Raw genomic sequence first — 142452 nt, forward strand, 5'->3', positions numbered from 1 at the left:
TGATACACATCTAAAGCAATGATTCAGATGACTATTATTTAAATAAATAATAAATTAAACAACATAACAGTATGAATATAGTAGGTGCAGTAACATAATGTTTTGTTAACTTTTAAATTCTCAAGAGCAATATGAGGATAATAGAGAATGTACAATAACACAATGTTCTGTAAATATTTAAACTCTCAATAACAACAATGAGAATGTCCGAACTGAAGAACTAGAGGATGCAAAGAATTGCACAGTTAAATTCTGCTTTACCAGGAACCATGATCCATAACACATCAAATGTAACACAGAGTAATTCTCCTGTTTTTTGATGGGTTGCAAAAGGTTGGATAAACTTGTGTCAAGAGACTTAGAGACTTAGCTGTAGCAGAGTGTGCAGATGGGGCCTGAAGAGCCTCTTCATCATTTGTGTCAACATCAGTAGAATCGCTTTCCACACCAGGTGAGGAACCTGAAGTCATAAAAGCAATACCTATCACATTCATGGATACATTGATGTTACATATTTCTATTCATCTTTTTATGTGTGGTATTGAGATCTAAATAATATTGTATTATCCTTAACTGTGGGGTTCGCCCTGTATTTGCAAATTAACATCTGAGCAAAAGTGGATTATCCTTTTTAAATCAAATCAAATATGAGCGCAAACGGAGTCCGTGTAGAATGCTCCGTCGAGTTAGTTCCGATCTTCAAGTCACCGCATGTCGCCATAAGAAATTAATAAATCTATTATCTGTTCAGCACAGGGGCCATAACAGGGGCCAGGAGCAATTTTACAGGGACACTGGCCCCTGTGTAAAACCGCCAATGGCCAGTGGAGCTCTAAATCAACAAATCGTCTGAGCGGTCATCATTCATTGGCAGGCGTTTGGGAAGGCGGAAGAAAAGAAAGCTTATTGTGTTGTTGGTCTTGATGAACTACCAATCAGGTCTGGGGTGGTCACAGGGGTGGCTAATGACATTTCAGGGGTGCCACCGCAGGCCACCTCCCAAAATCACCATTACCTTGTGTATCTGTTCCTTTCAAAGATGCCAGCCTGGGGGTAACTAATTTTGTCCTTGAAATAAGCACTGTCATAGGGTAAGATTTTGATCAGACTCATTCAAACTCAGACATCCCACCAATGTATATTCCCTTGCTACGCTTATACCACTATACCAGCTCAATCAATTACACCGTACAAAGCAAACCAGGAGATTCTGTGGGCATCTGTTTGAAACCCAGTGGAATTAATAACTAAATAAACAATGACTTGCAACTTCGACTTGGTTTCCATCGCTTGTTTTAAAGAGATGGTCAATAGATTTGGTTCGTTCGCGAAAGTCACAGCCCTATTGGAAGCAGAGCTCTTGTATTCCAGGTTCTTATTTTGTACATTTGCTGCACCAAGCGTGGCACCATAGTGGCAGCAAAGACCAAATATGACGCCACCTCAAAAAACAGGAACCTGAAATCATAAGATTTGGATGAGCTGTAGTAAAAGCTAAAAACCATCAAGCAATACTGGCCTCCTCTCAGTAATTCTGATCACTAACTAGAGTTACAAGCAATCACAGATGATCCAACATTGCTTGACAGCTGACTGTAGGTTTTCTCATGTCCCTGCAAAAATATAATTAAAAATCAACCTTTGCTTTTATTTGCACATGTCTGGTTTGAATACATAACCAAGGCGGAGGTTTTCTAATGAAGAGGACTTTAAATGAAGAACCGGGAGAAACCTCACACTATAAACTTACATGTAAGACATACAGAAGCACAGTAAAAGGACATGTGGTAAGCAACAGAGAGCCTCCTTGACAACATGCAGAGGACGAGGAGGCCACCTTGAGACCCCGCGATGAAAGAGTTGATCTAATGTCCATGTGTCTTCTGTAATAATTTATGACCCCCTGCAGCTGTGCAAATACCGGCGTCAAGCAACATTCCTCACTGCAAATGACGGTCTGACTTTCAGTAGTATAATGATAGAACGGGCTGGATAATTCATCTACAGGCCCCTAAAATATGCAATCACTCTGCAGTTGCTGTGGACCTATCTATCACAACACTAAACATTTCCCGACGCTTTTATCTCCGCAGCAGTAGAAAGTTAGGAACTCTTGCGTTCTGTTGTTGTTCTTGTTGTTCCCAATGATCAAGACGGAGGGAGGAAACTATTAGGCGAAAGATCTCCCCACAGTGATGAGCCAGTTCCTCAGTTTCAACCCTGAATCCAACAACAACGGAGTCAGGAAGTGAGTGAACGACTTCTGAACTGCAATCAATCCATCACGAAACAAGGAAAAAACTAAATTGAATGTCCAGTTCTCTTAAAGTCTCATTATTCCATCAACACAAACTCTTGGCTCCTGCCATTAGAAGAAGACGAAGCTACCATGACCATCTGTCCTAATTCTAGCGAGGGCGTTCACATGCCAAATGTCTTATTTTTGGAACAGAATTCCGAGGCTTCAGGAGGACATGATTTAGAAAAAAGAAAAGATAAAACACTTAATGATTGTAAGTGGAGACCATACTCAACCTATTTGCCAAAAGAGCTGTCTTTTCTTCTCTGCTGTAGGAAATTATGTCTTACGAAGGACAGAAGAAAATTATTACATCTGCTGTTTTTTTTCTTTCTTTTTTCATCTTCAGCTATCTACAGTTTTTTCTAGGTCGGTGCTCCACAAATGTTTTCTGTCATGCACCCCTTTCAGGTAACCTCCACTGTCCTATTGGATGAGTACATGACTATATTCATATAGTCCTTTAATTATCAGTGAGTACTCTTGTAGACATTTACATTACGTTGTGAAGTTACAATGCCCCAGCCTTAATAAGATCTTGAAATATTGTTCTCTTTCCACTGCAAACCCCAATATTCACTTCAAAAACAAATAAAAAGCAATTTATACATGCTCTCTTTAATGTGCACCACAACATCCTCTTATAACATGTAGTGCATGTGAAGGCTATTTTGATCTCTGGACCAGTGATTTGCTTTTCAATGGTTGCCATAGATACGTGAAGTGGTGACTTTTACAGTATATTAGCACTAAGCATTTGCTTCCCTGTAGCTTCGTGTTCCCTTGGATCCAGCTAAATATAATGCATTTTTCTAGCTGAGAACGAGTGGGTACAGAAGTTTAAATCTTCATGAATAATAGTCGCTCCTACAGACAAATCATTCCCCAAAGCAATAAGTAAGTAATTTCCCAACACAAGTAAAAATCTCTGCATTAAAAAATTGATTGCCCAATACGTATTGTTAACTCTGAAAGCAATGTGGGAAAGTTCAAACTGTCAGTTGGCTCCCAACGCTTTAACTTGTGGGCTATTTTTTCACCTAAATTTCCAGCTGAAAAAACCTCCCTAAATTCAGTCAGTGACAGCAATAGGATTGTAAATCCAAGATGAATAACACTGACATAAACGGATAGGAGACACTTGGGATGAATTTGAAATGAAAAGAAGCCTCTCTCTCCCCATCAACACACAAGAGACGTTTGGAAAATAAAAGCTTAGACATTTTTAGTTGTTTTTAATAAAAAAATATATAAATTAGAGAGTGAACATGAGAATTATTATGATTGCTGTGTATGACACATACTGCATAAGTACTATGTACTGTATACTACATGCCTCGATAGCAGTGTGTATTATGTTGTGATGGTCATTCGACCCCCTGGGTTAAAGGCTGGCATGGAAGGACATTCACCAACATTATCCCACATAATGAAATAATTCACAAATGTGGTTCAACTAAACATCTCGATTCTACTCTGATTTTATATCTCTGTTCTATGTATTCATGATGGAAGTCCTGACATGTAAAAAGTAGCTCAAGTGAAACTTCAGAAAGGAAAATCTGTCCCCTAATGATCCGTTCCTCTTTAGTGAATGTGAGTTGTCACTATTTCCTAATCTCTTCCATTTCCCACACTGTCAAAATCAGTTCTTCAACTGCTACGTCACTACTTTCATCTAATGAACTGTTTACCCGCCTTATTCCAGCCAGTCATTCCCTCGTCCCTGCGTTTTAAAGTCATTCTGTTAGTTCATTTGTTCATTGTGCATCCCACCTCCTCCCTAATTCCACTTCCACTACCTTGCATTTTCGGGTTTTCTCTGTTAAATGTCCGTTCTACGGAGCTGGGAGTTTGTTTTGTGTGATTGTCATGTTGCGTGGTATCAGTATGCATCACATGGTGTTGAGGACGAACCACTGTAACCATCTCACGTGTCTGGTGATGCTGGCAAATGATGCGCAAAAAGTGCTGTAATATTTATCATTGATATATGATACCTGATGCGCTCCCCAGATGTGGTTTTGGTTTAGAATCTTATTCTTTGCTTTCGACCTGCACCACTGTTACTTCTTCCTTAACTATCCCTACATCCTCTCATACCTCTACCTTCTTTCATTGTTAGCATGTTCAAAAACGTCTTCCAGACACGGCTAATTGGGACTGCTGGTTGATCACTGTCACTCAGCAGACCGTATGGCAATAGCAGACATCAGTAATATTTCCCACCATAGGTATTATTGGTGGATTTTGATAGCTGTATGAATGTCTCTGCATGTGATGGCTCAAACAATTACATTTCAGCTCAGCAAGCCATGCCCAAGCGGTTATTTTCTGTTACATACATGCCAAAATGTGCAGTTTCCTTATGAATTAGAAATTCCGATGTTTTTATCACTTGCGCACAGCAAACACATCGCTTGGAGATGTGTTTGCAAAAATTGCAATAATGGTAATCTGATACTGGATGGGTGGAAAGAGCTAATACGCTCGAGGCCGATGTAACTTATACCTGAAATAAACAACACCACGAGGCAAGTAACCTCTTTACATCCGTGTGTTTGTCTCAGCAGCGCTGTACACCAAAAGCAGCTCATCAGCAAACACATCAGAGTATATTTACTCCTGCTAACCCACTCAGCAGCATCTCCGTACAGCAGATGAAGCCTGCTCCTTTGTTATCCATTACCGTATTATTTGCCCGTAATATCTCTGCCAGCATTATGGCTGTAATTATGACTGTCATTCAAGCCGGGCTTTTAACATAATTGAGTCATAAGAAATTAGCATAAAGGCTAATTTGTTTGATTATGCGTGAATTTGGGGAATTATGGGGCTAAATGATGACGGCTCTGTGACAGGTTAAAAATGAGCTGTGGGGAAATTGTTTAAGGAGCTCTGAGGAGAAGTGCAGCGATGCACCCGCGGTTCATAATGTGTCCGTCATGCCTGAAGATCACCGCCGTCCTGCTAAAACCTGGTAAATCCAGTCTTTGACTTTCATGGTTTAATATCAGCAGAAGGACTGCACGCATCTGCTGGTCATATGAAAGGTCACCTGCTGACATTTTGTAGACAAACACTACACGATGGTTAATATCAAGGGATTTATCCTTAACAAGGAAATAAATAAATATTACTCCTGTACTGGTTGATAATACGGTTAAGAGCAGATGTTAAGGCTGCTTTAAACATAACGTAACCATGTTTTTCTCCGAACAGTTTACATCCTTATTAAGTTGTTTTTCCAATTACGTTTAGCAGAAACACAGTCTGGCTGGATTATGTCTGGGGAATGCTTATTTAATAAAAGAAGCCCAGTATTTATTAACTGCATCAGAGTGAGCAGGAGGTACTTGGTGGGTGTATAAAGCTCTCCAGACTCACACACTAAGTTTCCATCCTTCTGTCTGTGGCTATGTTTAGTCTACAGAAGAATTTTGGTTATAGTTACAGTTCTTTTCATTTAGCGTAAACACATTTCTCAGGTCACTTCCCAGATCAGGCGGTGTCAAATTGAATTGGTTGGTTCTGAATTTTATTTTGTGAGTTGGGTTGAAAATTCGGGCGGGTTTTAGATCGTTTTTACTTTTAAATGCTGATCTGAACGAACCCAGATTTACTCCTCCCTGGGCCTGTACTGCAAAAATATGCAAAGAGGAAGATGTAGTATTGTCATTAGTCTGTCTTAACATGACAGGCGGTTTTCGGTTTTGGTGCTGTTGCTTTTTATACTTTGTTTTTTTATGATAGGCTACAATAGAGTGGCCAGTGTTTGTGGTTATAGTAGTAAAACAAAAGTGATATAATTAAAAAATATTTTGGGTGGTTTTGATGGTTTCTGAACAGCTCTTGGGTTAGAAAGCATCAGTTCTTTTCTTGGAACACTGTCTGTCCCAGATATTAACCAAGTGCTTTGAATGCTGCGTGGCACTGTCTTAAATATACCCATAAAGAGATGGACAGATTGCATAACTACACTACCAGTCAAAAGTATGGACACATGTTCTCATTAAATTGAATGAGAAGTGTGTCCAAACTTTTGACTTGTAGTGTATGTTTTCACAACTTGTGTTACTTTACTTTATTTTATTATATATTATATTCAGTATTTCTTCTAGGTCACAAACCGCATTTGTGCTGTATGTGGTTTTATGTTTTTGGTAAGAGATGCTAAGATTGATACCAGTCTCAGTATATTAAACAACAACAACAACAACAACAACAACAACAGCAACATAACAAGATATAGCTAGTTTAGCTTAGCTACTGTATTTAATTTTGTATTTGTTGTATTTATTTAATGTTTTTTTTCTCTCTCTCTTTCTTTTATGTAAATTATTACAATATTATTACAATATTGTTATCTTTTTTTGCTTTCGCTCTACCACTACTCTTTCATGCATCATCTATCACCTCGTAACTAATAACCAGTTGAATACTTTTTCACTGAGTGGAGGCAAACACGGTGTAATCCTGCAAAGAAACCAGGATTTTGGTTCATTCTGATTCCAAGTGAACCACAGTTTTTTAGCAAGTAGAAAAATAAAGCAGGAAAGTTCTTTTTGCGGACATCCTTTTGTAGCCCCACGGTCTCTGTTGTCACTGGAGGTGGTCTGTCTAAAATACAAGTCTAGCTCAGTAAAGGATTGCTGGCCTGTATTTACTTTGGAAATCCATGGGAATGTGTTTTTTTCATCTGGATCAAAGTTCAACTCCTCAAATAAATATATAAGAAAATAAATATGGAAGAAGAATATATTTGGTTAGTTTTGTTGTCTTCATGTGGGATGAAAAAGAGACTGAAGAAGGAACAGCTCTTAGTTTTGAACATGTTGAAAGCTGAAGTCGGACAGACAGGCATAGAGACAGACAGTATTTTTCTAACAAACTTAATTAAAGCTGCTGCTGCGGGGCAGCAACGTAATGAAATGTGTGTCAGGACTACAGCAATGTAGGTGGGTAATGACAAATGAGCAGCTGATTTACATGTAGGTTTAAATTGAAATGGATTTTTTTAACCTGAAGGGACAATTTATGAAAGTCAGTTTGACTCTTAATTGGTATTTAGTTGCAAACTGTACACATGCATACGCACGCCGCTCACGAAACCTTATTAACACTGTGAATTAGTTTTTATCACATCAAATTCAAAAAATAAATGAATCAAATAATAAAAATAGTTTGAGTGTGTTTTCTTTATTAGAGGTTTGTCACATGCAGTCTATATCAAATAATGACCGGTTTCATATAATGTGTCCATTATGCTGTGGTGTGTTTTTCATTTTGCTAATTTAAATGTGCAATGCAAAGAAAGAAGTCCACACAGATCTGCTGAGGCCCAGGGAATCTTAAAGCTACGCTGTACCATGATAGTCAACACAACGTAGTGTGCTTCCAAATTTGTGGCATTCAGAATGCAAGCAGCTTGCACAGAGCCCTCACATCAACCATCCAGCTCTCTGGAAATGAACTGGAACAGTGACACACTGTGAGCCAGACCTATCGCCCAGCGTCGCGTCGACCTCTCTAATGCTGTTGTGGCCGAAGGGGAACAGATCTCTGCACTCAAGTTCCAGGATCGCATTGGAAAAGGCCTGAAACCAGGAGAACAGATGCCGTTCTAATATTCCGTGACTAAAAGTAGCCCGGAAACTGTCCCGAACCAGACATACCTCTTTTAAGTCATGGAGTTTAACAGTGTTGAAGCAACATGGTCTCTCCTCTTAGTCTGTGTTTCTGGCTGGCTGCGGGAGGCTTTGTGTCCTGCAACAAACTGATACTCAGAGGCAGTGAAGCGCACGAATCCAATTTGCTGTGTGGGAGCATTAGAGTATTAGACTCCTGGGTTAATTTCTTTCTGAAATGACTTCCAGTCTGCTCTGTGCGTACCCTGGGACAGAGAGAGGGATAAAGACAGAGAGAGTGGGGGAATGTCATGTTTCCACTGAGAGAAAGGGAGAAGTTAAAAGAGGAATTGTGGGGGATGGGTTTGACTGCGACAGAATCAGAGGAAACAGGAGGATCTAGACAAAGGAGTGAGAAATATTCAGATTATTTATGTAAAGTTATCACTTCTTTTATTAGTATAGAATTCTAAGAAAAGTGTTGAATGGCAGTGCCATAGATCTGGTCTCAAAAGTAAGGAGGACACACTAAAATCGAATGTCTTTCAAAACGTTACTACAAAACACTACAATGTTTTAAACTGCTAAGAATCTGAATAAATATAAAAGATGCCTGAACAGTAATACACACAAATATGCACAAACCCATTTAATAAAATTGTCTACCGAGCTTTTCAGACATTAGTTTTATTCAAACAATAAACCAGGACAGCTTTATTGTGAGACTGCAAAGCCTGCTTAGAATTATTGTTAGTTCCACTTACTTTAGAGGCCTATGCAAATTAAGGCTTTGTTTTATTCTGATAAAAAGTAAATTAATTAATTAGGGGAAGTTGCATGTCTGCCAAAAAAGCATTAAGCAACAGATTAAGAAGAACTGTATAGCAGACACAAATATAGCGCCAGTTCACATGTATGAAAACTGGTGCTTGAGCCAAGAAATTCTTTTGGTTTGTTCTGGGCAGTAGCACATAATCTATAGACTTTTGATGAGTGAGGTTTTACAAATTTAATGGGCTACAAAGTTACCTGTGACCACTGGAGCAAATAGATAGATAGGATAGAGCATTGACTATATATAATATAGACAATGTGGCCCCACTTCCTTGCGTTGACCAAACAGATGCTATTTTACCTCGGATATGGGCAGTGCCATCTTGCAGTCAGAATCTGTGCCTCAAATAACTACGAAACTAAACTAAAACAAAACTTATGTGAATATTTGACACCTAAACATGCATTTACCTTAAATTAACTAGTTCAACCCAAATCCCATCCACTAACATGGAGCAGGTGGAAATTATCCTGTATACTCCAGTCAGACACCAGGGGGAGCTCTACTTGCTTTGGCTTCACCAGAGGAGTTGTTCTGTCTTCCATCATCCGTCGTCTACTGTCTATGGCCTAGAGTGGCAGCAGTGTATTCTGGAGTAGTTGGGGACATTATTCAGTCAAAATCAGTCTCCCATATACACATATGAACCAAACTCATTTTAATATTATACTAAATGAAAGTGATCATCAGCTGTTTTGTAAAAAGAAAAAAAGGTCAAAATATTAACACTTGACCAAGGCAGAAAACATAGAAAACTATTGGTGAAAGCACAAGTCCAATCACAACCAAATTATGCAGCACGCTGCTGAAAATTTGTTTCACATTCACGCTGCAAATGAGGTAGACTACGTCACTAGGAATGATACTGAAATAATTTTGACATAGTCCAAGTTACTGGAACTTCCTCGTTCCCACCAAGCAAAAAGGATGTTTCGCCAGAAAGGTAGCATCTGTAAAGCATTTTTTTTTCTGAATGCCACTAACCCTGCAAAATGACTCTTAAGATCATCATAGTGCAACCACTCATTTTTGTCCTATTGCGGGGAACCAGCTGGCTCAGTGAGTTGAGTGGACAATGTCTTGTGTATGGTCCAAATATGTAAGAACCGAAAAACTGTGAGCATTTTCCAAATTTTATTTTGACCCACTGCCAGTGACAGGGAACGTCTGATAAAACAACTACAGAATTTACATTGTAATTCACTATCATCTAGTTGTCCAAATCGATCTTTAAAAAGCTCAAAACAAACTTGTTGACTCAAAATGCTAAAGCAAGACCACTGTTGTGTATTAGCAAAAAACAGAACACAACAGAATTTAGCTCTTAAAGGCCCTGCCCCATCTCAAATACGTCCTAGTGCCATGTCATAACAACAGATCACTTCAATCTCAAAGTTCAGCTCTACTTGTGGTTCCTAGAATTTAATAAAGTAGAATGGGAGGTAGAGCCTTCAGCTATCAGGCTCCTCTCCTGTGGAACCAGCTCCCACTTTGAGTTAGGGAGGCAGACACTCTCTACTTTCAAGGTCAGGTTTAAGACTTTCCTTTTTGATGAAGCTAATCGTTAGAACTGGACTGAACCGTAGTTACGCTGCTCCAGGCCTAGGCAGAGTTCTGTGAAGCGTCTTGAGACAAACGCTGAGAAATTGTCTTCATATCCATTTACGTGCTTTCAGACGAATATTTATCCTGAAATGTTGATCTGCAGAACCAAACCTTAAGGCTTCCTCTCCTTTTCTTCTATGTCATTGTTTGTTACATACCTCAGTAGAATAGGAGAGTGTTTTCTCATGTTATTCACTTTTTGCAGCGCACCAGTGAATGTACATGTGCCGACCTAACATGTCAGTATCAACGTCTAAGTGCACATTTATTTTCCTGCTGCCGAGAGTCTCTTGAAAGACAAGCTGCTGGTCGCCAGAGTTCTTCATCTCACACTGTGTTTCTCAAGTCAAGCAAATCGTGGCTGTGAGTCACGAGTCTCACGGTGCTTTAAACCCTTAAACATCTCCGTCTGTCCCCAGGTTAATGGACTGTACTTGAACTGAAGTGCTTTAACATGTTAATGCCTGTACTCTGCGTCTGTACTCCACTCTGTACTGCAGATCTGCCACGAGGACACGGAGATTAATTTCTGACGCAGTCCCCCGGCCACACACAGAGCCTCTCGTGACTGAGCAAACACTTGCTGTGAGATGAAGATGTGGACAGACTGATGCTCCGTCGTCTCAGCCTCGTGTGTGTGCGGGTGGTCTGGTCGTTGGGACGTAGAGCCGTGCAGGTTTCGGACACTTCCTGCAGCATCTGACATTAAAAATATCTTCTTTAAGGAAGAAAAAAGGCAATACAGTGAAGGTAGTCGTTTCCAAACATGTCATTTGAGACTGTTTCTGTTGAGAATGTTGAATACACACACAGTCCACATGCAGCGTGGATCAGTTTTCATTTGGCCCTCCACATGCATTCAAACACAGACAGTCACTGAAAAGTGAGCTTGCTGATATTCTTTACCAGGAACCCTGGCAACAACCAAAAGTACGACCAAGCGAAGAAAAGAAATCAAGGTGCTTGTGAGGAAGGTTAGACTTGATAGGCTAATCAGTTAGCTTGTAAGGCTGCATTTTGGCAACCACATTGCTCTTTTTATTTTTCATTTTGCTATATGATTTTGCTAACGGCAGGATGCACTTCAGGGGTGGAACCAGACAGGTTACAAACACCACTGTGCGTTGCACAAACGTGTTACGTCAGGCTGCGTCCCAGTGACAGTGGTAACAGCATATACTTAATGCACACTCAGTACCATGAATGAACACCGGCCCAAAATAAATAATAATAATAATAATAATAATAATAATAATAATAATAATAATAATAATAATAATAATTGAACACCGGCCCTCAAAGGCCCAAATGTCGGATCACCCCACCGAGAATTGTCCCGGTCCTTCCAATTAGCCGCTCCGGGCCTCATTGTTAGCTTTAAATACAAGTTAAAATTGACAAAATATTTCAGGAAACGCTCCAGAATGTTGCTCGGGTGTGTATATTATTTAGTTTTTTAAATGATTGTACATTTTACTTTTCAGCAAAATACATTCAAGATCTCAATCCAATAGAGCACCTTTGGGATGTGGTGGAGTTGCAGGAGTTGCATTTTCAAGTTTTCTTTTTAATTAGACATTTGTCTGAAAGCTATTACATGGACAATTGTGATTTTGTTTTCATCAGTTGAGTATGTAAAAGAGTTTGGAGAAACAAGTGTGTTGTTTCCTTATTGGCTGCTACGTTCCGAGGAGCTCTCTGTAGATGTTTTGTGTTCTGAATACCTTTGTTTGTTTGTTTCAACTCCTTTATTTTATCCTCTGAATTCAATCGTCGTAACTATTGTTGTTTTATTTTTAAATCAAGCTTCATCCAAACCAGGCAGTCCAAATATGAGTAGTTAAATTCAGAATGGGCTCGGATGCAGGAGTTCGTTTTAGCCACTAGGTGGAGGTATCGCTCTGTGTTTATTAAGCTTGAATGGAGCAGTGTGACGGTGCTCGTAGTAACACTCAGACACCACTAGGTGGCATAAGGAGTCAGGAACATTCATCAGCAGGATAGTCAAAGTACTTTGATGTAACTGTATTGTTTTTGACTTGTTTTTTGCACTGGCTTGTTACACCAAAATCCTGTGCAGAATACATACAAAATATACATGTATGTGTGTTTTGTTTTGCAGATACATGAGTAGTGGAACTTATACCTGTCACATATCTGTAGTGATCTGCCTGGAGGAGCAGAGAGTAAGTCACTGGATCTACCTCTTTTGTTTAACGTAGGTGAAATCGTGCAAAGCTATGAAACTGAAGCACACTTTCATTTATCTGTGGGAAAGCTTCTTCTGTCTTGAGTAATAGAATGGACTATGTGACTGAGCAGTTCAGAGAGAGCAGGATTATGAATGAATTTTAAAACAGCTGTGATTTCCTCTTTGCATTTTCAGACAGCTGGTTAACAGCCTATCATTTACATGTTTCATATTGTACATTTCAGGTATCTTATTGTGTAAATGGTTTGGGGATAAAAAGCTCTAGGGGGCGCTGTAAACAAATAAACGCTAGCCTACCCTCTGCTTTCATACTGACAGCAGAGAAAGAAAAGCTGGAAGTTGTGACTTCAACCTTTGTGCTTTAGACATTTCATTCTTATATTAAATAAAGGGGATTTTTGAGAAAATGGTTTAAGAACTCATTATTAACACGGTGACAATGAGCACTGGTCAATGTTTAGCCCCAGATGTGCAGCATAAAGTCAGATTGTCTAGTTTGACTTAAACATTCCTGGAGTTTCGTATGAATCTTGCTGTATGCATAGTGTCCACTGTGCCAGTGACTAACTCATTTGAATGGGTGACAATCTTAAAAAGCCCACAACAATTGTTTCAACATGACTTTGTGACTGTAACAAAGAAAGGGGGAAAAAGAATATAATCATTTTAACGCAACCATTTAATTAGTATTTTTCACAGACTCTAATCCATCCCACACACAGATCATCCTCAAGTACTAAGACAGCAAAGTGCCCTCCTACCTATCTGGCTAATTGAGACACTGAGCTGTGGATGACCACATGCCAGCAGCCAATCAGAAATGAGACTTTGTTGTTGCTGAGTAGAGCAGGGGGCAGAGCTCGAGCTGCCATTGGCTCAGGCTGGATTTCTTTGAGCGAGGCCTAAACAGTTGATGTGCCTGCGTCCATATGGCAGACCTCTGGGACTCCTTTGTGTTGTGACTGATGTGACTCACATCAACTTTAAAGGCTTCCTCCTTCACTTTAAGACCCCACCCCTTCTTCTTCTTCTTTTGCTGCTGCTGCTGCTGCTGATCTGCAGGATGAATGGGGAGTCATCTCCACCTTGATCCTTTCGTTTTGTATACAGCCTCCCCCCACCACCACCTCCTCCTCCTCCACCACCACCTCCTCCTCCTCATCCTCACCCCTGCAGCCCTGCAGGCTGCACACTCACAGCTCCAGACTTTGTTTTGGGTGAAAGGGACCGTCTCAAATGTCCCGTGCAGCCAACAGCAGCTGCTCCTGGACCTCGCCATTCTTTGGCACAAAAGAGGAGAGAGGGCCGGGGTCTCGGTGCACCTTTGTGCGGGGGCCCTCCTGGCGTTTTTCTGCTCTTTGTGCTCATTGATGAGGGCGTAGAAGTGTTGGCTGTAGCTTTTGTGTGAGTTTTGTTGTGGTGAGTGTGCACCATGCATTGTGGGTGCGGTACAAGCACATTTATCCATCTGATCGCCCTTTACTGATAGAGACGAATGCTGTGTGACTGTCTCAAAACTGTCTGCGTTATTACATTCATGCCGGAGCCATTAATGCCAAAATCCATTTGAAAGTGGAATGAAAATTCAATTATCTTTACTTTTATTTGTCAAACTACTATATCGAATTATGGTCAGGATTCCCTTTCTACCGTATAGTCTTTAAAAGAAATCATGCACACACAAATATTTGTGTTTCTAACTGTGTGAGGACGTTCCATTGACATGTGCAATGCACTCCCTAGTTCTTTATTCCAGCCCTCACCATCTCAATTAAGTGAATACCACCAACCCTAGCCATAAATAATATTTACTCTAAAACTTTGAAAAGGATTTAAACCTCAAAAAGTCCCACAACTTTATATAAACAACAGCACACACACTCACACACACACAGCTGGAGGCCTTCAAGGTCCTCTGCACTGCATACAGACACAGATCAGTGTTTTGGCAACAGCTGGCAGTGTGCGAGTACTCTGAGCCCCCTTTGTCCTGACGAGCTGCGACACTAGACGTAAACAGATAAACTCTTCATATGTTCATATTTGTTTATACGCACTCTTTAGAGATCCAATCTAATTCAAGCAAGCTTACTTTCACTCTCAAACTAATGTCTAATTAATGCAGAATTTGGTGTGCAACAAAAACAGCCGTTTTTATGCTGAAGTTCTGAACTAGATTCCAAGATGGTGACGTTTTCCACACTGAATGGTGAAAATGCAAAACATGTTCAGAAACAACTATCTGAATGTAAATCACACAGCCTTTTTTTTTTCCCCCAGAGTGCAGCCCACCAATCAGACTCAGCCTGAGGGCCGTCGGATTTGCTAATGCAATTATTGATTAGATTCATTACGAGCTGGAGCGGGTCTGACTGATGGACATCACGGCTAAGAAATTAGCATCAGCAGCTGATGACTTAGGGAGTGAGTGGGCGGGTGTGCGCACAGGCACAGCTCTGAGTGAATTTAGGTTACACACACAAACACGCACAAGTGCTTTGTTTGACCCTGGGCCTGCTCTGACCTGCAGAACGACAGCAGCAGGCTTATGTAAATGACGGAGCTGGATATTAGCATAGTTATTTTGCAAAAAAAAAAAAAAAAAAAGATTAGCATAATTGTCAGACGGGACAAGTCAGCAGACTTTATCATCTGAAAGTAACGACCACACTTCTGATACTTTATTTTCTGAAACAAATGCATTAAAGTGTAATTCAGTTAAATTTTTATTGAAGGCTTCCACAAAAACACCTGCTTTAGGGTCAAGCTAGTCTCTGAAATAAATGAATCTGATGTGTTCTGGTTTCAAAAAGATGATGCTAAGGAAAACACAGAAAATCGCACAAACGCTCTCCTTTGCTCGTGCTCGTGCGCACACACACACACACGCGTACTTGCCTGCAGTCCGTCATTACCATCTGCTGCAGCTCTCCAGCACAGAAAAGACTTTGGGAGGAGGAGAAGGAAGCTTTTATGCTGAAAGGACACTTGAGAAGCAGCATGTGGCTGCAGCCGCAGAGCACTTAGTGGCTGGGGTTGACACAGAGGGCAGCTGAGTTTGGGCAGGGTTCAGAGACAGGAACACAACATGTCACCTGTACACATTCATATGTAGATTTTTGGACTTTGCACAGAGCCAGAATAGCTGTCCACCCCAATTCTAGTTGCCTACACTGAATCTGTAAAGAAACTTGACATGGCTCCTCTCCAGTTGTCCCAAAAAAGTGAAAGCCTATTTCCAAAAAATGTGGAGCTGGTCCTTTAAGGCGTATTTTACAGCTCACCCTTAGCTGAACCCCGTCTATTACAGGGTGCCATAATGGTAACTAGGTGCAACTTCAGATGAGGGGGATGTCATTCTTAGTCAGGATTAGGTTGTGAATGGATGAATGGCAGCAGGCTTGTGCCAGGCACGGGGCTGCCTCCTGCTCCTCCTCTCTTTCTCTTTTTCCCCGTCATTGAATTGGACAGCAGATGGAATGAGCGCTGGGTTGGTTGCCGTGGAGATTTAAAGGGGTGATTGCGTTTCAGCTGGGCCTGCTTAGACCAGTTTTTGCTCACATAAAAGAGGTGTGTGTATGTGTGTGTTCACATGTGAGTGTGCAAAAAACAATAACAAAGCTACTTGGAGCACAACTTTACCGTCTTAGATCAGTCAGTTTTCTAGTTCTTCTCTGTGTGTTGTGTTTATTTTTGATTATTCTGGTGTAAATTTGGAGTGTACAGAACTGCAATCAATAGAGAGAGTGAGGACAGCAGTGTGTGTGTCAAAGTGGGGCGTGGGGGCAGCAGCAGCAGCAGTTGACACCACCATAGTTCACAATGACAGGCAACATGCAGGTCAGAGCAACTTTGAATCCGAAAGCACAAAAGCCTCTTAAAAGTTCTGAATTGCAAATTAAGAAAGAAAATAGAAACCAAAGTGTGCCAGGAGCAAAAGATCACTTCCATCAAGCAGTGGCCTCTGTTTAGTTTATTTTTCCTGATTCTTTCTTCAAAGAATGCAATGACATACAGCTACTACGCTGCCTTTACCGACGATAGTTCCACTGATTTTCTGCTCATGAACTGATTCAGTGAGCCCCAGAAAAGCAGCCTAGAGTATGAAATATTTAAAACAAGAGAAAACCTCTTTTGAAAAAAAAGGGGGTAAAAACAAATGAAAATCTAGAATGGCAGACTCCAAGATACTGAAACAAATTAAGGTTTTAATAGCTCTGGAAGCTTGAATATGTTGTGCTTTGGTCTTGAGTGTAAAAAAGCTAATTTAGCCATGGAACATGGTACATGTTCATTAAATTCCTTACAATGAATGGGAGCACTGTTGCTAATCCATGCCTTGAAGAATGCTTGAAGAATGCTTATTGGCTGTGCTGAAGAAAGATGATTTATGCCACTCTTGTGTCTGTGTGCTAAACCTGCAGCTAATACTAGCAAGTGGTTAGCATAGTGACAGAAACACAAATGGGCAGTTGTTCATTGCTTTAGCTTTAAAGGTGCGGATAGATAATGTATTCTATGGATCTCATCTGATGGAGTTAGACACTTTTCCTGTCTTTGCTCTAAGCTAAGCTAGGCCAAACTGAGCTAAGCTAACGAATCCTACGTAGAGCACTGGGAGCTGTTAAGACAGAGCAATCTCACACCAAGACTGTTCAGTTAGCATGTTTGCACATTTTGAACAGTTCCCTCAACATTAACCATCGTGTCACATTTGTTTTTGTTGGGGTTTTGCAGGAATATTACCTAAAAGTGTCAAAAACAAAATAATCTCCCAAAACACTGTTTATATCTCATTATTAACTCCATTACTAACCTTTTCAATCAATATTTACCTCTCACAGATTGTGGCTCAGTGAGGATAATTCACTTGTTTTTCGTTTTTTTTTTTTTTGTGTGTTTTATGTATATTGGAAAAATACACACATAAAATAGTTACTGAAAGTTACTTGACAGGGATTTTTTATTTATTTATTTATTTTATTTTTCACATTTTTATTTTACATTACATTATTTATTTTTTTTTATTTGCCCACTGTGGAGTTCATCCCTGAATTGCACTTTAAACTTTTATATTAACATTAAAAGTAAACATCTTAACTTTTTATACATAAGTTTTATAATTTAGTGGCAGTTATTTGCACAACAAGCTATGCTAATACCTCCATGATATCCACTGACCAGACCATCCCAAACATTAAAGAGATGACAGCAGTGTCAGTCTTATGAACTCTGTGTAAGAATGCTATAAAGCATTTTCCCTAAAATGCCTGATTACTACTTTAAACCTGTGTTATAGATATTTATATGTAGGCGCTCACATTTTAGCTAATATATTAACTTATGTTTCATTGTCTGAGAAATTACCTGATAAGATGGAATGATGTGTGGAAGTGCACAGAGGAAGGTAGACGTACAGTATAACTTGAAGATACGTGAAACTTTGGCAGGAATGGATGAAAAGCGTTGCCACAGAAAAGGTCTACATAGGTATAAGTGTATGTCAAACATTAGGCGTTGAGCAAAACTGAATTCAAGAGTTTTATTTGCAGTTGTTTATCGTACAATGTGGAGAAAAAATCATTTCATTTAATATAAAAAAGGCAGAGGTGGAAGCAAAACATTTTCTTTTTGTTATTTACATATCTTAATCATTTCAAAAACAGGCACACAATCTCCTTTGAATTTTAACACGTTTTCTCTACATTGTTTTCTCTATATTTTAAATATCTAAAGTCAAACCTTTAGCTAATTTTTTCAAGATGTCGAAAAGATATTTTTGCCTCTTATTGACCATCTTCCATCATTTCTGTTGTGAAACCGCTACAAATATATAAAATAGTTGTTTCCGACTAATATCTTGAGTCAGATTCTTATTTGAAACATTTTTTGTATTTAGTACATTAATGAAATTTTAATAGAACAATCTAACAAATTCTCATTATTTTATCATTAACTTAATTGAGTCATTTTTCTAAAGTGAAACCTTTAGAGAATAGACATTTTCTCCATGTTTTTTTTCTTTCATTTTAGAATATTTTTGTCATTGTTAAATTTCTAAAGTGAAACCTTTAGACAATTAAGACAATTCTGGAAAGTGAGAAAGATTTCCGCTGACTGCAACTGTTGCCATGTTGCTCAGCAAAGAGGACAACTTTAAAAAGTCCCTTTTTAAGAAGGCCTCTTCCTCAGCACCGCTTCTTCTCCTACTGCGCGTGCTTCAACGTGCCACGTTCACTCTGTGGAATCACAGGACGCAGAACGTGCTTCTCCTTCCTCTCCAAACCTCATCCGCACAAAGAATGAGGGTCGACGTGTCGCTCTCGTGGCATACCTGACCTCATTCACATAAAGAATGAGAGTCATCTTGGCATGGACGGGACAAGAGGCGACGGTTCACAGGGGCCCCTCGGGCCGGCGCCGTGCTGCCTGGACGGGAATCCTCCTCAGGAGTATCCAGGGATGAGCAGAAACAGGGTCATCCTGTCCATCAGGATGAGTATTTCCAGAAAAGAAGCTTTGCAGCATCTGACCAAGTGAGGAGCTGAGGCCCAGATCAACGCTCAGGGAGGATGATCTCAGGAACCCAGTCGTTCAGACGGCGGCTCTCCTCACAGAACAGGTGCAGCTTCTCCAGAGCAGGGTCCTCCCAAGACCCGTCAGCTGGGTTCTGTTCAACCAATTAGAGCAAAGTACATTTAGTCACTTGTTCCTTTACTAAAAACTTTACGCTCCACATAAAGCAGTGAAACTATTTAAACTAATGCAGACTCATTGACTGAACTCCACGTACCGTGATGAGGACGCAGTGAGCATCTTCAAGCTGCTCCGCTTTGTCTCCAACAATCTCAGCCAGACGCTGCATGTCGCTCACTCTGACGATGCTGATGTCGTTGTCGAAGCAGAAGGACTGGATGAGGGTGAAGTGGATCTGGAGAGCGATGTCACACTCGAACTCCTCATCCATGGCCAGGACGCAGAAGGACACACTGTCCAGGTCACTGTGGGCAAAGAAAGACAACCTCCTGTTAGTTGCTGTTGTTGGATGGTGTTTGATGTGAATGTTCAATAATAATAATCCTGCAAAAGATTTAAAACACAACACAAGTCATTTTTTGTACTTACTCAGTCATAATTTTGGCACTCTCATAGACTCCTACAGTGAGTCGCTCTTCGCTCTGAGCACAGCGCAGAGCTTCTGTCAGGGTTTTTCCAGGAGACTGCATGGTGACGTTGTATCTCACAGTTCAGGTGAAGTGGTCAGAAAGTCCAGAAAACAGTGTTTGTGCTGCTTCCAGGAGTCAGCCAGCATTTATACGGCAGTCCCGGCACGCGCTCACTGTCTGATTGGCTGCTTGGAGCACAATGGCTACTACAGGCCAGCAGCCCCCACCCCACACTCAGGGACGCGTGCCCATTGAAAAGTCTTAGAAAGTCGGGGGCAGCTCTGGTTGAAAGGATCAAATGTAGAAACTCTCTGACCTTTAAATGAGTCTTTCAGCATACAGCAATAATAAAACCACACAGGAAGACCAGACCACACTGTCAAAGTCCTCAAAGAAAGAAAGAATTATAAGAGGCTTCTGACGCCCACTCAAACTGCCTAGATTATGATATTCTATATATATATATATACTATAGTACATATCTATATCACAGTTACCCTTTCCTCAAACCATATTGTAGTGGTTTTACTTCAGTTTTTTGTCAAGCTATGCATCCATAACTTCGTTCATTTCCAAACAGTAAAATGATCTATGCAACTTTAATCAAAGCTGATTAAGACGTGAGCAGTGATGGGCCACACATTTCAGCCAACGTACTCACTGGTGTGCGTACTGTGCAGTAGATGAATGGAATTTAATGTACACCATTAACTTCCATTCATTCACGAATCTGCCAGAGAACACAGTGTGGAGATCAGTTCAAATCAAACGGAACTGGATTAAAGAGCTATACTTTAATGTTAGTCTATATCTCTTTCAAACGCATGGACCAAGCGAGTTAAAGAGTTTCAAGGTCTGGAGATGAGTGGAAGCCAATGGTTGACTGGTGTAGCACTTTCTAGAGCTTTGATCTAAGCAACATGTACGGTATTTTTTTCCTAATTAGAAGTTGTTCTCACATTGGTTAAAGTTGGTCAAATGAAGCTTACTGGCGTCACTTTTGACATTTCACTGCCACTATTTCCACACTGGTTGATCTCTGGGTTTGTGGACTGGGTTGGTTTTAGGCCCTAGGTTCTATAAAGTGTTTTGAGACTATTTGGATTTTATCATCATTGTATAAAGAAAAAATAGTTGAAGGTTGATAAACTGGCTGTGAAAATACAAACTTAAAAAACAAAAACAAAAAAAACAAAAAAAAAAAAACAAAAAAAAACATGCAGTCTTTGGGGAAAAAAAGCCTGGTTCCTAAGAAGCTAGAAGAATGTACAGTAAAACAGACATGGCCCTTGACGTATATTTTCAGGGTATATTGTTATGTTTCCAGGCAATGTCTTGTTTCAGACTCTGCGAAAAGAACAAATGATCACAGATAAAGTTCGGAAATGTCAGTCATCTTGAAACAGACATCAAACTGCAGCTTATTAATCTCCCTGTCAGTCTTGGCCAGTATACAGTATATCCACCGTTCCACCTGTACTGGGTGTCCGGCAGATTTTATGTTCATCAATGTAGGGCCAATTTCACACTTTGCTTGTGGATTAGGTAGTGGCACGCGCCGCTGCTTTGCATGCGTAAAGACGGTCCTCACTTAAGGCGCGTGGCATCTGGAGATGCCTGCGTGCTTTATCTCTCTGTCTGCATCGCTCTCCATGGCAACCGAGTGATACCATCTGTCCCCGGGGGGAAGGTGAAGGAAGGGTGGACAAAGGAAGTCAGGCAGCACCTGCTGGGCGTGATGGCCTCGCTGCTTTTCATTCCGTTGTAAATTCAATTTTGAAGTCTATGGGTTGAACGAAATATAGGCGTCTAATTAAAGAACGCAATTTTCGTAGCTTTGGCAGTGTTTTTTTTTTTTTTTTTTTTTTTTTTGTTGCTGTTTAAATTAACATGAAACAATATTTTGTTGTCTCATATGTGTGGGTTTTAATCGAGCCTACTGAAATATGTGCCCATGTCCCTTGCAGAAAACTCCCATTTGCACAGAGTAAAAAACAAATATATGAACAACCCTGACTTATCTGGAAGCTCTAGGCACTTTCCATTATCGCGCAGAGGCTGGGCTTTGCTGAGTCGCCGCAGGTCACCAGAAAGCAGCTTTGACCAGCAACACCTGTCGCGCGCTGCCGAGGAGGCCTCCGTGTGGCAGATGTGCTTCAGCAACAATGGGTCGGTATCGATTTGCACGCGCCCGCCCCGTGGCCATGCAAGCTGATCCTTCTTAAAATAGATCAGAGTCTCTATCAGCTGGATGCGAATCAAACACCGGGCCCGAACGTAAACTTTTCCGTCTGCTGATGTGCAGATGAGAGAAACTGGAGGCAGTGGCCGATGCTGTTGCCGCAGTAACGCACAGACAAACGTTTTGTTGGTCGTTTGCTACTCAGACTGCAAGTGATTTTTATCTGCCTCTGCGCGTCTGGCATCTTTTTTTTTTTTTTTTCCAGAGACACTTTTCATTGTGAAAGTTTGAACCATAAGCTGTCCTCTTTGGCATTCAAATTTAATCAAAACTCAGACAACAGACTGGCGAATGTGGAGACTCGCATACAAAAGATCGGCGAGCCCTGGGGTCGCGGTTGACCTAGGTTTACGAGAGAGGAGAGAATGGGAGGGGGGGTACCCTCATTGCGACAGTTCTCCATCTGCTGCTCTGCCTTCCGCGAAACAATGGCACTGAATCAATCACCGCCAACCTGTGTCTCCTGCAACGCCTCTCAACTCCAGCCCCCCTCCTATTTACGCAGCAGTGGCAGCAGGCCCCTTCAATGCAAGTTGTATTTTTGGAGTATTATTATTATTATGCGTATGAAAACTGAACCAAATAAGAGTGGATATTGTGGCTTCAGTGAACCAAATGAAATAGATGGTTGAAGTTACGGATACAGCAGAAAACTGTCAGGGATGTGTTAAATTACAACCACACAGGATATCTACCAGATCTTTACCCCAAATAATTAATGTCATTAAATAAGCACGATTTTTATGTAACTGTTTAGTCTGTGGAACATTTGTCCGTGCGTAATTTGAAACCATGGTCCACCTCATTCAATGGATCTATGCACCAAATACAAAAAAAAAGTGCAATAAAGTTGAGAAGCTCTGTCCTGCAGAATTCAGGCCGCGTGGCTCCTGAACTCCCCAGAGTAAATAAATAAAAAAAATCCTCAGCAAGTATTATGTGGACAGCTGATGGCCACGTGGTCAGCATGGGCCAGCAGTGCAGATTGCGCAGCACGCACAGCGTTCTGGCACGCGCTGGTCATTTGCATTTGTATGGTGGACCGTGATAATAGAGGGGCTCCTGTGCGCACAATGAGGCCGTTTTTATGGCCAGCCTCTAGTCCACAGATGGCATCCACCTGCCCTTTCTCTCTGCTGCTGCTGCTGCTGCTCGGGGACAGAGGATACAGGGGGTGGGGGGAGACGCTTCGCACTTTCTCTGTGTTGTTTTCTAAAATACTATCACCTAGATTAAAAAACAGATAAATAAAAATGGGACTTTGTTCATGTTTTCTTTTAATGAAGTTCACAGACAGGTTTGTAAGTTTTGAAATTGCTCAGTAGAACCAAAAATGAACAGTAGTGTTATGACAATTGTGACAAGATATGATAAGAAGCCTGGCTGTTTACTTTTTTGTGATGCATATAAAGCGCACTACTACTTTGAGTTTTTCTGTGTGCATGCAAAAGTTTGCAGTATGCATCCTTGCAGTTAGAATAAGACCCTGAGTCTTATTCCTTTTCTGCACAAACGTGCTGCAGAGTAACCAAACTTTTTTTTTAATTAATCTATTTTTAGTTTCGGGCCAGGCTGCTGTGTGCAGAGGGGGAGCGTGCGTGCCTCGATGACCCCCATCAATCTGCCACGAGCCGGAGTGTGACAATAGCATTATCATACCAATACACCATTCACCCTCAGCCAATCAGGACGCGGCGCTTTCACTGCTCCGCACGAGCTGCGGAGTATAAATCGGGGAGACTGCGCCTTTGGAGGCACTCTGCTCTCTCTCGGATTTACTCTCCGTACGAACTCTTTGAAGCTCTTCCACTGCGGAATATCTCCATCCTCTTCATCATGACTCTCGAGGAAGTCCTGATCCAGAAACCCGCCGAGCGTGCTCAGTGCACCGGCAAAGCCCTGGAGGAGGTCCTGGTGGCCGCTAAAGACAACCAGTCCCTCACCGTCGGCGTCTACGAGTGCGCAAAAGTTATGAACCTGTAAGTATCAGATCAGCCGAAAATATAAACCCCCAAAACTACTTGTTCTTATCAAAACAGACACTTGGTTTTGTGTTGTGGATGGATTCTCATGGCGTTTGTCCTCTTTTTGTGTCTCCACAGTGACCTGGACAGCGTGTCCTTCTGCGTCCTGGCCATGGATGAGGAGTTCGAGTGTGACATCGCTCTCCAGATCCACTTCACCCTCATCCAGTCCTTCTGCTTCGACAACGACATCAGCATCGTCAGAGTGAGCGACATGCAGCGTCTGGCTGAGATTGTTGGAGACAAAGCGGAGCAGCTTGAAGATGCTCACTGCGTCCTCATCACGGTACGTGGAGTTGAGTCAATGAGTCTGCATTAGTTTAAATAGTTTCACTGCTTTATGCGGAGCGTAGAGTTTTTAGTAAAGGAACAAGTGACTAAATGTACTTTGCTCTTCTTGTTTGAACAGAACCCAGCTGACGGGTCTTGGGAGGACCCTGCTCTGGAGAAGCTGCACCTGTTCTGTGAGGAGAGCCGCCGTCTGAACGACTGGGTTCCTGAGATCATCCTCCCTGAGCGTTGATCTGGGCCTCAGCTCCTCACTTGGTCAGATGCTGCAAAGCTTCTTTTCTGGAAATACTCATCCTGATGGACAGGATGACCCTGTTTCTGCTCATCCCTGGATACTCCTGAGGAGGATTCCCGTCCAGGCAGCACGGCGCCGGCCCGAGGGGCCCCCGTGAACCGTCGCCTCTTGTCCCGTCCATGCCAAGATGACTCTCATTCTTTATGTGAATGAGGTCAGGTATGCCACGAGAGCGACACGTCGACCCTCATTCTTTGTGCGGATGAGGTTTGGAGAGGAAGGAGAAGCGCGTTCTGCGTCCTGTGGTTCCACAGAGCGAACGTGGCACGTTGAAGCACGCGCAGTAGGAGAAGAAGCGGTGCTGAGGAAGAGGCCTTCTTAAAAAGGGACTTTTTAAAGTTGTCCTCTTTGCTGAGCAACATGGCATCAGTTGCAGTCAGCGGAAATCTTTCTCACTTTCCAGAATTGTCTTAATTGTCTAAAGGTTTCACTTTAGAAATTTAACAATGACAAAAATATTCTAAAATGAAAAAAAAAAAAAAAAAACACATGGAAAAAATGTCTATTCTCTAAAGGTTTCACTTTAGGAAAATGACTTAATTAAGTTAATGTTAAAATAATGAGAATTTGTTAGATTGTTCTATTAAAATGTTAATTATATGTACTAAATACAAAAATGTTGCAAATGAAGTTGTGACTGGTGGTGTTTTGATCTTGCTGAAAACAAATAATTTATCACAACTGAAATTATAACGATATTACCATTATATAAAGAGGAAATGCTCAATAAAAGGCAAAAACAAGATGAAGTGTTTGCTGTGTTTTCACTTTCTTTTGCAAAGTCTGGTTGCATGTTTGAGCTTTGAGTGTTGGGATGAAGGGTTAGGTGAGGATACGGGTGCTTGGAACTAACTAAAGTTTAAAACGGATCATTTGCGTGGAGGGCGCTAAGGCCCGTCATCTGCTCAATGTTGTCCCTGTAGAAATCTCCGCGGTCCCGCCTCCTAATCTGCATGTGTATGGCGCCGCGCACAATAGCGCAGCTCCCGGCCTGTCAGCTCCAGCGGTCCGCACAGAGCGTCTATTGTCTAGCCTGCAGATGTCTCGTTGGCCACGCCGCGCCATCTGCCGCTTGCTGCGGGTGGGGGTCGGGCGGGGCAGGGCAGGGGCCGGGATGAGTCGGAGGGGTTAGCCAGTGCAGTGCCGGAGGGGGCTGGGTTGGGTCTGGCTGGTTTGGGCCGGTTGTGGAGATGGGAAGGGGGGTCCCCGAGTATCATCTGGTGTCCTGCCAGCTGCTGCTATTATTTACTCGCAGGCATTTAGTGAAACTTTGGTAAACAGGCCACAAAGACTGTGTTTGGGTGCAGCAGCAGCAGCAGCCACCTGCTCTCAGTCCTTACAATGAATCCTGCGTCGGGCCTCAGTTTTTTTTCCACTCGGTTTTTCATAAACAATAAGTCTTTTGGAGAGACTTAAGTGGTTTAAGTGAGATGAACGTCTTCCTTTGTCGCTTAAATTGTCCACATTCACAATGTACCCAGGTCAAACCAGCAAAACAAACATTCTAGTCCTACTACTAGTTTATTCTATAATTTATGAGCGTTTGATTAGTTGATATGAAAAATTAATGATTATGCAGTTTAACTTAATGCATTTGTCTTTTGTAAACTAACAGTATGAGACTGGCTCTGGGAACTTTTATCAATCTGATATTTTAAAAAACTTTCTTAGTTTGTCAAAGTATCTCTTAAGAGACAAGTTATCGGAGGAGGAAAGCCCAGTATTTGAATTTATACAATACACATTGTTTTATTTCATATGGCACATCCACATTTATCTTAGGCTATCACCACAAGTTGGAATATACAAGTCACTTTTTCATAGTAAATTAAAATGTGGTATAATGATGGTATAAAAAAAGCAAATTAAAAAACTCAGTATAAAATTGTGCTGAACAGTCTGTTATGAAAGCACACAGAACTTGGAGGTGTGCCTGAGGCCTCTGTAGGCCCGCAGCCCCTCCCTCTTGGGGTCCCTCACCATCCCTCGGACAATAGGAGGACAGTCGTAGCCTCTCCTCTTCTTGGCCCTGTGCTGTAGAATCCGATAAATGCCAGTGACGGGGTTGCGGCTGTCCTGGAGCTTATTGTTTTCTAGGTGCTCCTTGGTAAAGCCGAGCTCCTCCATTGAAATTCTGACCTCTTCCTCTTCCTCCTCTAGATCACTGCGCTCTGTGTCCAGCAGGCTCGCTGGGTCACAAGTCACCAATGACCAGGGAAACTCCACAGGTAGGAGCCAGTCGCAGCCCATCATCTGGTCGAGGGCGCAGCGCTCGGTGGGGTCCGACTTCAAGATGCCCCTGATGAGCCTCTGACAGGGGCCGGCCACCCACGGCGGGATGGCGTAGGAGCCTTCCATGATGCAGCGCCGCAGCTTGCCGATGGTGTCGGCGCGGAAGGGCAGAGTGCCGGTCACCATGAAGAAAAGCACGACCCCCATGGCCCACACGTCCACCGGAGGCCCCAGGTAGCACTCGTCCCTGAAGAGCTCTGGGGCGGCGTAGGGCGGGGAGCCGCAGAAAGTGTCCAGGAAGTTGCTGCGGTTTGACACCTGCGTGCTGAATCCAAAGTCAGCCACCTTCACACAGCCGCTGCCGGTGAACAGGATGTTCTCTGCTTTCAGGTCCCGGTGGATGATGTTGACGCTGTGCTGCAAAGAAACAGACAGGGTTAGAGTATGGGCTGACTAAGTCTGAGGTTACAGGTTCCCTGTAACAGTCTTTGGTGGACTATTCTACAGTTCTGCATCCCAGTGTGACTTGCCAGCTGCACTGTTCAGGAAAAGACAGCGCTACTGAGGGTCAACAACCCAGCACAGAAGATCACTCTGCTCTCCTCTCCTTAGAGGTGCTGTACAGGTCCCACAGCCACAGAAAAGCCAGCAGCCTCCTGAGCTGTTTCACTAAGCTGTGCAATACTGCACCTTGTGCAAGTCAGTATTTTTCAGCTTTGAACAACTTTCTGACATAAACATATATCGCTGCTGAATGCCCATTTCTTTTTTTTAATACACACACATATATAAACTAAATTTTTTTATGTCACATTTTTACTTTAGATAGATTGTTTTCTTTGCACTGAATTGGATTGCATGCAGTTTTGGTGTACTTTTTGTTTAATGACATTCTGATAAGTGACATACTCAGAAATAACTGGAACAACACGTATTTGCTTAAACCATCACTCAATGTATGATGTACGTGTTTTTCCTGCTGTCACATAAAAATATACCTATAGAATGTAAATTGCTATTTTCTTCCTTTTCTGGTTTGCCTAGACTTTGACAAGTTGCAGTGGAAATGTTCTGACATCAGTACTATAGTATTGTAGCACTACAGAGCCTTAACTGTAGTATAATAATCTATAACTAGAAAGTCTTAGCTTGCGCTGCATGGTCCTTGATATTAGATGAATCTGACTTTAGTTTTTGAAACAACATCTTGCCAAGGAATGTCTCTCACCATGTATTTGATGGCAGAGAGGATCTGAGCGAAGGTGATCTTGCTGACGTTGTCAGACAGCTTTCCCTCAGAGCAGATCTTGTTGTGGAGGTCTCCTCCTCCCGCGTACTCCAGCACCAGGAAGAGGCGACTCGGAGTCTCCACTACCTCGTACAGACGGACCAGGTTGGGGTGCTGCAGGTGCTCCATGCTGCTGATCTCTCTGGAGAGCAGACGCTGAGCCTGAGCATCCAGCCTCATCCTGTCCAGGACCTTCAGGGCCACTTTGTCTACAAGGGACAAAGGACAAACGGAAACAGAGACATTGAACAACAGCCTGGTGGTGAACAAGAGATGAAGGTAGTAATATCTCCAAATAATAAAAAAAAAAAAGATGCTGCATTGTATTTGTCCAAAGCTTAAAGTGTTACAGGAAATGCCTGAATGAAAGGATCTGTTACTGATTTGTCCTTCAAATAATTCACTTGCAAATACTGAAAATATAGAAATATAGAAATCATTTAGGTCAACAAAGAAAACCAGCACAACAAATTATTGAGTTACGGTACTTTTCTTCTACAATCAACAGTGTTTTTAATTATGAACTGTTTAATATTTAACGTAAACAATCATTTTTCAAGTTGATAACTCATAAAAAGTCCATATTATTTAAAAGAAATCTTTAGGTTTTATGCGCTTAATTATCAAAGTTATGAACATAGTTTTTTAAGTTGACCTGCATTTTAAAATTTCTTGTTCCAATTACAGGTTTTCATTAATAATACTAATGCATCAGTTTTATATAGCACGCTCACAGACGCTTTACATTGGATACATTATTGATTCACTTACACAGTCACACCCTGGTGGTGGTAAACTACCTCAGCAGTCACAGCTGCCCAGGGGCAGACTGACAGAAATCCGCACTTATGCTAATCCGCACCAATGAAGTAAGGTGGGTTAAGTGTCTTGCCCAAGGACACAACATATAGACTAGGCTACTGCCTTAGCTTAGTTGAGTTTTTGATGCAGTAAAGACGAATGAACATGTATCCTGAATAGCGTTGATGGAAAGCACATTTCAAAGTTAGTGTAATTTAATTTATGAATTGTATTTGTGCATTTGGGAACATTGTTGTTGTATTATGACTGACAGCAGACTAGACCAAGTCGTCCGTCTTGGCTGATTCATAATTAAAAACACTGTTGATTTCAGAGGAAAAGATAATTCCCGTAACTCAATGTAGTCACGACACGACAGAGAGCAAAGGGAAAGGCAGGGCTATGTATACACAGAGGGTGCAGGGATGACAAGACACAGGTGAAAGTAAAGAGGGTAATCACACAGGGAGAAACCAATAAGCAATCAGTGGAAAACACAAGGAGGCACAACAGACAGGAAACCAAGAAATCTAACAAAATAAAACAGGAAACTCACAATACGCTCACAAATAAAAGACAGACATAGAACAGTGACACTGTTGGTTAAAAGTAATTTCATAAGAAGTTGTCGAAACTCAAAAAGACTGATGGAAATTGTTCCGTTGATTTTCTTTGTTTGTGAGTGCACTGAGACTTGAGGATTTAAAATTCTGAGGCATCAGGTGAATTTTATTGTGTTAGTACCAAGAATATTGAGTCAAGTGAAAGCATCAAATATTGTTTGTAACTTAAAAGTTGAATCTAAACCAATGAATTATTTGTTTGTTTTTAGTATTGCAACAATGCATTTAATAAAGTGGTTGTAACAGGTCTTCTGAATGGGGGGAATAGTTTAAATAGGGCACAGGTTTAAAGTCATGATCTTTGTGCTTAAATATCAATTTGAAGTTAATTTATCTGACAGTAAACAGGATGACCTTGTTTCTGAAACAAGACCTTTTAATACATTTAACTTACAACGAGGAGCACACTCACCAAGGACTAGATTTCCATTTTGGGGTTTGAATTATTTATTAAGGAGCTTACAAACGCATTTCCTTTTCTGACTGTGCCACTCACTAACATCTATACATGTCCAAAAGGCATTTAAAAAACGCAACTGGACTTGTAGAGTTTTGTTAATGGAAATTAGTGGCACCAGTTTCTGGTTCTCACAGAAAGAATTCAAGCAAGCTTCTGATGGATTTTACCCAAATAGTTTTCTATTTAAAGCTCAACTTTCCACTAATCCCTTAGAACTGAAGAAGCTACTGAGATGAGTGACGAAACGTCTTTCAAAAACTCTACAAGCCCAGTTGCCTTTTTTAAACACCTTTTTCATCACCCTCACCTGGATGACTGAAAACCTCTGCTAACATCTATACATATTTTGTCAAATGCTGTCATGTCAAAAGTGGTATTCAGTGAAGAAGGTGGTAGCCTATATGTGGTAACTACACTACACTACACTACACTACAGTCACTGCTGTGGCCAGCGGATGGTGTATAGTGAATGAAATAAAGCAGCGGCGAAACACTAGTGGCCCTGGCTACATGCCACCTGGAAACCAGCGGCAAATCCACCTATTTTACTCCAGGCTAAGGGATCAAGTAAAAACTATGTGCCAAGAGAAGATCAAATACTTGATCTAGGGTAAATCTTTTGTTGGGACCTGAGACCCCTATAGTTTACCTTAGATGGACACATATGTCAAAGAGAAGGAAATCAGACTTTTACAGTTTGACTTGCTCCGTTTTTAAAATATGTCTTTATTTATTAGTTGATTTTACTTCATTAATTTATGGAACCAACAGACTTGAAGTATCACCATTCTGTTGTTTGTAATTTGCAAAACCAACAGCTTGTAGTGAACACACTCTGAGCACTATTTAGGCTGATCGGTTTTAAAACGCTGAAGACACAAGTGTTGTTTGGATCTCAGCTTTAGACCTTTCTAGAACTCTTGTAAAAAACAGGGGTGTTTCTACAAGAGTTGGATGAACAAACACGATACAGTCAGCATGTCCATGTACCTCTGGTCAGCGCGTGGAAAGCCAGTTTGACCCTGGAGAAGGTCCCATAGCCGATCTCCCCGCGCACCTTGTAGAATCCAACCCTGCGGCCGATGATCAGCTCCTTGATGACCTTCTCGTCCTTGCACATTGCAGTGGTGAGCCTCTGCAGTGGAGTGAGGCGACGCTGGTTGTCTTCCTCCTCATCCTCGGAGCTGGCACCGGAGCTGTCCGTCAGGCTGTAGTGGCTGTGGTGGAGCTTGGCGCTCGTCACCTGGTACTGACCTCCAGCCATTTCTGCAGCAGGCCGGAGACAATGGCATCTTAGACAACATGATAATATGAGAGTGTTATTAACAGCTCATGATGTTTAAACACAGTAATTGGTCTGCACAGAAAAACACAACATATATATATTTATACACACATATGTATGTATATGTATATTCGATATATATACTTTATTTGGTGCATTAAGCCCTCAGTCCTTTTTATTTAACTTCAGTTAATCTAATCAGTAACCTAGTTAACTTGGCATTTCCTGTATTTTCACTTATTTCTTCCACTGAAGCTTGATCACTCTAACAATCTAGAATGAAATTAAAAAAGTTTTCTTACCAAGTTTCCAAATCGCTCCTCTCCATCAAAATACGCCCATTGATTCCATTCCAAATTCCACCACGTCCTTCTTTTGGTCCAGCGAGACCCAGGAACATTTGAGTCTCTTCCAAGCTGTAGGTGGAACAATGCTGTCGGTCCCCTCCCTTGTCCTCTCTAACAAGCGGCCGTACACTGATTTCCAAGAAAACAAGAGACAGGAGGGGAGGGGCGCGTCTGTGAGAGTCATTAGTCAAGTGGACAATCAGCAATGTGCCTCCCTGGCCACACCTCTCACCTCCCGAGGTGTTGTCTTGACTGTAATGCTGCTTTAATTTAGGCTCCAATCCCTTCAAACGACTAAGTACAGCAGCAAAAATGGGCCCCAAAACACACAACATGTGATGAATATGCACTTATTTGCATTTACAGCATGTGACCACAATGCAGAATTAGCATCGCATACGAGATAAATGGCAGTGTTAATGTAGCCAAGGCTGATCTCCTGGCTTTTGTGAAGATGGGACGTTATATAACTGTGTTACCTAATGCTCCCATAGAGATTAGAATCCAGTCCCCTTTAGACACTAGCTGAAGAGCACAGATAATGAGATTACAAAGCATGCGTTCGACACCTGACCAGATAGAGCATCTTCATTCAGGTGTACCATCCCTGTGAGCAGCAGTGTAGGGACAGAGGGGACATGCAAAACTCAGAAGGCATCAACACATGCGTGCTTTTTGGATATCAACACATTTACTACTTTCTTTACATTATGCCTGTGACTTCAGCACAAAGTGTTAGCTTGTGAAATTTGAAGTTATAATGTAAACCTTTGGACACTTCTGGACACTTGACAGTGGAACCTTTTATTTGGCCAGAAACACACGACCCCTGGCTGGCAATCTAATGATGCTAAAGGTTAAACAAAATACAACATGTTAACAACTGACATTTAAAGATACAAATACATGCAAGTACAATATTTGGTTTCGCTTGAATAGATCCAGGCAACATTTATCCACCTGTTTCCAGCCGTTGTGCTAAGATAAACTAATCAACAGCTAGTAGTATTTGATATGTAGTGTACACACATTAAGAGGAGTCAAACAGGTCTTCTGTTCCTCCCCAGACACCCAGAAATCAGAAGTCAAAAAATCTTTAACTATTATTTAATAAAGAGGACAATGTCATACCAGTATCAATTTAGCTCATAACAATAAACGAGGGAAAAAGGTTCAGGAAGAGGAAGTGCAGAATGACTGTGTCAGTGTGATGTTCTCACTGGACATAAATAACAGGAAGCAGACTTTAGTAGAGGTTTCTTTGAATGAAAAGATACTAATGGTTTTCCAGCCACGTGTTTCCATTCAGAATCGTGCTTCATTCTCTTCCACATTCCCCTCTTCCTCCTCTCCTGCAGGTTTCTAATTGGATTAAAGTCTTAAACGGGAACACAGCGCACCTTTAACGTGTTAAATGTCCTCTTTGTGAACTGGTCACTTTCAATCAGTCCCACGAAGCTGCAAAGCTACTGAAGCATTGCTCTGCACACGTACTATTAGAGTTAACTACATGTTCTGTAAATGACTTCAAGTCACAAGTCATTTTTTGTACAGTGTTACAGAACTACAGTAAAATGTTCTAGGAGATTCATTCATGCATATCCGTCAGGACAGCAGCTTATTAGCCTCTGAACAATCTAGGTCTTTCTCCTCTTCAGACGGCTGTCCGTGAGGCTGCTGGCACGCTGACTCTCTTCCAGCTCCCAGATTCTCTGACGCAGAGCCACAATCTCCCTGTTCTTCTCCTCCTGGAAAAACTGAAGCTTCTGAGAACACACGCACACACACACACACACACACACACACACGTAAGAAAGAAGCCAAATATCACCCACAGACTAAATGCACAGGGTAAATGATAGTTTGTGCTCTGTATTTAGTGACTATCGAGCTAAAATGAATAGCTCATCAATAATAATAATAATTTATATTTTATATAGATAATATTATTAAGCAGATGTTACCTGCTGGTAAGTAGTCTGATTACTTACGTAGACTGAGGAAACTAACAAGATGAGATTTCCAGGTCACCTTACTGCAGTTTGTTTGCTCTGGGCTTAAGTTTCAGGTGAAGGACACAAACTGATGAACTCAAACTGTTCAAATACATCACAGGGTCAAATACATCAGTCTGTCCACTAATTCTTTCCATAGATTTTCCAATTGGATTCAAGTAAGGTGATTGGCTGGGCCATTCTCTCTGAAGCCAGTTGAGAGTTTCCTTGATGGCCACAGCTATGACCCCACAGCCCTGACACAGTGGTGACCCTCGGCACCCACACTATCACACTATTTGTTTCTGTATTTAATAGCCATATTTTATGCACATTATATATTCAATTAAGCTGGTTTATTAGTTTACCATTAAACATTAAGTATTGAAATAAATCACATGCAGGTTTTTATGTGATGTTGTTGTTGTTACCAACACCTGTTGAAATTTTCATGTCAACAGCACCTTTAGAAATATGTTTACTATGAGAAACTGTGAAGTGTTTAATTCTTATTTTACCCACTGTTTATTAAAATCTCAGGGTGCAGATTGATTACCACAGTTTGCTTTGTTCTTGGCGAGAACAGGAACATAAAAGGTCGTGCGTGTGCTGCTCACCCTCTTAAAGACGCTCTGTGGAAGAAGGTTGGAGCCATGCTGCTGCTGCTGCTGTTGACTCCGCTGAGCTGTACTCTGAACTCTGGCTAACTTCGCGCCAAACTGCCAAAGCACACACAGCAAAATACCAGTGGAGGAAACAACTGGCTATTCCAAGATAAAGTAGAATTCCTTGAATTCATTCAAACACACTTACTTGACTGGGCTTTCTTAAAACTACGTTTTATTTTTATGTTTTCTTGAAAGTAAGCGCAGTAATTTTACCTCCATCTGTAACTTCAGAAGCTCGTTCTGCTTCTCCCTCTCCTGATCCTTCAGCCTCTTCTTCATCTCCTCCAGATGCTGATCCTTTTTCTCCAGCAGCTTTTTTATCTCGGCATCTTTAGCTTCCACTGCGAACCAAATAAAAGGCAACGGCCAGCGTAATGCAGACTGGTCTTTAAGCAAGCGTCTGCAGAGCTTCCATTAAACACATTAAAGTAGTCTGCATGTGACACAAATGGCAAACCTTCAGCAGATGAAGCAGTTGAAATGCATGTTATAAAACTGAAGTCACCAAAACAACTGTGATACCACAGCAACACTGTGACTTCACAGAAGGACTTTTCTGCAGAAAACAAATGTCCACTGCATTTAACTCAAACACAGTGACAGCAGCAGACACTGTATGTACAGTATGTGTGTACACTGTGTGCATAAAATAGAAGACACTAGATCACACTTCACAGGGGACAGAAAGGAAATGTGTCCCACATCATGTTCTTAATCACTTTGGGGACAGAGGGCTGACAAATTATATTAAAAAAAAACAAAACAAACAAAAAAAAACATGTAAATTTGTGTGTCTCAAAAGTTTTCACTCAAAGATTTTATTATTGTTTGTTTTTGTCAAGCCACCTTCAAATGCATTTCTGTGACATATTGATCCTAATAAGTGTTTGGTCCACCACGAAGGTTGCCAGTAATTTGAAAGCTTGAAGTTACCGGTCATCAGAACTGGTATTTTAACGTGGAGTGACACTGCTCATTGTAAATTTCCTTTATTTCATGTTGCAGACTGGTTTGAGCATTTGTAGATGGCTGAGGTGTGCTCAAACAAAGCACTCTTTCACAAATCTACTTTCACATGTTGACTCCTTTCTTGTAACATGTTGTGTAACTACGGCTGCAAAGACTCAACATCGTCGATGACAGTTTGTATTAAGTATGTTGACATATAGTATTTAGTATGTTTACTAAAAAAGCCTTTACTCAAACGTGTGAAGTGAGAAAACTCATAAAACAAAGACCCAGACTCTAGTAGTTGTTAATATTTTTATCCTGCAGAGGACAACAATACGACCAGCGGCTCAAACCTGCCCCCCCTAAAGAAGAAGACTAGTGGTTGCATACTTGTAAACTACTGTAGCTGTGCCACTGAATATTCTGGACTATGACAGTAAATGTAGTCTGATTGTTGGTACCGTTATGGCAGCGATGCTTTCCAGGGAACTGACAAGTTGTAAGCATATTGTTTCTGCATAAATGGACCGATAACCAATCGATCGATAACCGTTATTATCACATTATGACTGTTTGTAGTCCACAGCCAGCTCTGTGTCACATTATCCTTTCAACTGAATTAAATTGCAACAATAGTAGCAAAAATATTGATAAATTTGAGTGCACTGACACTGGGCTACTGTTGAAGTGTACACGTTCATTTGTGAGGCCTTACACTGATGGAAACTCTCCATGTGGACGTTCTCCACTTCCCTCCGGCTCTGCTGTCTCACAGCCTCTAGCTCCCTCTTGTGTCTCTCTTCCTCTGCTCGCATTTCACTGATCAGTCGCTGAACTTCAGCCTCTCCAACCTGATCATAACATAATTCAAACACTAGAGCTGAAATGATATGCACGGGAGCGACTGAAATGCTACTGAGCTTTAAGGTTGTTAAGTCTTGTTAAGAATGTGTGTGCGTGCCTCTACAGGCCCACGGTGCACACGTGTTTGTTTTTTGGATTAGAGGGCATGTTCAGACTGTGCTTGATTGACAGCTGGCCTGATCTCCGGTCGCTGTGGCTGTGCAACATCTACACAACTGTCATTTTTATAAACTCATATACCGCAGTGACTAAAGAATAAACATACAAATCAGCAACCACTTACTACAGGTTTTAACAGCCAGAGTTGACGACTCTTTATCCGTCAATATTCACTGAGGCTTCTTCTTACCTCCGCTGTTTTCTCATTCTGTTGTTTCAGTTGCACCAAATCACTCTTCAGTCTCTCGTTCTCCACTGAAAGATGAACAGTATTAAAACAAATAAATGTTATTAATATTTTAATACAAGATTTACTACTGATATGACCACTGCAAGTGCAGTTTGTATTCTTGTTTGTCTTTATTTTTTTTTAGTTTTGCATCTATTCATTTCATATGCTTCGAGAACAAAATAGGATTCTAGTGTTTAATGAGCACAACGTGTACAAATCACTGCAAACCATCACCATGTGCTGTAGTTTCAATGAAGTGAGTGTTGAAGAGACACTTTCGGGCTGTGGTTTGTGTGCACCGAATGTGTTCAACGGGTCATCACAGTTACCTCTGAGGTTGCACTGCTCCTGCAGCGTCTGCTGTAGTCTGCTCACCGTGACAAGGAGGCTGTCTTTTTCTGCAAGAGGTTCAACAAAATCAGCCATTTCTCTTTCGTTGTTTTTAGATCCCATTCATCCAGCATACATTAGGTAGCAACACAAATTAATATCGTGGATGCCAGATGCCAGGAAGCTTATTTAACCACAGATTTTTTTAAGGATTTTGTTTGGTGAATTTTTGCATTGTCATGTAGACAGATCAGCCACAACATTGGCTACACACTGACAGGAGAAGTGAGGAATATTGAATGTCTTGTGACAGTGGTCTGCTGGGAAATATTTGGACCTGGCATTTATTTATGTGGATGTTACTTAGACCTGTACCATCCACGTAGACCAGTCCAGACACCCCCCACTCCATAGCACTGACACTCCTTGATGGCAGGCCCAAGAGAGACCTACACAATATTAGGCAGGTGCAGACAGCTAATATATCACTAAGATCACACAAGAATGTCGTTAACTGAAAAGAGCTGCACCACAGGTTTCTCGCGGTACAATAAATTGTGCAGCAAGGCATTATCTGCCCAATATTTGCATCTAAAATGATCCAAAAGGGACCAAACACATTGCAGAGAGGTTGTAATAGCAAAGGTAAGGTGGTCATTATGTTATGCCTGATAGGTGTTAATTCTAATTCTATGTGCAGACGATATTTAACTTTGGTCTTGCATAATAACATCACGAGGATAACACCCCTTTAGTAAGATACTTAAAGATTCTATCAAACATTCAAGTCCAACTTTTTGTGATTAACTGAAGCTGTTTCCTGTTGGAAAAGTAATCCATTAATGCTGAATTACTTCCATTGACAATTATTTTATTATCGTATTTACTTAATTACAGAAATCTAAAACCGCATCTAAATTTTTCCAGTTGAATTTTGTGTTTTACTGATTTTTGTATTTAGCAAACCCCATGTCTAAACGTTAACAAATGTAGGATTATAAGAACTGTTAACAGTAGACAGTGATGTCATGACTGTCGTTTGACAAAATGACCAGCAGAGGGAGACGTACAAACACCAAACCTCGTTTAATCGGTCAAATAAATATGATTCATAAGGTTTTAAATGTGAAAAGACCAACTCACCCTCGCTTAGACTATGTTCTTTGGTCATATAGAATTTCGCGAGTCTATTGGCGTCCTCCAACATGATCTCCAACATGCTGTTTTTGCCATTTACCTCAATAAAATTCTGCAAGCAAAGACGAGATGAAACGCTTGTCATTTGTATTTGGACACAGTCACTACAGCACAACACTGGGCACTATCACAGTTAAATGCAGACGTAATCCATATCAGCAATTAAGGTTCAAGTTTTAATACTGCACACCCAGTGCTGTTTATGATTTTATTTTAGTATGTTATACTAACTGTCTAAAATATCAAATTCAACAAGTCGACCACTGTAATACAATGAAGGAAAAAATAATAAACGTGTAGTCAATATTAACCACTTAGATCGTGCATAAATAAGAAAAATTATCTAAATGTAAATATCAGATACGGCCGGTAACCAGTTTTAAGTGAGTGAATTAAGCTCTTTATCATTATCAGGATCAAATAGCAGATATCTATAATTATCGTAGGCGACATGAAGTTAGCTAGCTAGCATTACCTGTTCTAGATGACCAAACTCCTCCATAAACCTGTCAAGATTAACGCAGTTTAACTTCGTCATCTTTTAGTCTCACAAACTGTAAACAACTTGTTCTCTGCTTCACTTCCACCAAATCGACAACAAGGTCAAGCCAGAAAACTCGAGCTAGTAATTAGCAGTGACACCACCTCAAATGAACTTTAAATGGCCGTGCGCGCTCGCTAGAGTTAAGTCATATCTGTGGAGACAGGCGAAAATATCCTGAGGAAATGGAAGAAGAAGAATAAAATTAACTTAATGTCAGTATAATAACAACAACAACAACAACAACAACAATAATAATAATAATTGTTTATGAATTTTATCATTAATTTATGAATAAAAACAAACAGAAAACAAATCAATGCATAAATAGACTGATGCAGCTTTACTTGTTTAACCTGAAAAGTCATATAGATAGATAGATAGATTAAACGTTATATATTGCAAATGGTTTTGAACGATGACATTAAAAAGATAAAAACTGTGGTACGGACTGATAAGTAACTTCTCAAAAATATCTCCTCCAACTTACAACCGAAACATCATCTAAAGAAGGTGCGTTTATTACTGTTACGTATGTTTGTGTCAACATCAGCTAGCTAATGTCAGTGTGTGTTCTTTTGTCCAATTAGAGGCTTTTAAAATGCCCAATACGAAATGAAAGTAGAAACACTACTGGCACCAACAATTCGAAGTTTCTTTTTCTCCGTCTTGCAGCTGCTAGTTTTGGTAAGTTATAACTTATTAGTCAGTTAACCTTTTAGTTAACACTGGTTGGTTTGAAGAAGATGTTGCTAGGTAACGGGCAGACCTGTTTTTTATAACTGTTTATCTCCGTTTAAATGGCTGAAATCTGAATTAAACGTAAATTTTAAATAAAATATCGTTGTTAATGTTGAAACATTAAAAATCCTCAAAAGCAATACTTTTGACGGTTCACAGGAAAACATTAAAGATAAAACTATAATGTAATAATAGAAGCCTGTAAACTGTAGAGTCAGTAGAAAAATTAGTTTGTGTAGTTTGTGCATCCCAGGGGATAGTCACGGCTGCTTTATTAAAAGTATGAAATGTTGATAAAGTACATATGTGATATTGTACACATTGTACATATTATAACTGCACATAAACTGGATACCATTAACTAAATAAATCCAAAGAATCTGTCTGTACATTTAATAGAGGAACAAACCATAATTACACTGAAACGAGAGCAGATTTAAGCATGCTAACAAACATCAACCATGTCTGAGGGCAATGCCTATTAGAAATAATAAGATAATAATTATAACAGAACTGAATCAAAACATTTGAAATTAGTTATTTCTGAATGACCCTCATGGCCTGTCTCATCTCTGCATTTCCCATAGAGAAAGACTGACCCATGTTATGATCTGTGTATTGTATGTGCCCCTTCAGCAGTACAGATCTAGTTAATGGAGGTTGTTAACGCTGTGTCTTTGTCTTGTAAACCTTGGTAGATGTTAAGTTCATTGTAACCGGACTGAAGTCTCCGTCTGTTCCTATGGAGCATGGTGAATATTTAAAACAAAGCTAAAACAAGGGCAACTGGACTTGTTAGAGTTTTCTTGAAGACTTAAATACAAGTAGCTTCTTAGGTTTTAAAAGACTGGTGGGGAGGTTGACATTTATCAGGAGCATCTCTGGGTGTCCACCTGAAACTCACATGACTTGGGCCTGTTCACAACCAGATAATACCGACCATATATGAGCGGAGTGTACTAATAAAGCTAAATTAATCTAAAAAAAATCCTAATACCTAATGATCATATTGTACTTTGTCTGGCATGACAGCGAGGTTGATGTCTGCTCCCGAGGCCAGGTCACTGCTTCCACAGTGAAGTCCCCTCACATCAATGTTATGAGGGTGACAGTGGTGACGAGGATGGAGGACGAGCTTCCACATGGCTGAAGAGGTCCCCTCACACCAGTGGTGTAAGTATTTGTAACACACACAGCAGTGTGTGTACACTGTAAAAAGTTATACTGTGTTCATGTAGTTTTGAATTCATGTATTATGATAAAATATATTCAATACAATTGTGTTTTTGATTTTGTGGCAAATATTTAATTACATTTCAAATAAAGTTTGAAATAAAATCAACCCATTGTAGTTAAATAAAACAAAAGTATTATGTTTATTTAATTCCGAAAGAGAGAATATTGAGTGAATTCAAATGAATGTAATCAGGGAACTTTGAACTGAAAAGCACTTCCTCTCAAAGTGTGCTTTTTCTTGAGGCTGTCATACCCAGAAGGCATTTGAAGAGAGTACATACACTGAATGTTCTTCTTCCACACTGCTCGTCCTGTAAAATTTAACTGCTTGACTAATGTAAGAAACTTGTAGACGCATGTAGACGAAGAAGAGACTCATAGCAACAGAAAGCTGGCGTCTGTTGTGAGGGTTGTATGTTAATGTAATTGTGTGATGTTACTGGTCTATAATATGAACAGGGCATTATATTTTGGAAGAATTAATATGGATCGAAGGAGAGACTTTATTTGCTGGATTCGGGTTAGCATTTCGGCTATCATGGTTCAAAATGACAATGAGCTTGGTCGGCTGAAGCGACTGAAGCGAGACATTTGAAGAGGAAAAACATGGAATATACAGAGGTTTATGTCTTTATATGTTCAAGAGATGTCACGATGTGAACGAGGGAGGATCGGACGGTGGCTCAGATTTAGTGAAACTCTTACTGTCAGTGGCACATCTGTCAGCAGCTGCTCCAATCACATGAGTCACATACTTTATTTTGAAGGGACAAATAGATGTTGATTTTGTTAACAGTGATTTTGTTGCCCATACACATTACATCATATCTGTCAGCTGCTGTCTTATCCTCTGCAATCGCCTTTTATTTCTTATTTTTTGACTAAATTTGAGACCCCCTCAAATTTGCTTTTGAGGCTTTCAGTGGGCCTCATGGGTTAATGGGGGAGTATTTCTCACACTGTGTAAATTATAGTAATATAATATATAATAGTAATAGCCTACATGTCACTCACCTGAACCTTGTGCGTAATAGTTCACAGAGTATCAGCACCATCACTCTCATAGGCTACCTGCTATACTGTGGGGTGTTGGTGTGTGTTGGCAGCTCTGTCAGGTGTCGCTTTTGGTCGGCTGAAGTTGATGGTTTTCAACTTTTCTGGCTCAACCTTTTCGCGGGACATGTCTTTCCAACGATTTTGTTGGGACGTGCGGGCAACCACCTCCTCGGTGTGTCTGCACCCTGACAGCTCAACTTAGCACATGATGGCTGCAACATGAATGCAACAAGAAGCGAGGCTGGTGCGATGGATAGATCTATTAGTAAGTGAAATCATAAGCTCACAATATCTGCTGTGTGGGACTTACCCTGCCATTCATGTGCAGTTAGCAGTTAGGATGTACCCTGGATCCCTGTGCACGTGCATTCAGGTATCATAAGTGTAGCTACACTCGTCTAACAGAAGGCCACGATTTGTACTGATGTCTAGATTTTCATGTTTATTTCTCTTCTTCCACCGACGTTGTTATAAAATCGTAGAACACCATGAAAACTATAAATCAAAGCATAAGAGTCCATATGAGTCCATTGAAGCTAATGCTAACACAGTGTACATAAATAAACCCATGAAGAAGATACTGTGTGCTCAGGCATCTTGTAAACAACCTCGAAATAAAATACAGAAAAACAAAAAGTGCAGTTACCGTTTGCGCCTCTTGGACACAGTGTAAATAACTTTGACCATGTACCATGACTTCCCACTTCCATGTCTGTGGTCCCACTTCTATTTCTGACCCACAATCCTACAGTTTAGCCTCAATCTTATGTGATCACAAGCTTTCAAAATAAAATGTCCTCACATGAAGGATTTTAAATCACAAGTAAAATCATTTAGCATTCCATTTTTCATCAACTGATATCAACTTATTTGTAGTAAGCCCCTTTTAATTCTCTTATTTATTGTCATGAATTTATGTCTATTTATTAACCCTTTTAAACACTCCATGAACTTAAATCTATTTTGTGTCTTTGTAACATGTGAAATATAAATTTAAACAATGAAATCTGTGTCACAGACAGTTACAATAAGGTTTTGCCTTTACTCCCTGTCTCTGGCTGGGCAGGACTAATGCCCTCAAAGCACAAAACCCTGAACTCGTGTCATAACATTTTAAGTTTTGCACATGACCACAAAGTACATAATTATATGTATACTATGTGTATGCATGCACACTGTCCTTAGTGTACACAGTAGGTTTCTTAATTAGATAATTGTATATGTCGGCCCATATTATAGCTGGCCATTTGGACACATCTGCAATCCATTCCTAACTGGGAATATGATATGGGTCTGGTAATTTCTCACCAGTGCTGAGGACCAGTTTGTTCAGATATTTGGTGCAGTCTGAGGTGCTGAGGCTGTTGATATAATTGGTCTGAGCCATCTCTGTCAAGACCTAGCTAAAGAGCTGTTAGACCTATAGTGTAAACCTATATTTACAGTGACATTGGCGTTTTTTTTTGTTTGTTTTTTTAAACATTGGCAGGCCGTAAAGTAGCCTCCTCATAACCATTTTTACTTTGACTTTGTTAGCATTCACTAACATTACGACCCTGCTCCTGATAGTGGAAACATCCAAAACAACTGTGACAACCTGGTAAGTTGAGTGAAATTTCTGGAGAGTGTTTTTCTGATTTGTGATGCAATGAAAGACAAAGGGATTTTTCAGTGAAATGGCATTTTATTGCAATTGTGTCAGGGAGAACTTACAAACAATAGGCATCTACATTGATACCAGCTTTTGCCCCCTGGTTGCGCGCACACCTAGTATTGTTTGTACACAACAAACCCGTCTATATTTCAGGGCAGTTACCAAAGACCTCTGAAATATACTGCAAAATAAAGCCTGGTATTTGCGTCTAGTTCCCATATTTACGACAACTGTACAATTGTGATTTTTCTTTTTTTTCATACTACATTTTAGTAAGGTTTACCTGTGGGCATAATTAGGGGCATGGTGCTTTGAGTGCCACTAGACACTTGGCAACCTCCGCCTTTCATATACAGTATGGGAGAGAGTCATGGATATATATCTGTGGACAAACCTACTATAAACAGTCAGTGGGACAAACCCATGGATCACCCACAACATGTGACTGTGTGGTGGGTGTGTGTTTTTAACTATTTTTTACGTCATGAAGTTGACACGGGCCGAGGCACGACTACTTATGCTGGAGCCCATCCCAGCTCCAGCATCGGGCACACTGTCTATTGCAGGGCTAACACAGAGAGACACACAACCATTCACACTCTCACTCACACCTAGGGTTAATTTAATGAGCATGTTTTTGGAAACTGGAGTACCCAGAGAAACCCATGCAGGTACAGGGAGAACATGCAAACTCCACCATGTGCCTGCGGACCTTCTCGCTTGGTGGCATTGGTACTAACCACCATGCCGCTGTGTCATGCAAAAAATACAGTAAATACAGTAAATACTGTTGGGAGGACAAAAGAAGTGGAATACTGTGGCAGTATTGTGAACAAGATTAGCCTCAATGTAGCATAAAAATCTAGTATTCCTGGAGGTGAGTTTACTTTTGCAACAGTTCATGTCAGATTTTTTTCTTGTATTTATCAAACACATCAACATTATAATTAGATTGGAGTAAAAATGTATTATTATCAGCGTAAATTGTAGCAAGGTTCGAGTTGGATTCGAACCTGGACTTTCTTGGTGGGAGAAATTGGTGTGAACCACCAATCTGCCATAATTTTAGATGCAAATATCGAACAGATAATGTCTGCGTGGTTACTTGTACTAAGAGAAACCTGTGGTGACTCTTTTCAATTAGTGACATTCTAGTATCATGTGAATGCATTAGCTGTCAGTAGCTTGTATTTTCAACCTCTAAGAAAGTAAAACATGTACATACAGTGCTGTCTGTTCTGTTTTTTTTTGTCTTGGAGCTATCACACACTCACATTGTGTGGGAATATTTTCACTTACTACTTACATCACATGTATCCCTTGGCGACAGTTGAGCATTAGATCTTAATGTTTTGTGCCTGTATGCGTGATTTGCTTGTACTTTTGAGTGGCAGGGACACTTTCATATGCAATCGGACATTTACAGCCACCATTCTACTTTGGTAATCCTATGAATCTAGTAATATTCATCATCCTGTCCTTGCTCATTTGATCATGCCCGGAGAAAATCAAATATACATACATAAACAAATGATTCAGCAATAATTTCTGACTATATATACATGAGTTGTACAGTACAGCTGCATTGTTGTGCCCACCATGACATAGTAACACACCTAGTTAGCATGGGGGAACAAAGCCTGCAAAGGAAATAAAAAAGGCTTAATTGCAATAAAGCGCAGGTGGAATAATTAAAGGGAAGAGACACCACACATGTGGCTGCCCTGTAGAGCTCCATTCCTTTAACGTCCCCGAAACAGTAACTCTTTCTCTTATCAGTTGGGCGCTCTGCTGGTCCTTTGCAGCGAAGACAGCCTCTTTGGCACTGACCTCTTCTCCGAATACTTGGCCTTGGAAAGCTGGCGATCTCTGGGATTAAACTCAAATAGGGCAAACATCTGCCTTATGAAGAAGAGGCCATACAGGTCATGGTTGTCAGTGGTTACACCCCTCTCGTTGTCCCCTTTGCAAACTTGCCTACGGCCTACGACGACACAGTATTCCCTACAGCAAGGCCTGGAGGCTTCTTAGTGACATGAAGCTATGTGTCAAACTAATGTAATTGAGAAAATTGTTTGCTAAAGGTGGATTACAATGTTTTTCTTCACAGTAAAACCTGCTAGTGCACTTACCTTCATGGAAACACAAGTGTGCACATGCAAATATTCCACAGAGAGAGACCGTTCATCAACGAGGACACCTGCATGACGCCATGTCCAGCTGGACCAGTGCATGTGGAAGGGAGGAAACATTCCTGTGGTTGCTCTGCTATAGAGAGGGAGGGACATAATATGCACTATTTACCCCACATTCATTCATCTATTCAGCAATCATACAGGTGGAAGCTTGAGTATTAGGTAGTTGTTGTCACACCTAAATGTTTCAGGTCATCAAACACATTTAAACATAAGAGAAAGATAACACAAGTAAGCACAAAATGCATTTTTAAATGAAGGTTTTTATTACTGTCCCTCCTGTTAAAACATAACTGTGGTTTATCACACCTGAGTTCAGTTTGTAGCCACACTCACGCTTGTTCAAGAATAAAGAAAATCACTTCAATAGGACCTACCTAACAAAGTAAAGTAGAACAAAAGATCCTCAAAAGCTTGACATCATGCCAAGATCCAAAGAACTACAGGAACAAATGAGAAAGAAGGTCCTTGAGATAGGTCAGTCTGAAAAAAGTGATAAAGTCATTTCTAAAGCTTTGTGCCTCCAGTGAACCACGGTGACAGTCATTGTCCACAAATAGTGAAAACATGGAACAGTGGTGAATCTTCCCAGGAGTCAACATCCAAAGAACTGCAGGCCTCACTTGTCTCAGAGTCCACCATAAGAAAGAGACTGGGCCAAAACGACCTGCATGGCAGAGTTCAAGACCAAAATGAACATAAAGGCTTGCCTCATTTTTGTCAGAAAACATCTTGATGTTCCAAAGGGAATACACTCTGTGGACTGAAGAGACAAAAGTTGAACTTTTTGGAAGGCGTGTGTCCCATTACCTCTGGTGTAAAAGTAACACAGCATTTCAGAAAAAGAACATCATAGCAACAGTAAAATCTGGTGGTGGCAGTGTGATGGTCTGGGGCTATTTTGCTGCTTCAGGACCAGGAAGACTTGCTATGATAAATGGAACCAAGAATTCAGTTGTCTACAAAAAAAAAAAAAAAAAAAAAAAAAAATCCTGAAGGAGAATGTCCGGCCATCTGTTTGTGACCTCTCACTGAAGACAACTTGGGTTCTGTAGCAGGACAATGATACAAAACACACCAGCAAGTCCACCTCTGAATGGTTAAGGAAAAACTAAATGAAGACTTTGAAGAGGCCCAGTTAAAGTCCTGACCTATTGAGATGCTGTGTCATGACCTTAAAAAGGCAGTTCATGCTGGAAAACCCTCCAATGTGGTTGAATTACAACAATTCTGCAAAGATTGGCTGGCCATAATTCCTCCACAGCGCTGTGAAACACTCATTACAAGTTATCACAAATGCTTGGTTGCAGTTGTTGCTAAAGGTGGCCCAACCGGTTATTGGGTTTAGGGGGTAGTCACTTTTTCACACTGGCCTTTGTAGGTTAGGATTTAGTTTTCCCCGAACAATAATAATACTATTCATCAATACACAGGATGAGATATTATGATCTCTTGTGCCATGATCTGAGGCAAAACTCCTTTAGAAGCCCTGTCCAATTGGAAAACCGACCAGGAGACCAGTGGTCATGAGGAAGTTCTAATTGAATGCTACTCGTTTAGTCTCTGGCAGGCTTGAGACCTTCATGCATACCTCAGGATCATTGCAGTAAACATTTCTGAATGTCACGCAATTTATTAGTGGACCAGTATAATGGGAAAGGCAATGAGAAGCCTAGCCCGGCCATAGGCAAAAAGTAAAGCATGACCAATCTTGAATTTATGGTAAAGAAACATGAGAAAGGGAGTCGTAAATAACTCCCCGTTTTACTGAGTTCTAGATCAAAGCAGCTTCAGCTCAAGAAAGAGAAAGAAAGTATTATTTGTTTTTTTTTCTGACAACTTAGACTTTATTCATCCACAAGGGAAATTGCTTGGACACACTAGCTCAAAGCAATCTTGAGAACCACTAGTAAAAAGAAAAACAGGTGAAGATAAATAATTATAAAATACAGACAGATTGAAAGGAACAAGTTCAGTGATGCATGTCAACTATATATTTTATCCTAAGAGTCTGTGTTATTTATTCTTGCGTGTGAAGTTTATTCACAGAAGTTTGTGTACTGGACAGAGATGCAGGTACTTGTAGGTTTGGCAACGTATTATTTATACAAAAATATTAGTACACTCTTAGAGAAAGTGTGTAAAATGTAAAATTAGCAAGCAATAACAAGACAGACCAAGAAAACTGCATGAAACTTTTTTTTATTGGTCAATACTTTGGCACAATCAAAATGCAACCTACTGAACTGTACTTACTGTAAGTGTAACACTGATGACCACATGACCCGAACTTTGAACTAAAATCCTACATAAACTAACCAGCAATAAATGAAAAGTCCAAACCTTTAACAAACGATGCACTAAAATAAATACTGGCCAAGCATGAGACCAGCATTTTGCTGTCAGCTGTGAAAGAGTTCCAGTTAAATGAGCATAAATGAGGAACGTAGTATGTGATAGCATATCCTTTAACATACGGGTTATGCTGTTCACGCGCTGATACAGATTGAGTATAAAAAACAAACAGACAAAAAAAGGAATTAAAACCTTATGAAAAGCTTAAAAAATGCTGGTTTCATAAAAATTGGGCACATGGTCGCTTATGTTACCCATTGGTTATCACATGGCCCAATTTCATTAACAAAAATATATGTACAAAATATACAATTCCAAATACACACTAATTCAAAGCAGTATTAGTCTGTATTTTAACATTAATACTGAATAAATGACGCGTAATGCAAAAGGTGTCACTCATGGTAACTCATGAGAATGAACTACAGAGCATTTAGCTTAGAGCAACGAACAAGAGGACAAAATTAGCAACTAGATGATGAATAAAGTGGAACATTTCGCAGCTAAAGTCAAGGACTAAATCAACACCAAAAGCACTGTGAATATTGAATACTCACAATACAACACAAATCCAAATGATTCAATGTCTGCTGGATGCATAAGCATATAGGTAGAAAGCCTATATGTTAGATATGTTAGCTGAAACAACGTCATGTTTTCTTGTCCGCTTGCTGTGGTGGGGGAGGGGGGGTATTCTGATTCTTAGAGTCCAAAAACTGATTGAACTGACAGGGTCAGTGATTTCATGAGGAAAACTGTTGCAGACTTGGTTTCTTAAAATGAAAATATTAAGGCAGTTTTCAGTTCCAGCTTTCCTTTTAATAGTTCCCTTTCCACTACTAGAGTAAAATACATTCTTGTGTGTGTCTACTTAACATCCATTCCTCATAACAAACACCCAACCATGTAGACTTGACAGCCCTGTCGCAGGATGCAGTGGAAGTCAGTCAGAGTAGGCAGAGGCAGAAGCAGCATCCCCTAAACTATTTCTGGCGAGCTGACGCACTCCTCTTGGGACGGTGAACCTCCAACACTGCTCTGGCTTTATCCGACAGAATCTCTGATTTTGCACTCTTCACTGATTTATGGTGTGATGCTTCCCAGAAGGTCAGGGGTCAGGTAGCCGTCTGGCGTCGGCATGGGCTTTGGAATTATCAGCTGTGGGGCTGGTGGTGAGTTTGGCATAAGTAAGAGGCTGTTCTGTCTGTCAACACCCTCTACTACGGTGTAGACAGGAGCAGGGGGTAGCGGGGACGTAGTGTTCAGTCCAAGCGACGAAGGTGGCGCAGCACACAGCTCTGCCCCCTTCGGGGAGGGTTCACTAAGGTCCCCTGAAGATAATTTTGGGCAGATTTTGCCGGTGTTGAGCTCTGAGGTGTACTCTATATTATCTGCATTTACCACAAGGAGCTGAAACTCTTTCTTTTCTTTCTCCTTCTCCATCACGTTGGCTTTGTTTCTCTCCCCCTCGGTCTGTTCCTCAGGTGACAGCAGCACCTTGCCGGATGGCTTCACCTCACTCACCTGAGTGTAAAAAGCCTCTCTGCCCGGGTCTACTGCTGGAGGCTCTGTGCTGGTGGAGCTTTGGACCGGTGAGCTCGATTCAGAGGCTGGCGGGCATGACGACTCTTTAATGAGAGTCTGGTTTGGGGTGAGAGGATGGAAAGGCGACGCTTCTGGGTCGCTAGGGAGATCAGGGTCACAGCAGCTGGCACGCCCTGAGTCATCATCTCTGAAGCCAATCGAGACTGGAGAACAGTGGGAGCGGTCCATGAGGCAGTCTGTGTCTTGGTCTGTCAGTCTGTCATTCTGCTCCTCGATGTCCAAGTCGATGAATTCCACCCAGGGGTCGTTGTTGTAGAGCTCCGGCCGCAAATTAGGAGGACCACCCAGGATTGATGTCAACTCACGAAGCTTCCCATTCTGTGGGACAAATAACATAGTATTATATGTACTTATATGTACTGAAGCTGTGGAACGGCACTCAAAGATACTTCTGCCTGGATGCTGCTTGGATTCAGCCTCTGGTAGCTGCAGTTTGGTTCCACACAACATTGTTGTACAATCTTGAATACGCAATGTGAGCTTATTGTCACTTAAGAGACTAAACAGAGATTTAATGCTCGTTAAATGACTAACGCTGCAGCTCGCCCACTACAGTGGATGAGCTCAGCCTATATTGCACTGCCAAGCAAATATTGCTTTGCGGTTTGACGACCTTGTAAAAAAAAAAAAAAAAACATGTCACAGTGTGACATGTGGGCAAATGGAGTGAGTACCTTGAATAGTTCGGGGTCAATTCCTCTTATTTTTGGTCCAGGAACCGGAGGCAAAAGCATAAACATCAACCTTGGGGAGTAACAAAGGGAAGAAGATGTTAAATTTCACATAACCCAAGGAGAGAAAATAAACAAACAAAAGAAAAAACGACAACAAGCTTGATGTCAAACGTCGTTATGAAACCGCAGACATAGAGAATGTTTGGCTTTGAATGATGATGTTTAATGAGCTTTTCAAGGTAACAGCACCCACACAGTGTGTTCATCAATGAGAAGCAGACTTTTCAACGCATTCCAGGTCCATACAGACATCCTGTAAATCCTGTAAAATACTCACTTTTCTTGCTGTGATATGATAACTAACATCAGGATGGCCACTAAACACAAGGCACCAAAGATGAGCAAAGCCGCCACTGGGAATCTTGAAACTGGTGGAAAAGAAGAGCACACAGATTCACATGAACTAAGATGAAAATAAGATGTTACAATGGTATAAAGCATAGACTGTATATAAATATGGTCAACATCTCGCCACTAGTTCGTATTGGCCAAACTGACGCTACTTTCCCGGGGCATAGGGGCAGCGTCATATTGTTACTGAGTCTGCGCTGTACGATCCATATGATTGCAATATCGATGACCGGCCCACATTTCCCCCAGACTCGCTTGCATTTTCATTTAATTAAGACTACGTTCTGCACTACCTCCAATTACAAGGAAATGTTAGATTGTACACGTGTATTTGTTTTGTTTTTTAACAACTCTCGTGGGAGCTCTTTACAGAGCGGCTGGCATGGCAACTCGTAGTCGCCATTATGTCAAATTCTGAACGAAACCAAAAAATTGACACTGGAACTTGCATCAACGTTATATTAACTACATAAAATGACTCAAACCATATTTTTTTTAAAAATGATTTGATGTGTATTTTATTGTTTTAGTTTGGCCAGAGTCCCATCCACTAACATGCAGGAAGTGGTGCTTATGACCTATACTGCAGCTAGTCACCAGGGGGAGCTCTATTTGCTTTGGCTTCACTTGAGGAGCTGCTCTGACATCCATCTTTATACTGTTTATGGTATAAAGTAATTTATACATGAAATTGTGATGGCTTGTACGGTTACAGTTATAGAAACAGCTTTTGTCAGTAATAATTAAAACTTCAGCAGTATTCATGGATTTAAGCAGCTCCAACACATTTTCATACAGCATCTGTAACCTCTCTGCACATATACTCCTGTAAACACTACAGTAAGTATACCTTTAGATGGGATGTAGACAAATACAGAGTCGCTGAAATCCCCAAACTCTTTCCCACCGAGCATTTTGCACCGGACCCGGACCTCGTGATTAACGTTGGTTTCAAGTCCATAAAGACTGCAATGTGTGCTTTTCACAAAGTCCAACTGCGATAAAGACAATAAGGAGAAAACGAGGTTAAAATATCCAGCGGAGTACGTTAATGCAGGTTCTAAGCTGCCTTACGAGGTCTACTTGATTCATGGAGACACCCACCACTTTCCACAGGTCAGAGCCAATGTTGCGGTGCTGCACTTCGTACTGCAGCGTCATCCAGCCCATCTCCACGTCCGCAGACCGTGGAGGCTTCCACCTCAGCATTACGTCGTAGTTAATGTGAGTCACACTCATGTTCAGCAGTGTCCAGTTCAAGCTGACCGGAGGATCTGGTTGAACTGAGCAGGGGACACGGATCATTTTAGAGCAGGCAGAATGAATTCATTTGGGTAAAGAATTTCTCTACAAAACGTCATGGTGATGCAACGTTCCGTTCAACGTGAATGTCTCTACAAGGTTTTTTGCTGATCCATCTATTAGATGGAACGACAGCTCGTAGATATAAGTCAAAGAATATCTGGTGAACATTTCATGCGAATCAACCCAAAAAAAGTAGATGATGTTGCCAGTCCTGTAAATGACCACAGCTTCCTCATGTCTCTGGCCGGTGACACATAGTAAACTGACTAAAATGTGCAGGCTTTTCTGCGAGTCCAACACTAGTGGAACCTTCTGTTCCATAAAAGTTACAGAAGGTAATTAGTACGCTGGGGTAGAACATTGGTATATTTTCTTCACAGTTACTAAAGGCTATTCCTAGCCAGCAAGTGCCAGGATTTGTTTCACTCCACTCTCCTCTGAACCAAGGAGTCCAATCATCCAGTCCTATTAAGTCAGAAGAAACTTCGACACGAAATTCTGCCTAGGGAGGAGCTGTTGGGTTCTTTCTGTGGTTGCAGAATACTGTAATGGCTTGACCTCAATCTGCTAAGTGTCCTGGATTATAAATGTTAGCATGTTGCGCTACCCAGCTAGGCATGAACTCACCTATGTCTTGAACAGAGAAGAGGCTCTCATCATAGATGACGGCTTGATCCCTGGAGCGGAGCTGAACGCTGTAACACGTCCAGATGGACGTGTGGTTCTCGTTGAAAAAGCACTCATTGGGCCTCTCAGTGCTGTAGTGAGGGCACTCTCTCCAATTTTCAGGGGAGGCAGTGACGGGCCTGCGAGGTGGGCGACAGGAAACAGCACTCCATTGAATCTAAAATAATCTACTCAATGAAGCAGTTTTATATACAGATGTGAGAAAGTCAAAGTATTTTTTGCCCGGAGGCATGAATGTGCTCAGGAAATTTCACAGTAATCTGTGAGGTGTAAGAAGCCTGTCAAAGCTAATTTCAAGGAAAACCTACACCTGGCTGTAGAAGATGGAACATCCAGTTCAGTGATGTGCTTTAGATTGCCACAGTCTTGGTGGAGTGTCAGAAAATAATTTGACACACAGTAACAAATAGTTTGTTTTAGTCATTTTCATGCGATTTGTTAGACAAATGACTCCCCTATTAGGTTATTAATTACACAAACACATGCAAAAACTGTAAGGCCGACTATTCGGTCAGCCCTAAGATATTTGTTTTAAAAGTCGCTTGGGTACAACAGTAACCCTGAACTGGACTTTGTCTTGTCAACACAAAGGGAGCAGGTGCACCATATGTAAGATAAGGTTTAGACACAACAGTGCACACATTAGAGGTTTAATGCAGTGAACATGCTCGACCTCGATCAGATCAGAGGCGATGACGTGCCCACACAGAATGTGTCAGCGTTTTCAACTAAAATGCATACCTGGAATCCTGTTTCAGTGATTCAGCTGATACAGAGAAAATAAATACCTCTACGTGCAGTTGGACAGTCATGCAACCAATCAGAGGCACTTTGTTTTAAACAGATTCAATCCCCCTGTGCTCTGATGATATGGATGACCACATCACTGTTACTCTTCACTTCCATCACTGCATATCTTTGCTGGAGCATAATCACTTCCCAACGGGGTGATTCCAGACCAAATTTTCAACCACAATGAAAAAGTGTGGGCAGGGAAGTTCGTCTGGCTTCCAGGCTATTACACACCAACTATTACCCACTCCTTTCTTTGTTGTGAAGGTTTTTTTCTTTCTCTTTGGCAATGATCCAGCCCCTTCCATGTGCTGCCTGAAATTTCCTTGAAAGCAAATAACCTCAGCTGTTAGTCAGAACAAAAATCTGTCTTCTCACTTTATGTTGATGTAGAATATGCGGAGATCTCCCGGCTCTGAGACGTTGTGGAAAGTGCCGACATTCCATCTGCAGTGGAAAGTCTCCATGTTGGCAGAGACACAACCAGTGAGATGAGGGTGGACTGTTGAGAGACAGGGAGAAAGAGGAAAAAAAAAAAAAAATTACACATCTAATCATTTTCTAATTGTTTCTGTTTCTTTTCTGGGTTGACATAAATAATTGCTGCTTTGAAGGATGGATGAGCTTCCCTTCAGTGACAGTGATAATAACTGTAACCTAACTCCAGCGAGCAGCCCCGCCGCAAGGAGAGCACCAGCACTTTCCTGGAAATCATTTTACCGCTCTTAAAGAGAAAGCTGCAGCTGGCGAGTTCACTGCCACCACTGTCGCGGAATAAGTTATTTGCTTTGGCTGTACTCAGAACCGCCCTTGCGCAGAAAAAACCCTGCGGATCCTGTTTTATAGGCCTCAAAATTAAAACCATGTGTCAACCGAGTACATTTCTTCTGTTTTTCTGGCAGCAGACTCGAGAACTGTCCCAATGTGCTGCATGTGTGCGCTGTGTTCACACAGCAAAAGAGACAAAGCAGGCTGTAGTAAACACTCAGTGTGCAATTCAAAAGGCTGAAGCAAACCATTATCTTCTTTCTTTTTGAAGCGGCCTTTGCTGTTAATACAGAATAATTAAGCATGCGTGTTTGGTTTACCTCCCGAAACAATTTAATATAATAACTGCTGTAGAATATTTACCATATTATATATACCATATTTAGTACTAAGGCACAGCTTTTATTCTTTTTATATTTCAAGCGCTACACTTTGCAATAACAGCCATGGAAATGTATTTTGTAGGATCTATGCTTTCTGCTGAATTAACCCCAATCTTGAAGGAGAGTTTTGCATTTAAAAACAACAAACAATTCACTTGTTGCTTGTTCCGTTTAGCCTTGAATGCCCTTTTGTCTTTGTCTCCATTTTTAAGACGGTACTGAAAAATCACTTTAAAACTCAACATCTGTTCCACAGCACATTGTGCAGGGGTTACTCTGGAATGCACAGGAAACAATAACGACTGTTTTCATGAGCCGTCTGGGTGGAAGCTGCTTCAAGTCAAGACTTACTGACACTAACTGACTTTTCGTTTTTCCCACAACACAACTCTCCCACTCATTTGAACTTGTTATGTATGTGTTGATATAAAAAATATGTCCGCTATTATGTAGTTATTGAATTGCAGACTTTAAAGTCTACTTACTATTTCTGGACATCTGAATCTCATCTCATCGTGTGGAAATATTGGGTAAAGATACAGTATGTCTGTTTAATGTTGGTGAGCTGGCACTTTAAACTAGGCTGACGGAGATTTTTTTTTTTTTTTTGCTTTTAGGTAAACACTCTTGATTGTATGATTGGGGGACATCAGCAGCAGTCAGATGACTACATCAGTGTTGCCGAGCAGATCAACAGAAGCCCGGGCTGGCTGAGTACCGAGAACTGTGAGGACAAGATGGCTCCTTCATAGCTCAGAGCGCTCAGAGCAGATGATGAATACCTCTGGCCTGCTTCAGGGAAGGGGAGTTACGGGTTAAAAATAAACCTGTTTACCAGACCCCCGACTCCTCCTCGGAACTGTGTTTAGTCAGGATTAAGAGAAAAATCCATCTGACACTCAGCTATGCTGGGCATCTTTGTGGATCACTTTATAGTAATAAAGGAGGGCAGGTGGGTTGTTTCTTAGCTGCTTGTGTGTCTAACTGGGGTAAAAAAAAAAGAATCTAATTTTACTGTATTGATTTATGTTTTTTGGATGAGAGAATGAGAGAAATGGTGCGCAGTAGAAATACTAGCTAATATATACGATATATGATAAAAATCTGACATTATCACGAGTCCATTACTATAATACTCATATTAAGGGTTAGGGTTACTTCTGCTATACATTTCCCTCGCAAATCAAGGAGTAACGACTGCTGTATAGTAAAACTGGAGCCAAAGTATGGCAATAGTTGCATTTTTTATGTCAGACAGAGTATCATAAAACCCCCTGTTGAAATAGCAGGCTTTGTGGCACGTACAAATGTAACAGAAACACATCAATTTAAACATGACACACAATGCAGTTCGTGTCTTAACCTGAAGTGACTCTGAGCTCCACACAAATCCGATATTAACCAAAAACGTGTTTTGTGATTTCCCTGTGACCTTTGGTCATCTTATCAGTTCATTCCCGAGTACCCATGAATGTTTCTGCCAAATATGAAGAAACTGCTTTGAGGTGTTCCTGTGCTGGCAGAGGGACAAACATTGGGCCATTGGGCTGGATTTCGTTACTGTATTCACACAGGTGCTCTGACATATATTATTCAGTTGGCGTTCATCTATTTTCATTACACATACAGATACAGATAGTGTCACATAAATAAATGTATCAGTATCACGTAACCATAAACTAAAGCTTAGAAAAGGAAAACACTGTCAGTCCTCTACATTTGTTTATCACAAATTCCATTTGATCTGATCTGTATCGCCACACAGCAACGTTTTGAGGACCTGATTCACTGCACGATTGTTTACCTCTGCACACATTGGTAGGTGGCCGGGGCGGATGGTGGGCGTACAAAACGCAGGACTGACAGCAGAGGGTCGACTGTACTGATCTGCGACTCGTCTCCATCGTTACACAATTAGCAACGTGGGCACCTTTACATGCTACGATAAAAATGAATGTTGATTACTGAGAATTAAATGTTTATTTGTTTGACTGGTTAATTAAAAAAAGAGAGAAATCCTGTTTTAACCTGTTCGTCCAAAAATTGTACGATGGAATATTGAGGTCTGGAAACGTGGCACATATAGATTAAAGCCCATAGCACTGCCGGGTCCATCGGAGCAGAAAACATGGTTAGATCTCCTTTCTAGCTGACAGGCTTCATTTTTTGCTCTTGCATGTCAAAGTAAGTGCTACTGTGTTTGCTAAGCAGCCGCCAAGCAGAGTTCAACCCTGGTGTAAGCAAACATCTGCAGCGTACTGAAGACATGCACCAGAGCCACAAAATACACAATTTCCAAGATGGTATTATTAATTTACAATGTATTTGTATACAACAGGAGTGCTCTGGCTGATCTTCCACAAGCCTCCAGTGTAAACATGTTTACGCCATAATTTTTCACTGAGTGCTACTGACAGTCTATTTTAAGGTTAAACAAAACATCCCCACCAAATCTGTTTGGATAGGCTGAGATGTGCTTCCTTTTAGCTGTGATTTTGAAGGGAACAGGAAATAGCAGCTACGATTAATTTCCTTTAAAGGACAAAGTCATGCCCTGAGCAGATGCCATAAATTATTAGCTAGAGCAGAACTTATTGTCACACTTTGTTTATACAACCTCTTCATGATAATTAGAGTGTGCTTTTCCCATTATTGCATCTATTAGCATCTGTACAGTGTGTTAGCATGAAGCCTTCATTAATTTCTTTCCTGTGGCTAAACAAGGCAAATGGTTATTTAGAGGGTCACATGGTCAGACATCAATGAGTGTACTCTCGGGGGAAAATGGCATCCTCTGCATTTAGAAAAGTCATTTCCTTCCTTGGCTAAGAGCCACGCTGCTGTCATCAGTGATTATAGTTCAGAACCTTTTACTAACCTAACCTGCTATATAGGCAGAACACGAATAGAAAAAAAGCGTGCCGTATGTGCCTAACTGCACAGAGAACCTCTCAAGACGAGAAACACAATTCCATTAACAGCCAATGTCCTGACACCCATACAGTTGTGCTCAGGTAGGAAGCAGGAAAAGCCACGTGCTCACCCATACAGAGACCATTCAGTCCCTAGCACCTCCGGCAGTTGTTGTTTCACTAAGGATGGGAAGTGACATTATTTGGGGCCATCTGAATTCTAAAAAAAGACCAGTTCATTTTCCAATAAGCCGTCCAGCTTGAATGTTTGTACCCTGTGATCTGTCCCACAGGACTGGTGCCAGTGACAAAATGAGGGCACTTTCACTAGGCAATAAATGCCCATTATGTGCTCGCAGTGCGTATGGTGAAGGCATGGCACATTCAAAAAAACAACAACAACAAAAAAAAAAACAGTTATGTGTGTTTGGGTTAGTATGAGGGCTGTCAAAATGTTAATAATGCAATAACAGAAACCTTAAGAAGTGCTGAACGCAGCAGTAACGCCGTGGAAAGTGAGTGGAATCTGTAGAATATAATTTCACCCTTGGGAGGGAAGCAATGTGAAGGAAGCAGACAAGTCTGAGTAAGAAAAACTTGCAAACTATCTCTTCAAGTTAAATTTCAAACGGATTTTAAAAGAGGTGAAATTAATTATTAATTATTAAGGTGTGAATCATGCATTGATACACGTTATCTACAAAAAAAAAATCATTATTTGAATGTACTGAAAGCCCTAGTTAATGTGCTTTGCTAATCATGGTGAAAATAATTAACGTGTGGGTAACACTAAGCTTGATTTCTGAGGAACTCATCAACCCTGATCTCCCATGACCAAAAGTCATTTGACCTCCTTCCTCTCATCAGTGCGAGCACTTGACATTGCTGGCACAATGACACTACAAACAGTGCTGATAAAGAGAGGCTGCCATATCATTTTGTCACACTGTAATTGTTATATGGCAGAGACATAACAGAAAGTACAAGGCCTCAGACACTACCGTCTCTCGGCTGAAACGCCAATAAAACACAAGAGCTGCTATAAAATACTAAGGAATGCACTGATTCTGTGCCGATACTGATGTTTAGAATAACAATTTGGCCTTATGTTTACATGTACCTCTACTTTTAATTGGAACAGACGTTTACAGATGTGTGACACGCGCAGGTCGATGAAAACATCCCGTGTCTGATCTCTCGTCTAATCAGTAAAGTAGCTGCTATTGTTTTTACGCTTTCATTATTGAAGCAACAGCTTGATTCAGAAAGTTCATATCCACTTTTGCTATTGTGCCTTATAGTAGCTGGTCTACAAGGTTTTGCAGTGGTTCTGAATTTGTTCCCCACTTCAGTCTATCCTGGCTTCAATTCATTTGTGATGGACCTTTTTAAATAGTTCAACATTTCCATTTTTTCGTCCGTCTAAGCGTGGGATAATGTCTAGTTGTTATTAAAAACAAGCTCTCTGTGGAGCCGCAGACCAGTTGAGGAAATGTCACTGTGCATTTACATCAAGACATTTTGTCTTAGTTCACTGTCCATGTTTTATTTAGTTCCAAATTGTGAGCAGTTATTGAGCTCCCGTGACAAGCAAAGGCTTAATTTAATTTAATTTAATTTGTACGTCCGCCTTCTGGCACTTTTTTTTTTCAAAGCTTGGGTTTTGGATCGTTGAATAAAACAAGGGATTTAATGAAATTATTCTGGGATGAAGTGAAGGAGCGGATCCTTTTTTATTCTTGACCAAATAATTAATTTAACAATCAAAGAATTAATTAATTAATTAATTAACTTTCACCGACCCAGTTCTTCAGATTCAGTCAGTGGTCACAGCATGTACACTCAATACTACCGCTTCAACATCACTGGACTGGGTCTTAGGTCAACTCACACCTCAGCTACTTTTATTCCTTGCCCTTTACATTTATACTTGGACGACTGTGGCCTGTTCCTCTCAGCACATTTCCTTGAACTAAGACTGGTGTGATTTAACCACAGTACATGCTTATACTTAACCACAGATCCATTCACTGGTGACACTTGAAAGCCAACACCCTTTAGCCTTCTGTATTAGTTTTAGAAATCTAAAGAATCTTATTAATTCCTGTCAAAACTGCACTTTTCGGACAGTTTATGTCACACAGACGTCAACAAGTTGGCAGTATTATTCCTCATGGTCTTTAATAGTAAATGGCTCTATTTGTACAGTGCTTTTCTACTTAATTGTACATAAGGCTCTGTCATAGAAAAACCGGAAGGGTGTAACCAACAACCAACATCTTTAATAATGTCTAGGTTAGTTGTGTTAAAATGTCAAAAAGAAAACACTAAGGCTCAAGCTAATTTATTGTAATTGGTACTTTTTGTCTGGTGACGAAAATGCAATTCGACGGAAACCTGCGGAATACAGCAAATACTAACATTTCAAAACGAAAAAATATAGATCACTTGACAAACCTGGTGTTGATTCATTTAATCGGACACTAACTTATCAAATTTGTCGTTACTGGGGGAAATAATGAAACGAGCCACGTACAAAGTGGGTCTACTGGTTCAATTCTGTTTTTGTCCAAGGCCTTCAAAAGAAGAAATTCAAGCTATGGCTATAAATCTTTGTAGAGCCGAGGGAAGTCACAGATTCAAGTGATGATTCCCGGAAGAGTCCTTGCTGGTAACACACTGAGATCATTAGCAGATTTAGTTTGTATTCGTTCTTGGGTTACGTGTATTTATTTCTCCCACAAGGCGAGCGGCAATTCACCCTGTGACACCGGACCAATGCGACTCACTCAACAGAACCTGAGATGGAGGCAGCGATTCAGAAATGTGCGGAGCATTAAAAGCTGGCAAACTTACCACCAACTCTGCATGCAAAAATACAAAGAACAAGCTGTTGGCTCTCACTCATATTTTTACTGGAAAGGGAAAATTTCCTGTCAAAACACATAAGTACATGAAAAAAGAAGAATATGTTCTCCGTCCTCAACACCCCTGCTACCTCCATGAGGGTGTTATGTAACAGGACAAAGCACCGGATGTCTGTGTGAGTGACCTAAATGGTCAATCCACATCCACTTTACCAGTGGATAAAATACAACCAATGCATGCAAATACACATCCTTTCCACAGTCATTGGGGGGTATTTTGCCGAAAGCCAGGCCCCTACATACTAAACAGCTTCCCATTGTTCAGCAGTGGAGTGTTTTCTCCTGTCCAGAATTCCTGGGAAGCCACTTCACTAGAAATCCACTGGCTGTTCACCCTGGGTCTCTGTGGAGGGCTTCGCTGTTGTGCAACACGTTGCATGTTTTTTTGTTTGTTTTTTTCTGAATGCGTTAGATGCACAGCGGGTTGGAATTGTCCCATGGCCATTTAAAAGATTTATCTGAAATGTTGCGCAATTTTCACCCCAAACCAAACTCATCACTATTAATGCCATGTAGTAGAGCTCCCAAAGAACATAACTCAGCATGTGCTTTACAGCTGTGACCGTTTCAAAGCTGGTTCAAGTCTTCCAATTACTACAATAAAGAAAGATGTTTACCAAGTGCATGTTCAGAAGCTTACCTCGCCCAGCGCCTGATTCCAGCGCTGAAGAACCGAGGATGTGGAGGAAGAAGAGCAGCATGGTGAGAGCCGCAGCCATGGTGTTGCGCTGTGAAGAAAACATGTGGCTAATGTTAGTGTCTCACAGCAGTCCACCCACCTGAACACAACCCAAGTAGGCCCAGCCCCCCAAGTGCCATTAAACGGGGACGCTCCAATCGCTCCCTTCCTAAAGAGAGGAAGGGTTAAGTAAGCCCATGAATAAAGTATACGGAGCTAGGGGTGGATTTAGAAAAAAATATAACCAAATTACAACAATTGTAATATATATTTGCTCTTTAAAAACTTATATATTAAGTTATTCTACGGTACATCCTAACATTTGGTTAGGGTTAGTGTTCTGTTTCCACGGTTTTACATGTTCTAAGCAGTAGTGTAGAGTAATATGCTAAAAAAATAATAACTGTTTTAGTGCTTTAAGACATTTAAGATGTCTGACGTTTTGGTTTATTAACCTTTTTCAGACTTCAACATATATCTGACTTCAGCCTATAGACTTGGACTGACAGGGTTTTTAGGATGTTGAATTTTTAATATTTGGACTAAAATTTCTTCTGCTTTCCTTTACAACCACTTTCATTTTCTTTCATTTATTTTTATCCTTCAGTTCTCCAGGGAAAAAAAAACACTTTATCTGTCAAGGTTACGAGTGACCACTGGAACTACCGTGTTAGCGTGGGAAGAAAAGAATAGCTTCCCAGTTGTGCATCCTTAGCCAGAGCTAAGGCAGGAATTTGCCAATATGTCTGTGGCGGCAAGACTGTGGTGATTGTAAAACAGAACAATTCTAATAATTTGATGTAACAACTGTGCTAAACACCACGTCACTGCGCAGTGGAATGTTAGCAGTGACTGTCTGGCTAGCTAGCCAAGGTCGTTACATAATGCTAGCTTGTGATAATTGGAAGCAGCACAAAGTTGGAAATCACTTTCGACCACTGAATCTTCTTTCCAACCCAAACTCCCCAAAGTAAAACAAATTAAGTTAAATTTTTAGAAAGATCCCAATGCTTAAGTCAAATGCACTAGCAGAAACTCTGCATAATTTACGGGCAGTTGACGATGTTTTCAGTGATGCAGTGGACTTTTTATGACTTGGCATTTAGTCAATCAAACGAGCAGCTGGTCAACACTTGAACGTGCAGATATTCTTGAAGACGTTTCACCGCTCATCCAAGTTGAACCACGTTTTGGGGAAAGTGAAGTGGAGCAGAGGGTTTTGATAGAAGTGAGTATTCACAGGATCAATTCTTCCCCGATGATGTTTGATGTTTCGAAACAGTAAACTGTTTTGTATGGAACGTGACTGGTGCTGGCTTCCAGACAACACTTGTGAAATACATCCCTACTACGTTCTGGGCCTTATCTAGATCTTGTTTACTGACAATTCATATTATTTATAGTATTGTGTCTTGCAATGCACAAGGCATTCCAACGCAGAACCCATTTTGATTTTTCATGATTTTTCAGGCTGATCTGTAATTCAGAATATCTTTACAAATACTTCATCGTGTTTTAGGATGTAACTGGAACTACATCATTACTATGATAAGAGCAGCAATGTCATATTTTTAGAGTTTAATAACAACTTAGCGCTTGTCTCTATGTTAAATCATGAGCATTTCAGAGACTATAAATTCTTGTATATCTCACCGAACCAGTTAACACGACATGTGCTCAGGCTCCACTTCAGCAAACAGTAACCGATAGATTAAGAACACATGTCCCTGCCCTGCCTTTTGCAAATCGTGTAATATTTACAGACATTTTTTTCAGCCTTCTTAAACATTATGTAAGACTTAACAATCTCAGTTAAAGATTGTTTTTATTTGATTGATATCATCCCATAGACTACCAAACAGTATCAAATGTGCGTCCCCAACTTGAAAATAATGATTTTTTTGAGAGACCAACCACAGTTCAACTAAATATAATGAGATATGATGATCTACAAATGTTCTTCTGTTTATACATATACAACTGCACGCCTTTAATTATGAATACTTTTTTTTCTTTTTTTCTGTTCATGATTACTGAGGCTGACTCATTTGATGTCCTCTGATTCACTTCATTTCCACAGCTCTTCGTTGGTGCAGCATAGTCATCTGCTATTAGCAAGCTGACGGCATTGCAGGCTTTTTGTGTGAATGCAGCCAAATGGCATTCTTCTGAGGTATTTTCTGTACTCTATACTGTGTGTGCATACACACAGGCTTGGGGCTTCAGTAGAGCAGCGGAAGTCGCCTACCCATTGTGCAATATTTGACACTTGATATTTACTATTTGTCATTTAATTAGTTAAGAGTTTATTGTATATTGTACCTTGCCTATTCTATTTTTTATTTCTAATTCTTGTATATAGCTGCTGGAAATATAATTTCCCGGAGGGAGTCATCCCAAAGAATCAATAAAGTTGAGCCTAAGTCTTTTTATATACACATGAGACGTGTAGAAAATAGGAGAGAGACCGAGACAACAAAACTGATCACTAGGTTTTGGTGCCGAGTCCTCACCTCAAAACCCGGACCCTGTTATTGGTCGGGGGCTACAAACCCACCATCCCAACAGCTGCAGCCCAGACTTGGCCTGAACATAGCAAACTAAGAAGAAAATAATACAGTTAAAGACGACCACAAGGCCTCTGCAGATGCGCACTTCTCGTGGGTTATTAGTGACAGCTGAAAATCTACCCATATGTCATGTGTATATGTCATGTGCTTACGCAGATTCCACGCATCTGTATCGAATTGTTGAACATTCTTATAATTGTCAAGAAAAGACGAAAAAGAGAACTGGGTTTAAAAAATTGCATTTCAAGGTGAAACAATCTTACGACAAAAGACTGATTAACCAATATTCACATTGTCTCTAGTATCTACTGTATATTGGCATCAGGCATCAGTCTAAATTTAATTATTATTATTATCATTATTTATCATTGTTATTTTCTTTCCATTTCCATTGAAAACAGGTCGTTTTGTTTTTACTCTGGTATGATCATGCTGGTCCTGTGAGATAGACCAAACTACACTTGCAGCTGCAGAAAGCACATATAGTAGTCTGTTTAGATAAACTCATGGGAACTCCAGAGACAAGGTCAACAAGGTCCATCAACAACACACATACATTTCATCTTCACTTCTTAAGCATTTTTAAATCAACTGGGGGTTAGGCGTTGTCGGGCAATACAAAGACGGTGACGCCCAGAGCCACAACACTGAGCTTCAAAACCAGTCTCCACGAATCCTGTGGGTGACTTTACTGAGGGTTTGTTCATATATTTTCAGCTCGGTTTGCTTGTGCTGGGGTGGACACAACTATAGACCACCACCCTTTCAAACTGCTCTTAGCTCAGTTGGCTTGTTCCAGAACAGAGCATGATTCCTGTGTTCACGCAAGCCCAAGCGAACCAACCTGGCAGGGAAATGTTCCCGGCTACAATGGCCTACATTGACTGGATTGCAACCACTTCCCGTAGCAGTTAGTGTGAACCCATGAAGGACGGATATGACTACCCTTATAATTATATAACCAAGGAAGCTACCATGCATCTTTCGAAGAGAAACTGTTGAGTGTGCCATAGTGTGCGGTAGCCAGGCAGCCTCCCAACTTGTTTATAATTATGCAGCCAAGCAATTTACCTGATGCATCTTTTAACTGATGCATCCAATAGATCAGACAGTGTTGTCTGGCAGCACCCAGACGTTTTCTAAGTGTCCAGTTTAGATGCTCAATCTGTTGTTCATATACAGAAGACTGACACATAAATCACAGAACAGTGGACACACACGTCCATAGGGTTGTTGTTGGAGCATGATCGTACCCAACGGAGATGTTCCAGCCCAACTCTCTTCCACATAATAAGTATGCAGGGAAGTTGGCCAGGCTTCCAGGCTATACAGTAACAACATCGGAACAACACGTCTTCACTGCAGTCCCATACTCCTTCTCCTTTTATAGTCTCTCTCCACTCCACCAGCTAGTGGATAAGTTATTTTGGAGCTTTAAAGAACTGATGTGTGGACATGTAGCCAAAGCAACACTTAAGAGTATAAAATGATATCATATTCTGTATATGTAGCTTACAAAGTAAACTACTGCAATGCATCATTGGAGTTAATATCCTTAGCTATTGGTAACTAAGAGCCACCAGGCAACTATGTATGAGACACCGCAGCTAAAGGTTGTATATGTTTTATTTTGAAGGCTAAGTCAACTAATTATTCTCTTGACTAACTGATTATTTGACAATTATGCGGTAATTACCTAATTTCCCTTCGGGGATGAATAAAGTAATCTATCTATCTATCTATCTATCTATCTATCTATCTATCTATCTATCTATCTATCTATCTAACTATCTATCTATCTAAATGGCACTGGAAATTACTTTTTTTTTTTACCTCAAACTGAAGTTCTTTGCCCTGTCCTTATATATCTATATGCATTCAGGACTACAGATTTATTTTTTTTTTTCCAGTTTAAATTCCTGTCTTACAAACTGCGGTGAAATATATTTTCCTTTAAAAAATGGTTTGAGTATAAGTTGTTTACACAGCTCCGACCGGTTAACCTCTACTTGTTATCTCTGATTAGGCAAGATTCACGGAGAACAGAAATTTAAAAAGACAAACTCAAAGACGCGATCCCAACATGAAGAAGCTGTCCGCCTGTATATGTAAGGCGAGATTTGCATATATGGTTACCAGCTGACACCCCGGCAGCGTTATTCCAGCCCGGTAAACAGACATAAACATCCAGAAGTAACTCACCGCTGCAGGGAAGGGAACGGTGGTCTTTCTCCACGGCTCGGAACTCTCACTGGATCCACGGGTAGGACAACACAACAACACTACGCGAGTAGTCCCTCGGAGGCGAACACTGTGCGCACTGCTGGCCAGCTGTGAATCGGTTTCGAAGAAAGCTGCATGCGCTGGAAACGCTGTCGAAGAAAGCCTATCTCCCACGCTGCTTGACTGCGTGTTTGTCTGAGGCTGAGTGGGGAACAGCATGTTGTTGAGAGGCGGAGAGTGAGGCGCCATCTGTTGGACAAAGTGAGGTTACAAGTATTGACGCTCAGTGAATTGACACCACTAGGCCATTAAAATGAAGCATGATTTAACCTCTAACCAGACCAGAGCTGTTGTTTGGTATGCATTTTTAATTTAAACAAGGAAAAAAAGGTCCTCATATGCTCATATGTGGACACGGGGATCGTTTCAATGTATAATACAATAAAGTCTCCAGTGTGTAACGAATTATAAAAATATTTATTTAAATTCCATAACACTGCCGAACAAAAACAAGATCGCAAACAATGAAGCCCAAGCTTCCTCAAACAAGTAGGCTAACTAAGTAGGCTAACTGCTAATTAACTTAGAGACACTGTAGCTCGTTACTCTTGAATTTTTTAAATTTGCGTGACATATCTATTATATAACTAGAAAAGCTAATACGCATAACAAGACAAGGTTCAACAGTAGAATTTGAGGTTTTGTACCTTGTAAATTTTTGTCTTCAGCACTTTTGCCGCCATCATGTTTCTACGCCGACTACCCTTTGCTACCACTAGATAGCAGAATAAGCCACAACGTCCAGAGCCATATATTAGAGAGCGTCTGGCCAACTAGGGAATGGAACGTCTGATCTATCCCGCTATGCTGATTGGGTCTGAGCTGGTCACGTGTGTAATGGGCGCCATGTTAGGTACATCAAAACTATTCTTGCCCTATATGTTATGCGTGAGCCTCCACCCTACTTATGATTCCATAAGCCAGCCAGCTCCTGTAATATGACAACCATCATCATAGTTGTACACACCTGTGTTCTTGTTTATTCCTGTTACAGTAACTTTATAAGGACACTGTATACCTGCCAAGAGTCCCTACAGTGAATACTCTGAATGCTGGCTCTGTGCATTCCTCATTCCTTTAATCCATTCTCAATCTACCCCATCCCTCATGTAACTTAGTATCATGTTTGTGTCTTGTTTGAGTCTTGTTTTGTCAGCTTTAAATGCTAATTTTTCCTTGACACTGTCTTCCTTGTGCTTGTTCTGGGGGTTTCAGGCTAGGTTCTGCAAAAGTGTGTTGAGATAATTTGGATTTTTACTAAGGCTTCACACTCGAACACAACTCAATATATTTAAAAGTTGGCATGAAGTTGCAGTACAACAAATACTAGAATAGATGGGAATAGGCATTTGAATTTATAAGTTAGTTTTGTCACAACCGTGTGCAATTAGAATTAGCTCCATGTGTACATGTATTTTTTCCATTGGCACCAAAATGATGACCTACGGCAATTAGGTCAGATTGCCTCAGTTTGGGATAAAATAAAGTTTTCATCAAATGAGAATTGCATTATGCTATGTTAAGTGTATAGTCTCATGTCAATAAAATGCAGAAAGGAATATGTCCAGCCACATAAACAGTCACATGAATGCAACTGATCTACTGCTCACTGCCTGTGTGCGTGTAATGGAATGTCCTCCTGCCGCAGTTTCAGAGTAGCATTTTCAAACGTGTGGAGTCATATTTCAGTGCTTCTGTAACAAGTTGTTTTTGTACTGTGTCATCACAAAACCCCTAACACCCTACGGACCACCCTGTCAGTCCTCACATGCTTGTCATAGCTCACACAGAGAGACAGAGCCGAGGGGACAGAAGCCAGAAAGTGAGAAACAACTTCAAGTTACCGTTTAACTTGCTGTATGTCTTAAATCTGCAATTGCTAATATAGGTTCTTGGGGGCGGCATAATCAAAGTTAACACAACATTTACAAACGTTTTCCTTAGATAATTCCACGGAGTATAAACAAATAATACAGTCTATAGTTTATATGTGTTTTTTATTAGATCTCACACAAGGCTAATATCGAGTCGTCCTGTTTAACTTGCCGCACAACTTAAATATGCAATTACTAATATTGGCCTTTGGGGGGCAGCAATGTCCAAGCGAACACAACATTTACAGCTTATCACTTAACTTAGATGATTACAGGGAGCGTAAATAAATTATATGTACGGTCAGTTGCTAATATTACCCGTTGGGGGCAGCATAATCAAAATGAACACAACATTTCCAATTTATTAATTTACTCAGATTATTCGCATAGTGCATATAAATGAAAAATGCAGGGAATGCACAGTCTATGGTTGATATGTGAAACTTATTACTTTATACATCCAGCTGATACTGCGCAGCCATGGGTATAGTCTAGATTTTTCATTGGTTCGGTTTTCTATTAGGCTAATATCTGAAAAAGTTTTGAACGTTCCTTTATCTGTCAATCTAGCTAAATAACCTTTTTTGTATGTCTAAAAGTTTCAGTGTAGTTTGTTTCGACAAACTCAGTGCATGCTGGTATAATAGAGAATATGTAGTATAACTCTTCAGTGAAAACATGTGCCCAGAAAAAATAAAATACAGGTTTTTAAACCAACAGTTTGTCTTTTGTGTTAATGTTTCTGGAATTCTGTATCTGATTTATAAAACACTTATGTGATTACATTAATCTTGTTCTTGATGTTTTTGAGCCATTGCAGACAGAAACAATTAAGTGTCAAGAGTGAAGTGTCTGCATTCAAAACTAAATTGGAACAGTGGGCATGGTGATTGGAGCATATTGGACAACATACTCATCTTTACCTGGGGTTTTTGGTGGGACTGGACTGGACGGGCCTGATGCTTGACTGTCCTTGTACCAGCTGATGTGCAGATGACATCGTTGTTGAAGGAATTGCTCTGTTACTTCCAGTCGCAAAAGCCCTAAAAATATGAAAAAGGAATTTGTCTGTGAACCAGCTGTGTCATCCATGTCAGTGCATAAAAAATAGCCCCTGGAGTTTGTAAATGCCAGCTGAAGAGTTTATTTCCCATAAAAAGATCTCTGGCAAATCTCAAAAAGTCAAGGCTGAATATCCAGATAAAATCAGGAGAGCAGTGAGAACGTAGTGTTCACTAATGTTCCTGTTTGTTTTGTAAATAACTATGACTATGACTTTGACTAAAACTATGACACACTGCTAGCTGGCTATAATCCAGTCAGACCACTGTCATCATTTGTTTTTTTACTGGACGAGATCCAGACGTGAAGAACTTTTAGTCACTTTGGTCAAGATGGAGTGAGAATAGAATTTTGAAGTATTTTCTAAAATTGAGACTAACAATGTGGTAGGAAGTGGAAAGAATGAAAAGATAAAGGGAAAGGGAAGAAGATCAGTTGACTGGACATTTTCCTCTAGAACTGAGTATACAACCATCAAACAAAGCAACAAAAGATTTAGTTCTTTTAGTGAGTCTGTTTATAACATGCATGCTGACATAACAAATGCCCTTACCTATGAATACAAGTAAGTTATATCCACATGCATTTTGTGTGAAAAACAGACAACTGTATGGGGATATGGACTAGATTGATTTGTTTAACCTTTTGGCCAAATCATTTGACTTCTTGGATAAACAGTGGTGGCGCAACAGCAGTGAGGCCCCTCTGACATTAAAAAAATAGCAACAAACAAAACCGACTACATTATGTTTCTGGTTGTACCAAAGCAGAGCAGATTATCGCATTTTTTACTGGAAACAATTGTGTTGTTGAAAACTTAACACGTAACCCAGATGTAAGAAGAAAACTAACCTGAACTCTACACGTGACCTGGAACTACGGGAAAGAACACAGGATCTCTGTTCTGATTCATGGATGAAAGTTTCTTCACTGTGGGAATTCCTGGGCTCTGTTGAGTAATCCCCCACCCCACCTTCTCCATCCTGCTGGTTATATGACTCTGAGAGTTACTGTGTTGGACCAGATGAGAGGGGAGGACACTGAGGGGCACATCATGAAGGTAAATCCTACTCCCCATTAATTTCTGAGTTATAGAACTGGATAGTAATGTTTTGGTGCAGTTTGATATTAATCAGGAATTATTCAATTCATTAAAGCTAAACTAAAACTTTAAAATAGTTTATTTTGGACTGAGTGAAACATTTTTTCCCCTTTTCTGTCCACAGATGAACTGGCATGCCGCTCTGCCTTCTTTGGCACTGTCACTCTTTGTGTCACCAGTTTGGTAAGTATGCACGCACATGAACCTCTGAGATTGTCTTTAGATCTTAGTGCAGTATTTTCAGTTGGGCAATAGTGCTTTGATGGTGTTTAATATTTATTTATCATCCATATTATCCACATTTCTGGTGTATGCACATTTTCTTAATTAACTGTAGTTTTGGCCTCTCTTGTTTAATGTTACTGTGTTTCTCTGTTATAGTTGTAACATCAAATAATTCTCAGTCAGTTCTCAGCACAATTTCTTTGCAATAATTACAGTCTTGGCTTTTCTCAGGTGCCAGCAGCCTGTAAACTGCCGATGGGGACCTTATGGAGAGTGGTCTGAGTGTGATGGCTGCACCAGAACAAAGGTTTGTTATATATATGTGTGTGTGTGTGTGTGTGTGTGTAAAGTAGACAGTGCACTGCTTGTACTGTACTTATGATTAGATGGGCATGTTTCCAGTTTATGGACTATTCTTTAAGACCTCACTATACTAAATCTGACTCAATCACTAGTTGCAATTTTAAGGAAACATATGGCATTCCTTTCATTGTTACAGTAAGAAAAAATGAGTTAAGGTTATAAAATTATTTTTTATTTATTTATTTATTTATTTATTTATTTAAAAAAAAGATGAAATAACCACACAGCCCTCAAAGTTATAGTGTTTTTTCGGAAGCCATCAACCCCAACCTCCTCCCACCACAATTACAAGAGGACACTGTCACAATGGTGTAATACAATTGTTGGTGTTTGTGATGACATGTATAATGCTACTATATTGTAAATGGCTAACCTTGATGGATTCCCATTTGGGTAATTGTCACAGTGTGAGTCTGTTTGCATGCTTTTATCCCTGTGCTGCCATGCCACGTCTACAGAGCGCACACAGCTTTTTACTGTTGTCTGAGGCTCTCATTATCTACCTTGTGACATTTTTCCATCAAACAGTGTGGCCTGGTTACACTCTGAAATAGCAGAATAAAAGTCGTTTGGCATTTGACATTCGCACAGCTGCTGTTGGTGAGCTCCTGTAGTTGCAGAAACAGCTGATGCTTATCTCACTAGGAGCTTGCATGCAAGCTTATTTCGTGACTGAGAAGACACTTCATATAACATTTGAAAATGCTGACTCTAGGTGGTATTTTTTGTGCAACGATGTCCACTCCAAGAAGCATAAACTGAGTATAAACTATGAAGCAATGTGCCTAGCCATACAGCTTCCTCTGTTTTGCCTCAGATGTCATGAATTGGAATGTTAATTACAACAAAGTTGACTTGAGTGGGACAAAGACATGTATTTACTGCAAACAAATCCCCTTATTGTTGCTCTTCTGCTGAACAGAATGGAGTTTTCTTCTGTTTTAAGTCCTGGTGTGGCCCCAGAGTTTCTCAGTTCAGAGTCAGGATATCATGTAGGGGCCATGCGATAAACACAAAGGATCACTGAAGATGTTTAATGAAATCAAATGCGTTTGTTGTATTTACTATAAATGAGTTCTTAATTTAAATAGTTTTGTGTTTTGTTTATTTCGTGTTTGTGACAACTTGCTTTTCAGGTACGAACTCGCCACGTGGAGGTGTATGCCCAGTTTGGCGGTAGGCCGTGTTCAGGAGAGGCCACACAAACGCAGTCGTGTGTCTCACAGAAAGCGTGTCTCCTGGAAACAGGCTGCGGAGGCAGGTTCCGCTGCGCTTCAGGTATGCTGCACCATAAATAAACAATATCAGCTATAATTCTTCTTATTTCTATCTGGTGTTTTTTTTTTTTTTTTTTTTAGCAACATCTAATGATAACTCGTCACTGAAATACTAAAACTCTGTTGCAGGTCAGTGCATCAGCCAATCTCTGGTATGTAACGGAGACCAGGACTGTGAGGATGGATTGGATGAGCGAAGCTGTGACCAAGACAACAGTCAGTACTTATGTGACATTGACAAAACGCCTCCCAACTCTGACTTCACAGGCAGAGGGTAAGTAAACCTCCAGCAACAGGAAATTGTTTCTGATTGCTGGTAAATCACAGCACCTGTTTAGTATAGAGCAGTTTGTTGTGCCTGCGTGACTAGAAATCCAGTGGGGTCTCCCTGCACAGATTCATATCCTGACAACAACAACAGCAGGTTTGGGGGAGCTGTGTCCTAGTGGTTAGAATTAATTATACAGACAGTGGTTCAATTTTGTGTATGTCGATGGCTTAGGTAACTTGAGCAAACACCAAAATCCTTGTGCACGGGTGCCTTGCAAGACTGCAATTGCTCTCATTCAAATTTTTGTATTCCTTCTTGTTGTGTCATGTTTTACAGGTACGACGTTCTAACAGGAAAACTGAGAGGAGGTGTGATCAACACTCAAAGCTTCGGAGGTCAGTGCAGGAAGGTGTTCAGCGGTGACCATAAAGTCTACTACAGACTGCCGCAGAACATCCTGAGGTACAATTTTGAGGTGAGTGGAACCGAAAACCTGTGATTGCAAGTCATGTGAACAGCCAAAATACTGAATAATCAGTTATGTGTGCTTGAGTTTCTATGAATGTTACTTTTACTATTGTTTTTACTATTTACTTTTACTAATGTTACTTTTTTTTTATTGTTTATTGACACAAGTGACTAGCTTAAAGCAAACGCGTTACCACACCCAGAATGCATTTGAGTGGTCTGATCATAGACTGCACTTAGAGATGGTCCGGAACTAATTTTCCCACACACAGTGCGTGCTGTGTCACATTAAAGTCTGCTTATTCAACAAGGGTGCTGTTGCATAAGCACTGTTTTACCTCACGTATACAGGAATCAAAAACACACACACAACCGCTTTAGCTATCATAAATGATCACCTCAAATGGAAAGTCTGTCCGTGTTATTCCATATTGTTGTGTGGAGTTGAGTTTCATACTTCCTCAATAATCACCGATGTCTTCATAAACAGAGATTTTTTTTTTTGTCACTGCTTCAAACAGCATAGCAGTGAAGTCACTGTGCCTATGGAAGCAATGATGTTAGTGTTTATTTGCATACATCTGCATAGTATCTCAAGTGCTGGATGCAGAGATACATTTTAATCTCAGTTGCGAATACAGGTACTCACATGCTAAAGCAAGGTCATTAGTTAACTTAGTTTAGCATTTTAATACATGTTTAGCTTTACACATGCAGTGAAGCCGAGCATAAGGTCAGTTTAACAGGCATTTTGTTATAAATAGTATTTATACTATGTGATAGTGTTACTATAATTCACTCTGGAGTGGAACAAGTTTTGTCCATTGAAGAGACGTTCAAATATTTCACTCAAAGCCAGGAATGTGTTCACGGAGGGGTCAGAGGATTACCAAAGTCAGTATGATATATCCTCTGGAGATCCTCGGCTGTGGGTTATAAAATTCGTAGTTGTCCATCCATCCTCAGCACTGCAGCACATTTCCCACAGCTGCAAATGTTTAACTGCCTTTGTTTGTGATGTAGGTTAAAGTAGACAATGAAGAGAGCGATGAATCCTACGAGAGCTCTTGGTCCTATGTGCAACACATCCAGTCCAACGCGTTGGTGGGGCATGACCGTCGCACCTTTCACAAGGAGCTCACTGACAACAAGGTGATTATTTAAACTGATCGCTAAGACTTCTTATCAATACCATTGTCACCAGTGTGAAGCCTCATGTCATGTGGGATCGATCAGTTTTTTGTTTAGCAAACGCTGCATTGTCTTTTCATGTCTATCATCCAGGCGCACAGACTTATAATCCTGAAGAATAAAGTGGAGCTGGCCCAGTTTCAAAACTCTGCCCCCCAGTATCTGACTCTGTCCGAAGGCTTCTGGAAGGCCTTGTCCTCACTCCCCCACACATACGACTACTCAGCCTACCGCCAGCTGTTGCAGACGTACGGAACGCACTACCTCTCTGAAGGCTCACTTGGGGGCGAATACCAAGGATTCCTGAAGTTGGATCGTCAATCACTTAGCTCAACCAGTAAGAAGCTTTGCTGTGAATATTGTGACCATTAAACATTAAACATTTACATTACTTTCTACAAATCTGGATTCATCACATGAAACCAGAACAACAATATAATATTATCTGCCCTTTTTTATGAATGTCTAATATCAAAAACAACATCAAGTTTATTATCATTTCTAGATAAAAAAAAAAAAAATTTATTCTTATACTGAAACACCATAGGTGGCTGTCATTTGATAGTTTGAGCAAACTGAACTGTTGTAACATTAACTTCTGTCTTGTTTGTGTATAGGTACTACAGATATAGAATACCAGAGGTGCTGGAGAAAAGTAAAGCGTCGCCTCTTCAGGAAGAAAATCAAAACTGTGTGTGAAAAATTAACTAAATCCTTATCATCCAGCTATGGTGAGTGAAAGCTTTCACAATAAGACTTTGATACCACAAGGTCAAATCAGGTTGGCCGCAAACAGTCTCTACTATCATGTGTCTACAGGAAACAATGTAAACAATATGCCCATCAAGGTCAATGTCTTTGGAGGAGATCCAGCCTTAATAAGCAGCTTGACTGTTCTGGATTTGGAAAATCCAGAGGTTAACGGAGAGGCCTATGACAACTGGGCCTCATCTGTCAAAGACTTTCCTGAAGTCGTAGACCAGAAGGTAAAGCAGTCACCTAACTGTTGACTTCTATATTGCATTTTCTATTTATTTTTAACTGTACTTTCAGTAAAGACCCAAGACTCAAAAGTAAGCAGTGATAACATATGGGGTTAGGGCAAGGTTGGAACCAAAAGTGGTTAGACTGCTCCTCTAGTGTTTAAAAACTGATTGTTTACTCTCTATTGTCAATTAACACATGGCGGACAAAAGCAGCTATTCATTTAGAACCATTAAACATCACTTTTCCAGCCATTAGAACAACTGTTGCTGACAGATGTTACAAACTACTGCTAGCTAACACTTCATAGAAGATTTGATGCAAGGTGGAACTACAGTATGTTCCCGTCAGTGCTCAACTCGCCTGCTAGGGCTGCTGACAACCCTAAATTTTATTTCTACCTTATTCTATTCTTATTTTACTTTATTCTCATGTCCATGTCCTGTTTATATATGTATATCTTATCTTGTGACTACTTGGACAGAATAATTTCTGGGGATCAATAAAGTGATCTTGAATCTTGTAGCACCTAGGACTGGTTCTTCCTTTGTTGAAGCCAATAAGGCTTTGCATTGGAACATTTGGTCAGTTTATAAGCTGGTTACCTAAATTCATAACGGAAGGTTGAATTATGTACATTGTCAAGTACAAAATAGAGAAGAATATGCGTGTACTTCTATAAGTGATGGTCCCTGAATAATTGGAGTTGCTTTCTTTTGTACACATGCACATTAATGAACTGTGAACTTGTGCCCCAGCTGCGACCTCTGTATGAGCTGGTGAAGGAGGTGCAGTGTGCTGGTCTGAAGAAGCTCCACTTGAAAAGGGCCACTGAGGAGTACCTGGCTGAGGAGCATCCCTGTCACTGCCAGCCCTGCCAGAACAACGGGCAGCCGCTGCTGACGGGCTCCGAGTGTCGCTGTGTCTGCCGGCCAGGAACATCAGGGAGAGCCTGCGAGACAGGAGCTGTGTTTGGAGAACAACCAGGTAACCAGGCCAAACCTCCCAAAAACTCACAAAGATTGTGTGAACAGTATTTACATATATTTATATATATACGTTTGGAGCTACAGCACCAACACCTATCAAGGCGGTGGGAAGACTGGCATCCAGCGATTGTGAAAACACAACAGAACCAGGAAGAGAATCTCTCTCTCTTTCTTTCAGGAGTGATACATGGCAGTTGGAGCTGCTGGTCTTCCTGGGGATCCTGCTCTGGAGGTCAAAAATCAAGGACCCGAAGCTGCAACAATCCTGCCCCCAGAGGTGGTCGCCACTGCATTGGGCCACAGGTGGAGCAGAAGCCTTGTGAGGAGTCAGACATCCAGCACTTACAGTAAGGTCACGCACAGTACAGTCAGCATGAGCAAGACCTCAAACTAGTCTTTACTAACTAGAGTTATGTTTGTATTATTAACATCCTAAGGATCACAGATAAAATGACTGGATTATTTAGGTAGTTTAGAAGGTGATATAATCAAATGATCATATACTTTAGTACAAAGTCATCTAATCCAGTCTAAAAAGTATAAACTGTTTGCACCCAGGATGATGGAACCTCAGTGCTTCAGTCTTTCTATACCTCCACCAAAAACCTGTGGGCCGCCTCCAAATCTCAGGAATGGATTTATTCTGGTGAGACTGTGTAACTCCTCCTTCCATAAAAGTCACCCACTTCCTCATTTGTGGTCAGAAAAAAAAGAAGTGATTATTAATTGTTTATTAATTTATTTTTTCTAGGATCCCAAAGATATCTACCTGGTTGGAAACACGGTGCAATACTCCTGCATAGACGGGTATTATCTCGGTGGAAACGCCGAGGCCAGGTGTGCTGAAAATCAGATGTGGAGCACAGGATGGAGGGTTTGTAGAAGTAAGTCTTTCCATCACAGACACTGCATTGCTTTTTGTTCACCTGTAATGGCATGTTATCTCAGAAACAACTTAGTATAATATATTTAAAACAAGTTGGGCCACTGGCTGAGGAGCATATGATGTTGGTGTTGGTTGTACCATGTGGTCATATGTAAAGTCCTCCCTTTGTTTGACCCAAACACTTTTATTCTGGTAGTTTTTAGTCCAGCATTACATAACATTCACAATTAACCAGCATTTTGTTAATCCCCTCATTAAGTCTTCATCAAATCCATTGATCAGGCATAACATTATGACCTAATATTGTGTAGGTCTCCCTACACAGTTGTGACTCATCAGAGAATGGACATGGGCCTTCTGAGGGTGTCCTGTGGTGTCGGGTAACAGGATGTTGTTAGTGGGGGGCTTGGGTCCTATGAGTTGAGGGGAGGGGCCTCTGTGGATCATCCCACAGATACCTGGTCAGTTAAAGGTCTAGTGCAGGGGTCTTCAGTGTTTTTCTTCTCTTTGTTTCCTAGGTGCCACATGTGGGAGCCCCCCGCTCAATGGGTTACTCATAGGCACACCCACCAAATCAGCGTACCAGATTGGAGAAACGGTGTCTCTGTCCTGTCCCGAGGGGTCTGTGCTGGACGCTGAGATGTCAGAGATTATATGCAGTTCCAGTCTCCAGTGGTCTCCCTCTCCCGCCAGCGCTCACTGTAAAGCAGGTGCAGTAGATACCCAGTATATTCTCAGTGCAATAGTTGTGAAGCCTCATGCTTCCGACAGGACAGCAGCTCGGGGATAGCTACATGTTCGAATGTTTCATATAAGCGTCATACGCATCCACAAATCCACCCAGAATCTTTACCAGCTCTGCAGCTTTAACAAGCTTTTCCTTCAGTTCAGGTTTTACTGAGCGGAAATTGTTTGTATCTCAGCGCTCTCTCATTACAGCAGCAGGTTTTCAGCATAAAAGTATTAATAAAAAAAAAGGTTTTACAGATTCATTAGAAAATAACTTACCCTCATTCCTTATCTCAGCACTACATTGTACACTATCGGTCATATTTATTCTTCACTACCTCTGCTTTTCACACTGCAGCAAATCGACATATCTTCTTTTTATTTATTACTCAAAATATAAAAGAATAGGTGAAAAGAAAGAAAGTTACCGCTTTACATGTGTACAAAAAACTGTGATTTCTGCCTATGCGACTGACGTATTTCATGAAGGGAGCCAAAAACACTTAATAATAGATTATGTATTCAAACCTAGGTACAGTAGATCATCCCAACAAAGTCTGGATTATCAGAACCTGAATTTAATTACATCACTGACACTTATCTTTTGAGTTTATATTACTAATCTGCAGTTCCCTATTTGCATAAACAGCAAATACAATTCACCATTATGATTCATTTGGTCCGGTGTGTGTTCCCTGTTTAGCTTTGGCCTCATTCAAATTTAAAAATATTTAGCTGTTTCCACAATGCTCTTGTATTTATGTATTCGCTAAGGTAGATTTTCTGTGGGTTTGTCACTACATGAAACTCCTTCAACATAATTATAGTCATGATTGCAGATCGATTATTATTAAATAAAATAGGTAAATAAATAAAACAAGTACTCATTCTAATACTGCCTTCCACATTCTCTTCTCAGCGCCCACAGCTCCCTCTCCTCCGGCCAACCTGAAGTGTAACATGTGGGAAACTGTAGGAAGAACTGCGTGTGTTTGTAAAATGCCATTTCAGTGTTCGTAAGTATCGTTTACTGTTCAATTTCTAGGGTTTTAAGCCCAAGGAAATGCTCTAGGTTCAAAATAAAATTCGGCAAATTGTCTTCTTCTAGGACTTCCCTGCAGCTTTGTGCCAGACTGGGATCACAACAACCCCGCGTACTAGGCGTTTGTCAGCTCGGAGCCCTGCAGTGTATAGGACGGAGCTTCACGTTGGCCAGCGACACTGACTGCCAGTGGCCAGCGAAGACGTTCACGGCTTGCAAGGACTGCCATCCGGGGACATCCTGTGAAGGTTAGTGTGCTGGACTGCTGTCTAAAAAAAAAATAGCAACATCCTTTAACTGTGGAACCGCTTTAAGTAATCATTGTTTCCAACTGTAGAATCAGCGAGGCAGTGCGTGTGCCAGAATACATCAGAATGCCCCAAGGACTCCGCGCCGCTGTGCGTCAGCTCCGGTGTGGACGGCTCTGCTGTGACTATGAGTGAATGTGAGGTGGGGGCCAGGAGGTGTGCTGGTGAGCAGGTCAGCGTGATCAGTATCGAGGCTTGTCCAGAGTGAAAAAGCTTGTTGTTGTATTTCACTGAGAAACTTTTAAAATGACCGCACCGTCAATAGAAACACAACGTTTTTTGTCACGGAGGACTGATGATTGAAGACATTTGTCTTCTCAGATACTGTAAATGCCTTTGTAATGAGATATTTTTGTTATAGAAAATAAACAAAATGTTTTTCAGAATAGTTTTGTCCTCTCAGTTTTGTTAAAGTTGCATAGAATGTTTAACATCTAACTGATAGTTTTGTCTCACAGCGAGGAACGCGTCAAGGACGTCGTCTTAGTCCTACCCTGTTTGCTATATTTATTGAACCGCTGGCACAAATGATCGGACAAAGTAACAACTTAAAAGGAATTCATATAGAAAAGCAGGAGCATGTCATAGGGCTCTTTGCAGATGATGTTACTGTGACTCTCCAAGACCTGGACAGGTCCTTTCCTAATCTGACGTCGATATTAGAAGAGTATGGTAAATACTCAGGTTTAAATTAAACATAATAAAAACACAAATTCTCACTAAAACTTTTGAAATAAATTATAATAACATTAATAATAATTAAGATGGACATCAGGCAGTGGTCAGCCTTTAACATAGACTTTGAGACAGTGAGTGAATGTGTTACAGAGACTGTTATACCTTTTCTAATCCATCCCACAGATGATTCCAGAAACACAATTCAGACACTGAGACAAACGTCTATCTAGATTTATCTGTATTGGAAAAAAAACAAGGGTCAGGTATAGGACACTTCAGCTACCAAAAGGAGAGGGAGGGTTGTTCTTGCCTAATCTGAAACAATAGTTTTACACAGCCCAAGTAAAGTTCCTGGTTTGTACATGCTGCTTTTTATATCAGGGAAGATGGAAAGACATAGAGGCCAAGATGGAAACCTTCCAGATTCAGGCAACGCTAGGACACACAGGGAATAAATTGGCCCGACAAAGCAAAAATGAAATTATTACATAAACACGGGCTATCTGGAGTGAGACGATAAAAGAATACAACATAGAGGGAGACATCACATTATTCATTTGTTTGCCTGCTCTGGAAGCCAGATTCGAACCAGGAATCAATGACCCTGCTTTCAGACGATGGTGGGACAGAGAGGCACCACAGCTGTATGCGCACTAACCCACGGAGGACTCTTTAAAAGTTCAGAGAGTTACAAAAGGGATTTGGACTACAAAACACAGACTTCTTCCAATATGTGCAAAGATATGCTGGAGAGGGCTATATTGTGATAGATGTTCTGACTGAAGCCTATAAAAAGAAGAACAGAAAGATCATTTCTACAATCTATCAGGGTCTCCACAAAGAGAATGGGAAAATTCAAGCACAATGGGAGAAAGAACTTAACATATGAATTTCAGAGGAGGATTGGCGTTCCACATGGAGTGCACAACATTCATCTACAAGTTCAATGAAGTGGAGAATATTTGGTTGGAAAGATTTGATTTGTTTTTTCATTACACCTCTTGTAAAAAGTAAATTCTCTCGTAAGAACCATGCTGGAGGCAGTGCGGAAACATGAACGCAGATCACTCCCTTATTTTCGGGGTGGTGTGTATATGACTTCTGGGATGCAAATTCCTAACAATGCGGTGATCCTTTATTTTTGTCTGTTAAACAAGAATGTGGTTATTAAAAAACTGACTGGCATCTATGTAAAATACTGGTGATTGCTTGTAAAAACAAAACAAAAAAAACAAAAGTTATAACAAAGTGCTGGTATAAAACTGAACCTCTAAACCTTATTCAATGGATGGACATATTGAAGGAAATGTGTACAATGGAGAGAATCGAGAGGAGTGACATTTTCCAAGAAATGGGAAAAACGGACCACTTTTATCAAAACGTTTGAGGATGCCACACTACTGGTTATTTTATACATCAATACTTTCAACAGAGGAGCCCCCATGTGTTTTAGTCCCTTTTTATTTATGTATTTTATTATTTGTTTCCTTTAGCTTGTTGTCATCTTGTTTTTCCTTTATTGGGACATCGCAGAGAATCTCATTAGTTTTTTGAACTGACAATACTTTGGAATTTCTTGGAGTCTAATACTTGTAATAGGTGAGCAAGAGGTGTGGTGAAAATAAAAAGACGAGGTTACCATTTTTATCTTTAGATATGAGTCACATTATTCCAGGATGTCCTACTAGCTCCCTAAAAGCCTCCTGCTGATCCAAAAATTTAGACTTTTCATTTATTTATGTTTTGCTGCACTAATGTACTAGACTAAAACAGCAAACATATTAAACTTTGTCACACGTCAGCATTATGAGAGCATGTTAGCTACTCCTCTTTCCATTTGGTTTAAATCACAATTGTGCTTAGACAAACATGGAAAGCTTTAAGCATGTGTGTGGGCTCTTAGGGTCTTGAGTCGTGTTGAATAAAACACGTTTAACACAAGTTTATTCATGACACCCGCACATTCTTTAAAGTACGGCCTTCTAGTATTTATGAGAATGCAAAAATGAATGCAAGACAACGGCTGCAGCAGATGCAGTAGGTTTGGTCTCCAGTCATGGATATATTATGGTATTCAGCCATTTTTTTATGCATATGGCTAAAAAACATCATCCATCTTGGAATTAGGTTTGTTTTAATGTGTCACGATTTAAATTTTAAAATGTTTTTGTATGGTATAGTAGACGATCTGCCACAAGTAAGAGGAAATGCAAGCCAACCTACAACTTGGCGCAATGTTGGAATGTCATCTACGAGGGAACTCAAAGTGAAATAAAATGAAATATTGCTAATTGATAGCTACGTGCTGCTTCACATTTGCCACTTAAACTGTGCTTCTATTTTTTTTTAATTGATTATTAAACCAAACCGTGTTTGTGTTTAAAAAGGCTGTTTTCACAGGCAGGAAAGTAACAGCTAACTCAAAATCATCACCAAATGTATCGCCAGACAGCTAACAGCAACCAGTAGATGTCACCTGCCTTAGGAGGTGTGCTTTTGGATGTGCCGTGAGAGCATCCATCCAGTCAACACTTCACCAAGTAGCCTGAACATCTTTTTATCATAACCCATAGATCCTGAATCACATTCACGCTTCACCTTCGCTCAACTCACTGAACAGTGTTTTTTTTTTACATCACTCTTTATTATCCATTCCTATGTAACTGAAATGACCATTTCAGACCAAGCTGATGCCATCTGTGTTCTTCTGATGAAAATGCTGATCTAAATCTGCTATAGTGCAGCATTTTAGCATAAGATTCCTTGCAACATGTGCTAAAGTCTAAGTTGTTTCAAAACGTGGTTCTCACGCGCGACGCAGTTCAAACACGGCTATATGATGGTGAATCACATGTATTTTAATCAGTGGTTCTGTCATTTCAACAGGGTGAAACACAGCCCTTCTACACGAGTGCAGAAGTTAAGTGCCATGCGGCAGAGAAGCCTTGGCAGGATCATCTGGACTCACAGGCACTTTCGCTGAGAATTTCAAACTCATAGTTGGAGCATTTGAGCGCGGCCATGGAGCAGAGGTTCACGCTGCGGGTCCTCTGCAATCTTGTCAGCCTCACACAGAACATGTGGTCTTTGAGTTGCGTGCAGTCCCGAGCAGACTTGCATTCGCACTTCTTAGACTCTGAGGATAGACGTTAGCGTTTGTTACATATCTGATATGCTGTGTGGATGTAGATATATATCCATAATATATAAATAAATAAGGTAAAAACACTGTCTCACCAGAGCACGTCTCCCATTCGTAACAGGTGTCAAGTTCGCAAGGCACCTGAACGGAGCTCTTAGAGGACATCGCAGCTCTGAACTTGGCCCACTCCACTTTGTCTGAATCTGCTGGGTCGCACACGCCCTCGCTGACGAAGAAGAGCGGATCACCGTGGCAACGGCCAGAGTGGAAGGAGCAGAGGGACATTGACACGACGGCGCTGACGTTGGTGTTCAGGACGCAGATACTGTCTGGTTGTGAACTATATACACACACACACACAAATGTAAAGTCAGTTGCTGGGACATGTTCAATTTGCTCTATACGCCGTAGCATTATGACCACAAGATAACATAATTAATTATTAGTAAAATACATATTACAGCTCATTTAGAGCTAGGATTGGGGTCAGGGTTCATCCCTCACATTTAAATTTAACATTTAAATAATAATAACACAATAACATTAATAAAACACAAATAATTGTAATAGAATAAATCATTTAACTTACAGACAGCGCTCCCTTCGGATACAGACACAGGCCGAGCCCTGAAGCTTCTGCCCTGGTTCACACTGACGGTCAGGAACGACCGGGTCTAAGGAGCACACAAAATATGGAATTAGCTCTTGAATGATAATTAATAACAAGGGATTAATTTATACGGCAGATAATAACATTGTTGCTGAGATTGTATCTCCTCTGGACTCGTTTTCTTTTAATTCATACTCTGTTTTAGTCATATTTGTAACAGTTTATTCACTGAAACCTCAATTCATTTTTCCAAAAGACGGTGCATTTCTATGAAGTCACATAAAATGTGTACTATTCACAGCTGCCTGCTCTGATTGACTGGAGTATAGCTCCCCCTCTAGTCAACCAGATCGCCGAATAAAACATGCAAACGTGGTTGTCACAAAACCTCAAACCAGTGGAGTCCTGTTCTCTCCAGTGCTGCACTATACCAGTATTTATAGCAGCGCAGCGAAGGTCAGCAGGTAACGCAGGCTCCCAGGAGAGACCGTCGGTGCATCTGTAGGTGCCTCCTGGCTGCAGCTCCAGACTCGCGTCATTGCAGGCCAAACCCACCGATTCGCCCACTCTGTACACGTCTTTGTTTGGGAACAGCGTCATGTCATCAGGGATATCAGGTGGAAGGCATATTTTCCCTGACGGTTGCAAGAGGGAAGGGGGACATGGCAATGTAGATTTCAGATCTCAGAATCGTGTCGATTTTTGAAACAACAAGAAAATGCAAGGCCACTGTCGTGAAATCACTGACAAACAAACAAAAAAACTTACTGACGCATTTTACAGTTGTTTCAGTCCAGGTTCCATCAGGACGACAGTTGAGGAACTGGTAACCCTCCGGTTCAAATCCAGTGAAGCACAGGATCTCCTCCTCCTCACCGAAGGAGTAGTACTGCTTCGCTTTCTATCAGAGGAAGGAATTTAGGTAATAAAACAGCATGTATATGTATATTTTACAATCCAAATATCTAAATCTAAGTAAGTGTGCGACAATTTCAGTCATTTTAACATCCATCATTTTTCTGAATCATCACAAAGTGGCTGTGGTTCAAAGTTATGCCTGGTTGTCCATGGATTACCACTTCCGTCCATATACTGAAGCCTGAGTTATTCCCAGGGCACGGCACTGCTGTGTGAATGTGTGTGTGTGTTTGTATGAATGAGAAGGTAGAAGTGATATGGTTATTGTAAAGCACTTATACACTACCAGTCAAAGGTTAACACCTTCTCTTTGAATTGAATGAGAACTTGTGGACAACAGTTGACTGAAAGCAGAAAAGCTGCATAAATCCAAGTCATTTACCAAAGTTATCACTAACAAATTGCCCATTTAGATTCTGTGTGCTATGATGTCTGCATTTGTGGGTTCATTTATTTTCTTCCAGTAATCTGAGTGGTCCACAAGACATAGCACAACAAATAAATGACTTGTCAAAATGAATACAGTAGTGGAGAAGATGTTTCAGTTTTTAGACATCAGTAGATGTCAAGGTCCAAGAACACCGGGTCATAATTCCCACAGTGCAACTCAGAGGAGTTCTTTATACTACACTTATTGCCATATTAATGTCCCCATGTGTGATGTTCTACAGACAAATCCACCAAGGCTGATGAAGCCAGACTCAGTTTTTACAAAAACATGAGACTATTTTGACTTTATGACACAAATATTTTGTAGATGCAAAAGCAGCACAGTTTTAGCAATCCTACATTTGAAGATGCAGATGCATTTTAAATGCAGATACATTTCATTTGTTATGCTGTTTTGTACAACCTTTACAATTTGAGTATGTTTCTATACTTCTTAGTGTTGCCTATACTTGAGAACATCATTTTATTTTTTTCAGATGGACGGCATGCACTTGGATGTCTAAAAGCAGTCTGGTGCGTTCGTTTTTACCCTGAGGAAGCTGTTGTCGGGCCTCTTTGGCCTCAGACATCCTTCCACACCAGGAGGCAGCTCATCTTTCCATCCTTCAACATAGTCGTCGTCGTTGTCACAGGTGTCCTGTCTGAACAAGAAACACAAAACGCAGTATTCGGTGACGCAGACTGAATGAAACGGATGTTTTGCCTGTTCAGATTTAAACGTATCGTGCAGCATTGCATGCTAATATGTGCACAGTTCCATGTACCAGCATAAAATTAGTGACTGTGTGAATATTAATACTGAAGCTTGTTGTAAAGACACAAAAATTCATTTCAATATTCTCTGGGCTTACTTTTGAAAGATGGAGATGTAACACGGATCCTCGTCTTTGTCAGGACCATAGCACGGTAGGCCTCCTGAGAGGGGCTGAGGGTTGTTGCACTGCCTTGTCCGACGTCTCTTCATGGAGGCCCCGCAGCGGCTCCAAGGACCCCAGCAGCTCCAGTAACCATCCACGGCCTCTGTGGAAAGAGCACACAAAACAACATTTTCAATGTGAACATAACCAAAGCCTGGTTAAAATGAGTGCATGCTAGTAGCTGCTGTATGTTGAAGTGTCTCATCACATGTGTGCTGTGCCTGTAGCAGATGACCATTTATATGACAGCAAACACCAATTGGGCCTGAGCACCTGAAGTGTAGTCAGGAGCCCGTTTCTCACAGTAGGTGCCAAAGGTGCCAGTCTGGCAAACACACTTGCACTCCGTGCCGGAGAGAAATGGCCTGCCGTTGTTGGGACAAGGTGCACACTTGCAGGTGTCAAATTCATCCAGGTACTGCAGCAGGGCCTTCCTCAGGTGCCTCCTCTTTGTGGCAGCGCAAGGAATTCCTCGGACCAGATCTATGATGGGCAGGACCTGGACGAACCCATGCATGCACAGGTGTAACGTGAGTTTTTACGAAACACACGAGTTAGGGGATGTTTCTGCCATGCTTGAGACTTGGGTCTCTGCCGCTAACCTGCTCTTCGACCACAGCTGGGTTGTCGATAACAGAGCGGGCCCAGTTCTTGTAGGTGTCTCGGTTTGGAGAAGGTCCCTGTCTTTCCCAGGCCAGAGCTGCTGCTTCTCTGGCTCGACCGCCTCTCACCTTAGAGAAGGACTTCTCTGATGCTTTAATGTACGAGCCTGGACGAAAGATGGAGGCAACGAAACGAATAAATTAGCACGGTCAGACCTATGAGCCGTGTTGCTCTCTGATGAAGAGTATATGCTTTATCCGATTTTAGATTTTACCTTCATATTTCTCAGTTATCCTATCGTCCCGGCATCGGGTTACGCTGCTGTGTTCGGTGTAAAAAATGACGGTCCATGTGGTGTCTCTGCTCAGGCAGCCTTGGAAGTGCTGTTCTGTTACACCTGTTGGAGAGGAAGAAGGTACAAAAAGCAAAAATAAAGCAACTGACTATAAGCTTTATATCAGATTTGCAATCTAACACATGCAAAAAAAATACAGAATTCTGTTCCTGAATGGCCATATTTAAGAAATCAACTCTGAATATGGCCAGAACACTTTATGCCTTTACACATGGTGGGGCGTAGCTTGTTTCTAGTTTACTGAATCCTTGGCAATTGAGCCTTCTGGGCTGCTTTCGACTGTGTTAATGTACCTGAACTTTTGACCTCATCTCGGCTGTACTGATAGATCAAATCATAGTGTCCTCCCAGCGTCCCTGAGCTGTAGTAGTGTGTCCCAAAGCGCTGGAAGATTTCCCTGTAGAGGGCGTAGTTGTAGTCGAGAGGAAGAGCATGGAGGAACTGCAGGAAAGGCAGCGACAAGACAAGGTCCCTAGAGTCCCTCACCTTGAACGTGGACACAGGAAGAACCTGATGCACTCTGAAAAACTTAGAGTCCTGTACAGGGAAGAATGGTGAAGAACAGTATTGTTAAAACCAGCAATGAGTGTGTCTTGGAACATATTGTGGGGATCGTAAAAGGTAAAACATTTTTGTAAAATGGTGACCTTGCATTAAGTTCAGGTTTAGTGAAATGCCTTATGTTACTGTGTCAAAGTCCTCAGGAGTACACTACCAGTCCAAAGTTGGGACCAACCTTCTAACTGAATTCAATTAGAAGGTGGGTCTGCAAGAGAAGGTGCACTGCGAGTCAGTATGTGGGTACATGCCAATGCTTTTGCCACTTACCGTTTTCTTTGATGCTTCAAAAGCTTCCTTGTTAGAAGTGAGCCCTGACTGAGATGAACGTGAGAAGTAAAAGATGGGGAAGAAAAACCAGCCCCCTTGCCGGGTACCGCTTTCTTGATAAGTAGTCGGTGGTTTTATTTCCAGGGTCTCTGTGCGCACCGGGTGGGGCTCGTTCCTGAAGTCTTCTGCTATTCCTGCCTAGAGGACAACAATTACATTGTCAGGCGGAAAGGCCCTGCAGGTAGCCCTACCTGTGTTTACATCTAAAACCAAGGTCTTCCGTGCTGCAGCCAAAGCACAAACCAAGCATCTTTTAACCCTTCATAGAGCATTTATTGAAATACTTTTAGGGAATAAGAAGACTTCATATTTTCATGGAGAATATCAAGATCATTGAAGTTACTATATATGGTTCCTTGTCGTTAAGTGATAAACAAATGGAAACCATTAGAGCATAAGTGCTGATTCAGGCACTTGTCAACATACACATTATCACATTACACAACATTAAGCCACTTCTTCATGGTACCTGATAAAGCATTTACACTCAGTGTTCATCCAGAGGAGGACCTTGCAGACAACATGTGACCTGAGGATGTTGCAGAAGTTACCAAATATGGTTCTCACTCTATAACAACACTTGTGTGAACATTACTGCTACTATATGAAAGTATAAGATTTCAGGATGTTCACAAAGATAAAATTATACAAAAGAAAATAATAAACAGGTATTGGGGTTAAATATGCACAGCTAGTTGGGCAGGAGTTGGGACTCTGTTGTTTTGCTCTGTCAGGTTCCCCACAATTGGCCGACAGCCCATTTCTGTAATCCGTCCCCAGATGAAATCCCAGAGGCACCCAGCTCACTCCCATCAACATCCATTCATCCAAGATTAGATAAATTATCTGCTTTTCTTCAGGGTCAGGGTCAGACATCTCAACGTGGGAGTATGTGTGCCTCGGCTTGGTGATTCACTGTCCCTACTACATTTTGCTACATATAAAGTTAAAATTTAAATTTGTCACTTATTTTCTTTATCTGTCAATAACATATACATACCAGTTCGGTATGTTGATGTTTATGGCAGTTGCACGGCCACCCTACTGTTGCACATGTTTGAAATAAAAAAATAATATTTGAATGCGTGTATTATTTGAATAGCTTAATACTGAATGCAAAATTAAAATAAAAATATATATTTTTAAACGACACAAGGCCAAGTTTAATATTGAACACATAAAGTAGGTAGGGGGTCCCTACTTAATCTCGTCATTAGGGTCCTTGGCCTGAAAAATGTTGAAAAACCCTGGCATAGACTGTAAAAAAAATGGCAGGTCCTCCAAATTAAAGCCAAAGCATGTGGCGCTCCCCCTGGTGGCTGGCTGCAGTGTAGGTCATAAGCTCCACCTCCTCCATGCTAGTGGATGGAACTTGGGCCAAACTAAAACACTGGAGTACACATCAGCTATTAAAAATATTCGTTAGCGCTTACAGGACAGACTCCAAACACAAGGTACAAAGTTTGCATGTTGTCCCTGTGTCCGCCTGGGTTCTCACCAGGTATTCCGGCTTCCTCCCACCTCCAAAGAGATGCTCGTTAGGCTGATTGGTGACTCTAAATTGACCCTAGAGGTGTGCGTTTGAGTGCGAATGGTTGTTTGTCTATGTGTTAGCCCTGTGATAGCCCAGCGAACCCGCTAGTGTACCCCGCCTCTCACCCGATGCCAGCTGGGATAGGCTCCAACAACCCCCGCGACCCTGAGTAGAGGATTAAGCGGTATGCAAGATGAGATGAGATAAAACTAAGATGGGATACTGAAACCAACACCTGCATTTCAGAAGACACTGGGGGATTTACCGCTAGTAGTCTGTTTTCACCCAAATTGGGGCGTGGCTTAATTTGCTGCTGTCATCTAATGGAGGAAGTGGAGAAAAGCTGTCCATTTTTTATACAGGCTATGGTGAAAAGAAAAAAAAAATCAAACAAAACAGAACACCGCCTGTCTGACTGACATAACCCAGTTAAGCTACTCTGGGGGCCCTCAATGGTTCTTATTACCATTACCTATTCCCTTAATTTAATCTTTACTTTTATACTCTATTATTTGTTTGTTTCTCTGTGTGGGTATGCATATATATTTGTATGCATGCCACACAAGTCTTCCATTACTTACCTGTCTTCATATAATCTATCACTGGTGTATTACACTAACAAATTATTACTAACCACTTTCACATTATATCACACATTACTATAGTATTCTCACAACGTACATCACTAATACCTGATATAATATATACTTGTAACATTTAACTATCATTAATATTACGAATGGCAAACAGAAACAGCTGTTTATGAATACACGTCCATAATACTACCTTGATGTTAAAGGTCTCAAAGTTATGAGGGATTCGATGGTAGAGCACGGTGCTCTGAGGTCTCCTGATATCGCAGATTCCTCCCATGAACATGTTGTCCAGGACTGCTCCCCTCGGCTCGTTGGCTAGAGCATCAAACCTTCACAAATAGAACGACGAACATTAAAGCCCAGCACCACATCAGCACAGTTTGAGAGCTGTCACTGAACAAAATTATCCATATAAGAAAAAGAAGTCTTATGGGGGCTAAATCATTTTCTGAAAATATGGTCTGCTGAACTTGTCACTGTTTATGGTAAAAGTAGAGAACCTATGCCAGTGCAATTAAAATTGAAAGATAAAATAGATAAATAGATAAAATACTCTTGATCCTTTATTGTTATTTAAAGTTGTTAGATTAAATGAAGGAAAATTGACAAGCATCCTTTTTCATTGTCTAAAATCATTCTTGCAGTGATTTTAACACATTATTAATCTAACTCACCATTATTGTTAAAATGATGATATTCAGTTGTATATTGAATGAAATAATCTGCATAACTTTTCACCATTTCTGAGATTGGTACTGAAAATGTGGCAAATATCTGGAATGAACTAATGGAAATAATACTCAAATGGGTTAATCTGCTCATTCCATGGTAACAAATACTGAATGTTAGTGTGGTATCAGCACATGGATTGTAATTTTGTTCGTTCTTCTCTGTAGATAGCTGTTAAAAGATGCAGGGCTCTTACTTGGAATGCAGTACATCTGCAAGATCTGAACCCCTGATGCTGCAAAGAAACTTTCCAGTACTTTGCGAAGACAACTGAATACTTGCAGTTGTGGTACAGCTACAGTTACATGAAGCCAGTAAACCACAACAATCATGTACCAGTAATGATTATTTTTTTTTGCTTTGTTTTATTTTGGGGGGATTTTTTGCATGAAGAGACATGAAGTAGGGCCCTTGACACGAATGTGATTCATGAAGGAAGCAGGGAAGAATGTAAGTGAACTGAAATTTGGAGCGTACCCGTTTCCCACCAGGTCAGCCCCGGGGGCCACTCTCTTCTCAGCCGGACACACAATCTTGAACTGATCACAGTTCCTCTCGTCGGAGTTATCTCCGCAGTCGTTCTGTCTGTTGCACTCTAGTGTGGAGTTGATGCAGCGCCCTGCAGCAGGAACAAGGCTGTTACATACACGGCACGTGTCCCCACGCGTGTTCCCTCTACCACTCATCAGTTAACGACCAAAACGCTGCTTACCGTTATCACACATAAAGTTGTCTCTGCAGTCGACGGGAGCCAACTTGCACTCTTTGGAGGGGTGACACCCTCTTTCCTCTGCCAGTTCCACGCTGCATTCTGACCCACCGAACTGGGACGGCGTCTGCACCGAACGCGTCCGAAACTATGGGAGTGACACGAGAACGGGAGAGGCAGAGGTGAGGATTTAGTTAAGTGCGGTTTTAAAGATTTACCAACTAGTTAGTGGCGAACTGGAAGAGCCAAGTGAAACTAAAAAGAGTGAAGAGCAGAGGTGGATGTATACAACCCTGTTAAGTGTGCTTAAAACCCTGCTATTGTGTTTCCAACCAGATGTTACAATCTGAACACCGTGGTGCATCTTAAATAGGCCCTCACTAGACCTTTCGCTGCAAAATCTGTTTTCTTTGTTAAGATCATTTACGGTGAACCGATACTGAGCACGCCACTGGTTCAAACCTAGAATTAGTCTGCATGAGATTATGCGTTCCTTGCCTGCTTCCTGGCACAGGGCGAGCAGTCGGACCACGGCCCGTAGTCCGTCAGCCGGCAGTTGACTGGACAGGGTTGAGTGAAACAAGACTTCCGTTCGTGTGACGGACACAGCTGATAGCAGCTGGCCTTCCAGTAATAGTTGTCATCGGTGTTAAACATCCTGTCAAAAGAAATCATTTGGACACAGCAAAATGCTCACATTATGTCCCTTAAGGCTGCATCTCACAATAACATCTGAAGAACTGCAGAACAGGAAGAGTTCTTGATTGCATTGTTGTGCATACCCTGGCTCTATTTTAACTTCCAGCTGAATAAATGTTACACCTGAAAATGTGGCAAGCCTGCGCGGTTGACCTTTAGCTGGTCGCGCCTCACCTCTGTCAGTGCTGCATCTAAGCTGCGCCGTCTTGAGCGTCAGCGGCTGATGAGATACTGTATGTGCCTCCCCCGTGTCTGAGTTGCGCGCCTGTTTCATGTCAGCGCTGTCTCACCTCTGTCTCTGCTGTGTCCCGTAGTTGCACGTGCTGGAACAGACGGACCAGGAGCTCCAGGGGTATCGGTCACAGAAGCAGGCCAGGCCGGCCGATATGCAGCCGAGGAGCTGCAGCCCCAGGACCAGACTGCTGCAAGGGGCCATCGGGGGAACTCAGAGTGGTTTCACTTTCTCTGAAAATAACACGATAGAAAAAAACATAAATATGGTATCATTTACTCTCTCTTAATTTTTTCTGTACTTTTGTTCCACTTGTGATAGATTATTTTCAACCTGTATGATTTATTTTCATCAGACCAGGCAAGGACATTTGATGGTTCACACAAGCCACATAAAACTAGCAGGCTGTAACACTGTTTTTAAGCAAATATACTGAATTGCACACTTTAAGTTTTTAAGGCGTCACTTCGTACAGTAAAATTCAGTGAAAGTGAACTTAAAAAAGTCTGACTCACCACACGTACGGAGGTCCTCTTCAGCAGACAGCAAATGGCAGAATGATGTACCTCCTGTGTTTGTTTGGCTCTATGTTTAGGCAGCAGAGTATCTTCTAAGAGGAGTGGTCTCTGCACGGCAGGCAGAGATGAAGCTAACTCCGAGAGTCGACGGCAGGAATATAAAGCCTCCACCAGAGATTGTCCCATCCCACAAGAATCCACCTCTTTCTTTCTTCACTTGCTTTGAGCAATCAGTGTCCAAAAAAACATTTCAAAACAAAACTGGACTCAGATTTATAGCAAATAGATTAGGCTCTTGCATAACCCTCTTGCTACGGGAATTAACCGGGTTGTTTCCCAGATGCTAAGATATAAACCAGATGTTCGGTATCACAGATTTGACAGTTGGAGATATTGAGCGCAGAGGGGACTTTTTTCTCCTACTTGGATAACTGTAGGTTAACTGTAGGTTGTCCAAGCATTTTCACAATCGGGAGGAGAGCAGAACTCAATTAACGTGTTATTCTGCTCGAATTCAGTTGAATCTCCACAACAACACCAACAGAAAACAGCTGGAAGACAACATTTATGATTTCAGGGTGCTTTTCCTTCCGCCTCTTGCTGGTCTGGGAAATACTCTGAACTACCTTCTTGCCAAGGATTTTAATTAATGTCACCTCTGTGAGGTAAGTATGAAGCAATGTAACAAGAAGAAAGTAGTTAGAGGCACAGCAAGGGAGCCGAAGGGTCACAGGTTCACCTCCCCCCATGTCTACACTCAACCAACCACCCAACCCCCAATTTGCTTCCCGGGCGAGGTCTACCTGACCTGCAGCTCACTTCTCCAACCTTACAGACTACTATGTGAACATGGGTCAAATGCAGAGAAAGAATTTCCCCTCGAGGGATGAATAAAGGAATAATTATAACTCAGTTCTCTGACTGGTTGGAGGATAATCCCCTTACATGCAGAGGTATTCTTTTCTCTGTATCGGCACCAGAGTGAAATCCAAATATCATGTTACGTATGTTAGGTTGAAAGAAAGCATATAAGTCCATCCATCCCAAATGATTTAACTATTTTTACATTGAACACATGCAAAACCAAACAGAAAATCTAAAACGCAATGGAACATCTCATTAGTATATAAAACTTTATTCACATTATAAAATGTCCTAAGCTGTACATATGTTGAGATGTGTTCGTCTACATTGCAGGACACACAGAATACACAAGGCTTAGTCTGAGCCATATACAGTACTACATGCCAAAACAAGACGTTTAACAATTTAAAGCCATAGTGCAGGACTTTTACATGGAAATGTATTTCTGTTACATTTGTACATGTTCATTCTTTTCAGGCCTCGTCAAATGAGTCCAGAAATTTCAAATCTGTTGTCTGTGGCGACACGCCTGCAAGAAAACTAGGGTGTACAGGGGCCTACAGCAACTAGAAGTATGACAGAGAATGGAGAATTATGACTCTAACTAGGGTTCTATGAATTCTGGTCTTGGTTCTCTGGTGAAAGAAACTGTGCTCAGGGGACTAATGACCATCTGAAAAAGAAGGTGACTGAAAGCAAGGACAAAGATGGATTAACACAAGGACAGACGGAATACTGTACGTCAGGGGTGTCGAACATAACTTCCCACGGGCCACAATCGGCCCACCAGAGGGCCCAAGTATTTGCAAGTGGAAATATGACTTCAATTGTTCAATAAAAGTAACTGCTACACCTACTTTTTTCTACCGGAGGTCGTACCGTTTTACTTTACTAATGCAATACTGAGACACAGAAATAAACAGCAGATGGCAGCAATGTTCCGAAATTGCATTCTTCTCTATAGGTTATTATGTTTTATGTCGGTGGTCCGGCCCCCTTGAGATCAAAGTGGGCTGCATGTGGCCCCCGAACTAAAATGAGTTTGACACCTCCGCTGTGCATCGTATGTTGATGATGTTTGACTAGTTACTCTCAATAAAGGGGAGACAAAAGTCCCACACTGCAGCTTGAAACATCACCACATAAAGAGAAGCAAATGTGCACAAACACTAATTCACCAGCTACATCCCACTTACATTCAATGAGAACATTTCTCTGGTAAAATGTTTCACACAAAGAAGTGTGACTTTTGCAGTTCTACCGTTTCTGCCCGTGGAGCTTCTGTAAAAGCTGCTGTGATTATAAACAGAAGCTCAAAGTCTCAAACGCTCATTATTTATTGGTAATTGCTAATGCTGGAGGTTCCCGTGCGTGTTAGATCCCTAAACGCTGGACACAGTACACACTTTACAACAGATTATTAGAGCAACTATTAGAAAAAAATAAATAAATGGAATATTGTGAGGAAGAAAATTACAATTTTTGAGTAAAGTAAGAAAATGAAATTTAGCAGCATAAAAAAAAGAAAACAATTTCCAGTCTCCTTCTACTAAATTCTGACATATCACACAATGTTTTGGTTTAGCAAAACTCAACTTACTCCGAATCACAGTGGTACTAACTCTTTGTTGCAATTCATACAGCTGTACTGGAACTCAAAATGCGAACTTTTCCACTGGACAGCACTCAGGAGAAGGTCGTAGAAGTCAAAGGAGGTTATCTGCTGGTAAACTTCATGTCACATGTTAACATTTAACATTAACATGTGCAATTTTGACATTTTCTACGACAGAAACAGAAGTTCATGGCCAATGTTGATGCTGCGGTCATTAAAAGTATTAGTATCCATCCTCTGGGGATGACCCTGGCTGTTCATATGGCCGATAGATTTTAAGGTTTAAAGTGTTGATCAGTGGAAAATCTGATCCGTTGCAACGATTTGGTAACGGACATAACACAAAACCATTAGAAAGCATCGTCTCTGAGCTTAATCTACGCAGTAATAAAATAAGAACTCAAGTATTGGACGGACTGAATGATTTCTATTTGGCAAGTTTCTGGCAAAGCTAAGAAACAGCTTTTTGTCTTTTCAGGCAAGATTATTTTACATATGCACCATTAAATAAATCCTTCAATAAGAGGAAAGTTATAATAATCAGAGACAGTAACTGTGTGTATGCACCACAGATAGAACATGTAGATGGTATGCACCCAAATACTGTAGATGAATTGCTTTGTATACATAGTGTCACATCAAATGGGCCGGCAGACACTCCACAGAGTGATGCTCAAATGACATCTCACACGTTGTGACACATTCAGACATGGTGGTGTGACACAAGCACAGTGACACAGCTGAAAAGTGAACACACCTATGCATAGCCGGAATATGTACATTTGTTAGGAACATAACTTAAAATATATATATTTTTTAAAAAACTTCCGTTCTTCTCTGGGCCTGAAGCGGAAATGTGCTGCCAATAGCTGGTGGTAGATATGCTTTTACTTGTTTTCAACCATTACTGAATGTTAGCCCACCAGCCATAGTGCATTTGCTGACTATGAGTCAAATGAGCAGAGTAGCAGACTCTAAAACCAGTATATGGTGAGATGAGAAAGACAAACAGCTTAGAATCGTATACTACAAGATTACAATTTCAGATATTGGTTAAAAAAAAAATCAAGATTGCAATGAAATAATATTAAAGCGTTTCAATAAATATGCAACACTGAATAAAGTCAACTACAACCAACATCCTTTGCTGTGTGCGTTGACTGCAGTTGTGCGTTCTTCTGCGTGTCTCTCAGCCAGACACCATGCAGCAGAGTCCGGGGAAACGCCTCTTCCTCTGTCTCACCAGTGGATGCGGAGTCAGATTCAACAAGCTGCTGTCGTCTGCAACAAACGAACATGGTGCCATCAGGGGTCAACTACAAATATGAAGCCCCTGTTTGACATATCTAACAGATTTTTTAATTAATTTTCATCTGAATGGTTTTCCGATTGTTGCTACACCCTATTATTTCTGCAGTGAATACAGGTTATTCAGTTAGTAAGCTTTACAGGTGGTGATTTTACTTGTGCTTGTGCTGAGGTAAAGCTCACTGTAGCTTCATAATTACAGCACTGCCATGACAGTGATTTTCTTCCTCGGCTTTGACACCGAACCACACAATTAGCCAGTCCCACAACCAACTGGAATATTTAACTGTAAAGAAATTCCCAAATGATTGGATTGGCCCAGCAGATATTTGCAGCAGCAAAATCAGCTCCAAAATCTGAATATATGGAAAGCACTGGACATTGTTTACTGTTCAGAACACACGTCCGAAAAAGTTCACCTGCACGCTAGCTCAGTGGCTAATTTAAGTTTGTTCAGTCACTACACTACTACTACTTCCATTAGAAGTTAATGCCAAAAGTTTCCCAGCAGAACGATGGTCAATGTTATTTACTTCTCCCATCAGTGGTCATAATGTTATGCCTGATGTTATGATCAGTGTATTTACCATGCATTTAAACATTTTCCTACGTCTCAGAACCCTTCAACAAATTTCCAATTCCTAGACGTATTACAGGAATTCGCACAATTTTGCATATGAGTACGTTCATCACTCACTTGTTTTGTTTGTTCGGCCTTCGTAACCTCTACTTGCAATGTCATGACTAGTAGAAATGCCTCTTAATACACAGTCACAGACGAATGAATTAAAGAGTGAGTCTGAAGTGTCATCCTACTCTCTCTAGCAGAAAGATAAACTGCTGGATGACAGAAAACAAGTCACCAAATTTGCACGGCTTGTAATTTTATGCAGTGATTATGTTCAGGTATTTATATTGGAATGAATGTTACTCCCTTTAAACTCCCTTTACCCCTAGAAAGTTGGGTTGCAATGTCACCTCCTTGTTGTTTATTCTCACACTGCTGTTGTGTATCCACGCCTCCACTTTTGTTACATACCTTGATTTTTCAGTGGCAATGGCATCGTCTCCCTGAGTTTGCTGAGTAGGTTTCTCATCTCTCGCATGTCTCTGTGAACACAAAGAAGCTCTCAATCAGCTGATTGCTATCTGCTGTCAAACGGAATTATTCTGTAGAACAATAATTATCATTAAAAACAAACAAACAAAAAAAACGGCAACGCTGCATCAGAAAACTGTCTGAACGAACATGAAATTGAGACACAGTGGGTATACCTCTCTATGTTTTCAATGTCTGTTCCCACCAGCCACTGATCTGGAGGGAAGTCGATGGGAGACGAGGATCGGTCCTCCAGGATGGGAACGTCCGAGCTCTCATCCACCCTGAAGTCCACCTTCGGCTCCGAGTCTGTTCCTCCAAGACCAAGCAGAGACAAGAACACAGACACTATAAATAACCACATCCATAACAAAGTGAAAGACAAATGCTACACACATTTTTGATATTTTGAATTTTCATTGGTTTGAAAGGTTTTGCGCAGAGGTTATGTCAGACAAACCTGTAACATGTTCAGGCTTTCATTTATTTAATTTTTTAATAGATGTTCATCAAAACACTGTTCTCTTGAAAATTTTCTTTTTAATTTTAAAAATCAAATTAAACTATGTCTCTGGTGCCCTCTGCTGTTTAGATGTAAATATGACAACGAACTCAAATGGGAGTGTATTTTATGCATGTAATTTATCATTATGCCATTTAATTAATTCATTCATTTACGAATTATGATTTTATTATATTGCATTTATTTCAATCTATGTACAGTACATTGTATAATTTAGTGCTTCTATGCCCTTAAAGACTATGCCAATCTTGCTCTCAGCACCATCACTTCTAGCAGTGGTACATGCAAAAGAAACCAAACCACTGACAAATGGTTTACTGGTTTACTTTTAGCACAATAAGTAGTATTGATTAAATCACAAATAAAAATAGTACTAAAGTAGGTGAAAAAATTGTAACTAAAAGTCTTGTATGTCTGTTTAATCAAATGTCTGAACATACCACTACAAAAATGTTTTTCTGTACTGAAAATGTGTAGTGAAAACCTATTTTGTGTAGACATACCTTCTTATGATTACACTACACTCTTGGTTAAAAACTAATTAACTGAATTGTGCTTTTAATTTGAATATTGATTATTCAGCCAATTCTGTTTTCCCATGTGGACTTACAGATCAACAGCAGAGGACGTTTCTGAAGAAGCTAATTTTTTTTTCACTTCGTATTGCTCCCGTAGTTCTTATTGAAAAAGGCCCCAAAGATTTATGTCCATGTTGTCAAATTTTTAGAGTGACAACAACCTGATAATGAATGATCATAATCACTTCAGGTACAGTATTTTAAATGCAGATACCCACACAACCTGGTACATGAACCACATGCTCAAGTGAGTTGTGTGAGTGTGTATATGCGTCATTGTGACAACGAAAGGGTTTGAGTGCCAACGGGTAGAAAAGCGCTATATAAGACAAGACCATATATATATATATATTAATTTATCTGTGCCTAATCCTAAAGCAGGTGAACTCAAAAAAATGACACACACAACTGACATGATGTCAAGTTTACCATAATTCAAATCAATAAAAAAAACTATGTACTCTTCTACATTTACAATCCCTCAAATCCATAAAAATTTGAATCGGCTGTTCCAGATTAGGTGCAAATTATTAGAAGTTTCTTATTAAGTCAGACATGGAACCTGTCTCATTTGCTACTGAGATGTGGGGTGTGCCAAGATCTAAAAAACTCTATAAAGCCTTAAAAAAAAAAAAAAAAGATTGTGGATGCTGTTGGGTCAAAAAAAAAAGAAAAGGATTTCAAAACATTTTTGTCTGTTCAGCTGAGAACGGGACACATAACTGCCCAGAAAACACTGAGGCGCAGCTCTGAATCCCAGTTTTGCATTTCCACACACAGTATGAAGGGTTGCATTTTTGATGTCTGTGTCTTCCACGGCTATTTCATCATTTATTTATTTAAATGTTTGTCTCTCCCGTCTCGTCTTGACTGGCACGATATTGTTAATCTCTAGTGGAGTTTGTGATTCACGTGAAATGTACTCAAAAGGTGGTTAAAGGAATTGTGTTGATGTTCTGTTAAAGTTTCACAATTTTATGTGTATCAGAAAAATAAAACATTTTGCCACAGTAATCAATTGTTATTGAATGATCACAATTTTCTAATTCTGACAAAAAAAACGTAGCACTGTTATGCTGTGTTGTTATTCATTTGTAAAGGTACTTTTTCGGTGTAGCTGCAGCACCCCCAGCAGGCACATGGACTTGAGCATCTCTGTGATGAACATCTCCAGGCAGCACTGCAGCTGGATGAAGAGGCGACAGATCTCCGGGTGGATCTCTCCGTCCTCTGGACTGCAGTGTAAGAAAGAGGAGAAGGGAGGAATAGAGGAAGACGGGGAGAAAGATACTTTCAAACAAAGGGAGCATGTATTGACGTGTTACATTCCAGCTCATTAACTGCTACATTAGGCTTATGGACATGTTTTTTTTTCCTTTGCTTCAAATTGTGGACTCTTTACAAAAAACCTATCACATTAAACTGATATCTGTTTGTGTCGGTACTGATGTACAGAACCAGTAATCTGACATTGGCTTTAATAAATCACTCTGCTCGTGGGACTGTTGTTGCCTTCCCCGACACAGTTGACTGAGTTGTCTTCATGTTGTTTTCTTCATCTTTTCAAATTCTGTCTTATCATCTCATTATAATAATTAGTTTTTCACCTGTCCTGTAATTGTAATTCTAAGCATGTTTTAAAAAATGATACAGTTTGACTGTTCAAATGTTTCATTTTTGAGATGATGATGATGAGATGATGGAGCCTGAATGGTTTCTTTAAATAAGAGATGAAAAAAAAAGACAGAAAAAAAAATCCGGTTTATTCTAACCCTGACACGGAGATGACGGTGAGGTCCTGGTGCGCAGCCCGGGCCATGGAGCATCCTTTGGACCGCGTGTGGTGCATCTGAGCCCGCAGGGACGGACAGTCGGCGGAGATCTCCCCGACGGATATGACCTGCTCCCGGTAGAGTGCAACGAGGGTGTTGAATTCCTGAACCGTCTGGAGAGGGAAAAAAAACAAACAAACAAGCAACTACCTTAATCACACAGAAGCAAAAAAATAAATAAATGTACCCTTAAAGAAAACGTGTTTTGCCCGTTTTGCACCACTGCTGCTGCACCTGCTCATGATCAATGACGTTCCGTCCGCGGAACAAAAGAAACAGTTGGTGCAGACCTTAACATGACATGACATGATCATCTTTATTTCAGTACCCACCATCCTGCTGCCGTCCACGGCCCCCTCCGTGCTCTCCCGGCGCTCTAGCTCCGTCTGCGCCGTTTTACTGATGGGGAAAATGCTCCCTGCGGATCTTGGGCGCTTTTTCCGCCCGTACGGTGCAGAACACATTCATGCACTCCCACCACCGGATCCCAGCCAGACGCAGACACACTCAAACAAGAAGGGGGCAGAGAGAGTGAGAGGTGTCCTCTCTTTTCTGGTTGGCTGGCGTGTGTCCTCTGTGGAGAAGATAAAGTCGTCTCTCCTGAGGTTGAGGGTTTTGGTTAATGCTTTAAAAACCCGCAAGGACGCTCGTGCTTGTTCCCCGGAGCAGGACCGTGTTCGGGCCGACAGCTCCCCTCAGCATCTCCCTCCGCATCCCATCCGAGTTGAGAGTCACCTTCAGCCCCTCCTGAAGGCCGAGAGGGAGGCTCCTCCGTCTTCCGCCCCTCTCTCACGTGTGAGCTGGATTCGGAGGGAGCCAACAGCAAAACAAGTCGTCACCCTTAGACTGACAGTTAACCGTTTATGAGCATCGGTGGTTTGGAAAATAAACGACGTAGCAATACCTTCACTCAAGCATGTCACATTAAACGAATCAGTATTATTTTTTCTTTTATAAATCATTCTTTTTATCAGGATAAATATTAATATTACCTAGCACGTAAGCTGCCAGACGTCAGCTTTGTATTGACCACTGGGGGGTGCTGTTGCCATGCTAATGGCTCTGGCTAATGCATCCATGGTTGCGGCTAACACGTTAGCAAGCATTTGTAAATGTCCAATGTGCTCTAATTCTGTGTCCGTTGACTCACTAATTGACCTACAACCTTTTTGCAGATCAATATTCAACTGTATTCGGTTATTACCTTCCTTTGACAAATGGACAAAGTTAGCCGTCCGCCAGTAGTGCTAGTTTCACCTGTTAACAATGGCGCCCCCTTTCTTATTTCCAGTAGCAGGTACAATTACCACCATTTTTCTTTTCCATCCATTTATTGTGACCCCATCATTTAAAGCTTAACAAATAGCACTTAAAGATTAAAACAGAGAAAAACCACATATTTTTCATTGAACTAAAACAGCTACATCAGATAGTCAATTACTAGTCCCTTCACATTAGATACCAAACTGTAATGCATGTTCAAATTAAAAAAAAAATGCAGAATGGTACACTCTTGGCAAACAATATTTTGCTTGGATTTTTTTAAACCCCGAATTTCTTCAAGAAATAATTATTTTTCACTTAACATTTAATCATGTTTCATTTGGGCTTTCATTGTGTTTAACACAAACTGTAAACCTTGGAGTTGCTCAATACCAGTTTTAAATAAGGTACAAACAAAGCAAAAGGCACCATTTTAAAATTTGTATTGCTCTGACATTAAACCACAGCTGTTGCTGTCTTTGTTTGTTATCCAAGTAAAACAAGTAATAGGTCTAACAAGTAGGGAAAAAATAACCCTCAGCAGCAATTCCCACTTCAACTCCCAGGCAATTTTACAACTTTGCTTAACCAGATTTGAAGACTGATTATCCTCCAGTAGTACTGGACTCACGTTACAAGTGCTTCATAACTAAAACTGAAAGCATTGTTCATTTATTGCTGGCTCTTAAAAAGGATAGTTTGGCATTTTTGAAAAGAAACTAGTTTGGTTATTAAGAGATCACATCTGTGGGATTTTATCGATCGGTTCATTTAACTCTCAGAAACGTAGGACAAACCATCGCAAAAATGGAGAATTATTCCTACAATCTCACACAGTAAAGGGTCTCACTGTTTTCACTGTGAGTAGCATGGTATTTATGCGGTTCCTAAAGGGCAAAGTAAATACGAGTACCTTCACTTCAGCCCTGAACAGCATACCAGGACACCTTAGAGAGTATTATTGCACATATAACATGCAAAACACGCAAAAATGAAACACCAATACGGCATTCCTACATTTTTAAATCAGTTTGTAGTAAGTGAACCGATACTGTAAACATCTGTGAATATTTCAACCTTTCTATGCGTGTCTTGATGACCTCTGATATGTATGAGATACTGTAACACTGAAATCACATGTGGTGTGTGACTCAACCTGTGAAACCAGAAAAGTGCATATTGCCCTTTAAATAAAGAGGCATAAACCTGAATTGCTAACCAACGGGTAACTTTAAGTGACTCAAATGAAGAAGTAGTACATGAGAAAACACAGGAAGAGGAAAGCCAGGATCCAGTTGAGTGAGTGCATATAGACGATGACCAGGCCGATATCGAAGAGCCAGCCTCGCATGTCGGTGAAATCCAACGCTTCCAGTGTGAAACCTCCGTGGACAAAGTGCCAGTGTCTCCCTCCTCTTCCTCCACGTCTCTGATTCCCTGAATAAAATAAAGTCTGTATTCAGTCATTAGGCCACTTTTACCTTTATGCTGCTTTGAAGTGGTCTCCTGGTTGAAACATTTCAAATTTATATAGGACCCCACCAAAAAATATTTGCATCCAGACAAATTTTTCAGTCCCAAACTGCCATGAGTCATGTATGGAGCAGTTATTTCAATAATATAGTACTATGTTAATACTGTGTGTACTTAATTCAAACAGATCTCATTTTAATAAAGGCAGCCTCGTCATTTGACACATAAAATACGTGCATGCAACAATGTTTTTTTGGGGGGTTGTTTTTCTTCTTGTAAAGTCATTTCTTGTAAAGATAACTTTTACTACTGCCTGTAAAGAGAAGAAAAAAACGTGATAACACGACCTGGCTTTCTAAGTAAACAAGGTCATAGCCTGACAGCAGCTATGAGCAAAAAGCAGGTCAGTCACCAGAGACAGTTCGTCTGTTTACCGTCTCTTTAGAAGAATACTCTAATCATTAGCACAAGATGGAACATCTTCTAGGGAAAAATTAACCGATCCACATTTTCTCACCCCAGAAGTAACGGAAGCGTTTGGGAAAACTGGGTAGAGGCCATTTTGCACATGAGGCATTCTGGAAGTTCTGCTTGCGGGTGAAGTAGACTTTTGGGAAGAAGGTCTTTGCTGTGTGGTTGAGCTCTGGAGAGGGAATCAGAACAGAACAGTGAAAATAAACCACTAATTTACAAGTATGAGCAGCTGGAAGGAGTGAATCACAAATCAGCTCACTTTTCATTCTCTTCCCATGTAACGCTGACTGAGTGATTAAAGGAGTCCATGGGGATACGCACCTTTGTGGAAGCTGGTGTGCGAGATGAGTGAGCGGCACAGGGGACAGGGTGTGTTTGTCGGCCTGTTCTTGGCGAGGGTGCGGAGACATGGCTCACAGAAGACGTGACCACAGGGCTGACAGCTGTATGGATTGAAGTAGATGTCGAGACACACGGCACAAGTGAGGCCTTCTTTGTCCTCCTCCTCGCTGTCGGTCCTCATACTCTCAGCCTGGAAACAAACACATCCGATATTTTCATCCACAGCAGTGAAGCAAAATGCATCACTTAAGTCCTTTTTATTTTACAAACATTCTTGTGATTCTGACATTAGTTTGCCTTTCTAGTACCTAATTTTCATCTATTACTCACACATGCCTAGAATTAAAGTGTTAATCTTGAAGTACTCAATTTTAGCCGTATTTGAGGAATTAAGGAGTCAGTGAACGTGTGATTTCGACTCACTTCCCAAAATTTTAAACAATATTGCTAATAAGGGCGTCTTGATCCGATACCAATATCGGCCAGAATTGGATTATATACCTGCATCTAAAATCTCCAACATAAGAACTCCCATACAAGCAGTCCCTTTACTTGTATCCAGCGTGCGTAGCCCATATGATAACAACAACAGCGTGTGCCAAAGTGCTAACAAAGTAGCAAGGAGAGATGTGGCATTGTGGCAGTATTTTTCGTTAATGTCCTAAAAGGCTTTTTTGTTTTTATTGGATTTATTGAGGTTATTTTTCAGGGTCTCCTAATTTATTTTCATTTATTTTATTCAACTGAATATTCTTATGTTTAAGGACAACTTACCATAACTGATGGACCTATGCATTCTGAATTATAGCAGAGAATTCTAAAAGAAAAGGTCATGGGTGCTGGACTAGGGGGTTACACCACATGTATGCAAGTATGTACAAATGATTCATTTTGTGGAATAAATATGAATACAAGTAGAAACAAAGAGCTGTATGTCCATTTTATTTTAATTAAATTAATAAAATACACTGTGGGATAAATAAAGGATTATCTTATGTTAAATGTTCAAACGTCACTTCATCAATTTGACCTGCATTGTCTCCGTTAAAGAGATGTGAACTTCCTTTTTCATTTCCAGTGGTAGTTCTCTTGAATTGGACACTGAATACATCCACATGACACTACACTGATCTCTCACCTGGTCCTGCGTCAGCTGGCTGTGCAGCCATCTCTTTCTCCTCCTCTCTTTCCTCCGAAGACTTTTAAGATGGTTCTTCTCCCTTTTGCTCATTCTGTTCGAGGCTGGGGAATCCACAACAGCTTGAGGCTGGAAAACACACACACACTTACTTATTAACAGCCTAGATCCCTGCCACAGGTTCAGCAGCTCAAACAACAGAATCCATCATTAGAGCTTGTTAATGTGTTTGTAAAAAGATGATGAAATAGCAACTGGCACCACATTTCAGTTGCTTCATTGTTTCCTGAGGTGTACGAGCTGTGCGTACCAGCTGAGACCAAATTATGGAAAGAATAATCCAAGGGCAGAACAATGCGATTTGGATGAATCTGCAAATTGATTTACCAGATTAAAGACAACACTGATGAAGCAGCTGTTCTCAGAGCACTATCATTAGTGAGGGTGAAAATGCAAAGCTTGTCCTGAGAATAGCGCTAGAGGAAAGGTCATCTTAAGGATTCATCCCCCTGGGGAGCATCAGATTGGTTGTTACATTTTACAGAAATGTGTTCATTGGATCATCACATTCTTTTTCGCAGAAAAATGTTCTAACCTCATGAAAGGGCTGTTGGATAAACTTTACAAATGTTGACACATTTTGCAGCCCTTAAGTGTATAGATTTTTTTTTGAGAGCAGCAGATGGAAGCAGTGTGGGCCTTTGTTTCAAGCAAAAATGTTTTACAACACTGCAGGAAACCTGGACGATGCTGCTTTCTTGGCTCATTATAACATTACACTGGGTGAATATATAGGTTTGTATAGCATTAGTAGTTATGTGACAGGGATATGCGTTCTATAATGTGAAAATCTATTAAAAGACCAACAACATACCCCTTCTTCTTCCTCCTGCTCAGCTACACTGTTAGCGATGAATCTCTCCCTCAGAGAGGGGACTGAATCTGAAAGCTCCTCATGGACTGCTGTGGTCTCTAGAAAATTCTCCTCAGTTCTCAGCAGATGTTGATCCATAGTTGAGCGTGTACCTCCAGAAACAGATGAACGGCACGGCACGTCACACTGCCGACTTGTGCGAAAGGAGAGGGGCGACCATGTAGTCTCATCTGTCCCTGACCTCACAATGGAAGACATGGCTTTGGAGCCTACAGGGCAAAAACACGATGACCTCAAGTCTGCATCGTCCTCCAAACTGCACCGTCTCCTATGAGAGATGCAGTATAGAGGACTGAAAGAAAATGTCTGGGTGTTTTGAGTCAGGGAACTGGAGGCTTCTGGGGGGCTGATGTGAGACGTGCCGAGCTGTGAAGCATCCAGTGCAGACCTGTTGAATCCAGGCATCTCTTCTTTATCCTGCGAGCCATTAGCCAGCAGACCAGCCTGGACCCTCTCAGGCATCGTTCTCCTTGGCTGGACGATGAGAACATTGTGCTTGTGGTCGTGATCCACCCGACTTTTGCTTAGGTGGATAGAGGCGTCCTGGCCGCAGGGACACTCTGTGCGATTAACGAAGTTGAAGCCACCCAAACGAGCGCCGCAGTTCTGGCAGTTGAGTTTTCCTACAGTCCACTGGGCCTAAACAGAAACATGCACATTAATCACAACTATGGTTTTCATAAAACAAAATATAAAATGTAGTGATTTTTGGGTGATGAAATAGTAATTAATGATGCAATTACTCTACTCATCAATTAATCTGATAGTTACAGTAAGTGTGAACATAATGTGGTAATATAAAATGTATAAACACTGTGTACAATATGATTTTCATCTTAATTTTAATGAGTAACTTCAAGAATAACAGGATAACTAAATCTGACACTAAGAAAGTGAGTGTGAGTTTTAAAAAAAAAAAAGTAAACAGTACTTGTCAAACATTTGGATACACCATCCCATTCAATTGCTCTTCTTTCCTCTTGTTCTTTTCTACATTTAAGATTAATACTGAAGATGAAGCCACAACTATGAAGGAATATTCATGGGATTATGAAGTCAACAAACATAGCCTTCAAAATAGTGACCTTTCGCTTTGGTGACAACTTTGCCCAGGCATTTTCTTATTCAGCTTCATGAGTGAGTAATTGCTGTAATGGCTGTAATGTAATGGCTTTCAGTTGACATATATGCCTTGTTAAGAGATCACTTGTTCTTAATGTGTCTGACATAAGTTGTGTCGTGCAGAGGCAGGGTTGGTACGTGGTCTTCTGGTCCTATTTAACTACTGTTCTAATCCATATCATGGCAAGAACCATTCAACTAAGTAAAGAAAAACAACAGTTCATCATTACTTTAAGACATGACGGTCAGTCTCTGAAGACTTCCAAGAAGTTTGAATGTCTACTCAAGTGCAGTCGCAAAAACCATCAAACACTACGATGAAACTGATTCTCATGAGGAAAGGAAGGTGTACTGCTGCAGAGGGTAAATTCACTGGAGTTACCATTTTCAGGGATTATCATCTCAGATTGGAGCCCACATAAAGGCTCCACAGAGTTCAAGTAGCAGACACATTCAGAGGGACTGTTCACAGGAGACTGTGCGAGTCAGGACTTCATGGTTGAAACACTGCAAAGAAGCCACTACTGAGGAAGAACAGCCAGAAGAAGAGAACTGACATTAGATAAAGGGAGTCTGTACATTAGTTACACCTGCCACACACAGATGCAGAAGAGCATGGAAATGAATCCGGGCTGTTCTGTCTTGTTTTTTTTGTACTCAAATTTCCCATGGAGAGGCCCAACTGCCCATTTGCACATGTGTGACGGTAACTGTGTCTGAAAAGTGCCCCAAATGCGTTTCCAGAGATGTTCTAGTATCGAATACTGACACACTTCATTCCTAAGGTGACCTACTTACCTGGTGAACAGAGGTCAGTATCCACTCTGGCAACGCGTCAACGTTCACATGCCAAATACTGCAAACAGCGGCTGAGCTTTCATCTGTAGTGTGCACCTGTGGCTGAACCTTCAAGATAAAAGACACGCTATCATCCTGACGGTTCCAAACAGATTCCATTTCTATTGCGCTTTATGACTGAAACGAAAGCTGTTATCAACGCCGATGCCCTTAAAGAACTTTACACACTAGTTATTAATAGTGCTCTTGATGACATCTACAAATATCTTACATAGGCCGACCAGTTAATCAGAATTAAAACATTCTAAAAACTGCCAGTCCTGAGCATGCTAAAGTTCATGAATACAATAACAACAATACAATAATGATGGTAGTTATAGAAACTTTTCACCAACCACTGACAAACTCGCAGAGTCTATGACACCTCTACGGCACCTCCTGCAGCGGAGCATGGCTCCGTTTCTGTCCGCACTCTCCAGCAGAAAGGTCTCAGGCCATCTGTTGATGATGACAGGGTGAATCAGACTGAGACTGATAGTATAATAGCCAAAAGAAAATCTAATGTTAAAAAAATGCAGGTTGAATTTTCCCCTTGAATTTTCAAAAATGGACTTTACAGAAATAGGTTGCAAGTTAATCTACTCCAGTGCAAAATGGGTGTTAAAATTCAGGTACAGCAGTGTGAAAGTGTGTTGGTTCCCTCCTGATTTCTTATTTTGTCAAACTGAATTTTTAATATACCAGCATACTGATCTATTTGATTACACAGCATTTCGAACGCTACAACATACAAAATGAAGCATCAGAGGGAGAAGACTTTTGCCAAAGAAAAGGTGCCATGTCAGTTGTTTATTAGTTTTTCAGGTGATGTCTGGGGTGATATAGGAGGGAAAGGTGATGGGGCCCATCAGGGCTGTGGGCCCCAGTAACATCTATGACTAAGTTACTATACATTAAATTAATATATATTCATACTAATGAATCCGAGCTAAAACAAAGTCACACAATATTTTAATGAATTAATAATTTCAATAACCACCTTCACTCATTCTTTAAAGTGGTTTGGTCCACTGTTTGTTCAACCAAATCGAATTGAAGTGAATGTGAGTGAGCGAAGCGCCTGCTAGAGTGAACTCTAGCAGGCAGTAGAAGATCAGATAGGATCGCTCTGGATAAGACGCTACTTAATTGTAGAGCAACGATTCCTAGTGTAGCTAACTGAACGTTACGATTCGGAGGTTATCTGCAGCAATCTCTATGTTTCACACATATTATTTCTGCAGACAGTGCCCCAGTAAAGCATAAGCACCCACTCAGTTATGAGGCTGCACTGAATTGTATTATGGCGCATTCAAGTTCTACTCAGTAATTATTAGCATCAGGCAAGGGTCAATTACTTGGTCACGATGTGTTCAAATGTAGCCTTGTAAAAGTTCGTTATTGTTGGAATATTTAAATAGCCTAAATGTGAAAAATTTAAACAAAGTGAAAAGACGATTTAGAATTTTGGAACATTTACACTGACTTTGGGATGGTTTTAATATCTTTTACCTGACAAGGGTCCATTGCCCTCCACATACAATGGCAAAGTCAAGCTGTCTGTGTAGGGCTATGGTACTGAGAGGCCCATTTAGATTTTGTATATTCCAAGATTAGGTTAGTTCTTCATTAGTTTTTCCACGAAACATAATATATAATGTTCAAAAATGAAATATACAATGGACGAATAAACCATTATGCTCTGCTGGTTGAAAATCAGCAGTGGCTGCATGCTGGGGTAGAAGGGCCCAACTGATATTCTTTCAGGGGACTGCCCTACCAGACGTCCCTGTTTTGGATGACCTATAGCTATCCCTGAAAGTGTTCCCAATTTTAGCTTTTTATGAATGAAAAACAAAAATGTTGGGTGCAGACTACAATTATTATGGCAGACAATCACACTGCTATTAACATTACAGATGTAGCAGTTTAAATATGTTAGAATAGGAATAAATATCACAAAATAAATGAAACCGTAGTTTTTTTTTTTTATTTTTTTTATCTGAGCTTTAAATGTCCCTGGATTTCCACATCAGCAGGCAATGCTAACATTCCTCTCTCAAACAGTAGGCATAACAGTAGAAAAATGTGTTAAACATGTGATTATGCATAAAAATTTTAAAAAATACCGCCAGAATTTGGAAAAATACTGTGATATACATTTTTGGTCATACCGCCCAGCCTTAGTTAGTACTATTAAAGGAAAACAAAAATTCAAACCTACATGGTCATGTGTGAAAAGCAACAACTACAATCAAGTGTTTGCGCTAACTTGCAGTGAGTCTTTTACAGAACCGTGGAGGAATTACGGCTTGATTGTAGTTGTTGCTGCTAAAGGTGGCCCAACCAGTTATTAGGTTTGGGGGGAAATCACTTTTTCCACACAGGACCATGTAGATATTAATTTTATTTTCCCTCACTATTACAAACTGCATTTTGTGTTTACTGGTGTTATCTTTGTCTCATATTTGAATGATTGTGATGGTCTGAAACATTTAAGTGTGACAAACAAAAAAAATAGGAAATTAGGAAGGGGGCAAACACTTTTTCACACCACTGTATATGGTGCCAATACATTCTTTATATATATCACATGTCCTATACGACTACGCTTTTGTAGGGAACGTTTTGGATCCCGGCCTGGAGATAAGCTGATGACTTGTCAGGGATCTGTGCAGGTCAGTAACATTAATGTCATTCCACGAGAAAGATCTCACCACAGTGGGCGTTTAAGCTGCCAGCCAACATGGAAAGCTTACTGGTTTCCAAATTATCATTGCCTGCTGCAGCTGATTTCCCATTTCATTACAACTAAAGAGCTAAGAGCAGGAAACAACCTCAGACTAAAGGAATGTGAGTGGGGTAGTTTACATTCTTTAAATGCAGTCATTTAAATACCAACGGCTGCAGAGCTTGTTCCATGGCTTTTGATTTGAGTCAACTACGCGAGCTTTTTATTCTGATGGAGGTTTCTCTCTGTCACTGTTTGAACTACAATGGCGACATAATTATTGTCGCATTTCCCCTCGTTACGCATGAACAAGTGCAACGCTAACAGTTACAGTAGCCGAGTAAAGTAAACAGTCTGTCGCTAACCCAGCCTGTTAGCCAGCTAGCAGGCTCTGATAATAACAACACACTCTCTTGTGGCGGTTTTTACAGAAGGCTAAGATAACGACACTCGTTATTTTTGACATTTTTACTACGTGGAGTAACCTACCTGATAACTTGCAGGACTTCAATGGTCGCGAAGACGATGGACTGACCAGCATAAAAAAACAAAGTTGAGCAGCAGCCCCTTCGCTTTAAATACGTCAGTGACGTCACACAAACGAAAGCGCTACGGGATGTCTAATGGGTCAAAAATCCACGCGCGCTACCTAGACGATCACTAGGTCGGTTTCTGGTCTGTTCACCAGGTTGTAGGAAAGGCGATAGAAAAAGTACTCACACACTTATAGTCTGTGTACAGGGTTTCTGTAGGGTTGAACAAATTTAAGACTTTGTAAGACCATCTTAAGATTGGTTGAATTTAATACATACTTCGTACTTGGTGTACGAAGTAGGTAAAAATAAGGGAAATCAGAGACCCAGAATTAACGTTTAAATTAACAAAATGTATTTTCATTTAACTATCAACTCAAGACATCGCCCGTGTGGGCTCCACTAACGAGGAACAGAAACATAATAGGCCGGAGCCACAGGGGGCCATACTGCAAATGAAGAGGTAAATGGACGTACGAATTTAAGACTTGACTAAATGTAATTTAAGATATTTAAGGCCTTAAATTCTAGTTTAGATCTTAAATTGGAGTGATCAAAATTTAGACTTTTAGGACTCCGCGGCGGAAACCCTGGTGTGACCCTGGAGCCAGATTGTCCTTTTTTTTTCTTCCATGGAGTGTAACGTCGTAGATCGAGTATTGTTTTGCTAAGTTTATGTGTCTTGAATAAAACAGCATAAAAAAGGACTGTTACTGTTTTTTTTTTCTGTTGGTGCACTTACACTATACGCCCTTCATACCAGCAGCCTATGCTCAGATAGTGACAAAGGAAGTCACTATACTCTATGTAACTGAACCGTCTCAATAACCGTTCCAGTACACTATTTTAGAGCAAATAAACGGAATCAAATATGATTTGTACACTGTATACTGTATTTGTACACCTCCACCGTCATGCCTGAATATACGATAAATTATTGCTGAATAAACATAGTTTTATTATATAACATCTCATGATTGATCATGAATTACATATTGCACTACAAATTCTATGGCACAGAAAACAAAGCAAACTGAAGGCTCCTCTCTACATATATAGAAAATGGAGAAGATGGCTGTAACCATGTTCTATTTTTCATCCTATTTCAGTCAGCATGTCTTATGCTTTGTGCCACATAACTGCATGGCCCCTCCTTGCACTTCTTACGAAGCCATTAGAACTTACTACAACAAAGGTTGCATTGTCATTTTGCTGCATTTTCCTTATGAAAACTGACCAACACCAGGTGGCAGTATCACATCTAATGACACCGGTGCTCTGGCCATGGTGCTGAATTGAGAGCCACAAACAAATAACCCTAATCCAATTAAAATAATTTGCACTGTTAATAAAGTTGACAGTTTCTTGATTTTCTTTGTTTTTGTCAAATGAAAAAGCAGAAGTTAATTAAAAAGCGGCTACAAAAAGCTATCACAATTCTCCTTTTCCTCCAAATCGCCAAATCCACCTGTTTTTAAGAAAATTAAGCAAAGAAACGATTGACTTGCAACCTGTGGATCACGAACAACAAGGAGAACATTGTAGAGTTTTACGTGTTTATTTCCCTGTTCCCGGATCTCAACTGCCACATCTGCAGACTAAACACATCTTAAACCGCTAGATATCCTCAGACACGGACACATGACGCATTTTCCATCACCAGTATAAATACGAAGCATCATTCTCCGTCAGCACCCGAGACTCGCAGTTCAGAGCTTCTCTGCTGCACCAAACAGTCCAACAGCCCGCCATGCGCTCTACAGAGTATCACCATGTGATGCGCACCGGGTTCTCCGCGGAGTAACCGAATCTCTCCAAACACATCGAGGTTACCAACAATGGAGGGCGCAAACAACACGACAGTCTGGTATCAGTTTGAAAACTCTTCTAACAAACTAACCAAACCCGAGGATGAGGAGGTGAAGCTGAGTTATCAAGTGATCACATCCTTCCTGCTTGGTGCGCTCATCCTGTGCGCAATATTTGGGAACGCGTGCGTTGTTGCAGCCATCGCGTTGGAGCGGTCTCTCCAGAATGTGGCCAACTACCTGATTGGTTCTCTTGCTGTCACAGATCTCATGGTGTCGGTTTTGGTGCTGCCCATGGCGGCGCTTTACCAGGTCTTGAACCGGTGGACTCTCGGACAGATTCCGTGCGACATCTTCATCTCTCTGGATGTGTTGTGCTGCACGTCTTCCATCTTGCACCTGTGCGCCATCGCTCTGGACAGATACTGGGCGATAACCGAGCCCATAGATTATATGAAGAAGAGGACACCAAGGAGAGCCGCGGTCCTCATCAGTGTCACTTGGCTGGTGGGCTTCTCCATCTCAGTGCCGCCCATGCTAATCATGCGCTCCCAGCCCAGCAGCATGGCAGAGGACAGAGCGAACCCTAAGCAGTGTAAGATCAGGCAAGACCCCTGGTACACAATATACTCCACGTTTGGGGCTTTTTACATCCCATTGACGCTGATGTTAGTTTTGTACGGGCGAATATTCAAAGCTGCCAGGTTTCGGATCAGGAGGACGGTGCGTAAAACGGAGAAAAAGAAAGTGTCCGACTCCTGCTTGGCGCTATCTCCCGCGCTGTTTCACAAAAAGACTCATGGAGACGCTCAAGGGAAGAGCTGGAAAAGGAGCGTGGAACCCCGACCACTGCCGAGCGCCAACGGCGCGGTCAAACACGCGGAGGACGGTGAGTCTCTTGAGATCATTGAAGTTCACAGCAACTCCAAAGGCAACCTGCCCCTGCCCAACACCCCGAGCACCGTGCCACTGTTCGAGAACAGGCAGGAGAAGGCGACCGAAGCCAAGAAGAAGATCGCGCTGGCACGGGAGCGCAAAACGGTGAAGACTCTGGGCATCATCATGGGCACCTTCATCCTGTGCTGGCTGCCCTTCTTCATCGTCGCCCTTGTCATGCCCTTTTGCCAGGAGTCGTGCTACATGCCCCGCTGGCTGGAGGATGTCATAAACTGGCTGGGTTACTCCAACTCTTTACTCAACCCCATTATTTACGCGTACTTCAACAAAGACTTTCAGAGCGCTTTCAAGAAAATTATCAAATGTCATTTCTGCAGACCATGATGGCGCTTTTTCTTTCACCATGGTGTCACCACAGACTGACTGGGTCGCTGGTGTTTGAACTGAAGGCATCCAGGCAAAAAGAGACGCGGCCCTCGAAACCCACAGTCTATGAGGAGACTGTCGAAGCTAAATCTTAAAAAGAGGGCTCATAAAGATTATTGTGGATCATATCATTATATATCTCCAGAGATGTCCGTAGCCTATGCATAGATGAAGCTGTGATCGTTTGATTGAAGCTCAATGTTTCTCATCCTGCTCTGTAATGTCTAATAAAGAAATACTTTTAATATTTTTTCCGAAGTCGTCATTTTGATTTTATTTTGCAGGTTTACGATTTAAAATTGGGCAATAATATAAATAATAATAATAATAACAACAATAATAATAATACAGTGGGAAAAACACATATGTGCATACAGATTTATTTAATTTAGTAAAACTGACATGTTAATAATTCACTGGTATCATTTTCTTACACGGGGAATATGAGAAACTGCGTAATTACTCGGTTTTATATTATTAGAAATAGAATATTTTGGAATATTTTGTTGATTTCTCTCCTTTTTTATTTAATTCAAATAATCAGTCTGAAGTCATTACTGTGGTGCATTTCTTTAACATGTGAATGACCTCTTAATTGAAAATAGTCAATACTTTAATTGACTGGAAACATAGTAATAAATGTAGCTGTCTACACTCTGAATATTAAAATACTTTAATATAGAATTTGTTACAATTATAAATGATAATTATAAATGTGGGAAAGGTTACAGTTGCATTCGCAGCATTTACTTGATTCACTCTTAGAAAGTCTTATATTTTATGGATCCCCTTCCATTCTGTGGAGAAACCTGCCACCCAGCATCTGCCAACTATCTGTAGATGTGCAAATGATGTCATTAAAACATCTGCCCTGTGCTACTTCAGTGCCCTCAAGCAAGGCAAATAATGAGACACTTCCTTCCATGCGTGGATCTGCTTCGTGTGTGTGTTTGTGTAAATGGGTAACAGAAAACTGTGGATCATAAACTGTGGTGAAATAACTTCTTCACCTCCACTGGCATAAATTGCCAAATTGCTTAATCAAAACCTTGTGATGTGGAGGTAAGAATTGTTCAGATTCAGGAAGGTTTATTTGAAATTCTGATGGAAAACTAAGATATATCATTAAATAGAAAGCAGAAACAGACTGAAACAGATCTGACAGAGAGTGGGAAAAGGATGACTTCTTACCATTAAACGAGAACCTTATTTAATGAAAAAACTCTATAGGGGTTCAATTTAAATCTGCAGATGAGACTTTAGTTCTTGTTTTCAAATCTTCACAGGCTTTGATCCCCCTGTAATAGAAAATGTGTCACCCTCATCAAAGTGTCTCAATACCTCCACCTGCACTCTTATCCTCTCGTGTCATACATGTGTGGATGGGCTGATTGTGAAATAAAGAGGGTCCTTATTACAGCTAAAAAAAAAAAATTATTTCATCATTCCAGTGTATGGCCGCATGCATAAAAAGTAGGGAACACACGCACAAAAGCACACACAGCGAACGCCATACATGAGTAGTTAGAATAAAATAAGGTGTCTGTTAAGGTGGACAAGGTGATGCTCCATAACTCCCAGCCTCGTCGCACACAGTAGAAGTCCATCTTAAAACGGGTGTGAAGGCGGCACACAGATGGATGCTGGAGAGGTGGTCTCCATAGCGACATATGGGAGATGCAAACTCCGGGGGCCGAGGGGCAATTACCTGATCAAAGGCCTGCTGCGACACAGGAATACAGAGTTGTGTGTAAGGGGCCCACAGCTGGCAGCTTCCTCAGACAATAAGCAGGTGTATTTTATATTTGTTTTTTTATTTATTTGCTGCTGCTGAACAGTAAGATTATTCCATTTGAATCTTCCCCCAGAAGCATCCTACAAAATTGAAAGTTTTCCTTCCGGTTCCCCCGGAAGTTACTCAGGGTCATCCCATCGTGTTAGAAAATAGCACGATGGGATGGATCACACATACAGTGTCTGAGAGCTGCAGAAGGTAGGCTACACAATCAGTGTACACAGAATGAAACCAATAAGTTTAATTAAATAACTGGCTACCATAATGTAGTATGTAGTAATTATAGTTGTGGCATTTGTCCAATTTTTGTAAACGTTACATTACTATATTACTGTTTTCTTTAGTGGCCTGGTGTATATATTTCAATCGAATGTATTTTTATTTTTTATTTTTTTATGTCTTTCTGAAAATTCCAGCTGACATATATGGGATTTTAGGAAACTTGGGATCTCCGTGACGAGTTCTGAGGACTTGAACAACATTTGGTTGCTCAGCGTGCGATTGTCATGACTGACCCTGAAGAGGCTCCTGGCTGATTACAACTTATTTAACTGCTAAAACGTTACAGATGCCTCTAGCAACCGTAAGGACAAAATAAAGTCATGTCTTTTTCTTTTTTTTTTTTTTTTTTTGTGTGTGTGTGTAAATTCCTGCCAGGGATTCAGTATTATATTCCTGGCATTTAAGACAACATGAAAAATTTTGCTAAATGAATGTGTCGAAAATAAAAAATATATATTTTATTTTTCTGGGTTGATGATTTTAACCTGAGAGTTAAAGTCTAAAATCCCCAGTCACCCCTCAGGACGTCGTTAAAAAGTAGTCAGACAGGATCAAAGTGCAAACAGTCAGACAACAAATCCTCTACAGATGATGACGTAATTGTAGTTTCATCTTTTTGTGTGGCTTAGTGAATGGATGCTTTCAGGGTGAAATAATAAGCCATATAGTGTCATGGGTTTTTATCTTTATTTATTTATTTTTGAAGGCAGGGTGCATCTGGAATTCCACACTTAAGTGCTATATTTAATATGTCTAAAAAGATTCGCAAGGAAACATTACATGTTGTGCATCCTGTTTTAGGGGAAACAGTATACAAGCACTAGACACTGTGCCAGCAGTCTTATCCCACAATGCAATGCAGTGAGGTTTACCTCGAGATTACGATGTTGACGATTCTCCAGTGAGGAAGCCTGAAAAGAATAAAATAGAATCAAAGTTTACTGTCACTATCTGGTAAAAAACAACAAAATACAGATTAGCAGCTCTCCGGGTGAGAAGCAATGAAAACAGTTTGATCCAGCTCCGCTCCATTCCCACAGTGAAAGCTAAAAGACTTCATTCACACCACCACTAAATGCAGCTTTACAACAGCTCACCTTTCAGTAAAAGATACCTCCGTCCATTGCAGTACAGCTTACCATTGCCCTTTACACATATATAATATATATTTACTTCTATTTCTATCTCTTTTCAATTTGTACTAATGCTTCTTCATTTTGCCTTTTTTATTACACCATATTGTATTTACTGTATTATTTTATTATTATTAATATTATTATTATTATTATTATTATTATTATTATTATTGTTATTATTATGTTATTCTATTATCTTTATTTTTACGCCTCACTATTTTTCTTTTACTGGTAGTCTTCAAGAGTGTTTTCTCTTAGGTGCCATTGAGCTAATGTGACCAAGGAATTTCCGTTGTGGATGATTAGGTAAGCCTCTAAGTATAAGTCTGAAAGCGACAGCAGCATAAAAATAAAAACACCAACGCACAATAAAACCTACAATATTGAGAACAAGAACACAGTAGCGCACAAGTGAATGTAATTAGTACAGCGGTGAATGAAAGTGACCAGTAAACTGGTATGGTATAGCAGCATTATAAAACAGTAAACAAATGTATCCGTATTTAACAGTGCAATTGTGTCTATAGTGTGCACAGACTGGGGAATAGGTATGTGGGTTATTGCACAGGAGTCTATAAAAGAGAGGTTGAAGGTGAGAGGGATTTGGTAGCTTTAGCTTTGAGCTTATTCACATGAAAGTAAAGTACTCATACTGGCAGATGTGGGATTTTAAACTGGAAGTAAGGGACATAAAGTTGCTATCGAGCTAAATTATGGATGGAGCGTGGCTAATTCCACGAACTAAAAGACAGGAAATCTCATCCTCTGCTGCTGTGATTTCAATTCTATTTTTTTTTTTTTTTTTTTGCATGTCACCTAGCTTCAAATCTAAATGACTAACATGCTCTTTCAAGCATTTTCTTTAAGCATTATAAACAAGACAATTAATTTGCTGCTTTCTGGTCAATTAAATTCAAAAGTATAACAGACAAATGGAAAGAAAATTCCTCCATTTATTGATGACCCTAGCACAAATGTGCAGAATCTGTGTTAAAGTCTGTGTTGATGCATTTCTTCCACGGGACAATTGTTATGCTGCTTCTTTGATGCCAGGCTCCCTCCAAGCAAAGGCCAGATTTGTTGTTGTGAGTCTGAGCAACAGCAGCTTGTAAAAAAAAAAAAAAAAAAAAATCCAACTAAAGCTTTGAACCTTTCACATGAAATGTGCAGGGTGACAATGAAAACGCAGTTTGCATGTACTGCATGTAGATGCTGGTGTATTCTTCGGGTTCCTCCGCTGCGCTTCCTCGGAGACCGCCGTCAAGCGCACTTGGCTGGAAGTCAGCGCGCATATTGGAGGAGGTGGAGAGCGTGGATTAAATTTCATCCGAACACTCTTGAACTGTTCAGTCATGTTTCCCCCACAGAGCTGCCCGTGGTGTTCTGCTGTCAGAGGAATTACATTACGGGTTTTCACAACCTCACAGGACCAAACGATGGAATAAAACCTCCCCGTCTTTTTTGGATTCCTGTTCGGAACACTTGTAATGAGCTTAGAGGAAACAGCAGAAAAACAATGCTATTCATTTTGTGTTATTCAGTGCTACAGTGGTACAAGAGAAGAAATATTTGCTACGCTGCATATTATCCGGGAGCTGGGGCCTGTAACTCAATCAGAAAAAAGTGAATAAATGAATGTTATAGGTTATGAATTCATTACTCATACTCCCTATGTGTATAGTTTGGATGTGACTGTTGTAGCATCTTTCAAATATTTTTTGATGGCAGCACGTTTATTGAAAAAAAAAAAAGCTTCAGTGCCTTTCATCTTGGAATCCTTGGGATGGAAGTCTGCAAATTTAAATCTGTTGCAGGTTATTCTAACCTGCAGAAGTTGGGAGAATATTTCAGGAAGAATAGTTTTGCTCTAAAATACAGAAGTACAATGAAACACATATGGTTTGACTGAGATGTTTCGAAGAGGAAAAAGAGTTGAGAGTTGTTTATTAAAATGGACACAGTCCTTTTATACATATTAATTCCTTAATTTTTATTGTCAACTATTTTATATCTGTACTATTTAAATGGGTTTCATTTGGTGGTGCAGATGTGACAGCCTTTTAATGGAAAAAATCCGGTTGTCCAACTTTACATCTACGACGTGATTTCACAGTGGCTCTTGGCCATGCTCCTGCATGTTCTTTTTCTGTCTTGTCGTAAGATGTGCTGTATCTGGAAGGAATCTCTAGGGCTAGACAACATCACAGATCCATTTGGAAAGTATCTTCAGAAAACCACGTACAGACTCTTAGCGACATCATCAGCAGGATTCCTGAAGAGAGGTTCTGAAGCCTGGTGTGGTGGCTGAATCTTGTCTCTTCCCGACTTCTCAACTCCTCCTAATGCACAGTGTATTCCTTTTCATTTGATGCCTTAGCTACGACGACAACCCAGACCCTTTTTAGCCTGGGCTGCTGCTACTTGGAGAAAACTGTTTTTTTCTGAATGTGACAGTGATGCCATCTGACATTATTTTGAGAGCATGACTGTATCAGTATGTGGAGGTGTCTGATTGCAATGTAGTTGCAGTGGTTGTGGAATTATATCGGCTTCGTTCCTTTCGTTTCTTGAGTGTGTGTGCGTGTGTGTGTGTGTGTGTGTGTGTGTGTGTGGGCTTCCTGCTCCAATCATGTCTTGTTCTGCAATCAGCCTGCACACCTGACATCTCTTCTTCAATCAAAACCTGTAGTGTATCTCCTGGTTTCTCATCCACTCCTCTCTTCACCTGTCACAGAAGAACCATATTATCAGTCCCTTGTTTTCCATGCATGCTTGTTTCTGCATTGTTGTCAATAACTGCAAAGACAGGAATGAACCCATCTCTTCTGCACAGTGTGGTGCTTTGGTGTCATTGATACTGTTTAATATGTGTACCATCCCAGAAATGCAACCTACACGCTGCGGCAACACAGACTGCAACGACCAAAACTGATTGGTTAAGGCCAGAAAATTGGTCTTCCTTTTTCGCCATGGTGTCTAGCTGTCATTGTACACACCGTCTCCTTTTCAACTTTCAGTGCCTTCAGTAAATGTAACTTTTCTTACTGTAGTTAATTTATCTGTTCCACCTCCAACATGATCCCATACGAAGCCATTTTTCTACCTGGCAGAGGATGCTTATAATGGCAGATAATTCATTTGCCAACATGATCCACTATAGTCATATTATAACGAGTCTACTGATATTACTACATTTTAGTTTTGGTTCAGGGCAGCACAGTGGTGTAGTGGTTAGCATTGGTTCTTCCTGTGCCTTCCTCCAGGTACTCTACAATAATTTCCTCCAACAGTCCAAAAACATGTTTGCTAGGTTGATTCGTGATTCTAAATTGGTCATAGGTGTGCATGCGAGTTGATAATGTTTGTTAGTCTTGTGATAGACTGGTGACCTCTCTTGTGTGGTAAGTGGTAATAAATGGATGGATGTTTTAATTTAAAAGTTAAATATTTGGTTATTTTCTTCCTTACAAATGTACATTTTCAAACTTTAGACTGTGCCATAGCAATGTATTATTATTATCTCATAATGCTCTGATAGAGTTATTCAATGCCAGATTACAACAGCAATTCATTGCAACAGTGGTGGACATTTCAAACTGGTCAAATGGAAAAGTCCAAAGCTGAATTCATCACAATATGAGACCCAAACACTCTGATGCTTCCTCAAATCCAAATAGTTGGTGTGTTGCTCCTTTTGCATCTTCAAATGTTCACCTTACTGTTACTGATGGCATCATGTGAAATACTGATTCCTAGTCATGCACAAGTGTCTCTCCTGGAGCTGTAAGCAAACAAATCAAGCCCCTGTTGTGAGGCTGTGATATTTAAGTGCTCAGCGCTGTGCTCCTCCAACAGTAATGAAGTTGCACTGATCATGTCTCCATTATCTTGACCAACTAGAGACCTGGGCTTAGTTTTTCTGGTGTTCTGAGGCCCCTGTGTGAACTGAACTGAACAGGGTTTTTGATGTCTTAATGCTTTAAAGGGCTTTTTTTTTGTCTGACCTATTCATGAAACTGTCTGACTCCTTTAGCATTACTAATTTTATTTTGGATAAAATTATATTTGCCAATGATCTTTGCCTCAAATATTGGTTTTAGTCTGGTTGGGATGCATTGTCCATATTTATATACAGTCTATGAGACGGATACAAAGACTGAAAGCACTGAAAAACAAGGACGCCAGCTTTGACCTGCAATGCTAACACCTTAAAAACACACAGACAAATGCGTGTTAAATGCGTAGAGTTTGTTTTAGAGGTAGTTATGTGCCATTCCATTTCTTGGTCTGAGCTATTGCTTAGAGTTCCCATTCATTCACAAGCTGCTTCCATAGATCTTTCAGCCTGGTCAACCCAAACGTCACCCCCCTGAACCTGCAGCAGGTGTCAGCACTGTCATTTTAACTCAGACATCAAAAGGCCTGTTGTTTGTTGTCTTGCTGTTTGATACCTCTTGCAGGTGTTCTTTTTCTCGTATGGTCGATTTAGCACTACGCTGTCATTTCATTGGATTGACTTTTCTAAAACTGTGTCTACTAGGGAGTTACAAAGGAAAATGTAACTTCAGTTAAAGAAAATATGCTAAGTGTTTAGGGCCACCCTTGTGAAAAAAATTAGAGGAGTTAGATTTTTTTCATTACCCACTTTGAGAAAAAAGTCAAAAGTAGAAAGCAGTCCTTTAGACCGGCAGTACCGTATGCTCATGGTACCAACGGAAGAGTATTGGGCCTTAATTAATAATTAATATTAAGAATTTAAAATTGTATTGTGATTATATTTTCACTGGACTTCACAGTGCACTTGTTTCAACTTTTTTTTTCTCAAAATTTCAACTTTTTTCTGGAAATTTAGATTTTTCTCAAAGTGTGTGAAAAAATCTAATACTCTTCAGTAGGATCACCCCTTTAAGTCATCTTTCCTTTAGTTTGCAACCCCATGAAAAACACGAGAATATGAAAACTACTTGTATAGTGTCAGTTCTCTGAATTTGACAAAAAAAAATGTTAAAACTAAAGTCAGGAAAAAAATGATGAAAAGTTAACTAACTAACTATTAGCTCAAGATGCCATTTAAGCTAGTCCACAGTTAGCAGTATTTTGTCAGAGTTGCAACTTGGAAGAAATGCATAAACACAGACTTTAACACAGGTTTTGCACATTTGTGTTAGGGTCATCAATAAATGGAGGAATTTTCTTTATTTTCCCATTTGTCTGTTATACGTCTGAATTTAAATGACCAAACTCCAGTTTCTCTTCTTTGCCAGAGAACCTCTAGAGCCTGGCTGCCTGAAGCAAATAAAATAAAGTTTGGTTTGCTACCACATGCATAATGATTATTATTCATTGGTTTATTGATAGTGTTTGTTTTGCACATGTATACTTTATGTATCCATATGTACCTTAATGTGCTGCAAAGTTAACATCCCCCGGATTAAATTTTGGCCCTCTTCCTTGTTGTTAGTTTTAGTCTTGTTAGTTTTGAAATCCCATTGCTCACGTACTGATTGTGCACTTACTGAACAGACATTAATACATATAAAGGAACATTAGTTTAACAAGTGGCATGACATTTCATTACTGATTGTTGAACCACTGACCATTTCAGCCACAGTAGGTTGGTTCAGTCACTGTGGTCCGTTTCTGAACAGTAAAATAGTTTCCCAAACATCTGTTCCCTAGAGATGAACGGAAAGCACATTATCACTTGAAAGCAGCAAGAGGGCAATTTCCAGGCCTCATTCTCATCACTCTGTGACACTTATCACCAGCTTCTTCAATCTGACCACGCTAGAGGTGGAAGTCTGTTTTTGTTGTGCTGTTGTTTGTTTTGTCTGTAGAGCTGACACCAGTTTTCTCAGGATTTGAGCTTTGCCTTTTCTGCATTCCCCTTTGGTTCAGCATCTCGCTGGCTGTTAAGGAATTATTTTTTAAAACATTATACCGACTTTCCCTAGAGGACAAGTGGTTATAGAAGATGAGATGTCCCAGCATTGATAATAATGTTCTTGACTTTTATTGCTTTCATTAAAGTGTGTGGAAAAAACAAGAACATCAGTTGTTGCTAAATATCACAATAAAAAAACTAGTAATGGATACGTCTACATTTTGAAAAACCTTTTCAAAAAGTTTATTGCAAAATGCAATGGGAACACTTTCTCATTCATCATCATATCAACCTGGAATCCTTTGTCATCTAATTGATATTTAATGTAAACATCCTGGAATGACATCTACTGGCTTGTGTCACCCCTTGTACCATTCTTCTGTTTTATAAATTTTTGAACCTTTAACTTCTTCTTGCGAGTTTTGTCTCTATGGTCAATATTCATTTAAATTATGAGCTGAAAAAAGCAATGGGGGAGGGATGATGGAGAAAAAAAATCTTGTATATGTTTTATATTTTTTAATTAGACTGAAAATAAGGACACCTTTCAAACAAGCCTCTATAAAAGAGGATTAAACTACATTAGCAAAAATATTGGCACCATTAACGTATTGGATGAGTAGATTTTTGGCCCGTTTCCCTACCATTATTGAATTGAATCAAATTTTAATGTCCTCCCTCCAACATCTTGCCAATATATTTTAAAACAAATGTCACATTTTTGAACGAACAAGATGTGAGTTGAATCAGTCAGACATTTAGGTAAATGTCAAAGCTCACATTAAGTTGTCAAGATGAGAAATCTTGAAACAAATTTTAAATATTAGTGCTTTAAACTTAAAATAGCAATTGATCCCACCCAGCAAAAATGTGTTGAAAAAACATTGAAAAGACATCACTGCTATGCGTCCAAACAACATCTACATTTGGTTGAAAAGTGAAAGGTGAAAATTTTTAGGACATTGAAAAGACATCTATAAAGACATCCCTGAATTATTCTTCATTAAGATCATATATTCAACACGTTGTTATGAAATATATAATCACAAATTCATGACTGAATTTTTACTCAAGAATTAGACATAATTCACAAAAAAGTTACAAATTACAATTTACATTAACATTGTAAAAAATAAACGTTTCTCAATACCTAAGAAATTAACATTTAACAACAAATACAAACACATGGCAGTAACATAATGTTTACAATATTTGACTACAAAAAGTGCAGAAAAAAGTTAAAAAGTTCACCCTTTAAAAAAAATTAGACATAATTCACAAAAAAGTAAAAGATTAGTTCTCCATAATATGTATTTACAATTTTAATAATATTTCTAAATACCTATTTTCTCATTTCAGTCAGTCAGTCATCTTCAAAGTTCACAGTTTTGGTGGGAGGTTTTTCTTTCCCAGTCCAAGCATCACAGTCTGAATGAAGTTGAGTGTATTTGCCATGCATTTTGGGTAATCAATACGTATAGCCACAGAGGCGAATCTGTTACTGAAGTTGATGGAATAACTTCCATCAGTCGGGGTGTGGGAGCTCAGATGAAGCACTCAGCAGCACGGCGCAGCCAGACTGTCGGAAGCAGAAGTGATTCAAAAGCCAGATGGTTTGGAGACAGGCTCTGCCGCAGGCAAAATAAATTAAACTTTTTTTAATTTTAGCATTTAGTTCATTGAATGGCTGTGGTAGAGTAATATTTAAAGGTGGCGTCACTAATTGAGAAAGACTGTTGGCATTGGCCGAATAAACACACCACTCCCTGCAGAAGCTCAGCAGTACATGTAAGCCCATTGTCAAGCCAATGACAACACGGAATGTAATGTGACTAATGATGCCTTAAGGTCAAACTTTGTGGTTTTGACATGTGAAGTCATGTCCACAAAATATAAGAGAAGTTCAAGATGACATGAACTGTGCGTCTTGAGATTTTTGCTAGGCAGTTGTTTGTTTACAGAAGGCACTGATACAGTTTAGCGAGCAAATGAGTTTAATGTAGGAAATGCAAAGTCAAAAGGATGAAGCCTTTAAGAATAGGGCAAAATAACGATTCACCATTCACTTCTGCCATTTTTGGCCAAACCAGCAAACCACTTGAAGGCAACATATCTAATGCTACCTAGCAGGTAGCAGGTTAGCGAAGTTTGCTACAGTTAAGGTGATTATTAACTGTCGGGAACAAAGTCGAAATGGAAGTTCATATCCATCTATTATTACTGGTTTGTAGAAGAAATTTTTTGTGAAGATTTTCACTGCTGTCTTTTTGTGTTATCCCCATGACAGACTGGCGACCTGCACATGGTGTACCCCTGTAGTCCAATGACCGCTTGGACAGGCTCCAGCCCCCTGTTACCCTCTGGGTTCCCAATACGTTGTGTACATTGCGTTCGACTAGTAGATGGCCAAAATTTTTATTGCAACATGCACAACATCAGCAACTCAAGAATACCATCGTCCTTAAAGGGAAGTTCTACCTTTGTAATGGTACAGTGCACTTCTCTTCTTAGAATATTAAAAACAAAGATAGATAGAGCTTTAAACACTGTAGCAACAATTAATATGATTTAAGGTAGGTAAAGTAGAATTATCAGGTAATGAAGAAAAAAAAATTTGAAGTAAGTAAGCTGACCCTAGGGCTGAAATAAAGAGACTGCCATATTTTACAAGTTGTGACTAGTGTACAGTATTTTTAGTATTTTATTTAGACTGATGATGGACTTCAGATGGACTGAACCCAGGCAGTGGGCACGTTTGCTCTCAGGAAACCCTGATGACGAAACCAGGTATATGCTGGCGGAGCTCCTAACAGACATCATGGCGCTCTTTACGAAATCAACACTGGCAGAAGTCTCAAGGAGAGGAGTCAACCCTTGGGATGACCTGTTGACCAGTTTGGAGGACGCACTACCTCGAGCTTTTTCTCAAGCTCTGGACGTTCCAGACGAGGTTTGCCGGGAGACCTCAAACTCTTTGAGGAGCATCATGTTCAGAGAAATAGGAGCAATGTGTGTCAACTCCATTTACCGTAGCATTTACTCTGTGACTCCATATAGACCCACAGCCATCCTAACATTGGATGAAATGGTTGCTTGCACCATTAAAATGCTACAAAAGTGCACCAAGAAAAAGAAACTGATGTACAAACATCAACCGCTGCAGATGGAACTCAGCTTGATTAAAGACACAAGACACACTGAAGAAGACCAAGAAGAGTCTATCAAAAGTGATGTCTCAGACACTTTGGAAGAGAAACCCGCTCCAGCATCTCTTACAAGCAGGACAAAGAGCTTCTTCAAAAGGCCACTTCACACAGCGTCACCTCCTGCACCACCAACAGACGCCCGAGGTTACAGAGGTCACCCCTGTGGACGTCTTTGTGCCTCTAGACACAACGTTGGAGGAAATATTTGTAACCAGAGGCTGTTCAACAAACTCTGGGCTGAAGTCGAGAGACAAGGTTATAACATTAACCTGGACAAGCTGATAGACGTGGACAAGGCAATTTTCAAAGACTTTCAAAGACTTTTCAAAGATCTGCAAAAGGTTGCACTGTCCCAAATCAGCTATGTGGACTCCTATGATCTATCGAGGTCCACAAATGGAAGACAAGGTGTTTATGGGGAATCAGACTTTCATTTAGTTGTTGTCATTCACAAATCAATTCCAATATGACATAACATGTGGAATAGAAACAATATCTTTCTGAGACACGTCTGTTTCTATTTTGAGGATGTTGCGAGAAACAAATTTTTCCAACTCGTGAGTCCCTGGGTTGAGGAGGGAGACACATGTAGGTAGGTGGAGGTCCACTAAAAGGCATCACGGAATGGCATCACATACTATGGTAATTTCTTTCAGTGTAATTGGAAAATTACAGTATATACGAACTGTCCATAAGGGAGAAACAGCCCAACAGCAATCCTGTACCCATCACTCTGTTCCCATTCTTCCTCTTCATCTTCTCCAAATCAGATGGACCACACATAGCTGAATTTTCAACATTTTTTGGACTACATTTGTACCACATTGGACAGGCTAAACACAACCTAATTTTCAACGACTATTTTTGGACTAAATTTGGACTAAATTGGACGGACCAAACACAGCCCAATTCTCAACGACTATTTCTGGACTAAATCAAGACTATGACGAACCGACCAGATTTAGTCCAAAAACCAACATCCAAATGACGTCTGGTGGGATGTGAATATAGTAGTTGAAATAGTGAAAAATTGAGTGAGTTCATTTGACAAGATAAATTATTTTTTTTTTATTATTATTATTTTATTTTACAGTGGATTATTTAGCCTTTTAAGTTGTTTTAACTCATATCAAGTTGAAACAAGAAATTAGTTTTAACTAAGGTTTTTGATTTGAAAGACAGATTTTCTTCAGGCTGAGTTTACCTGCATTATAAGACACCTGCTGTTGTTTTACCGTGTGAAATGCATTGCAGTGGCAGCGCTCTTTCTTCCATTTTGGATCCACTTTTCCTGGAGGCAATACATTCTACTTTGTTCTATTTAAGTTCAGAGCTTCATCTTACAATTTTAGTGGTGACTGAGTCAGTGAGTTAGAAGTTTGAGGCAGGGAACAGGATGTGCTTTGTGCAGAGTAAGTGATGGCAGCTTTTTCTGTTATTTTGATCTGAACTTGTTGTTGATAGGGGTTTCTCCCAGGTGCACACTTGGTGTGTGAATGACAGAGAGATGTGCTGGTGGATTTGTCTGTATACAGTTTCTCAGAGGTAGCCCAATTTCAGCAAGAGGAGAAGGTTTTACCTTCAGCTGACAGAAACTCAACTAACAATGGAGTCCCAGCTGTTCAGCAACACATTCTGAACTTGACAGCTACACTTTATTAACGTGGCATGAATTATGTTCATGTTAGTCATATTCTGTTTGAGAGGGTGCTTTTTACAATTTCAATGCAGTTTTACATATATAGCGTCAATAACAATACAATTTGTCTCAAGTCGCTGTACAGAGTCCGGCTTGAAACCTCTAGAGCAAGAACGAAGGCGACAGTGGCAGCCTGAAATATGTCGTGCTCTTGCTATAATCCTCTGCACACGAAGAGACATTCGGTATTTGGGAAGACTGAAAACATAGTGGAAAATTCTCACAAATAAGGATACTATGTGTGCAGCTATTAATATGAAATCCTTTAAATAAATGAAAATGATGCCATCAGCCTATTGTTCCATAAACTATCATCAAAATATAAAATACTGCATAGTTAACAGTAAAGATATTTTACATCAAACTGATACATGTCTCCCTTGCTATGGGCCCACACTCTGGTTAGGTGAATCCCATTAGCTCTAATAAGCCTTGGTTACAACAATGTCATGACAAAATACATGCCAGTAAGTCCAGAGAACTCTTTGTACAGGACAAAAGTATGAAACCATTAGAAAAATATTGAATGTTTCCTGGAGAACAGTGGCCTCAACTGTTGTGCAAAAAGACGTTTTGGAAGAATGTTAGAGTCGTTGTGCACAACTTATCCTTTTGTCTTCCAAAGAATATAAGTTGCTATCTTTACTGTGTGGTTATGGTTGTGGAGCTCTTTCTTTAGTTACACACAAGGAGGCATTTCCTGAGTGGGTCTGTCATGACAGGGCCCCTCCCTGTTTACATCATTCTCTGCATTCCTGGTTTCCTACCAGTCTTACTTAGCATTTCCTTTACTTCCAGCCTTCAGGTATGACTCAAGTTTTCCTTTCAGCAAAAGAAACATAACAATTCCTTCCTTGAGTTTTTAGCTGCCCCTGTACTAATGACATTAGTAGGAAGCTCATGGAAGTGAGCCTTTTAATCACTCCCTATCATTCCCTGTGCTGACACACAGATAAAACGTGTCGTTTTATTGGAAATTTCAGTAACCACTGTCCTTAACAAGCGTTTTCTTTCCTTCAATATTGAACCATAAACCAGCGTTTAGCCAATTCATCAAGGATTTTTAAATTCATGAGGGAAACTGTAGTCGATGGCTATTTGTTCCTTTCTGCTTGCTGGGGCGTAAACCAAGACCTTGTGTGACATGACTCTTCAGTCTTTTCTTTTTCTGAGTCTGTTATTGAGGCTGCTGTCTCCATCCTAAAAGCCAGTTAATTCAATAAGTGCATGTATTGTCCCTTAACTGGGTGTAAGCTGAGCAGGAAATGCACTGGTAACAATGCACTGCATGGGCAATAAAATGAAACAAGGGTCAGGATAAATAGGAATGTATTTTTGGTTCTAGGTATTAAAACCTTTCTTAACAAAACACCTGTAGTTAGACGTGGTAACGGTTTAATGATCACAGAATTCCAGGGGCAGCAAACAAATAATTGTAATTTTAATATAAAAAAGATTAAAAAAAAAAAAAAGTAAATGTGATCTCTTACACTATATAAAATTATAAAATCTGAGGTTTGCAGCTCTTCATCTAAGCGTTCAATAATTCTTGTTCCATCACTCCTGATAATCCACATGCTGTCACAATATAGGATAAGTAACAACAGTATGATTTATGAAATATAAATCATACTGTTGTTACTTATGCTACGACCAATAACTAGAGAAGGTAAAAACAGCTACTGGAGGCGTACACCATGACATATTGTTATATTCTGTTGTTTACAATTTGCACTCTGACCTCTATTAAAACATAACTCATACAACTAAATTGTAATTCACTCACTTGTTCCCAGTAGACCTAACCATCATATTTCGATTTCTAAGGTTACACTGCGTCCTCCACAAACCAACATTTCCCGGAAATGTGTGCACTTTTTATTTGTTAATCCTTTGCATTTGCTATCCCTGAAGTATCCTGCTGTGAGGTGTATTAGTATAGATAGATCAGACTGGGGAAATGGTTGTAAAATGTTACAACAGCATAATAGAATAGAAAAAAATATGTATCGAAACAAAAAAGTTAAAAGCGGGGTTTAAATGTTTGCAATATATAAAAAAAGAAAGAAGTCATCCAAGGTTTGGCATTCAACGGCAGTTTTCGAAATCTCATTTTAGAATAGAATAGAAAACCTTTGTTGTCCCACAACAGGGAAATTGCAGTTTGCAACAGCACACATAGGGGCAGAAAAGTAACAAGAATAAAGAGTGGACTGTGTAAAAGATAAATAATAGGATACAAATAATAAAGCAGAATAAAATAAACTAGTGAAAAATAAAACTAAGTTAGTTAGTTAAATAAAGTATTGGCATTTATACAAAAAGTATTGAATTGCAAACAGATAATGATTGTCAGATATTGCACAGGGTTGTACACAGTACAGAGTAAGTAGTGAGTGATGAGAGCGTTTAACCTTCAGGAGTAGTAATAATATTGCACATATTATGAGTGTTCATTGTTGGACCTAACAGTATCTTTCCTTCACACACCAAGGGAGAAGCAGTCTGTCACCAAATATCAGTGTTTCCCCAAACGTCCTTAAATATTACGGTCACCCTTACCATTTTCTGAGGTGTGTTCAGGTGATGACCTGAACATAAATCTGCGCTGTACGAGAAAATGCTGCCTGATATCGCCTCATCTCGGTTCCAGGTGTCTGGCATCGAGTACACTGTGTCCTTGTTCTCCTAAAGACATTTATGTGGATCAGACCTGACTAATAGCCCACAGAGCCCTGGATCATATATCTGACCTCAATAAATGACTGTTTGTCCCAGAAGTCATTGACTCAAAGGGAAGATTTATGGTAATTGCACCCGCCCTCTTCTCATTTTCTCATCTCTGCAGTCAGAGTGAGAGGGATTGTCCTTTGACCACACTGCCCTCACTGTTGTTACCTCTAAATGATACAATAACAAATGCTCTATTTCTTAAGGATTAAACACTGCATTTATCAACTGCAGGGGAAAATCTGGGAAGCGGCTGAAGGGCATTGTGATTCAGTTTCAATGAGTCAGTGTCATCTCTAATAAATTCGAATAGATTTTCTAATAAATGATAGCCATTTCCTCTGAAAAAAAGGTGATTTGAAATCATTTATATTTCTGAAAAACAAGACATGGGTATTAAATATCAACGACTATTAATTATTTCAAATAGCCATATCCTGTTACTACAAAGCCTACTACAAAGCACCTGTGCTTTCTGTAATACTCCATAAATAGTACTACTGGACAAGCCTTTCACACACAGTGACAGCACAGCACTTGGAAGTCTCAATCAACATAAATTATCTGAAGCAGATTTAGATTTTATGACTGCACCTTTTTATCATTTGGTTATTGTGACTATTTTTAATTAAACGTTTCTCCTTACAACTCACTCATCCTTTTATACTTTGAATGAAATTATGTAATTAAAGAAACTTAACATCTTTAATGGAGCAGAGGATGCACAGGATCCCCAAAATTGTATTTGACAGGAGAAGACTTCAAAAATGTAAATGTAGATGTAGATGATAATAGATACATAGTGATTAGCACTGATGCCTCCTAGCAAGAGGGTCCGGGTTCAAGTCCTGCTCAGGTCTTTCTGGGTGGAGTTTGTCATGTTCTACCTGTGTCTGTGTGGGTTTTCTCCAGGTACTCCTCCAAAGACATGCTAGTTAGGTTAACTGGTGATTCTAAATTGACCCCAGGTGTGAGTGTGAATGGTTGTTTGTCTCTGTGACCGACTAGTGACCTGTCCAGGGTGTACTACGCATACATCAAGGACAGATGATAACATCAACAACAAGTAAACCATTTAATAAAACATGAAATATGCTTTTATTCTGGAGTATATGTCTTTGGAGTATCGCTGGCCATGTGTGTTCAGTGAGGCCTCCACTTTCACTTTCAGATCTGAATCAGGTAGAAATTTTGAGATGTGGCAGTACCAGAGATGGCCGTCTGAAAGATCTGCAGACGTTATGTGAAGCAGCCATGTATGAGGCCATGTCATTGAGCAAAATCTCCAGCATTTTATGAATTATTTTATGAGGCCAGAAAGTGGACTTTTTTGAGTGCAGATGGAGGTCACTGTTAGTTCCTAATAAAGTGCTAACTGAGTGTATGTAGTGCATACAGAAAATAGGACTTAATAATAATAATCCCAGAGATCTTAGAAATGATACCAGTATGTGAGGGACAGAACATAATATATGAACATGAGTCTTTCTTCAACTATAATATTCTCATTTATCTGAGTGTTTTATCACTTTTCATACACAGGTCCGTCTTTTTTTTAAAAAAAAGCAGTTGACAAATCAGTTGAGTGGTTGATAGTTTTGCCGGGACTGGAAAGACTGTGGTGACTAATCCATGTCCTGCTAGGGAAATTGAACATCTGGAGGGCCTCTATCCATGCCATCCTATAAGCATACTACAATTTGTCCTCCCTGAATATATATATAAACATGGACGCTTATCTCTGTTTGAAGTGTCACCACTATCGTCATGTGTAGACGTTCAGAGAGATGAGTGCTCAAACAGAATGACCATCGACTGGCTGGACAGGCTGGAGAGCCTGGAGGGCCTGAAAGCTCCGATCCGAGAGTAAACATCTGCATCCGAGCAGGCGCCCCACGACAGGTGAGGGCTGGGAGGGGTGGTGTGGATCATAGGCAGCGGGAGAGGGAGGGACAAAACGGGAGGCGCCGGCGGGAGAGACGGCGGAGGGTGGCGAGGTGGAGGTGGGAGGACAGGAGGTGGGGGGAGCAGCTTTGGAGATGGAGGCGACACCTGTGGCGGCGGCGATGGCGGAACCGGGGTGACGTCAGCGGGTGTCACTGTGATTTGGACCGGTGGGGGAGCGTCTGGAACCAGACCATTCTTGGCTGGGAGATCCTGGCAGGGTGAGGGCTGTTTGAGGGTGTAGGTGGCAGAGTGGTAGAAGCTGTAGTACTCCAAAGCGTGCCTCGCCCTGGCCATTCTCAGCCTGCACGACAAAATACCAAAGAGATGTGGCACAAGTCAGAAAAAAAAAAAATCTTTTTCATTATTTATATCGTTAAGATCATCACTGAATTTTAACAAATCACTACAAAACTCAGGCTGGTTGGGCTTGGGCTGCTGTAGTCAGCACATGTTAAGCTGAGCTTACCAGGGGTCCTCACCCAAAATCAGATTTAATGTATTCCAATATCACTTCAGCCTCTTAGTCAAGAAACAACCACCTTCACTAGTCTAGATTAGTTAGACTGATGAGACAATGAGAGCCAAGACTGCAGCAAGAATGGAAAACTGGAAAGATGGAACATGAAGGCTTTGAGGCTTTTTTTTTTTTTTGAGTGATTTCAGAAATTGATTAGGAGACATCGGTGTGTATCATGCTGTACAATCTGCGGCGGTTATATTTAATATTTATTATAGTCTTTGGTCCTTGCTGTAAAAGAGGTGGTGACTAAGTTTGGAAGAGTATTCTGACCTTCCGGGTGGTTTCTTTTGTCACAGTCTCATTGTATTGAGGCTTTATCTTCTTCTTGTCTATCACCTCTTTATTCTAAACATCTATGATTGGCAATCATGAGAAAGTTTCAGAACAACGAAGGCACAGAGCGTAAATTCTGACCCAGTAATGGTATCTCATTCATGTAGCTTTGAGTTGGAGTATAAACGCAAATATGTTACAAACACAAATACTTGTACTTTGTGCGAGCCAAGTTGCTGGCAACATTTTAAGCAGATGTGTGTTTACTTAGGCAGGGTTAGGATGTGCGCATCTACCATATATTTAAAAGGTATACTGATCAGCCACAACATTAAAACCACTGACAGAAGAATAAGTAAATAGCAGCAAATCTCTCATGTAACATTCGTCAGCTTTGTCTTGGATATTGTACATCAAATATATGTACACTGATCAGGCATAACATTATGACCAGAGACAGGAGAAATAAATAACATTGATCATCTTGTGTTAATTCAATGTTCTGCTGGGAAATTTTAGACCTGGCATTCATGTGGCTGTTACTTAGACATGTACCACCCACCTAGACCAAGCCAGACCCCCCACCCTATAACAATGACACTCCTCGATGGCAGCAGCCATCCCCAGCAGGATGCAGCCTGACACAGGCACACACACTAAAACAGTTTAATAACAACTAAAAAAAAAAAAAACATGAAAACACAGCAAGGTGTTGACCTGGCCTCCAAATTCACTAGATTCCAAACTGATCTGTGGGTATCTGTGGAACAAGCCTGATCCACAGATGACATGAATGTATGCATGTGTGTATGATTTTGTTCTGTACAGCAGTGGTGAACCAGTTTGTTCTCTGTGTGATCCCAGTATGGACTGGCAGGATCAAGAGACAGCTACACTGCATGCCGATTTCCCTTTTATAATAAAATGACTTTGAGGAACACAGACGGAGAGAAAACAACAGGATTTTAGTGGAATTTGATCTCAGCGGATGTAGCGCAGTTTGATACTACAACATATTACTCATTCACACACCTGTGTCTGAGCTGTAAGAGTCTGTACAACAGCAGGAGGATAACGGCTCCTGCCAGAGTCACCAGAATAACGGCCACCCTCACATCCAGATTTGAGCATGATTTCCCAGCAGGTCCTGGTGAGTTGCAGCTCCTGGGGGGCTGTGGTGTGTGAGGCTGGAGCGGTTCCTCCATCCCCCGCTTTGGATTGATAATGGCTTGGACCAGGGCAGGGTGGACAGCGTCCAACAAGGCTGGATGTGGGAGTATAACGTTGTTTGGCTGTGGAGGGATCTGGAGAGAGGTGCTTCTGATAAAGTGACGACCAAGCGGCATCACTGCCTGGTTTGATGCAGAGTGGTGGTGGATTGTCACTTGATGTAAATCAATTCTCCATCGTTTCTAAGAAGTGTGAGCAAGAGGTGTGAGCTCTGTAACATAAAAAAAATTGCTTTAAATATAACGTAAACCATTATATTCTCTCTGTTTTTTGCATATATTATACAGGTCAAGGTGCAGAGCAACAACTGTGTGTTCTGTCTTTGTCAGTGTGTGTAAGCACCTGTTGAACTCACTGCAGTTACACATGCAATAAAACACAGTTCTAACTAAATTATACAAGTTATTTAAACCAGAGAGTATAGTAAAAAAAAAAATAAAAAGATATCATTTGTCTTTTAGCAGAAACCTAAAGTGCACTTGTTAGTTTACCAGAAAGAGACATTTAGTTTCATTCATTTTCATACTATCCTTGGCCCAAAGCTTAATTTAAAGTCACACCACAGAGTAGCTCCAGATCCTATGCTGTCGCCTTTGGCATAAGATTGAAGTATGGAAAGTGGTGACACAGACCAGGAAAGCTGTGACTGGTCCGATGCACATTCATTTATTAGTGTGAAAACAGAAATGCACATGAAATTCTTGCTCTGCTTTCTACTCAGATGCCGTCTCTATTTTCAGTGATTTCAGTAAAAGTTACTGTTGATCCACATTTAGTTCCAGTCTCCATTATGTGCAGTACAGAGCCTCAACACAGCTGACTAGTTACAGCATTGTAACGCCAGCTCACACCAGCTCACACTAGCTCGCAGGTATGAATGCTTTCACTGGCATAGCACCCGACAGCAGGGTCCAAGTAGACCAGTTGTCAGAAATCTTCACTTACAGTTTAGAGCTTTATACATTGTTGCAATAACTGTGTAATTTGTAAATGTACATGTATGTTGGCTACTGCACATTAAACGAATTATGGGCAAAATGCGCAACATTGCTCATTAGTGCCTCGAGTGGTAAAAAAATGCACAGGTCATCTTTAAATTGTGAAAACTCAAACTATGATGATATATATTAAATTAATTTCAATATAATTCTTTATGTGAGTGAGTGTATTGTTTTTATGTAAATGCAGCAATCAAAGAAGATACTAATATGTTTTGACGAACATGACACTCAAAAGACAAGGAATGAGGGAAACTACTGTCTTAAATATTTTAAATTAAACTTACGTCGTTCAAATGTGACAGCAATGTGGAGGTAAATTCATTAGAAAAACAAATGAAGAGAAAAAGAAAAAAAAAACTCTGGTAAAGAACTGCGCAGCTTTCCAAGACTGAATGCAGAATCCCGAGTGTACACCAATGGAGAGGAAGCCAGTGAAAACAGCAGGAAACAGTGCACTTCCCGAACACACGGTACAAAAATGTGATTGGAGAGCACTTCCTATCGCCATGGTTACAGGAAACTGGTCAAGGATATGTTGTTTTTTGTTTTTTTGTTTTTTAAGGACACGAGAGTACGTCTGAACAACATGCACAGTTCAGAATAATGGATGACACACATTCTTCTGAAGAGAAGCAATAGTCTTGACTCTTCTATGTTTGATATGCATAAATAATTTATTACTACATTCATGTGGCATAGCCTCTAATCGGATGTCATACAAGGTCATCTAGCAGAGAAGTCCAGCGGTAAAAGGTTTGGCACATTTTGCTTCTTTACATGAAACACCAGTGTAGCGAAACCCCACATATACTACCTGACCTTTAAATCTGAGGTTTATCTGGGTGAAAAAGAACAAAATTAATAAAAGTTCTAAATTTCTAAAGTGAAAAGGAAAATGCCACCAAAGCGGCGAACATTAGTCCGGGCTCTGCCAGCACAGGTCAAAGACGCAGGGAGCTATCTGATTGAGGTGGCATTCAGGAGACGAATAAAATGACACACAGGCACAGAAAGAGGCCCGTCCTGACGCAAGTTCAGCTCTCATTTATCTGCCTCATAAATTGTGATGACGGGCCAAGCCGAAAAGGGAGAAACTCCTAGATCTCACTCAATATCCCTTCATGGCAGACACAATCCCCTGATACTGAAGAAAGGAGTAATATTAAAAGATCTGTTATCGGAGTCGCAGTGGCGACTATTATTCTAAATGTCTCTTTAATGCTGGATTAAATTCAGTTTCTTTGCAGAGGAGCTTAAGTACTGGGAAAAAGTGTAATAACATGACCAACTGGCTACTAGAGCAGCTCCTCCACCTGGACGAACACACATCTTCACTGGCTTACTCATCCGTACACATCACCAGTAACTGAAAAAAGAAACAAAAAGAAATCCAACAACCTGGACAATTTGCATTTGTTGCATGTTTATTTTATCGGAATGTTGCTTCCTTCATGAGCCCAAGCACTGGTGAGGACTGAGAGCTCTATTGTTTTTATTAGTGTTGATATTATGCAAAAAAGGCATTTTTCTTTACAAGCGACGACGGACATTGACAGCGATGGCGGTGAGGATGACGAGGATGAGCGCCTGAACACTTGTGTAAAGAGAACAATATTGACACTGATTATGATAAAGACAACTATAATGATGATGGTGGTAATGTTGAAGATGAGGTGGCTGATGATGACATTGTAGCGATGACAAAGTGTCAGGGAAGATGATGCACCAGCGAAGATGACTAATGACCATTATTATTATGATGTTGTCGTTGCGAGCAATAATGATGATGATGATGGTGAAGAGAAGAAAAATGGTGATGAGGATGAGGATGCGTCAAACACAGGATAATGACGAGCATTAAATTTTAAATTAAAATTCAATCCAATTTCATTTCTGCCTGCGTGAATGACTTTAAACAGGAGGAAACCCTGAGCAGAACCCAGCTCATCTGCTTGAGGCCAGGAAAGAGAGTAGGAGCGAGTGGTAAGTGCCAGGTACCTGTCATACACCGATCAGGCGTAACAATATTGTGGAGGTCTCCCTTGTGCTGCCAAAACAGAATGGACCTTCTGGTGGTGTCCTGTGGTGTCTGGTAACAGAATGTTGTTAGTGGTGGTTGAGGGGAGGGGCCTCTGTGGATCATTGCACGGATACTTGATCAGTTTGGGATCTAGTGAATTTTGAGGCCAATTCTACATTCAGGTAGGACAGCATGGAATCTGATGGGACCAAGACCACAGATGAGTAAAGGTGCTTGGTACAAGAGAGATGAATGTATCATGGGAAGTCCCCCAGCAGCCTAGAGCTAGGTCAGGGTCACCTGAGCCAGGACTCTCTAAGCCTTATTAAGAAGTAAAGTTCTAAGCCTGACGTTAAAAGTAGAGAGGGTGTCTGCCTTCCGAACACAAACCACATGTGAACATGATATAGTGAGGATGAAGTGGATGATGAGGAAGACGTCGATCCTCTCGATGGAGATGCGATAACGATGTTGGTAATGAGGAAGATGAAGATGCCGATGACGCGTTAAAGCTGATGGCGGCGGCACCTGCAGAGGAGCACTGAAGACAATGTGGTGAGAATGCTGCAGAGAGAATCCTCCAGTTAATGATCCCAGACATGTAAATCTATTCATGAGCCCTTAATGTGAAGAGCTAATGTGGCCGTTTTCATCTGAGTGCAGAGCTGCTGTTCTGAGGCAGACGGAGCTGACAGACGCCTCAAGTAGGAGTTCAGTGATTGGACTTTTTATTTTATATTTCTTCTGTGTGTATGACTAAAGACTACTGGGGAGCTGTTAAGTGTTCTTTGACTGACCACTGTTAACCCACACTGTTAAACACAAGAATGTGCGTCGCATCCTGTTCATTATGGCTGCCTTCAAAAGTCTTTAAGTGCGGTACTCTCAAGGGGAGTTCGTCTTCATACACAATTGCACAGTGAACTCAGAAAATGTATGTGGAAGATACATCATCTGTGTTTGGATGGTGTTAACATTCACTGACAGTATCTTTGGATCCTTGCATTTCTGAAAGTGTCTATATAACAATCAAGTTAAAATCAAATACAACTGTATTAATTCCACTTGTAGGTGTAGTTTAATATAAAGTAGCTTGATAAGTGGATCTGAACATGAGCAGTGTGACAGATCCAAATTAAATGGACTCGATAGTCCGAGGGAAAAAAAGCCAAAGCATTTGGGAACTGAGGACTCTAATTGTTGAAACTTCGTTCCCACTCTTGCTTGATATACGACTTCGGTTGCTCAACAGTCCAGGGCTTGTGTTGTCGTATTTGTCCTCCATAATGCGCTACACATTTTCAATGGGAGACGGGTCTGGCATTGAAATAAATACTTTGCATCAGTCCATAAGGTCACAAAGGTTTTCCAAAGTGTTCCTTGTAACATCCTCTACAGAATGACATCTGTTTTCAACGCAGAGCCACTTGAGGATCGAAGGTCCCTGTCATTTAATGTTGGTTTTTAGCCTTGCTGCTTACATGCAAAGAGTTTCTCCAGATCCTCAAAACCTTTTGATGATATTATGGAGTCTCCATGATGAAATTCATACATTTCTTGCAATCGTATGTTGAGAAATGTTCTCAAGCTGTTTGATTATTTGCTCATGGAGTTGAACCTTGTCCCATCCTTGCTTGTGAACAACTGAGTCATTCAGGGAGGCTCCTTTTAGACCCAATCATGACACTCACCTGCTTCCAGTTAATCTGTTCACATGTTCGAAACAGGTGTGAGAATATTTACAAAAAAAAGATGAAGTGTATCAGTTTGAACCTTAAATATCTTGTCTTAGTAGAGTTTTCCATTGATTATTGGTTAAAACAAGATTTGAAAATAATGGTCTGTTTCTGTTACATTCTGTTACACAGCTGACTACTAGTATGATCCAGACCAGTGATTCTCAACTGGTGGGTTGCTACCGAAAAAGAAAAGAAAAAAAAGAGCTAAGAAACAAAACAACAACAATTGAGTAGCATCAATTCACACTCCTTAACAGTATGCGGTGGCACCTGCTTTTTCACACCATAGAAGACGATCCAAAACGTTTGTTTAAATTTCGCTAATGCTGATTTGGCATGGCGAAATGCAGGTATGACACAGATTATGTGAGATATGGATTTTCTTATGCTGACGACAAACAGCTCTTACCTTGGGATTTCCAGGCCGTAGTATACCTTGTCTGCATTGTAGCAGGATCTTAGGGAGCATCTTACACTCTGCTGTTGTGAATATACCTCTGCCTTTATTGATCTTGTGCTTAGAGACTGTTCCTATACTGTCATAATTATCACCGCTGTGCAGTCTTTCAGTCCTGCCTTGTCAAGCCATCTCTCTAGTCTTTCTTTCTCCACATTCAGGGATTTAATAGACAGACATGAGAGTATTCTGAACATTCAAATATTCAAATAAGAATGTAAGGTTAAAAAAAAAGAAAAGAAATAGAAATTAATAAATCGCCTGCATCATAATTAGAAAGCCTGTATCTTATGCATGCATCTGATTGGCATGAAGCTCCATTTTCTCCCATGTCAGTTACTGGAACCCAGAACCTCATCACTCCTTCATTTTTAAAGACCTGCTATGTTCATCTCTGCTCATGGTTTAAGTGATGCCGAGTTTACACAGCATAAAAACATTATACAACATTATACATCAACATCTACATATATATTTTTTTAGCTTCACTCATTAAAATAATAGGTGTAATACAAGATTCAAGATCACTTTATTGATCCCCACAGGGAAATTGTTTTGTCCAAGCGTCCCAAGATAACAAAGAACATATATGAACCAGACATAGACATAAAAAATAAGAGTTAAACAGAATAAGGTAAAATAATCTTAAAAACAGAATAAGAATAACAATGGGGTAGTAAGAATTACAGAAAATAATATACAGTCCAGTCTACAGTACAATTTACATGGGATATACAGGCAATTATGTATAGACATGAGATATACAGACATTTTAAAATGTCTCTGTCCCAAACATCTCAGCAGCTTCTTCCCTCTGGACATCTGAGCACCCAGTTGTGGGACTGAGCTTTTGACCTTTGTAATTTACTACTACAAGGACTAACTTTCCATATGCCAATTCTTTGGAAAGAAAAAAACAAAAAACAGAGCACTAATTGTTTAATTGTCATCCAAAGCACCGTTAATGGCTTCAACACTTCCAGTCCTCGCACTCCCTTCTGACTTCACATCTGTCAGTCAGCACTGTCTGCGTCCTAGTGGCTATCTTTCACTCCCACATGTGTGTCTGCGGCCTCGGGCCTCATGCTGTCAGATCAGCTTTCCATGGCAGACAGCACAAGGTCATCAGACGTCGACCCTCGGCCGGGGCTGCCCCGTGGACGCTCAGCTGTCTACATTCATTTTCAGTCGGCTGTTGTCCTGCACTCACCGGCCATCAGGGTGTCATCACTCTCAGCCGAACTAAAACCTCACAGAGACAAACGTATTCACAGCTGAATGTCTCCATCTTAAAGCGTCCTCCTGACAGTTTGGGAAATTTTATGCTGGGATGTTAAGATATTGCTAAGAGACTTATTTCTTATCATTCAATGCTGAGACAATTAAATTTTTCAGTCAGTAGTATTCTTAATTAATTATTTTTAAGTTTTTCTGGAACCCCTCTGCAGGAAATTAATTATGCTTAGATCTTCAGGCCAATCAAATAGTTTGGGTGGGCTTCATGCTGTAATGTAGGCTGACTGGCAGAAATTTGTTTTTTTCCCCTCTCTGTATGAGTTTAATTATGACCTATAATGAAATCTCAACTTTCGTGACTTGCAGGCTAACCAGTTTCAGCTATGAACCAGCAAATACAATAATAATATCATGTATTTTGGACTTAATAAGTTATATTACTGGTCCAGCCCACTTATGATCAAATTGGGCTGTATGATTTTGACCCCCCGCCATAGACTGTATAAAAATGGATGGATGAATTGCTCCTCAAAAGCAAAGCCAAAGCAAGTAGAGCTCCCCCTGGTGACTGGCTGCAGTATAGGTCATAAGCTCCACCTCCTCCATGTTAGTGGATGGGACTTGTGTAAAACTTACACACTAAAACACACATAAAATATTTTTCATCATTTCAGAGAGTAAATACAACGCTGATGCATGTTCAAGTGTCAATTCTTCGGATAAGTTTTGTTTTAGATGGTTATTTGAAACAGGATGTGATGTCATGAACACTAGAAGTTGTCATGCTGTCACTCAGTGAAGTGTGAGATTTGAAAACAAATAAAATAAGTATGGGGTATAATCCAACATTTGTACCTGGTGCAGGTAGCGCATAAAATGAAAAAGTGAGGGAGTCAAGAGGAAGTGTTGGCGGGTCATCAATAACTCTTGGACCCTACTATGCAGAGACAGGTGAACCAAGCAACTGGGCCATGAAAACAATGAGAAAAAGAGGACCCCAGACGGATACCACGAAAGTGTTTCTGTTGTGTAACAATACATTTCAATAGTACTACAAAAATTTTCACTAGTGCAACTGATAAACTGTCAAATGAGTGAATATATTACATGTGCTGCAGTCACGCAGACATCAACACAGCAGTGAGGAGTCCATTTGTTATCAGTGACCCTGTCACCTCCACTTTTCCGAGAAACAACACAAAGGCTGAGAAGGAGTCTGAATAGAGGGCAGAGGATGAAAAGCAAGGCTTTTAGGACTCTTTATGGCAATCATTGGACGGCTTAGTTGGGAATTGTGCTGTTGTTTAATGTGTCTCTGTGACGGAAAAAAAAAACACGTGAGAACTGAAA

General features: G+C 40.5%; 10 protein-coding genes across 13 annotated transcripts; 3 read left to right on the plus strand and 7 right to left on the minus strand.

Moving 5' to 3' along the window:
- Positions 1-18600: 18600 nt before the first annotated feature.
- Positions 18601-19856, minus strand: LOC124996760 (growth arrest and DNA damage-inducible protein GADD45 gamma-like). Its single transcript, XM_047570064.1, has 3 exons — positions 19704-19856; positions 19372-19579; positions 18601-19248 (listed from the first exon to the last, which is right to left on the minus strand). The coding sequence occupies exons 1-3, from the start codon at positions 19802-19804 to the stop codon at positions 19135-19137; spliced, it is 423 nt and encodes a 140-aa protein (XP_047426020.1). The 5' UTR covers positions 19805-19856; the 3' UTR covers positions 18601-19134.
- A 3442-nt stretch (positions 19857-23298) lies between these two features.
- Positions 23299-25341, plus strand: gadd45gb.1 (growth arrest and DNA-damage-inducible, gamma b, tandem duplicate 1). Its single transcript, XM_047570768.1, has 3 exons — positions 23299-23965; positions 24089-24296; positions 24420-25341. The coding sequence occupies exons 1-3, from the start codon at positions 23823-23825 to the stop codon at positions 24531-24533; spliced, it is 465 nt and encodes a 154-aa protein (XP_047426724.1). The 5' UTR covers positions 23299-23822; the 3' UTR covers positions 24534-25341.
- A 978-nt stretch (positions 25342-26319) lies between these two features.
- On the minus strand, positions 26320-31848 carry nim1kb (NIM1 serine/threonine protein kinase). 2 transcript variants are annotated; one of them, XM_047570767.1, is made up of 4 exons: positions 31588-31848; positions 30991-31266; positions 28057-28325; positions 26320-27245 (listed from the first exon to the last, which is right to left on the minus strand). In XM_047570767.1, exons 2-4 carry the CDS (start codon positions 31262-31264, stop codon positions 26499-26501), a joined length of 1290 nt encoding a protein of 429 aa, XP_047426723.1. In that variant the 5' UTR covers positions 31265-31266; positions 31588-31848; the 3' UTR covers positions 26320-26498. The 2 variants fall into 2 exon arrangements, with proteins under 2 accessions (XP_047426723.1, XP_047426722.1); XM_047570766.1 differs by having other exon boundaries at positions 30991-31292; positions 31588-31845.
- A 579-nt stretch (positions 31849-32427) lies between these two features.
- On the minus strand, positions 32428-38710 carry LOC124996854 (coiled-coil domain-containing protein 152-like). The gene is made up of 8 exons (XM_047570208.1): positions 38503-38710; positions 37974-38079; positions 36830-36898; positions 36459-36523; positions 35961-36096; positions 34508-34635; positions 34244-34345; positions 32428-33398 (listed from the first exon to the last, which is right to left on the minus strand). The coding sequence occupies exons 1-8, from the start codon at positions 38563-38565 to the stop codon at positions 33270-33272; spliced, it is 798 nt and encodes a 265-aa protein (XP_047426164.1). The 5' UTR covers positions 38566-38710; the 3' UTR covers positions 32428-33269.
- An 8926-nt stretch (positions 38711-47636) lies between these two features.
- On the minus strand, positions 47637-66571 carry ghrb (growth hormone receptor b). Its single transcript, XM_047570337.1, has 10 exons — positions 66449-66571; positions 65721-65990; positions 60910-60997; positions 53658-53781; positions 52428-52606; positions 51600-51778; positions 51346-51490; positions 50422-50512; positions 50085-50154; positions 47637-49728 (listed from the first exon to the last, which is right to left on the minus strand). Exons 1-10 carry the CDS (start codon positions 66485-66487, stop codon positions 48889-48891), a joined length of 2025 nt encoding a protein of 674 aa, XP_047426293.1. The 5' UTR covers positions 66488-66571; the 3' UTR covers positions 47637-48888.
- Positions 66572-69698: 3127 nt separating this feature from the next.
- On the plus strand, positions 69699-78958 carry c7b (complement component 7b). Its single transcript, XM_047570336.1, has 18 exons — positions 69699-69797; positions 69964-70022; positions 70296-70371; positions 71564-71705; positions 71834-71978; positions 72312-72450; positions 73467-73595; positions 73728-73971; positions 74252-74365; positions 74454-74620; positions 75377-75605; positions 75786-75954; positions 76166-76253; positions 76359-76491; positions 77012-77203; positions 78142-78238; positions 78331-78512; positions 78602-78958. The coding sequence occupies exons 1-18, from the start codon at positions 69732-69734 to the stop codon at positions 78778-78780; spliced, it is 2550 nt and encodes an 849-aa protein (XP_047426292.1). The 5' UTR covers positions 69699-69731; the 3' UTR covers positions 78781-78958.
- Positions 78959-79466: 508 nt separating this feature from the next.
- c6 (complement component 6) lies at positions 79467-100742 on the minus strand. 2 transcript variants are annotated; one of them, XM_047570335.1, is made up of 21 exons: positions 100302-100742; positions 99910-100082; positions 99242-99372; positions 97213-97360; positions 91691-91822; positions 91200-91359; positions 90705-90849; positions 90470-90611; positions 89454-89592; positions 87074-87271; positions 86539-86782; positions 86165-86287; positions 85890-86056; positions 85561-85786; positions 85222-85390; positions 84900-85011; positions 83771-83903; positions 83434-83637; positions 82982-83066; positions 82488-82732; positions 79467-82386 (listed from the first exon to the last, which is right to left on the minus strand). In XM_047570335.1, the coding sequence occupies exons 1-21, from the start codon at positions 100431-100433 to the stop codon at positions 82205-82207; spliced, it is 3390 nt and encodes a 1129-aa protein (XP_047426291.1). In that variant the 5' UTR covers positions 100434-100742; the 3' UTR covers positions 79467-82204. The 2 variants fall into 2 exon arrangements, with proteins under 2 accessions (XP_047426291.1, XP_047426290.1); XM_047570334.1 differs by lacking the exons at positions 97213-97360; positions 99242-99372; positions 99910-100082; positions 100302-100742 and adding an exon at positions 92148-92315 and having other exon boundaries at positions 91691-91865.
- Positions 100743-102447: 1705 nt separating this feature from the next.
- Positions 102448-110876, minus strand: rnf180b (ring finger protein 180b). Of its 2 annotated transcripts, none has more exons than XM_047570612.1 (8): positions 110773-110876; positions 107909-108011; positions 107514-107621; positions 105534-106232; positions 104660-104788; positions 103501-103711; positions 103223-103348; positions 102448-102669 (listed from the first exon to the last, which is right to left on the minus strand). In XM_047570612.1, the coding sequence occupies exons 2-8, from the start codon at positions 107963-107965 to the stop codon at positions 102473-102475; spliced, it is 1527 nt and encodes a 508-aa protein (XP_047426568.1). In that variant the 5' UTR covers positions 107966-108011; positions 110773-110876; the 3' UTR covers positions 102448-102472. The 2 variants fall into 2 exon arrangements, with proteins under 2 accessions (XP_047426568.1, XP_047426569.1); XM_047570613.1 differs by lacking the exon at positions 110773-110876 and adding an exon at positions 107098-107239 and having other exon boundaries at positions 107909-107943.
- A 1553-nt stretch (positions 110877-112429) lies between these two features.
- htr1ab (5-hydroxytryptamine (serotonin) receptor 1A b) lies at positions 112430-114197 on the plus strand. Its single transcript, XM_047570080.1, has one exon. The coding sequence runs from the start codon at positions 112655-112657 to the stop codon at positions 113903-113905; it is 1251 nt and encodes a 416-aa protein (XP_047426036.1). The 5' UTR covers positions 112430-112654; the 3' UTR covers positions 113906-114197.
- A 17971-nt stretch (positions 114198-132168) lies between these two features.
- On the minus strand, positions 132169-136058 carry LOC124996268 (serine/threonine-protein kinase WNK2). The gene is made up of 3 exons (XM_047569100.1): positions 135935-136058; positions 134452-134860; positions 132169-132927 (listed from the first exon to the last, which is right to left on the minus strand). The coding sequence occupies exons 2-3, from the start codon at positions 134763-134765 to the stop codon at positions 132459-132461; spliced, it is 783 nt and encodes a 260-aa protein (XP_047425056.1). The 5' UTR covers positions 134766-134860; positions 135935-136058; the 3' UTR covers positions 132169-132458.
- Positions 136059-142452: the final 6394 nt, after the last annotated feature.

This window comes from Mugil cephalus, chromosome 19 (assembly GCF_022458985.1).
Source record: "Mugil cephalus isolate CIBA_MC_2020 chromosome 19, CIBA_Mcephalus_1.1, whole genome shotgun sequence".
Lineage (NCBI taxonomy): Eukaryota > Metazoa > Chordata > Actinopteri > Mugiliformes > Mugilidae > Mugil > Mugil cephalus.

Bases quoted from the DNA above. Each gene is read 5' to 3' on its own strand.
- LOC124996760 (XM_047570064.1), bottom strand. From the start codon at position 19,804: ATGCAGTCTCCTGGAAAAACCCTGACAGAAGCTCTGCGCTGTGCTCAG. The intron at 19,580-19,703 runs GTAAGTACAAAA...CTTTGCCCACAG, and splicing joins AGTGCCAAAATTATGACTGA to TGACCTGGACAGTGTGTCCT. The intron at 19,249-19,371 runs GTACGTGGAGTT...TTGGTTGAACAG, and splicing joins CTCACTGCGTCCTCATCACG to AACCCAGCTGACGGGTCTTG.
- gadd45gb.1 (XM_047570768.1), top strand. From the start codon at position 23,823: ATGACTCTCGAGGAAGTCCTGATCCAGAAACCCGCCGAGCGTGCTCAG. The intron at 23,966-24,088 runs GTAAGTATCAGA...GTGTCTCCACAG, and splicing joins TGCGCAAAAGTTATGAACCT to TGACCTGGACAGCGTGTCCT. The intron at 24,297-24,419 runs GTACGTGGAGTT...TTGTTTGAACAG, and splicing joins CTCACTGCGTCCTCATCACG to AACCCAGCTGACGGGTCTTG.
- nim1kb (XM_047570767.1), bottom strand. From the start codon at position 31,264: ATGGCTGGAGGTCAGTACCAGGTGACGAGCGCCAAGCTCCACCACAGC. The intron at 28,326-30,990 runs GTACATGGACAT...TGTCCCTTGTAG, and splicing joins TTTCCACGCGCTGACCAGAG to ACAAAGTGGCCCTGAAGGTC. The intron at 27,246-28,056 runs GTGAGAGACATT...GTTTCTTTGCAG, and splicing joins TCTCTGCCATCAAATACATG to CACAGCGTCAACATCATCCA.
- LOC124996854 (XM_047570208.1), bottom strand. From the start codon at position 38,565: ATGACGAAGTTAAACTGCGTTAATCTTGACAGGTTTATGGAGGAGTTT. The intron at 36,097-36,458 runs GTAAGAAGAAGC...TGTTATGATCAG, and splicing joins AGAATGAGAAAACAGCGGAG to GTTGGAGAGGCTGAAGTTCA. The intron at 34,636-35,960 runs GTAAGGCCTCAC...TTTGGTTCGCAG, and splicing joins CATGGAGAGTTTCCATCAGT to TGGAAGCTAAAGATGCCGAG.
- ghrb (XM_047570337.1), bottom strand. From the start codon at position 66,487: ATGATGGCGGCAAAAGTGCTGAAGACAAAAATTTACAAG. The intron at 53,782-60,909 runs GTAAGCTTCTGA...GTCTCTCAACAG, and splicing joins GGAATCAGGCGCTGGGCGAG to TCCACCCTCATCTCACTGGT. The intron at 50,155-50,421 runs GTGAGTATTTTA...TTACTCCCCAAG, and splicing joins ATCATATCACAGCAAGAAAA to GTTGATGTTTATGCTTTTGC.
- c7b (XM_047570336.1), top strand. From the start codon at position 69,732: ATGACTCTGAGAGTTACTGTGTTGGACCAGATGAGAGGGGAGGACACT. The intron at 69,798-69,963 runs GTAAATCCTACT...TTCTGTCCACAG, and splicing joins CTGAGGGGCACATCATGAAG to ATGAACTGGCATGCCGCTCT. The intron at 74,366-74,453 runs GTGAGTGAAAGC...ATGTGTCTACAG, and splicing joins ATCCTTATCATCCAGCTATG to GAAACAATGTAAACAATATG.
- c6 (XM_047570335.1), bottom strand. From the start codon at position 100,433: ATGTGTTCTGCACCGTACGGGCGGAAAAAGCGCCCAAGATCCGCAGGG. The intron at 90,612-90,704 runs GTAAGCAGCGTT...TTCCTGCTGCAG, and splicing joins CAACTTTATGTGTGATAACG to GGCGCTGCATCAACTCCACA. The intron at 85,787-85,889 runs GTTAGCGGCAGA...GGGTTCGTCCAG, and splicing joins CAGCTGTGGTCGAAGAGCAG to GTCCTGCCCATCATAGATCT.
- rnf180b (XM_047570612.1), bottom strand. From the start codon at position 107,965: ATGCTCCGCTGCAGGAGGTGCCGTAGAGGTGTCATAGACTCTGCGAGT. The intron at 104,789-105,533 runs GTATGTTGTTGG...TGTGTTTTCCAG, and splicing joins AGCAGGAGGAAGAAGAAGGG to CCTCAAGCTGTTGTGGATTC. The intron at 102,670-103,222 runs GTGAGAAAATGT...TATTTTATTCAG, and splicing joins ACGCTTCCGTTACTTCTGGG to GGAATCAGAGACGTGGAGGA.
- htr1ab (XM_047570080.1), top strand. From the start codon at position 112,655: ATGGAGGGCGCAAACAACACGACAGTCTGGTATCAGTTTGAAAACTCT.
- LOC124996268 (XM_047569100.1), bottom strand. From the start codon at position 134,765: ATGCCGCTTGGTCGTCACTTTATCAGAAGCACCTCTCTCCAGATCCCT. The intron at 132,928-134,451 runs GTGTGTGAATGA...TTTGTCGTGCAG, and splicing joins CTCTTACAGCTCAGACACAG to GCTGAGAATGGCCAGGGCGA.